Source organism: Colossoma macropomum, unplaced genomic scaffold (genome assembly GCF_904425465.1).
Source record: "Colossoma macropomum unplaced genomic scaffold, Colossoma_macropomum, whole genome shotgun sequence".
Classification (NCBI taxonomy): domain Eukaryota; kingdom Metazoa; phylum Chordata; class Actinopteri; order Characiformes; family Serrasalmidae; genus Colossoma; species Colossoma macropomum.
The window spans coordinates 42,965,828-43,110,006 of NW_023494789.1; the positions used below are offsets into that span (position 1 = coordinate 42,965,828).

General features: G+C 37.9%; 1 protein-coding gene across 3 annotated transcripts; it reads right to left on the minus strand.

Annotated features, from left to right (window-relative positions):
* Nucleotides 1–1,019: 1,019 nt before the first annotated feature.
* rhbdl3 (rhomboid, veinlet-like 3 (Drosophila)) lies at nt 1,020–64,350 on the minus strand. 3 transcript variants are annotated; one of them, XM_036571425.1, is made up of 10 exons: nt 64,131–64,350; nt 63,126–63,149; nt 25,688–25,861; nt 25,528–25,533; nt 20,033–20,257; nt 18,868–19,016; nt 13,113–13,225; nt 6,854–6,954; nt 3,531–3,591; nt 1,020–2,194 (listed from the first exon to the last, which is right to left on the minus strand). In XM_036571425.1, the coding sequence occupies exons 1-10, from the start codon at nt 64,239–64,241 to the stop codon at nt 1,923–1,925; spliced, it is 1,236 nt and encodes a 411-aa protein (XP_036427318.1). In that variant the 5' UTR covers nt 64,242–64,350; the 3' UTR covers nt 1,020–1,922. The 3 variants fall into 3 exon arrangements, with proteins under 3 accessions (XP_036427318.1, XP_036427317.1, XP_036427316.1); XM_036571424.1 differs by lacking the exon at nt 25,528–25,533 and having other exon boundaries at nt 25,703–25,861; XM_036571423.1 differs by lacking the exon at nt 25,528–25,533 and having other exon boundaries at nt 20,033–20,305; nt 25,703–25,861.
* Between the last annotated feature and the right edge of the window lie 79,829 nt (nt 64,351–144,179).

Genomic DNA, 144,179 nt, shown 5'->3' on the forward strand with positions numbered 1-144,179 from the left:
TTTGGCAATGTTAAAATAAGAAAAAAACACTGGAGGTACAGTAGCACTCTCTCTCTCCTCTCATTTTACATCACTTATAAAAATATAACGTTCACTATAAAGTCAAGCTCAGGAAACCCCCACAGACTTGCTAAACAATTTGCTAACCTGCAGACTTGCTAACACACGCATTTAAATATCTGTAGCTGGATCCTCAGGGAGTCAAGGAACACTGTATGTGCTAAAGTGTGCTTCCTCTCTGATTACTGAGTGTTAGAGAAGGCTTAATAACTTAACATTCTGCTCTCAGTATTGAAAGTTGGAATTTAAAGAGGAAACTTTAGTCCAAGATCAGTTTGAGGATGCATGTAGCTGGATACCTCACAGACGGCTAAAGGCTGAAGGCTAGCTAACTTGGTTGGATGTAAAATAACTAATGTGCTTCTCACTGTTCTAAAAGAGTAGTTTCATTTCCGTTTGGATGGGATTAGTTTTACATGTGGAGGTGAGGTAATTTTACCACAGGATGCCTGTCATGTTTATGATTCTCACTGGATTAGAAACAGAAATTGCAGAGATTGGAGCAGCTACTCGATTTACACACTGCAATCACTTCAAAAAAGTTCGATACCCATATGATCGGCTGCTCATTACTAGAAAACAGATCCAAACATTTAATTTAACCATAATTTTGTTTATGCTAACTATCCACCTTGCTGCCTTTAGTGAATGCGCTAGCATTTTTATTAGATAATGTGCATAAAATTAAATATTTTCTGACATTGTATAAGTTTTAATGTTTGGAGTCGTGCATTTAAGGTTCGACAATACATATGAACTTGATTTGAGCCACACATAATATAAGTAAATGCTTCTTTGACATCTTAAATACTTTGAATTAAATATGATGAAATATTTACCACACAGGATTAATATAACCTGTGGTTATTATTACTGCTGTTTTTATAGCACCAGATTATTATAACCTGTGGTTATTTCTATGGTTTGTTTTACAGCATGGGATTAAATAGCCTGTTTTTTTTCTACAGTTTTTATAGCACAGGATTAATATAACCTGCAGTCATTTATGCGGCTTGTTTCATCGCATGAAATTATTATAACCTGTGCTTATTTCTATGGTTCATTTAACAGCACGGGATTAATATAGCCTGGATTTTGTTCTACAGTTCATTTTATAGCATGAGATTAATATACCCTGCAGTTATTTATGCAGCCCATTTTATAGCATGGTATTCCTATAACCTTAGGTGACTTATACAGCTTGTTTTATAGCACAGGATTGATAAAACCTGGGTTATTTCAACAATTTGTTTTAGAGCACATGATTAATGCAATCTGTGATTATTTCTATGGTTCATTTTAAAGTATGGCATATAAACTGGCCACACATAAACTGGGTTTATTTCTATAGTTTGTTTTAAAGTAGGTAAAAGCTGTGACAATCTGATGTGGGAGCATGTAATTTGTAAAAATTACTGACATGGCAGATTTGAACGGGACTACAATCACTGAGAAACACTGGTGATGATTGCATTACCCCACCCCACCCCATGAAAACTAATTCCATCTCAATAGTCTTTTGATATCAAGCTAACTAGTGGAGGTGACTATCTTCTGTTAAGTCATGTTAGCATGTTAGCGAGGTTTTTCTATTAGTACACTTTTTTTGCTGTTTTTGTGGGTTAATTTGTCCACTTTCACATTCAGTTTTGCTACATCTCTTGTTTTTTTCTTCTTCTTCTTCAGCACGTGACAATGATGCACTTTAGGCACTAACACAGACATTGCCACAGATCGGAGGAGTGAGGTACTTGGCATTTGGTTCTCAAGCCACCACCAACCAAAACAACTGGCCAGGTAGCGACACGCACACGCACACATCCAACACGCACGCCCTGTAGATCCCTCGTGCTCGTTCTTTTTCATGGTGCTGGAGGTAGCTTGACGTCCAGCAGGCTGTAGGCGAAGATGTTCCAGAAGATCCCGCAGAAGACGAAGAGTGCGTAGACGCAGAAGAAGATCCAGAAGAGAGACTGCTCCTGCAGCCGCTGCTCATAGTTCTGCAGCACCACCACCCCCAGCGTTAGTCCCACCACCACCCCACCCAGGTGGGCCACGAAGCTGGGGTTGGGGCAAGGGGGGAAGGCTGGGGGGTAAAACCTCAGCCACACGGCCCGACCAAACTCCACACTCACTGAGCACCAGGGAGAAAGAGGAGGTTAATTAAAGGAAGAAATAGACAAAAATCTCATGAGTATGTGAAAGTATTTGATGAGTATGAGAAAGCATTTGGTGAGTATGTGAAAGTATCTCGAGTGTGTGAAAGTATTTTGTGCGTATGAAAGTATCTTGTGAGTATGTGAAAGTATCTTGTGAGTATGTGAAATAATCTTATGAGTAGTTGTGAGTACACAAAAGAATCTTGTCAGTGCATAAAATTTTCTTGAGAGCACAAGAAATTATGATTTCAAGAAAGTATCTTGTGAGTAGATGTAAGTATCTTATGAGTATGTGAATGTATCTCATGAGTGCATTAAAAATATTTGGTGAGTATGTGAAAGTATTTTGTGAGTATGTGAAAGTATCTTGTGAGTATGTGAAATAATCTTATGAGTAGTTGTGAGTACATGAAAGAATCTTGTCAGTGCATAAAAGTATCTTGTGAATATAGAAAAGAAATTTAAGAGTACTTTTAGATAGCAAAAGTTACTTGACAGCACAAGAAAGTATCTCATGAATATAAGAAAGTGTCTCATGAGTACATGAAAGTATCTCCTGAACACTTGTGAGTACGCAAAAGTATCTCATCGTTCTGCAAAAGTATGTTGTGAGTATGTGAAAGTATCTCATGAGTGTGTGAAAGTATTTGGTGAGAATGTGAGAGTATCTCATGAGCATGTGACAGTATCTTGTGAGCACGTGAAAGTATCTCATGAGTATGTGAAAGTATCTCTTGAGTGGATGAAAGTATTTGGTGAATATGAAAGTATCTCATGAGTGTGTGAAAGTATTCAGTGAGTATGTGAAGGTATGCTGTGAGTATGTGAAAGTATCTCTTGACTGTGTGAAAGTATTTGGTCAGTATGAAAGTATCTCGTCTGTGTCTTGTGAGTATGTGAAAGTATCTTGTGAGTATCTGAAAGTATCTCATGAGTGTGTGAAAGTATCTTGTGAGTATGTGAAAAAATCTTGTGAACACTTGTGAGTGCACATCTTGTGAGCATGAGAAAGTACCTCATGACTCTGCAAGAGAATGTTGTAAGTATGTGAAAATATCTTGTGAGCACTCATGAGGACATGAAAGTATTTTTGCATGAAAGTGACTACGTAAAAGTATCTCATTAGTACTTGTGAGTATCCAAAAGTATTTTGTGTTTACACAAAAGGAAACGAAAGAATCTTGTGAGCTTCAATTTTTTGCATAGGTTCCCTTAGGGGCTCAGCAAGAAGCGGTAGCTGAATTGTGGTTGCACTTAAACTGTGTGCTCTAAAATAAAAACAACTGCAGTTAGACAGATATACAGACTTACTGCAGACCAGAGCCATGGCCATCCGAAAGAGCTTAAACTGACATTTCATCCCCGACCAGTTCTGTATGAAAAGATACAGAGGAAGATATATATAGAGAGAGAAAGAGAAAGACAGAAATTAGGAAACTGTCATGTTAGCACACGTTGTAGTATTATGGCAGTATTACTTGTACTACAATCTGTCAGAATGACTGTGTGGATCATATGAACAGTATAAAGCATCATAGAACATTTTTTAAATAAAACAATAGAAGCCATATTGGCCCCTTCACTTCCTATAGTGTATTACAGTCTGTCAGAATGACTGTGTGGATCATATGAACGTTATAGAGCGCTTTTTAAATGAAACAATAGAAGCCATATCGCCCCCTACACTTCCTGTAGTGTATTACAATCTGTCAGAATGACTGTGTGGATCATATGAACATTATAGAGCGCTTTTGTTTTTAGATAAATGGCTTGTTTTTCCATAATCAAAGTCGTCGACAGCTAATCGCCTCTGCAGCCCTTCTGTTCTGTGCTGACGGTGTAGCAGGTTTGGAGTGCTGGTGATACAGTGTGAAACCTGAACCCTGATCACACAGTGCTGCTGACATGCACACTCAGAGTCTCGGCGTGGGAATCGCTGAGCAAGGAGGGCAGAGAGAGCAGCACTTTCTGAACGAGCATGTTAATATTTGATGATGTGAGGGAGCGATTATACGGTCAGTCCAGTACAGGGGGGCCACTCAAGGTCAGAGCCCAGGGGCATCGTGGGAAAGTGGGGAAGACCTCTGAGGAAGAGTGTGAGTGAAATAAAGATGGTTTTGTATTACAAACAATGCCGAGGCTGCCACTGAGCAACAGCTGTTTCACTGTCTGTCATGTATGATACGGGCGGGTTTTGTGAAAGAGTCAGAATTCATTTTACATGACCATTTTCCAATCTCTTTTTATCCCTCTAAGATCCATATATGTAAATGAGCTCTGCTCTGTTTAGCTGCCCTGTATTGTGCCAAGTTCAAAAAGCAGTCTGGGCTGAAACGTGGAACAAATCAATGTTCTGACTGAAATCCTCAGAAACGTGGGGCAAATCAACTTTTTTCAGATGTGTGGATTCTTTGGAAGCTGGAATGATTTATTTCCCGACAACCAGGAACAGCACAATGTTTAATCATCTTCTCACGTCTTTTACTCTAATATTTATAATAGTTAATACAGACTATCTGCAGGAACAACACTCTGCATCACTTCTACAGGAATGGGTGAAGCTAAATTGCTAAAGCCTGAATGGGTTGGGCCAAATGGCTGTAGACTGAATGGGTGGGCTACACTGCTGTAGGCTGAATAGGTGGGGCTACACTGCTCTGGGCTGAATGGGTGGGGCTACACTGCTCTGGGCTGAATGGGTGGGCTACACTGCTGTAGGCTAAATGGGCAGGGCTACACTGCTCTGGGCTGAATGGTTGGGCTACACTGCTGTAAGCTGATTGGGTGGGCTACACTGCTGTAGGCTGAATGGGTGGGGCTACACTGCTGTAGGCTGAATAGGTGGGGCCAAATAGCTGTAGCCTGACTGGCTGGGGCCAAATGGCTAAGGCTGACTGGGCAGGGCTACACTGCTGTAGGCTGTAAATATGTTCATGGTTGTGACATCACAACCACAAAAAATCCAGAATGAGATGTTTTTCCACTTTAGTTTCTATATATGGAATGTATGGATTGGGGAGTAAACTGAACATTTAAACATTTTTAACATTTTTTTAGTACACTCTTTAAGATGCCATGCAAGAACCACTTTGGGACCATCTAAAGAACCATGCTTAAATAAAGAGATTTCTGAGTGTAAAAAACCTTTTAAAGGTTCAAATCATGTAAAGATTCTAACCCAAACTAAGGGCTCCTCCAAGAACCTTGATATTATGTGGAGGTTGTTTAAAAATGTTCTTTACAGTTTTATCTCGTTTACAAAAACAGTTCACCAAAAGAACATCTATTAAAAGGTTCTTTGGGTAATCAAATAAACAAATAAACCCCTTTTTAGCAGCTTTATTTTTAAGAGTGTATATGAACCTCATTTAAAACAAACAACAAAAATGTGGTTTTCCTTGTTATGGGCCCTTTAAAAACTGAAGAAAGCTACAAAAGAGACAGATGCTGGCAGGTATGAGCACACACACACACACACACCATGTGATTGGAGAGGCTCACACAGTGGAATGTGTGGAATGTGAGAGACTCTCTTGGATCTGAACTTCACACTTTAAATCACAAAACCTCGACAGCGGTTCACAGTCACGCTCCAGCAAAACAGCAAAACAGCAGAGCATCTCCAAAACTGAACTGTCACAAAGAGACTCTCCGTATGTCCTAATTCCAGCCCTCAGCGCTATATTCTTATGCTATATTCACTGCAATTCAACAGAACTTTAATTATCCCCAAAGGGGAATTGATGGCAGGCGGACACATTTAGTGGGGTCCAAAAGTCTGAGATCACTAGTGGAAATGCTTCTATATTGCATTCCTTTCAAATTTAATACAGTTTTTCACCACAAATGATATTATCAGCATAAAAATTTGAGTGAAAAGTACAATCTTTGAATGTTTATATGAATTTTAGAATTTGGTGGTTTGTCCCCCTTTTGCTTTAATGACACTCTATGTGCACTCCAGCTGCATGGACTCCATGTGTTTGTGCAAAAGACTCCAATCAGCAAACCAAATCCACCTGAGAGTCATCTGAACATGTGCTTCACTGGAAGAGATGAGACTAACAACAAACCATTCTGTACAAATATCAGATTTTTAATGTGGTCTCAGACTTTTGGACTCTGGACATAAAATAATGAAGACAATAAAACCACACAAAAAACAGACCACCCAGAACATTGCCATTGCCATACAAACATATGGTACACAATACAGAGTCCACTGCTGCTAATCTGATGGTGCTGTCAGTGCGCCAGTTTTGTTTAAAAGAGCAGTTGCAGCTGGGATAAAGGAAGACCTCCTGTGAGCTGCTCTACAGTGACAGCAGTGAAGATGCTGACCCGAGGGACGCTAATCGAAGGCTCCATGCAGGATAGGTTATGCTTACATGTACTTCATTGAGCCTATGAGGAAAACCTGTCATTTTGCTGCATAACTATGCCCAGTCTGGACAGTGGCACAGTGCAGCCAGAGGAGCAGCAGTTCCTGGGGCATTGGGGCGGGAGGGCAGGGGGGCTGGGGCACAACTACGGCCACACCAACCTAGTCAGGCCTGGGACTAGGACACTTTCAAAGTCTGCTGCCCAAGGCACTGAGCACACATTAGACCTGCGCGCATTAGTGGGTACGTTACCATGACGACGTTGGCCAGGTGGGCGGAGACCAGGGCGTAGACTCCTCCAGACGAGCCGACCACAGGTGCAGTCATGTCAGCCACCGACACGGCCAGCGAACCTGGAGAAAGATCAGCACACAGCACTCGGTGTTAGCATGAAGGCTAATGCTAACATGCACTACTCATGAAAGTTGGCTTCTTCTGAAGTTTTCAGAGTAATGTTCACCACTGTTACTTTTCCATTACGTAAGAAAAAACCCTGTAAAAATGTAGTTTTTCATGAAGCAGCTCTGCGTATTTATCTTCATGATTTTCACTCATCAATGTCTTTTTTTGTATGAAGAGCAGGTTTTTAAATAATAATTTGACAGTTATCTTTTCCAAACTATTATTAAAAGCACATATTGAAACTCAACAGTGATTTAAACACCTGAAACACCAGAAATGTTTGAGTGCTGACATCATAACAGGGGGCAAAATGGGTTTGGCCTTTGGCTGTATTTATTCTCTAAATGAACCTGATTAGGTTTTAATATGGTCAGTTATTGCGAACTGACAAAGAAAACATGATCATTTGGATAAAAAACCTATTGAGAAGTGTCCTGTTATTTCACCGTATGTAAGAAACAACACCACCGTCATAATGACATAAGCACTGATGATTGTGATAAAACATCCTACAAACCATCTGCCTGCTGTGAGCAACGCCGCATGTGTTTGTGTGTACAAACTGTGTCATTAATGACAGGGAAACATGAATATTCTGACATTTTGGCAACACTGACTGTACAGCATACTGTTATCTACCACAATATCCAGCGAAGGGTCATGCCTCTGTGGTCAGAAACTGACCAATGATAAAGGGATAGAGTAGGGGTCTCAAACTCATATGAAAAAATGCAGGGGAGAAAGTGAGTATTTTTTCAAGAACAAGTTTAAACCCCAATACAGAACTCTGACAGTATTGGTCAAACACAGGTTCTTGACCCCCACTCCCCAGTACTGAACTCTGACATTCTCAGGGACTGTTATGCACCCATCGCTTTCTGTTATGCACTCATCACTTTAACAGCTCCATAAGCTCATTCTAATTGCACTACTGTTTATATTTGCACTATTTATACCCACAGACCATAATCTGTAGGTGCCTTATGTCACTTTAGTGTTAATTTCAGGTCCTTCTATATTTATATATTTTTTATTATTCTATTTTTCTACAATTAGTGTTTATTTTTATGATTAGTGTTTAGTGTTTTTTTAATCTATTATCTAGTCTATTTAAATACACACTTTTCCTGTTTACTTTCTATTTAATGTTATTGCTACACCATGGGGTCTGAGAGTAAAGCAATTTCAATATTCTGTATGTCCTGTACATATTGTAGTATTGACAATAAAGCTGACTTGAGTTGATTATTATTGGTGGTAGTAGTAGTAGTAATAGTAGTAGTAGTGGTTATAGCAGAAGTATGAAGTATTTAGTAAATATTTTGGTTTTCAATTACAACCCCATTTCCCAAAAAGTTGAGACGCTGTGCAAATGATGTACAAAATGCAATGATGTACAAATGATTTAAACCCTACATTTCATTGGAAAAGTACAAAGACAACATATCAAATGTTGAAACTGAGGAAATTTATTGTTTTTTGAAAAATATATGACCATTTTGGTTTTGATGCCAACAACACGTTCCAAAAAAGTTGTGACAGGGACAACAAAAGGCTGGTAAAGTTGTGCAATGCTTAAAAAAACACCTGGTGGTTAATTGGCAACAGGTCAGTAACATGATTGGATATAAAAAAGCTTCCCAGAGAGGCTGAGCCTTTCAGAAGTAAAGATAAAGAGGGGTTGACTCCTCTGTGAAAGACTGTGAGAACAAACAGTGCAACAATTAAAGAATAATGTTTCTCAACCTAAAATAGCAAAAAACCTTTGCTTTCTATCATCTACGATACATAATAACATTAAAAGATAGAGAATCTGGAGAAATCTCTGTATGCAAGGGACAAGGCCCCAAACCAGTATTTGTTAGCCATGATCTTTGGGCCCTCAGACAGCACTGCATTAAAAACAGACAGGATTCTTTAGTGAAAATCACTGCATATACTCTGCTGATTAAAACTCTAAAATGCAAAGAAGAAAGCAGATATAAACAGGATCCAGAAATGCTGCCACCTTCTCTGGGCCCAAGCTCATTTAAAATGGACTGAAGGGAAGCGGAAAAGTGTCCTGTGGCTCGACGAATAAACATTAGAAATTGGAATTTTTTGTGGAAATCATGGACACTGTGTCCTCCGGGCTAAAGACCACTCAGTTTGTTATCAGCACACAGATCAAAAGCCAGTATTCATGATGGTATAGGGGTGCATTAGTGCGCATGGCATGAGTGACGTGCTCATCTAGGAAGGCACCATTAATGCTGAATGATATATACATGTTTTGGCAACATTTAGACAACGTCTTTTTCAGGGTAGGCCTTGCTTATTTCAGCAAGACAATGCCAAACCACATTCTACATGTATTACAACATTGCTCTGTATTAAAGGTGTCCGGGTGCTAAATTAACCTGCCTGCAGTCCAGACCTATCACCACTAAAAACATTTGGCGCATTATGAAATGAAAAATATGACAAAGGAGACCCTGAACTGTTGACTAAAATATGAAATCATTTGTCTTTTTAAACTACATCAATTGGTCTCCTCAATTTCCAAATGCTTACAGGGTTTGTTAAAAGAAGAGGTCATGCAGCACAGTGGTATACATGCCCTTGTCCCAACTTTCTTGGAACTTGTTGTTGGCATCAAATTCAAAATGGGAATATATTTTTCAAAAAACAATAACATTTCTCAGTTTCACCATTTGATTTGTTGTATTTATAGTATTTCCTTTAAATTATGATTTACATGATTTGCATATCATTGCATCCTATTTTTATTTACATTCTGCACAGCGCCCAACTTTTTTTGAAATGGGGTTGTACATCAAGTTATATTTAACAGAACTGGGACAAAGTGTGATACTGTTGGTGTTTCTGCTAAATGTGAGGTAGGGTGGTGTATAACTTGTGGTTAGTAGTGGGCAGTATGGGCAACAATTAATGTCACTTTATAATTAAGCTTCCTGGCAGTTTTAGTACATTCAAGCCAGCTAGTCTCCATGCTAGGTTAATGGCTAACAGTGAACCCCAAGAGACTGGCTTTTCCTTCCGCTCTGTTTCCCCCATTAACTCATTAACTCATTACAGTCTGATGTCGTTCATTTGACAATGAACTGGACTACCTGACCTCAGACTGCAGCTCACAAGAGGTGAATTAGCATGTTCCGCACTGTTTGTACATCACATTATCTGCATTTATTTGCATATGGGTACCACAATAACAACTAATACCTTAAGAGGAATTTCAGCCAGTATATCAGTTGAACCGGTATGTCACCCACTACTACTATCAGTCTAAATTTGGATAATAGCTAAGTTACAGTAAAATTACAGGTATGTCATGCTCAGTGTGCAGCATTCATGCAGTTAGCACCAGGCTAATTGTATATGCTGATAAGCTTCCATGCTATATAAACATTGTCAAAGTTACAAGGCATACAGTTCACAGTCCATAGAGAAACTAAGCCAGTTTTGATTTGTGATTTGTTTCTGTGATGTCAGGAAAACCAACAGATTTACATTTATTCCCCTATGCAGCCTACAGCAGTTTAGCCCTGCCCACTCAAGCTGAACTTATAAGCAGTGTCTCAGCCCAGACTGCTTTTTGAATGAGGTACATAAAAGCATAGTGAGGAAAATAAAATGTAAGACAATGTAGAATGTGAGCCCTTTAACAGGCGTGTGTGAATGGATGGTGTTTGGAGTGTTTCAGGATGAAGATGAAAGCTCACGCACTGTCTGTAATTACGGTCACAGTCACTAGAAACGCATGATTAGAAGGTGTAATCTCGCAGACAGACAGACGTACACACAGCTGTTTGGCTCCGCACACAGACACGCCTAAATCTCACACTGACTCTGCTACTGATCATAATAAACATTAGTTTTATAGTAAATAACCAACAATACACACAGCTGCTTAATATCGTTCTTTACATCACTGAAAAAAGTGCTGAGTTTATTTGATTCAAATACATGTACATGAATGATATACATTACTGAGCAAAACTCATCATTTAATTTCCAGTCAAAAGTACAAGTTATTCATTTTTGAGAAGATATTTCAGAGGAGGTTAAATATAAGATACTCTACTTGTATAAGGAGAATGTCAATGGAAAATAAGTGAAAAACAGGAGTTTCCAAAACTGAAATTTAAAAAATATTTTAAATATATATATTTTGACAACTGAGAAGACAACTCAGCGCTATGAGTCTGAAAGGATGTGTAGCTGTTCAAGAAGCCTAACTGAGAAAAGGAGATGGATACATCAAACAAAGAAGCTAAACAATGGACTGACCACCTCAGAGTCCAAACCTCAACATCTCTGAATGTGTTTGATTACTTCAGAAAATGATCAACTTCTAAGACTGAACTTTGGAGGTGTGTCTGCCGATTTCTTTGAGAAACTGAAAGTGAGTCTCCGGAAAAGAATGGAAGCTGTAATAAAGGTAAAGAGTGACACACTGAACACTCAAACAGCTGATAGTATATTTAGTTGTTGAGGCTTTTGTGTCATTTTCTGTTAAATGTATGTTTTCTGCTTTTTTGTTGTTGCTGAAAAATGAACTTATTGGCTCTTTTGACTGGAAGTTAATCAATTAAGCGGGGGGTGGGGTGGGTGGGGATTGGTTGCGGGGTTGGGGTGTGTTTGATTCTGCACAGTGTTTTATCAACACACAGCCAAAAATAAAAAACCGAAAAACAGAAATGTGTTGATGTGATATATTTTATTCATGTGGAAATTATGTACATATTTAAATCAAGTAAATTAAATGCAGCACTTTTCCTAGTGTGAGTAATTCTGTATTAAACTGCTTTTCAAAAGTTTGCATCCAGTGTTTTTATATTTATACATATATATACATTTTGTGGTAGATAAATGCCTAAAATGAAGCTGTAAAAAATACATAAATAAATAAAGACACAAAATTGTAGAAAATGATAGAGCAAGCCCATAGCATCAACAAATAAACAATTACAGTATATTATTTATACTTTAATAAATTCTTGTTATTTCCAAAACTTGAAAATACCAAATACAACATCTAAAAACACCAAATATCTTTTGTTGTGTAGTTTAGAATATCTAAATTTACGGGGTGTAAGTTATTTTTGTATATAAATTCACAAAAATATGAATATGGCAACTGATTCCAGGCTGTAGTGTATAAACAGAACTCCGCATGCTTTGCTGTGTGTGTGTGTGTGTGTGTGTGTGTGTGTGTCTGTGTGGGTAAGGGGTGTGTGTGTGTGGGGAGTTTGGGGGTGGTTGGGTAAAGGTGTGTGTAACAGAGAATGTGTTAACGCGTTAAACAGATTCTCTTCACATCAGTGTAAAGGTGTTCAGGCTGCTTCAATTTTCCAGAAATAATTCTCTCATTTAAAGGGGAATATCACCAATTTCTTAAATTTCTGCATAATTAAATGGTTAAGATGTAAACAGAGTCATTCAGAGTGGTCTGGTGTGAAACATTCCATTCTAGAGAAACTTACCGACTCAGAATTGTTCACAGTGGTGGTGATAGGAACCAGACATCTACCTCCCTCACAGAAAGTTATTACATAAATAGTTATAAATACACTGCCTGATGCCTGAGACACTGTTTTACAATAGTTTTGAGAAGATTTTGGGTCTAAAAAGCATTTTTAAAATCCATTCATGGTGGAGGGATACATGCAGGGCGCTGTGAGGCAAAATCGTCCCCAGAGAAAACTCAGATTTTCCACTATTGTCCAATCATCAATATTCCATATAAAACGCAGAAGACACGTGTAGGTTCACTGGTGGTTTTGGATAGTAAATAAAATGCTTATATTTGTGTTGTAGTCATGGCGACCCCTGGTTCCTATCACCACCACTGTAAATTTTTATATCTGTATCTCCCTGTGTATCTCCTCTCTCCCCCTTTGTATCTCTCTGTCTGTCCCTCTTTCCTCTTTTTCTCTTCTTTAAGGCAAAAACTGGATCTGTGCCACTTTATCCTGGTAATATGAACACAACCTGAGATGCATTTATGTGGTCAGGCGTAAATGGAATGTGGATGTAAATGAAATGTGGATAAATCTTGTCTGGTCATGATTTTCAAATGAGATCTGGATAATGCAGTTGGACTCACCCGCCAGGACTCCGCACAGGTAGATAAGGCCGATCCGGGCGGCTCCGTGAACCATCTCAAGCGGCACTCCCACCAGCAGCTGCATGGCCATGTTCAGACCCAGGTGTTCAATCCTGCCACACACAGCCAGCATGTGGCGCTCAGTATTAATTACGGTTAACAAACAACAGCTACACAAAGACTACATCAACTGCACTCCTAAAAAGATGGGTCTTCAAGGGTTTTAGTAAAGAAAATGGTTCTATATAGAACCATGAACACTCAAAGAACACCCTGCATGATTAAAGTGTTCTTTGCATCATGAAAGGGTCCTTCAGATCGATGGAGAATGTGCTGTAGATGGTTCTATATAGCATATTCTTGAAGAGAGTTCTACTATGGTTACGATGTCAAGCTTGTAACAAGAGCAGAACCCTATTTCGTGCTATGCAAAACCATTTTCGAAAAACAACACATTCTCCATCAATATGAAGAACCATTGAAGCATAAAATAGAAAATAAATAGAACCATAGAACCTAAATAGAACCATTACCTTTACCAAAGAACCCCTAAGGAACCATCTTTTTTAAGCGTGTATAATCCATTGAGGTCCACATTATCTGCATGTGTTCAACCTACGCCACCTGATTTCACTATACATTCTTCCTTCTTTGTAAAGAAAAAGAGCTGAACAGTAAAAACAGGTGATTATAACTCTAGCCTTCATTAGCCTTGTCCTGTGATATGTAATCAAATGGGGAAATGGTGATGTGAAGAGGCATCAGTCAGCCTCTCATCCATTAACACATCAGAGCACCCGGACAGTTCATCCATCCTGAATAAAGCTGTGATTAAAACCTACTCTGCCTGCTGCTAGCAGACTTTACCCATAAACATTTCCACAGCTTATATTTCAGGCTTAGTCCTGATGGGGAAACAGAGTGGCTAATCCTTAATAATGAACGCACAGCAGCAGAAATCTCACCAACGCACACATCCCTCCATCTCCAAACCCTGACAGAGAATTATAGGGGATTCAAAAACATTTAGAAAAATCATTTACTGTATTAACTGTTCTTTTACCAACCATCGAAAAACACACCAGCCGTATAATAATAATGATTGTTATTGGTTTTATTTTTACAAGCTAACTCAAAAGTGTTTGGTTTCGAACATGAAAACATAAAATAAATTTTAAGGTATTTATTATTTGTAACTGAGAGACTGGGTGGAAGTGCAGGATACTTTAACAAGAAGGCCAAGTCAAAAACACAGTCTGAGAACCAATACCAAACAGGCTCCAACAACCAAATGGTTCCAACAACTGGATGTGGCAATGTAGCAAAAATATAATATTGCGATATTTAAAGACATTTTTACAATACACGTTATGTTACAATATTTATGTTTTTAGACATCAGTTGGAATGCAAAAAAAGAACCAGTCGTGCAACATTAAAAAAAAATGCTATCAAAAACTGTAAATACAATTATTTTGTTTTTTATTATTTGTCACTTACTCCATTTTTTTTTCTTTATAATAAAACATAGATGGTCAGTGTTTTACAAATACTGACGATATGCATGGTATGTTCAGAAAAGCACATTGTATTGTATTGTAACATAATTTAGCATGATAATGATCTATATTGTCATATTGCCCAGCCCTAACCACAACAGCATTGTACTATTCTGCTGTTCAGACTTGTGAGATCAATAATGGTTTCTTTTTCCATTTGATGTGCTGCCAAATCAGGGCCAGAAAATAACTGAAGAAAAACTACGCAAGACAGTGGCTCAGCAACAGCTAACAGGCTAACAGCTGCACAAACCACAGAACACTTCAACCCCCGTTACATGTGAATGGATTAATATGGAGCATTACAGCAAAAATCATAGTTTGTAAAAGCTTAATTTTGCACTCATTTCCTAAATACAGAACAGCAAAAAACAATTTAACACTGCTGTTATATTTTGAGCGCTTTTGAACTCTCATGTCAGTGAGCAATCAACACTCAGTAGCAATAATGTTAACCAATCAGCATTCAGTACCAGTAATGCTAACCGATCAACACTCAGTAGCAGTAATGTTAACCAATCAGCACTCAGTAGCAGTAATGTTAGTGTCCTACTGCCCAAAACCCGTTTGCTCTGGTTTAGACCTGCAGCCCACTAGCTAAGCTAAGCTAGTGCTGCTATCTAGGAGAGAGGAACTGGCTAACATTAGCTCAGCTAGCAAGCTACAGATCCAACCCAGATAGCAGACAATTCTGGGCGAATTCTGGCTAACATACACAAGTGTTGACTTCTGGGCAGATAGGCATCTGGGCCAGAATTGGCTTAGTACTCATATCTGCTTTTAAGGGCCAATTCTGGCATGAATGTTGTGGCCCAACAGTGTGGATGAAGGAAGAGGGTCACAACACAAGTTGTGGCAGATCTGTGTTTGGTCAATAAATGCCTCAGTACTTTTGGCCCAAGTTTGGCATGTCCTAAGTGGCCCAAATCCCACTGAACACCCATATATATATATATATATATATATATATAAAAAACATTTAAATTTTACATGTCAGTAAACTCATATGGTTACACTGTCCTACATGTATTCAGTAAAGTAAAATGTATGGCCTAAAATGGCTAAAACTAAAATTAGGCAGAATTTCACAGCATGAGTTCCTGCTGTGCTAGCGTTACTAGAAAATAATAATAATAATAAAAGAACACTAATATTTCTATATGTTGACAGTATTTCTGATCTGATCTTGCAGCTGCCATCAAATGGCTAGAAACAACCTGTTTATCTCCAGCTGTAGTGAATTCTGGTTTCTGGTTGAGGGGTAATTACTCTGACCTTGTCCTCTTTAGTATTGGAGAGTTGGTTTGGTTTGTGATTTGGCCCCTCAGGGCTCCGGTACACTGTGTTAGCTGTCAGACTGTGAGTGCTGCAGTGATGCCTGGCTGGAGATGTGCTAATTCTGGATTTTTATTGACCCTCGGGCACCCAGATCTGTCAGCGCGGGTGTTCTGACTCACGCTGCAGCTCCAGGGGGACGTTTTAGAGCCAAGCAGGTGATTTTAAACAGGAAACAGGCAGGTGAAGGGCACAGATATGGAGCGGTATAGAGACTTGAAGGAGAAAAAGAAGTGGAGCATAGCTGGAGTTCTTAATAACTCATCTGTGTCTAGCAAGTACACTGTACAAATGATTTGGTGCCTGGCTGCTTTTATTTAATTTAAAAGTAATAGTGAGTTGACAGAATATAAGACAGATTATTATTATTCTGATTAATGACTATTAGGCGAGAGTGGGGCACAACTTAATGCTGAGTAGAATATAACGAACTTTTCTTTGGTCATCCTCTGGCTGGAGTAACATCATCTGCAAATGTTGACACCAATCAGAAGGATATTTTTGCAGATTTACCTTTAATCACTCCTGTATTGTTTTAATCTCTGTCTTGATGACTGTAATATGGCACTATTTAAAGCATTTAAATATATAAGACCCCCAAAGTAACCAATGAGTGAACTCCATCCTCCCATTTAATTCCACAACAGTTCATTTTTTCAGCCTTTTTTCACAGAACATATTACAGATATCATATGAATAAAATTAATTTTTATAAAATACAATAATTTAAATCATTTACATTTCATCATTTCATCACATTCTTCTATTATGAAAATAAGACTGTCAGTGTTTAACAGTGTCTTTTCACCAATCATTTATCTGGATGCAAATATTTTTTATGTATTTAGTTTGGAAAGGTTGTCTGGTTCAAACAACAGTTATATGTGTGCATGTGTGTGTGTCTGTCTGACAAGTGTCTGAATACTTGTCTCCCCTCACTAGATCACAACTTTTGCCTGGTGTTGCTATGGAGATGGCAGTAATGAGGTCTCCATCACAGCGTTGATGAGGCCAAGTTACTGACCTTTGTCTGGTGAGTAAGGGTGTGTGTACGGGTGCTGCTTGCCCAGGTTCTGCATGTTTTAACGCTGGCATCCTGTTTGTGTATGAATGAAGCAGGCTCAGTGGGTTTTAGAGGAGATTACACACTGGGGAACATTAATACAGGAACACGCTAAAGTCCACCAGATCACAGCAGTCTGGTCACCCACGGTCATCTTTCCTGCAGTCAACACAGCTGCCGCTCAAAGAAACCTACAAAAACCTGCTACGCTTAAAGAAACAACTCTCCTAAAAATGCTTACATGGCTAACAATCTGCATAGGGCTAACTACAGCCCTTGTTAGCTGTAGACATTTCATATAAATTTACTGGACTCGCTAACAGAGATTAGCATGGTAACATGAACATTCTGCATAAGGCTAACCAGACCCTGTTAGTCATTACCAGTTACCCTTTGGGAATAATTAAAGTTTTCCTGAATTAAATTGATTTGAATTGAAGTTAGCTTAGCAGTGCTGGGAAGAACATTCACCTTAAAACTGTTTACTACACAAAAGTGGGTTTATAAAAGCCAAATTCCACTCCAATGTGGTGCTGTGGATCTGCTGTGAACAAGACTAAGGGGTTGCAAATACTGAGCGGCCGCAGCAGATTGAGTCAGATAAAGCTAATCCTGACTACATCCCTGCAGAGCTAGCATTCTGTGCCAAAACCACAAATTCCCAAATAATCTGAACACACAATCACACGGGTACACCATCTGACCAGAGCGAGACAAAAATCATGAGACAGTACTAATAAATCCAGTCAAAGCTTACATTTCACTACTGAAAGGTCTTTGTAACATGGCTCTTGGGTTAGCAACAGCAACATCTCATTCAAGTAGGAGGAAACGTCAAGAAGAACAGGCTAGTTTTGCTAGTGTTCAAACATCACCTCCGCAGCTAATTAATGAGCTAATCAGCTAATGCTGAACCCAGCACCATTGCCGCCCCAGGACTAGCTCTGAGCTTGCTAACAGAGCACTTAGGTAAGCATAAACATCGCTAGGTTTTCAGTGAGCATGAATTGTTTGACAGCCACAAAAATATTGCTTCTCCACATGCAGTAATTCCCAGATGGTACTTTAAAGGAGAACTCTGACCAAGAAAATGCTGGCAAAAGCTATTGGAGTAAAGTAGCATTATGCAAATGACTAACTGCTTGCATGCCTTTGTGGTTTCCATTCACTGTTAGCCATGTTAGCATTTTTTGACAAAACTTCTCCTTTAAAGTTCTACCGTGATTCCAGTCCCTCACAGCTGAATTAGTGCACAGATTTGCTTTGATTTAGTAACTGATTCAACAAAGTTTCATGACTAGCTGATGAGATGGATTAGGTGTATAGGATTATCTGTGTCTTTATAGGCAAGTCTGTCCATTTGGCCTAAAATCGATCACGTGGCTAACAATGAATGGCAGTGATAAAGATCAGGCACCTATGTTTTTGAATGGTGAAGTTTGAAAGCCTGGAAGCTAGGCTAACATTTCAAAAACATGTTTGAAATCTGGTGAAATCTGACCAAAATTACACAAACATTGCTCAAAATGTACTTTTTTGTCTTTTTGGCTGCTATACATGTACATATCCCCACAAAAAACAAGGCTTTCTGTTGGTTCTGCCTTTATCAATAAGGCGACTGACACTTTTTATTGAAAGGCCAAACTTTTAACTTTACAACCACCATGTTTACAGAGGCGGTCTTCAAAGTTAGGCAGCAGCCTAAAGGGTCCCATAAGCCAAGGGCCCATGAAAATACAAAGATTACCATGTGCAGTCTAGGCTAGCAGTGACTGCTAAAGGCTAGTGCTAGCACTCACCCAGCATGCATGAAGATGTAGCTGAGGTAGCGCCAGGCCTGAGCTCTACGCTGAGGGTGATACGGCAGAGGGCTCTTCAGGAAGGACGGAGAGGAAACTTGCAGCACCCAGCGGTCCAGCTGCAGCCCATAATACACAAACACCACCATCTGAGGGAGCAAACACAGCAGCAGAACTTAGCTGGAGCTATTTTAGCCAAAACAGAAATTAGTTTCATGGCATAGTCCATCTTCAGAAATCTAATCAGAACCACAGGTCATTTAGCTTGTGTTTGAAGTATGTATGGTTCACCCTTAAAAAAGATGTTTTTTTTTAAGGGTTCTTTAGCAAAGGCAATGGTTCTATTTAGAATTTTCACACCTAAATGGGTCTTTGCATGGTGAAATTGTTCTTCAGACTGATGGAGAATGTATTATATATGGTTCTATGTAGAACCTTTAGGAAAATGGCTTTGCTATTTTAACAAAGTCAAGCTAATAATAGGAGAACCCTTTTTGGTGCTATATAGAATCATATACAACACATTCTCCATCAATCTGAAGAACCATTTCACCATGCAAAGAACCATTTAAGCGTGAAAGTTCTAAATAGAAACACTCCTTGACTAAAGAATCCTTAAAGAACCGTCTTTTTAAAGTGTGTACAGACGTAACAGTATAACACACTGTATTGTATGAAATTGTATCACAGAGTATTGTATTGTTGTATTGTGATTAGCATGTTAGCTTGTGGCTAGAGTGTCGGATTGGGACACCATAAAGCACAACTTATGTTTCAATTATTGAACTTTTTTCTAATGATGACTGCTCCAATAAACTGAAAAGGGAAATATTAATATACGGCACATTTTTATCCACTCCTTATTTTGCTGTATCATGACAAATGTATCCTTTAAATAATGAATTTTGTGCATCGTTACACCGCCTACTGCACTGAAACTCTGAAAAACAATATATTGTGATTGTAATAATGTCTTTAAGTACTGTGATACTTTATTTATGCCCTATCACTGACCCTTATTGTGTCCAGAGACTGTATTATACAACCACTGCTATTCAATAGCAACTGGATTTCCGTTTAGAGTTCCTCTAATCTTATAAAAAAGACATTGTGTATAGTTTATCATTCAGAATCAGTGCTCACTTTCCTCATGCTCTAGTCTCACCTCTGCAATGGTGATGGCCAGGATTAGCCACGGCGGGGGGCAGTAGGTGTAGCTGTCGAAGTACCACTTGCGGTCAACCTCTCTAGGCAGCGTCTCGTAGGCCACGTGTCGGACAAGTCTCTGGGACAGGCCCAGTCCGACCTCCTCCCTCAGACTGGAGCTCTTCAGCTGCCGGCTGCCCTGCAGGATCGCTCGCCGGAAACTGTTGGAGCGCTTGTTACTCATCTGAGGAAACAGTAACATTTGCGCAAATAAACACAGAGGTTTCGTACACTCTTAAAAAAGATGGTTCCTCAAGGGTTCTTTAGTAAAGAAAATGGTTCTGTGTAGAACCATGAACACTCAAAGAACCCCTAGCATGAGGATTCCTTGCATTATTAAGGGGTTCTTCAGATTGATAGAGAATCTTTTGTATATATTTGAAAAGGGTTCTATATAGCATCAAAAAGGGTAGTACGATGTCAAGCTTGTAACAACAGAAGAACCCTTTTTGGTGCTATATATAACCCTTTTTAAAAAGGCTCTATATAAAACCATCCAAAGCACATTCTCCATTAATCTGAAGAACCCTTTCACAATGCAAACAACCTTTTAAAAATGCAAAAGCGTTCATGATTTTACATACAGCCATTTTCTTTACTAAAGAACCCTTGAAGAACCATCTTTTTAAAATGTGTACTAATTTGTGATTAGAGCAACAATTTTATCACCTAAAAATTCTTTTTGATCAGAAAATGAAGACATGACGCTGTTGCTGGAAGCTTTATCTGAAAATGTCTACAATCAACTGCCTATCAGGACCACTGGGATGTTCTGAGACATTTATATAAGAGCTACTCAAGAGCCCATTTCCATTTTCCCATTTTATTTTTTCCTCTCATAATGTTTCTGTGTGTTCATGTACCAAAAAATGGTCATACTTCATTTTACATGATCATTTTACAACCTAATGTATGTAATATAACCTGTAATGAGCTTTGTTCTGATTGGCTGTCCTGTATTGTGCTTCACTCAGAAAGCAGTCTGTGCTGACACACCGCTCATAACTTCAGTGTAGATTGGCGGAGCTGAACTGCTGTAGGCTAAATTGACAGATATAATGGGTCATTCTCTAATTGGAGTGGGAATACAGGTGGATACATTTTTAAAAAATCAATTTCTTTCATCCCAAAACTAAATAATCCTAGTATGTCCATTAACATCTCCTATTATCATATATGCAAAAAGGACAGCTTAATTCCAAACATATTTTACAGTCACTGGTGTTGTGTTGTAACTCCAGTGACTGTGACACCACTGACATTCTGGTTAAAACTGAGGATTTTGTAAATCGACTGGTGGTCAGGTGACCTTGTGCAACTATTTAAAATCAGTAATAAAACTGATTTATGGCATTATTTTGACAAAATTTTAATTACTCAGCCATTAAAGCACATAACACCAGTGATACCATAGAAGTTATGTGCTGCCTGTTAAACAAAATTATTAATAAATCAATGAAATATAGTGAGCAAGTATGACTCGCCTTCTCATGTCCTGAGATGCTTCCTCTCTGATGAGCCTTTACCCAAAGAAGCAGTTTAATAGAGCTGAAAATACTGTGGTAAAATGTAATATAAGAGTCCTGATAACACCAGTGACCAAAATCTCTGTGACAAATGAATTTTGTTTGATATGATATAAAAAGTAAACATGAATCTGTTTCATACAAATACAAGTTAAACCTGTTAAAAATATTGTTTTACATTAAAAATCGTTTCTCAAATGAAAATTGGTTTTGTGACGAGCTGTTTTACATATGCAGAGCAATTATGAAACAGGATAAAAGAAGAAAAATCAGAGAAATCATAAGGTAAATGTATTATTTAGTCATGTACATACTGACTTTTGGAGCTGTGCCTAATATTTTATGCATATTTTTAAGCCCTGCAACTTTTGTGATATGGTTTCCCACTCAAAAAGGAGAATGACCCATATATATTTATATAAATGCTCTAGTTTTCATGACATTACAAAAAACAATGAATTCAAAATAGGCTGATTCTGCAGATTGGTTTCCATACATAGACTGTGTAGACTGTCCAATACAGGATGTTTTGAAGTGTCTCTATATAGCATCAAACTCTTATTTCAAAAAAGTGAGGAAAACGTGGTTTTCCATAATATGGGCCCTTTAAAATTGTTTGGTATTCCTGGGAACTTTTATGGGAACTCTGTCTGAACCCTAAACATTCTTGGCAGATTCTCTCGCATCTGCTCTCGTTCACTCTCTCGTTCTTCTTCTCTTTGTTTTCTAACAGCCGTGATTGCGAAGCAGTGATTCTCCTTTTCGCCATGGCGATGCCACGGAGATGCTTCTGCCGTCACTTAGCAACCGCTTACGGATTCCACACACATCTCAAATGCTGAGAGCAGCTGTGTGACAAAGTGTACGCGTCAGAGGGAGATAGAGGGAGCGAGAGAGGGAGAGAAAGTGAGTATGTGTGTGGAGGGTCATGTATTTATCCCTTTGTGGGGACTAATACCCCCAGGACAATGAAAACTTAAACATGTAGTGTTTGTGGGAGCGTTAAGAAAAATGCTTTTTCCTCCCCAAAAAAAGGAACAAAGCTGATCTTTTGGTTGCTGAGTTTAAGGCTAGGCCAAATGTGTCAGACTCCAGTTGTGGCGTTCTGCCTCATTCAGCTCATCTGTTAATGAGCAAGGCCTTTGTGAGCTGAATTAGAAGAGGGAAAACACTCATTTCTGCAGAGCTGTGGCCAGAAAGGAATGCAGTTTGACACTCCTGGATAGATTGAAGCCAAACAGGACTCTAATAGCATGTTATCACTAAGCCAAGAGTGATGCGCATGAACATTTTTGGGCCATCCTAGATCAAACACGTACACTGACCCATTACACCAGTCCAACCCACTGTAATTCAAAACATTATTGGTTATTTCCTTATTATGTTGGTAGTTAATCTAATGTGTAAGGCCTTCAGTCCATTCCCGAAGTCCTGACCAATGGGAGAGCTCACTTGGCTGTATCTACGTAGATACCACAGAGAAAACAATCCTGACTGGAAAATTTTCTGCTGTCCACTTCAATATTATAGGGCCTTCTCTGAAGAGCAAGAAGATCCTGAGGATTCCCCACTGAATAAATGCCCTCGGACAGTGGGAAATGACCTTTGAGACCCTGCTGTTTGCCTTCGTCTCAGCATAAATCCAGAAAGCAGCTGTATCTGATATAGAAGCTGTTTCTTTTGACACTTAAGTGCTTATTGAGTTTTTACAAGTAGATATAGATGTATACAATAAAAGAATGTCACAATCAGAACAACTCCAAAAAGAACCGGGAAAAAGGGGTTGTCTGTGGTTACTAAACTCTTATCAAACGAGTGTATCCTTTTATCCTTAAGTATTTCTACAGTGTCCATATACATGTGGCCAATTTTCGCCACCTGTTAACAAATACGGTTTCTCTCACTCGAAGCTGGTAAGTCATTTTTTCTAGTGTATAAATTTGTCTTACGATTTCCACCCACTGTTCTACAAAGGGAGGTCCAATCTTGAACCAATTTCATGTTATTGCTTTTTCCTGAAGCTGTTTCATGTTTATACAGACCAGCATTTACCAGTACTTGTATACACTACCTTGCTGCCCAGGGGCAGCAATGCCTTAGTGAACACAGACTTGCAGGTGTTTTTGGAGTCCAGATGGAGCTGAAAGCTGGACATGCTCTAAAAACCCCACAGCTGCACTACGAGTTTTCCTCAACTATAATGCTACACAGTATTTAAAGGGTAATTCTGGGAATTTAAAAAAAAAATCTCCAAAATTGGGTGTGTGAGATGTAAACAGAGTCATTTAGAGTGGTTTGGTGTGAAATGATTCAGATTTCTTTACAGTGATGGAGATAGGAACCAGGGGTCACCATGACAACAACACAAATATAGATATTTTATTTACTATCCAAAACCACCAGTGAACCTAAACGTGTCTTCTGAGCTTTATGTGGAATGATGATGATGGGAAAATAGTGATAGATCTGATGTTTTCTTTGGGGATGATTTTGCCTTACAATGACCTTCACCAAGAATGGATTTTAAAAACATGTTTTAGACCCCAAATTCTCTCAAAATGATCATAAAACAGTGTCTCAGACATCATGAAGTGTATTCATAACCATTTCATGTAATAACTCTCTGTGAGGGAGATTTTAGAGGTGGACGTCTGGTTCTTGTCACCACCACTGTGAAAACTTTTGTCTCAGTAAGTTTCTGTAGAACAGAGCATTTCACACCAAACCCTGAATGACTCTGTTTATGTTTTAACCATTTAATTATGTAGGAATTTTGAAAAATAACTGGAGTTCCCCTTTGTACTAGCTGAGAAACCGTTTTGCAGATGTGTTGTAAAATAAATATAAATATGGAAAGTACGTCACAGAAAATATTAGTCAAACATTCTAACTGCCTCTCTTTTCCCTCTCTCACACTCCTCCCTCTATCACTTTCTCTCACTTCTTCTCCCTCAGTTTGACTCCCTCTCCCTCTGTCACACCCTTTGCCTCACTCTGTCTCTTTCTTATTCTGTCGCTCTCTCTCTTTCTCCATTGCTTTCACTCCTTCTTTCTCTCTCTCTCACTCTCATTCTGCCTCTCACTCTTTTTGGCTCTCACCCTCTTTCTCCCTCTCTCTGACTCTTGTTTCTTTATCTCTCTCTCACACTTTCACTCTCTCTCACTCTTCCCCTCTGTCTCTTTTCTTTATGACTATCTGTGAAGTTCTTTCTTTCTTTCTTACTTTCTTTCTTTCACAACTTTCATTCTAATTTTTCCTCTTTTACCCCCCATTCTGTTGTGACAACCTATAAACTGTGTTTACAGCAGGCACTCTGTGAAGGACAACAGAGACCCCCTGCCACACACATACACAAAGAGACCCCCCGCTGCGTGCCCCTCATTCTTCCCTGCCCCACTTTCAGTTGCACGCCCACGCTCAACAGTCACATGACCTTGGCTTTACCAATAGTAGCCAGTGTTCTGATCTGGACCTACAGAGGAACATACAATAGATGTGGAGGGTGTTTGTGTGAGTGAGCAAGAGAGAGAGAGAGCGAGAGAGAAAGAGAGAGAGGGAGGGAGGGAGAGAAGGTGCAAGATGGGCTGGGGGGGTGCATACATCTTCCTACGGATTTTATGGAATTCTAATGCAATTCAACATTTTTTCAAAGAGTTTCTGAAACTTTTTAAATACAAAGCATCACAAATAAACACAATTCAACACATCAGTGCATCAGTTTTCGGTGCTAATGATACTGAATATTTTACTTTTTGTGTAGTTTATTTATTTGCCATGTATTAAGTTTTCACTGTGTTATGCTGCATTTGTGACCAAGTGGGAGAAATCTACCACAAGAATTCCGCCCTCCACTCCGACGTCTCCTGGTTGCAAATATATGACGTCGCTTCAACATAGAACATTTAAGGCTTTAAAACAGTTTTAAACTTTCAACTTTTGAGTTTCTGTTTATCATATAGCCTTTATTTTCTATTGGAAACAGTTGAAGTTGCATGAACACTTTTAGGTTGGAAGTAGGAGATTCCGAGCTGGAAATTTTCGAGCTCCCTTAACTTTGATGCTCTTCAGAGGGAGCACTGTGGGTAACGTAGTCCGGACTCACCAGGTTGACGAAGTCCTGATAGCAGATTTTTCCGTCTGCGTTCCCGTCCGCCAGCGCCAACAGAACCTCCAGCTTGTGCGGGTCGAGCTCGGAGCCATGGGCCTCCAGCAGGTCCCGGAAACGCTCCGTACTGATGAAGCCCGAACTCTCCGGATCATACTGCACCGAGATGAAAAGACACACGGGTCAGTTCTAACACTGGAGAAATAAAGTGATAATATGACAATAATTTACTGTCCTGTGCAAAAGTCTGAGCGCCCCAGATGTTATTCCATGTTTTGTTGAATTTCTAATTTTCTTTGTACAAATGTTATGCCATGTTATACACTGTACATTTTACTTCTTAATAAAATATGTTACACTCGGCAAATATAAGTAGAAATTGTGCACTAAAGTGTGCACAAAAAAAAAGTTCTCTGTAGAGGATGTGTTAACTTATTTTTACTTAGAAAATCTACAAAATGTGAAATTTCACCAGGGGTGTTTTGCATATGGCTGTAAAAATGATATGATGTTAATCTGGACAGTGTTGCAACATTATAAATGATCAGATACAATAATTTAGTACTACACACCCATATTTGAACATTTTGTGGCTGATATCAATATTAGGGGGTTAAAAATGCTATCCGATAACAATAGATGCTAATTCTTGGTGCAGTTTGGCAAAATTTTCACATATACAGATAAAACTGAGACTTGTTGATATATGGTAAGATAAGATAATCCTTTATTAGTCCCACAGTGGAGAAATTCATAGTGCCACAGCAGCAAAGGAGGTTACAGTAGGTTACAAGGTTACAGTTTGTTACTTATTACTGTATAGACAATATATATATATATATATATATATATATATATATATAATATGAAAGATAAAAAACATAAACTCTATACGATATCGGCTGACAGTCAAAGGTTCACCCTCAATTCATACAAGTTTGTTTATTCTACTATTTACTATTTTTTTACTATTTTCCATATTTTAGAATAACAGTGAACACATCAAAACTATAAAATCACACATTGATCCGAATTTTCCAATATTGATGCCTCGACTGCAACACCAATTCCTGAATGATACTTTCTGAACACCTTCTTACAAGCTAAATCACACCTATTACAAGCTAAAAGTGGGCGTGGCTTAAACCAGAAAATGAGTGCTGGGAGTTTGTGTATTTACTGACCACAATGTAGTGCAGACTAAACACAAGTGCTGATTTAGAACACATATACACATAATTTAAACAGCCAATCAGCAGCGAAGATGTTGGAACAAGCACGCTTAGTGGCTCACTAAAGCTAAGACTGGCTACATTAGTACAGAAATTTAGCACAGAGCTTTTAATACCCTGCAGTATTGACATAATTCTGACGATTCCATAGAAGTATTGGATGATGGTACTCAGCCCCAGCAGTGCCCTGAAAAATGTGTAAAACAAAATCTAGCTTTTATTTTTGATTCTTCAGTAGCCGCTGCCCCTCGTTCCTGAATTCCTCTGGGATACTGTTTTTCTTTATTGTTATCAAAAATATACATTTTCAATCAGGTGTCCAACGCTTTAACCAGTACTGTGCATACAGTCAAAATAACAACTATCTGTAAATGCACTGTGATGAATTCAGTCTTTTTAATAAAGCAGCAATTTTATCTCCTTTCAGTGTCACATATGCTGATGGTTCAGATTAAGGGAAGCGCAGGATTAACTTTAATAACAGTCTGTGTAATGCTGTGTAATAGTAGGTTAAGTACAGCGCTTAATGATTTATAAACATCAGTTCCAAAAATGTTGGGACAGTATGTGAAAAGCAAAGACCCAGAAAGGAAGTATTTGTAAATCCTTTTTTAACCTGTATTTAAACAAAAGAGTACAAAGACATTTTATCTTATCAACTTTATTGTTCTTGTAAATATACATACGATCACTCAATTGATGCCTGCAAAACATCCTAAAACAAAATAGGGACAGGAGGGACATTTAAGGACATCTTAAACAGGTGATGCAATCATGCTTGGGTATAAAAGGAGCGTCCAGGAAAGGCCTTTATGAGTGAGGATGGTTCGAGGTTTGACATTTTGTCAACAATGCATCAGCAAAAATTCCAACAGTTTAAAAATAACATTCCTCAGCGAGTGACAGCAATGATTTTAGGTATTTTCCCCTTTCCCCAACACTTAAAATGATGGTTCTTCAAGGGTTCTTTAGTAAAGAAAATGGATCTATATGGAACCATGAACACTCAAAGAACCCATTGCATGATTAAATGGTTCTTTGTATCATGAAAGCGTTCTTCAGATTGTTAGAGACTGTGCTGTAGATGATTATATATAGAATCTTTTTGAAAAGGGTTCTACAGTCCTGCTCATCATTATTGGCACCCATGAAGTTTAAGTACATATTGTGGAATATCCCCTGAAAAAATTAATCAACTGAAACAGTTTTTTGTATAGAGCACTCATATTTAAAACAAAAGAGCAAACTATAAACAACAATTTAAAACAAAAAACAATGTGAGGGAAAAACAGAAAAAACCTAAAGCTTGCTGTGACACTGGTATTGGCACCCTTTACATTAATTTAATATGGAAACAAATTTTCACTCACCTGTGGTAAATCGCAAATGATAATCACCTGTGACAAATTCAGTGCCCATGTGACATGAATTAGCCAATGAATGATGACTTCAGGGTTTTAAAAAGCCATACGTTGGGCCATGTTCATTTGTTACAATGGTGAAGACAAAGGAGCTGTCTGAGGACATCAGAAGTGCTATTATTAGCAAACACAAGACTTCCAATAGGTATAAGGCCATCTCCAAAGACCTTGGTATCCCAGTTTCAACAGTGCGCAATGTTATTAAGAAGTTTGCCAAGCATGGAACTGTCAAGAACCTCCCTGGACGTGGGGGAAAGAGGAAAATTGACAAGAGAAGTCTTCGAAGTTTGGTGCGAATGGTGGAAAAAACACCAAGGCAAACATCCAAAGAACTGAAGGCCAACCTGGAACAGTCTGGGGTCATGGTTTCAACAAGTACCATACGCCGCACGCTAAACCATGCAGAGCTTTATGGGCGAAGGCCAAGGAAGAAACCATTGCTAAAGAAAAGACATAAAAAGGAACGACTGATCTTTGCCAAAGAGTACCTTGACAAACCACAATCATTCTGGGACAATGTTTTGTGGACAGATGAAACAAAAATAGAGCTTTTTGGCAATGCAAAGCAACAGTTTGTTTACAGACGGCGCAATGAAGCTTATAAGGAAAAGAACACCCTACCAACAGTTAAGCATGGTGGAGGATCCATAATGCTGTGGGGTTGCTTTGCTGCGTCTGGTACTGGAGGCCTTGACCGTATCACAGGAATCATGAAATCAGAGAATTATCAAGAGATTTTAGAGCGAAATGTCCTACCCAGTGTAAGAAAACTTGGTTTGAGCCGAAGATCATGGGTATTCCAGCAAGACAATGACCCAAAGCACACATCCAAAAGTACACGGGAATGGTTTAAAAGGAAAAAATGGACTGTTTTAAAATGGCCAGCAATGAGTCCTGACCTCAATCCCATTGAAAATCTTTGTGGTGAGTTGAAATCTGCCGTTGGGAAAAAGAATCCTGCAAACATTCAAGAGCTTGAACAAACTGCAAAGGAAGAGTGGGAAAAAATACCAGCTGAGAAGTGCAAGAAGCTTATAGATGGCTACAAGAAACGTTTGGAGGCTGTCATCACAGCCAAAGGGTGTGCAACCAAATATTAACAAGGGGTGCCTTTATTGCTGCACATGCTGTTTATTCTGTTTCTTCTTTAAAATTGCAACATGCAAGTTGAAAAACAATGTTTTTTTTGTTGTATTACTTTGGACCTCCAATTAAAAAATCCTGAAGATATAACTTTGGTACATTTACATTTATTTCTGAAGATATTGTACAGGTTATGCAAAAAAGGAAGGGGTGCCAATAATGGTGAGCATGACTGTATATAGCACCCAAAAGGGTTCTTCTATTGTAACAAGCTTGACATCGTAACAACACCAGAAGCCTTTTTGGTGCTACAGCTCATTCTCCATCAATCTGAAGAACGTTTCGTGATGCAAAGAACCCTTTAGTCATGCAAAGGGTTCTTTGAGTGTTCATGGTTCTACACAAAAACATTTTCTTTACTAAAGAACCATTGAAGAGCCATCTTTTTAAGTGTGTACAGTGCATATCATCAAAAGTAATCTGGAAAAATGTCGGTGCATAAAGGAAAAGGCTGAAAACCACATATGAACACCCGTGACCACTGACCACTCAGACGGCACAGCAATAAAAAACGCTATGCTTCTGTGATGGAGATCACTTGACAAACCGTTGTCAATAAACACTGTTAGTCGCTGCTTTCACAAATGCAAGTTAAGACTATACTATGTACTTTGGAAGCCATATATCAACAACATCCAGAAACGCTTCTCTGGACTCTGGAGCTCATCTGAAAATACCTTTAGGACTATCACAATCATTACATAATCACCTGATCACAATTATCTGAGCTGACTGCAGTTATATTTCATAATTGTTAGCTTTCACAATCATATTGTAGTATCAGCAAAGAAGGAGACACGGGCGAATGCTCTTTTATTGAGCACACAGCAAGTGAAGACCGCCACTCAGCGCTGCCGAAACAGCCGAGATAGCAGGCAGGTCATCTCCAGCTATATACCTCTACTTGACAGTAGGCACTAACCCTGCACCAGCTACCCCACAGAGCAGCACAGAACAGCATGAATAACACACATACACATGTACACTGAGCCACAACAACTTATTTACAGTAAAAGACTCTCCTATTGTAAATACGATGCTTCCCAAGAGCCTCCTCGCATGGCCACTCTGCATGGTCACGCGCTCCATGTGCGACTCAGTAGTGGGAGGCAACATGTTTATATCCCAACAAACAAAACAAGATTTCTGTGTGTTTTCATCAGCTGAGTTGAGGCAAATTCATCAAATTTATCGAGATATGTGTTTTTACGAAAATAACAGTTCAAAAACTTCAGATGGGGCTATAACACCTTTAGAGGGCAGCATTGAGTAATATTTGTTTATTTGAGGTTAAGCTGTGTCTGTGTTAGCTAACAGTTTGGACCCTGTGGTTTGGACTCCAATACAATTGATTTGGAATTACTTAACTAATTAATCGTCAGAAAAAAATTAATCGCGGTAACAGTTACCACCTAGTTACCAGCGTAAAGTTCAAAAGCCGGTTTCTATCATGGTATGGGGTGTATTAGTGCCTATGGCATGAGTATCCTGCCTTGTATAATGGGAGAATGGCATCATACTGAATCAATTTGTCTTTAAGGTGTCTTCAATCTTCAGTGTTATTAAAAGGATAAGCAGTGTAATATAGTGGAAGACATGCTTCTTTAAGAGGCAAAACATAAAAATCCTGTGTTTTCTACTGTTTTCAATTTAATACAGGTTTATTAGCATTTCACACACTGTCCCAGCATTTTTAGAATCAAGGCTTGTATAACCAACAAGCAGCAAAACTACAACTGAGGCATAAACCAGTATAAAGACAATAACAAAAAAAAAAAACAGGATAATAGAGAAAAGATAAATTAGTAAATATTCATTAGATAATGAAATAAGACATGAATGAATGATCCTCACATTAGATTCCCCGTCACACACACGCACACATACGCCCAACAGCCTCAGTGCACACAGCTGGAAGAGTGTGTGTGTGTGTGCTGTTATAATAATTAGTGTCAGGAAGGCACAGCTTTAACACTCTTGACCTTTAACCTTTCGTCTGACAAACACTAAGAAGGTCTCAGGGTGACAGCTCAGATCAGAGAGAGCAGACACAACACATAGAGACATATTCAGAAGTTTAAACTCCATGTTTTGTTGATTTTCTAAGTGGAAATAAGCGAACACTTCCTCTAAAGAGACACACTACCACATGTTTTAATATACAATTACTGTTTACTTACTGAACTTAACAAGCTAGGAAAAATAAAACGTAAAATGTTAACTTTTGCACGTTTTATTTCCCAATATGTTTAATTCAGTAAATAAACAATAATTGTGTATTAAAATATGCAGAAGTGTGTTTTCTGTAGAGATGCAACAAAATGGTAATTTGACTGGGGGCGCTAAAACTTTTGCACCGGACTGTATATACATGTCCCCTAATGACGCTGCACATACAGTCCTGTACAGAAGTTTCAACCAGCCATGAGATTGCTTACATGTGTTTATCAGTTTATCAGTAAGTGTTTTTACCAGTAAATACACAATATGACATCAGACTAAACATATATTTACATAAATAAACACAAACATCAACTGATTTAGTTTAATCTTGTAGTGATTAGATAAAGCAGGTGCTGCATGGTAAATGTAAATACTGGACTTTGCCCAGCAGAGAGCAGAAAATAGTTAAGATAACCTGCAGAACAATCACAGTGACTGTTTATTTGTTTATTTTCTGTCTAAAGTTCTGACCCACCTTCTCCTGAAGCACCTCGGCTAGTTTCTGTCTGGCGTTGATCGAGTCCCCAAACGTTTTCATTCTTACGTTTACTCTGCACGCTACACACGCACACACAGCGTCTGACCGCAACAGGCAACAACTGACCCCCCCACATCCCTCCGCCCCCCCGCAACCATGAGGATTTACAGTTCAACACACACAAACCCCTCCCTCCTGTTAGCCTACATCTCTCAGCCTCTGTCTATCTCTAGCTCTCTCTGCCTCACTCTCTCATACTCTCCATTTCTCTCTCTCACTCTATCTCTCTTTCTCTATTTCTTTATCTCTCACTCTCTCTCTCTCTTTCTCACTCTCTCTATATCTCTCTATCTCTCTTTCTCTAACTCTCTCTCTCTCTCGTTGTTTCTCATCTCTCATTCTCTTTCCTGTCTGTCTCTGCCTATCCCTCTATAACTTGCTTTCTTTACCTCTATAACTTGTCATTCTTACTCTCTTTTCCTCTTCCGCCTGTCTCTCTCTCTTTCACTCTTTCTTTCTTTCTTTCTTTCTGATCTTGATTTCTATGAAATGATGTGTTGGTTTTTATTAAATTGAGATGATATGTGTGTTTCTTGGTGCCAGAAATATGTGTGTGTGTGTGTGTGTGTGTGTTATCTTAATTATTTCCATCTTAATTAATTCATTAATTCATCACTGAATTATATTCCAATTAATATCAGTTTCTCTGGGATGACTGTAACAATGCTACTGTGTTTAACCTTCTCATGTTTCTGTTGGAGTTTCTGTTACACAATGGAATTTCACACACACACAGACACACACACACACACACACACACTAACACACTCACGCCCACCCACACACACACACACACCCATACACACACACACACACACACACATGCAAATCAGAATCTGAATCAGACGCTCTCACAATCTGAGCTGCTTTAAGATCCTCATTAATCCCCAAATAATAGAGACGGGTCAGAGAGAGAGAGAGAGAGAGAAAGAAAGAAAGAAAGAAAGAAAGAAAGAATGAAAGAAAGAAATATATGTGAATATATGCTCAGTCTGAATATCATTGCTGTCCAAAGAAAAACACGTATCTCCATTTCTGCAATTTTCACTTTTCTACATCATTTGAGCACAGCAGCCATTCTTTAAATTGTGTGAAAAATTCATGATGAATCGACCAATAAAAATGCACCAAAGATTCTTAGAATAAAATGTTCTAAAATGTGAATGTTTTGGCACTCTCCTGTAAAGTTACTACTTTGAAAGAAAGAAAGAAAGAAAGAAAGAAAGAAAGAAGGAAAGAAATGGGAAAAGGAGAATGAGAAGGAAAAGAGAGAGACATGGAAAAGAGAAATAGAGAGGAAGAGAAATGCAGTGAGAGAGAGAAACAGAAAGAGAGAGAAATAAAGTACTGTATTTACAACAGTATTTGCAACTGTATTTACGCTACAGACATACTCTGTAGGGGGTCGTGGGTACAAGATCACATCAGACATCACTGACCTCTGACCTACTGCTAATATAGCTGATAGTCTGCCAACTCTCTCTCTCTCTCTCTCTCTCTCTCTCTCTCTCTCTGTAACATATGGACAGTCCAGCAGGCTCATTATCAGGCCCCACATCAGGGGGTCATTTATAAAGACAATGTCCCACCAACCAGTCATAATGCCCCCCCTAAACCCACCACTTTTAGGCTTTTACAATCACTTTAAAAATTAATCATGATTTATCACATCACTTATAACATTTTGTGTAGAAAATCGTGATTAATCACATTTGTCTTTTTTGCTAAAATTTACTCAAAGATATATATTTTTTTTGCAACAAAACTGCTTTTACATTATTTAAAACTGTGATTTTTAACTTTTGAACAGTAGATTATCTGTAGACTTAATGTGTTAATAATGAGTGTGTTTACATGCACTCAATAATCCGATCATAATCAGATTTCTGCATTTATCTGATTATTCAAACAGTCATGTAAACAGCACACTCTGATTTCTTAGATCAGAGTAAGATCTAAAAATCTGATTAAGAAATCTGATAAAGAGAGCTGGATTTTAGCTCAGTAATCAGATTTCTCAGTGCATTACTCTTACTCTGATTTCTCATTCTGTGCATGTGCGAAAACAGACAGCGGTACCAGAAATGAGCAAGCAGTGTTGCTGCAAGATGCAGCAAAACACTGTCAGAGCGACACTGAAACCAACTACATGCTTGGCGAAATGAAGGATTTAAATATTCTTCATCTTCTAGATGATGTATGTTTATATTTTCAGGGAAAGTGGCTCAATGTTTTTAAAAAAAGCCGCACATGAAGTTTGAGTTTTACATTACGTTTACATCACGTCTTCTTCTGTGAGTTTATTGGCTGGTTGTAGAGCAGAAATCTGATTACTATCTGACTCATGTAGACCTGGAGTTTCCACATGATCTGATTACTCAAGTGCATATAAATGCATTGACCGGATACATTTTTTTAATAAAAAAATCTTTTTATTTATCTTATAAACTTCGCCGTTTTTTTGTGAATATATGCTCAGTCTGAATATCATTGCTGTCCAAAGAAAAACATGTATCTCCATTTCAGCAATTTTCACTTTTCTACATCGTTTGAGCACAGCAGCCATTCTTTTAAATTCTTTAAAAGTGTGAAAAATTCATGATGAATGGACCAATAAAAATGCACCAAAGATTCTTAGAATAAAATGTTCTAAAATGTGAATGTTTAGACCCTCTCCTGTAAAGTTACTACTTTGGACATACATGTTTGTCTTTGGACAGCGATGATATGATGCCTGCAACACATTCCAAAAAATTTGATTTGAGATTTTAGATTTTAAGACCCTTTATGACTTGGAATGCTGTTAAATATTAAATAAAAACATCTCAAACAGGTGATGTAATCATGCTTGGATAAGAAAGGAGTGACCAAGAAAAGGACGAATCCTTTTTGAGCGAGGATGGGTCGAGGCTCACCACTCACCAAAAAATGCATCAGCAAATAATCCAACACTCCTCAATGAGCGACTGTACTGTTTTCAGTTTAAAAGGTAATTCAAAATTCAAGAGTGGTTTGGTGTGAAATGCTTTGTTCTAGAGAAACTTACCAAGTCTGAATTGTTCACAGTGGTGGTGATAGGAACCAGACGTCCACCTCTAAAAGCTCCCTCACAGAAAGTTACTACATGAAATGGTTATGAATATACTGCCTGACATCTGAGACACTGTTTTATGATAGTTTTGATAAGATTTTGGTTCTAATGTTTTGATGTAAAATGTATTTATATCCATTGGTGGAGGGATACATGCAGTGTCTTGTGAGGCAAAATAGTTCCCCAAAGAAAACGTATTATTTCAGATTTTCCACTATTTTCCCAACATCAACATCCATATAGAACTTACAAGACATGTGTAGGTTCACTGGTGGTTTTGAATAGTAAATAAAATGTCTATATTTGTGTTGTAGTCATGGTGACCCCTGGTTCCTATCACCACCACTGTATTATAACAGGTGTCAGTGGAGTGGAGTGAAGCTGTGTTTATGCATGTGTGGGGCTGCTATGATCTGCTAAGCTAATCATACTGAATCTCTAAGAATGGCATTTCCTCACACACATACACACACAGGGCTGATCTGGAGGAGGGCGGGTTGGAGGGTCAGTGATCTTTAAGTCAGACCACTTTTTGAAATATCTGGCAAAAGTCCCCTCACATTCCAGCAGCTGTGAATAAAATACATACTATGAGGAAAAAATCTGGTCTTTATCAGCCCCAGGCTCTGCAAAAGGGGGAAAAACAAATAATGAGGACCCCCAACATTCAACCAATGAGGACAAGGGGGCGTATCAACTTGCCTGTCAATCATATTGCATATGCACAGCATAAAGACATCTGAAATTGCGTTGTCACTCATCATGTCCATACTAACGAACTTCGGATGCTGTTTTCGAAAATGACCACTATCGCACCAATAAGCCGATATATTTTGTCCTGCGTACATTTTCTTCCGATTGTTACAGGACTCTCTGAATTACAAGGTTTTTTAGTAGAAAAAATACAAAAATACATACATACATGCTATAGGCTAGCTAACACTGCTGTGCACTGGAGTGATGTGGGGTAAATGTATTATTAATCTTCAGCACTCTTAGATAACAACACCAGCTAATCAAGTTGGAGCCTAAAACTGCCAAAAACTCCCACACTGGACAAAGCCTGCTGTTTGTGTGGAGTATTTTGGTGATGTTGCCTTATGGTGTCAATTCAAAGCAGGATAGCAGTAATTTTCAAATGATCTGATTTTCCCACAGAGAAGAATGGCTTAGATGCAGAGTTCCTTATTTGGGAATGACCGCAACTTCTACAGAGGGAAGAGATAGCCTGACCTTAGCCCTATACAGCTAGACAGCTGGATAGGAGGGACTGTATTTGTATGAAGGCAGGGCCTTGGAGGGAACCATGAAAGCTAAGACGATGAAAGGAAGGGTCTCTATTTATTTGGGGCGGGGCTTTTGGAGGGACCAGTGAAGAGAGGTGCTGTATTTGTTTGGGGAAGGGGCTTTTGTAGGAGACAGTGAAGGCAGGGCTGTATTTGTTTGGAGGCGGGGCTTTTAGAGGGAACAGTGAGGGGAGGGGCTGTTGACTTTAAAAACAGCTGGCTTCAGCAAACTTGCGCCATAATAGATGAAGACTGCTAACAGACATCCAGTGAAGTCTTTCAGATTAACAAAGCTGTGGTTGCATGTACAGAGTGATGCCTCGCCCTTTTCAGCCGTTCACAATTACAGCCTCTCAGACTGCTCATTAAACAGCTGACCTCTGAGTTTGTGTCCACCACTACACATAGCATGTCAAAGTCGAAGCTGCTGCCTGACGGGCTCCAATTAGAGCTTCTGATTAAAAGCTGAACATAAACTTCCTCCTTCTCACAGCCTGGATTTACAACCCAGAGCCAGCACTGATTCCAGATCAGTTTAGTCCTCTAATTCAGTTCTAACGCATTTGAACATGTCTGATCCAACTAATCTTCAGCTTAGTGTGGGAAGTGAACTCTGCATTTGCCTCCTCTGACACATCCCATATAACTACCTGAGTAATTATCGAACCCTTGATGAGCCATGTCATGAAAAACACAAAAAACATGTTACATGGGGTCCATTATGTACTGGGGTGGGATTCACTACAGACCCCACGATATGACAGTCACATTACTTCAGCCACGATACATTTCTAAAACAATATTTAAAGATTAGTAATGTGGTAAGTATGGGGATTTGACCTTTTTGACCAAAATAAAACTTTGCTTTACCGAATGAAGTTTACACATTTTCTAAGCCACTTATCCTTCTGGGTTGCAGGAATGAAGTTCACTCACTTCACAATATTTTTACTAAAGCACAGCTGGGAGCCAAACCCAAAACAAGTCAACTCTCCAATTCCAGTCATGTCAGCTGCCTAAAAACATAGCCTTCCAAAACACATACATGAAAAGACTGGCTGTATTTTGTTTCTTCTGCTTATGAGAGCAATGGGGCATAGCTGCAGAGGGGACTGGGGGGCCTCGGTCCTCTAATTTGGAAGCCAGGTAACAATGAGCTTAGTACATGTTTATACAGTCATATTTAAATATAAAAATTGATTGTTGATTGTTCCTCCTTCTTGTCTCAATACTATTTTTAAACTCAAAATGTTGCAATATTATACTGTATCAATTTTTTCACACACCCTTAAAGGTGATATATATGACATTTTAAACATTAATATAACAGCAAACAAACTATTTTCTATGTAAAGATATAGTGGTAACAGCGTCCTGAGCAGAGAGTGAAGCCACACACTGTCTCTGTGTGTGTAATCTGAGCTTCTCTGTTTTTGTTTTTATTGCGATCTGTCAGTGTGTGCATGGTGCCCTGTGAAAACATCAGCCCTTCCCACGTTTTGCCCTCCCCAGACAGTGACCGTCCACACGGTGTGCATGCACAATTTAAGGTAGAATGAGAAAATATGAGCAAGAAGCTGAGGCTCCAGAATGAAGTCTAGCTGCTACTGCATCATATGATGCCCTAAATGTAACTAAAGCCTAGCAGCGAGGTTGCTGAACTTTACCCTCCTCTGCTGCAGCGCACCGCTAGTAACCTGTTAATGAAGTAATCTTCGTCTTTATTTGAGGGTCCCATTTCGTAGAGAAGATTCCAACCACTACCATTAATAATACAGTTCCAAGCGGCAAGGTGACACTCGAAAACAAGGGGTAGGGGTAAAAATCAGAAATGGGATTGGGCCGTAGTCTAGCTGATACACCTTTTCAGGTAGACTGGGAAAATCTGAATAAGAAGTTGGCGAAAAAGAAGCCGACTTCAGCTTCATAGAGAGGCGAAAGGTATGAAAAGGGAAGAGGAGGCGGCTCCTGTTGGACAGGCGGGTAACATTTACTTACTGTTGCTGTTTCACAGAATCAGTGGGTCAGTATTGTTTTGTCCTGTTTGTGAATATTTGTGATAGCAGCTGGTTAGCTTCACAGCAGAAACTGTAGCGACAGTTTACTAAACCCCAGCCTAGCTAACATTAGCTACATTACTTGCTGTGTCGTTGTTCACTCTAACGTTATGTCATGGTATTTGTCTGTACAATGTTTACGAAGGGTTTTATGGCCACAAAGATCTAAAAAAGTGTGCTGGCCTCAACAATACATGATCATGAATTTGGGGGGTGGAGTTTCTGAAAAAGCACTAAAGGGAGGGGTGTGTTTGTTTTGCTGTTGAGTTCAAATATCATCATATTTTGAATTGTGTACTGCTCCATTGTCTCATAGTTTGAAAATACAAAATACTTCCTTATATTGTGTGAAAAATTAATGATTAATAGACCAATGTAATTGGTCTAAAATGACTTGGAATTCAGTCTTTTTTTACTTTGACCTCTATTGAAAGTTAAGAATGTTTTTCCTCCTCCTGTAAAGTTATCATATTGGAGATGCAACTTTTAATCCCAACAGTGACGATATACTGCCAATATTCCACATTGTTTTTAGAGCATTGTTTTTAATAGATTCTTTTTCCAATTGGAAAATCCAGTTCAGCAACATGGACCATTTCCTTCTTTCATCAAAACGGAAATGACTTAATTTTTGCATGAAAGGGTTAAAAAAAGGTTTCTGACCTCAGATCAGTAAATGGGTGTTGCTATCCACTCCTCATCCCACACTGAAATGACAGACTCTGGCTGGTCTGCTCACACAGCTGCGGCGAGCAGCAACAAATTGGCGGCATGTGGTGGGCGACCAAATTTGCAACAGCGCCATCAAAACACTTCAGTTTAGGAGCTTTGCTCGCCTACTGATTCCATCGGCTCTGATTGGACCCTCGTGCCCTCCACTGCAGCAGATGCACTATAAGAGACTATTGTAGCGGCTCTAGGTCCTCAGGCGAAGGGGTCCCAGGGTGTGGTCCCCAGAGGCTGAGGCCACGGTGAAGGTTAGCTCACATCCAGCCTGCTTGTAATTCTGCTTTCTTATGGAAATTGGGGGGTTTTGTTGAGTGGCAGTTGGGCCGACCTGTTTGTCTCCTCATGTTTAATATCGTACTTAGATGACAATGCTGTATATAATAAAAAGGAACCAAGAAGAGTGTCAGCGAAGCACCAAATTGAGAAGGAGTATCAGTGAAAGCAATATGCATCCCTGGAAAAAACTGAATACTGCAGCACAGAACAGAGCAGGTGCTGTTTTATGTATGCATGGTTTTGACACATTGAATGTAAAAGACCAGAATAGAATTACTCATGCAAGGATAATATTATTGAAGCTGTTAACACTTAGAAATTATGCTGTAATTACTGAAGAATAAGCCTTAGAATATATCAACTATTTCTCAAAATGTCTGCATTAATTTGTGGTTGAGATGTAAACAGTGATTCAGAGTGATATGTGTGAAAAGGCTGATTATAGAGACTTGGATTTCTTTACAGTGGTGGTGATATAAAAACAGGGGTCACCAAGACTACAACACACATATAGACTACAACACACATATAGACATTTTATTCACTATTCAAAACCATCAGTGAACCTACCCATGTCTTCTGGGCTTTTATATGGAATGTTGATGATGGGAAAATAATGGAAATCTTTGTTTTCTTTGGGGACTATTTTGTCTTACAAGGTCTTGCACGTTCACCTCTGCCACAGACATCAGGCAGCGTATTCATAACCATTTCATGTAATAACTTTCTGTGAGGGAGTTTTTAGAGGTGGACGTCTGGTTCCTATCACCACCACTGTGAACAATTTACTCAGAACCAACCATTTAATTATACAGAAATTCCCCTTTAAGGGCTTTAACTGAACTGTAATAGTAAGTGCACCACTATGAGTTTATTTGTGTGTATTGTATCAAACAGAATCTTCCCTCTGTGTCACCAGAAGGCAGCTCACACAAACAGCTCAAACAGCTCAAACACAATCTGTGAGGAAATCTCTGCTCAGCAAAAATACAGCACAATACACAATACATCACTTCTATCGACACTTCCCACCACCTTGTAATCCCCACACAAAAGGTCCAATCGAAGGCTGTGAGGATGTTTTACATAACCACCAGCCCAGCCATCTGAGCAGAGTGGGCCAGCAAAGCCCTCTGGGAAAATCACGATAAAGAGAGCAGTCTGCTGATCACTGACCAGTCTGCTGATCACTGACCAGTCTGCTGACTCCTTGTAATCTGCCATGTTGGCAAGGGGGCATTTGAAAATGCTCTAAACATTCCAACTTGGAACTGGAGTCAACCTGGAGTTTATTATATATATATATATATATATATATATATATATATATATATATATATATATATATATCGCTGCTGTTGGAAGAAAACCTTGCATGTCCATTTTTGACGTTTTTCAGTTTTTGACAGTTTGAAAATGCCTGTTGCCCTTTATATTGTATGTAAAAAAAAGTCTGGTTCCATTGACTTACATTAAAAGTAAAGTATTTTTAGCCCTTCTCCTGTAAAGTTATCATTTTGGAGATAAGAGGTTTTCTTTATATGTATACACATATATATATATATATATATATATATATATATATATATATATATATATATATATATATATGTATTCTGTGCATTCTGACTTAATAAACGGATACTCAGTTAACTGCATAATAGAAAAAGAACACCAACAAAAAATTGACCTTGGACAAAATAATGTAGTGCTGCAAATTTTTTTCAAATTCAAAGTCAGAGTCAGCTTTACTGCCATTTCTTCTCATTACAGATGTGTTAAAACATAAACAAAACGTAGTTTCTCCAGGACAAGGTGCTACACTTAACATAAAACAGCAGCAGACAGACAAAAATTACAATAACTCAGATAGTAAGCTGGCTTGATAAGGCTGGATCATCCAGATTACTGTCCTACATACTGTCCTGCAAGCTCAAAGGTGTGGTTCCAGCTGCATAACCGGCTTTATGTATGATGTTGCTGTTAAAATTATTTACTAAATGAATTTACAAAGAATAACAACAGAAAGAAATTAAGGAAATTTAATAAATTAGATTGTGAGTGGAAAAATGGGTTTTAATGGGTTTAATAATTTAGTGGGTTTTATAAGTTTTCTTGCATCACAGCGCTCTGCATGTATCCCTCCACCATGAGTGGATTTTAAATACATTTTAGAAACAAAATCTTCTCAAAACTATCATAAAACAATGTCTTAGACATCAGGCAGTGTATTCATAACCATTTCATGTAATAACTTTCTGTGAGGGAGCTTTTAGAGGTGGACGTCTGGTTCCTATCACCACCACTGTGAACAATTCTGACTCTGTAAGTTTCTCTAGAACAGAGCATTTCACACCAAACCACTCTGAATGACTCTTAAACATATAATTATGTATAATTTTTGAAAAAATAGTACAGAGTTCCCTTTTAATACAAGCAAAACCGTCACATTTTACTGCCCTGTTAAAACATAAAACATTTTTACTGTCAGCCTGCATATTTTCTCCATCTTCCTGTGATAAAACATAACAAATATGTGTTTTTACTTTTGGAATACGGGCAACAGGAACTGGTGAGCAGGCATTTACATCTTATATGGATAAGTAGTATAAGTATAGCAATAATGATCCCAGCACAGTAGTTTTACTATTAGATGCTAATGGATCAGTGTGTGATACACCAATGACTCTGCCGACTCGTCATGCGAGAGATATCAACATCATCTGCCATCAGCGCTGGGTATACTGCATACTCAGGCAAGCAATCAGTTACAGTCTGCAAATCTCAGCTCAGAGTTTATTCTGCTCACTGCTTGTCCGTCTCAGTGTAAACAGTCCAGTCTGAAGGAGAGCTCAGAGTGAGGAAAAGCAATGATGCGCTCTATCCCTCAATTTCACAGCCTCCCTCAGGATCCTGAAGAGATATCTGCTGGATCACATCCTGAAATCGCCTATATTTCACCCAACATTTGAAGGTCATTTTATTCCCTGCCCACTTTACGTCTGAAGAACATTTTTCCAACTTTCACTCATGACCTGCCTTTCAAAACAGCTGTTCAAATTTCATTTTTAGAAAACACATCCAGCTGTAAAAATTGAGCTGCTGTAAAATAGCCCATATACACACATATGACCTCACTCAGAAACTCTGTATTAATGCACTCAGTATATAGGCAGTAATATCTGGCTATATTGCTTGGCAAACATATTCCACTGTTAACAGAGGAAAAAGCGCAGTGCCTAATGTGATCATTAGTGATGTGCCAGTCTGAGGAAGTTTTAATAGATCAGGTATTAGCTAAAATAATCCTGTACCACTTCAAACCCTTTGTTATATTTTTAACTCTGGTAAAACAGATATTATGATTGACCTATAGGCCCCTTTTCAGAAGTGTGGGGCTACGCTAAAGGGGAATTCCATCAATCTTTTAAAATTTCTGCATAATTCCGTGTCTGAGCTGTAAACAGAGTGATTCTGAGTGGTTTGGTGTGGAATGGTTCAGATGTCTTTATAGTGGTGGTGATAGGAACCAGGGGTCACCATGACTACAACACAAACAGACATTTTATTTACTATCCAAAACCACCAGTGAACCTACACGTGTCTTTGAGTTTTATATGGAATGCTGATGATGGCAAAATAGCGATACATCTGAAATGATAAGTTTTCTTCAGGGACTGTTTTGACCCACAGCGTCCTGCATATATCCCTCCACCATGAATGGATTTTAAAATACGTTTTAGAACCAAAATTGTACAATAAAACAGGGTCCTAGACATCAGACAGTGTATTCATAAGCATTCCATGTAATAACTTTCTGTGAGGGAGCTTTTAGAGGTGGACGTCTGGTTCCTATCACCACCACTGTGAACAATTCTGACTTGGTAAGACTGTTTACATTTAAATCATTTATTTATGTAGAATTTTTAAAAAATCAGTGGAGTTCCCCTTTAAACTGGAATATGTAAGCTTGTAAAACCTGCACTTCTGGCCTTTGACTTCATTTGAAAATACACTCACATTCACAAAGTTTTTCAAATGTGAATCAAAGTCTGGTTAAAAACTATGTAGTGACCACACCACATGCAAAACTGAGAGAAAGGAGAAATATGACTTCATAGAGTATTTACTGCACTATAAAATGGATATAGCATGGTCCAAAAATGTAAAACTAAAATTAAAAACAACACAACCAACTTTTTATTGCTAATAAAATGTTCTACAAATGTTCCAGTGTGTATCATGTGTTCTTTAGTTTTTGTCCAAAGATGAGAAAAACACCTGGGCTTTATGTTGTTTTGCCTAATTTGCATTAAACATGAAGAATGTCTGGGTGATTTCTGGCTCTCTGAGCTATGAAACACACAGAGAATAAAGAGTCAAACATCCAACACCTGTACAAACATCTAAACACAAACACACTCCTACTGGCGCTGTGCCAGCCCCAAATATCTCAGAGATGTGACATCACACCAGACAGACAGGAAATTTAAATAAATAAATAAATAAATACTAGAGTGGACATTATGAAGATCTTATCTTGGCACAGAATATATATATATAGAGAGAGAGAAAGAAGAGAGTGAGATAACTAGATAAACAGAGATATACAGTATAGAGAGATACAGATGAGATAAAGATGGCAGAAAGAGAAAGATAGAGAGATAGAGGGAGTGAGAGAAAAAAGAAAAAGAAAGAAAGGCAGAGGGGGAGAGAAAGAAAGAAAGAGAGACAGAAAGGTAGAGAAAGAGAGGGAGACAGAGAAATGCAGAGAGAGACAGAAAGGGAGGGAAAGACTGAGAGAGGGACAGAAAGGCAGATGGAGAGAGAGAGATAGGGAGAAAGATAGAGAGAGGGACAAGAGACAAGAGAATGGGAAAATGAGACAAAGAGCAAGAGGGAGTAAGAGAGAAAGAAAGAGAAAAAGAGAAAGAGTGAGAGTGATGAATAGAGATAGAGAGAGAGAGAGAGAGAGAGAGAGAGAGAGAGAGAGAGAGAGAGAGAGAGAGAAAGAAAAGGGAGATGGGCAGAGAAAGAAAGGGAGAGAGAGAAAGAGAGACAGAAAGGTAGAGAAAGAGAGGGAGACAGAGAAATGCAGAGAGAGACAGAAAGGGAGGGAAAGACTGAGAGAGGGACAGAAAGGCAGATGGAGAGAGAGAGATAGGGAGAAAGATAGAGAGAGGGACAAGAGACAAGAGAATGGGAAAATGAGACAAAGAGCAAGAGGGAGTAAGAGAGAAAGAAAGAGAAAAAGAGAAAGAGTGAGAGTGATGAATAGAGATAGAGAGAGAGAGAGAGAGAAAGAAAAGGGAGATGGGCAGAGAAAGAAAGGGAGAGAGAGAGAGAGAAAGGAGAAAGGCATAGGGAGAGAAAGAGAAAGGAGAGAGACAGAGAGAGGAAGAGACAGAGAGATAGGAGAGAGGGAGAGAAAAAGAGAGAGAGACAGACAGAGAAACGCAGAGGGAGAAAGAAACAGAGAAAGGCAGAAGGAGAGAGAGACAGAGAAAGGCTGAGAGAGAGAGAGAAACAGTTGGGGGTGGATCAGTGAGTTAAGACTGTGACAGTTGAACCCTTTTAAACGCCACTCTTTTAGTTCAGAGTGAAAAATCTTTATGACTGACGCTCCTCCCCCCCACACAGCCATCACTCACCATAAACCTCCACAGCCACGGCCAGAAAATAGAGAGAAAGAGAGAAAGAAAGGGGCATAATTTAAAGAAAAAAAGAAAAACAGGGCCAGACTGAAGCAACATTAATTATTATTATTATTTTAAAGCATCGTTTCTCACTGTCATGACCTCACATTCACTCCCTTCACTTTCAGACTGACCTGGAGTGACCTTTGTCCTGAAGGTCATCCTCCTCTTTCTTCTCGGAGATTTATGGCGTTTAATGGGGTCGTTTTGGGGAGGGGGGTAGCGGGGTCAGGAACGGCCACTGTCTGAGAGACTCTACTGTTTTATATACACAGTAACTGATACAGTGTGGAATGAAATAATATAAACTATGCAAAAACAGACAGCATCATAAAAGTAGGAATATATGTAATATTTCTCATTATAAAATTAAGTGATATGAAGTGAAATTAATGCACTGACATTGATAATCTTGCCACTTTTAAGCATTATTAAAGTAGTGGGAAACCATGTCACAAAGGTTGCAGGGCTTAAAAGATGCTTAAAATATTAGGCACAGCTCCAAAAGTCAGTATATACAATTATACAGTTGACCTAAGATTAAATCATACTTTTCCCTTATGATTTCTCAGATTTTGCTTTTTTTTTATCCTGTTTCATAGTCGCTGTACATACATAAATCAGCCCGCCACATAACCAATTATCAACATTTGAGAAACCATTTTTAACTTAAAACAATATTTTTAAGAGGTTTAATTGAGGAATTTGTATAAAACAGGTTCATGTTTACTTTTTATATCATTAATTTACACTTTAAAATATGTATTTTATTTAAAAAATTCATTTGTCACAGAGATTTTGGTCACTGGTGTTATCAGGACTCATATACACAGTATTTTCAGCTCTATTAAACTGCTTCTTTGGGTTGAGGCTCATCAGAGAGGAAGCATCTCAAGGCATCTCAAGGCAGGAGTCCACACTTGTTCACCATATTTCATTAATTTATTAATCATGTTGTTTATCAGGCAGCACATAACTTCTATGTGTCACCAGTGTTATGTGCTTTAATGGCTGGGCAATTAAAATTTTGTCAAAATAATGTCATATATCATTTTTAAAGCTGATTTTAAATAGTTGTACAAGGTCACTTGAGCACCAATGGATCAGCCAATTTACAAAATCCTCAGTTTTAACCAGACTGTCAGTGGTGTCACAGTCACTGGTGTTACACCTCATTCATACAACACCAGTAACACGTAACGAATAGTGTTATAAGCCTTTCTCTGTCATTTAGAATCATCCACTGTTTCTTCATTTGCTCCACAGCTTTCTTTTCTTACTTTTATGCAATTATTTGCAATAACATGTATTAAATATTATTGGAAACTGTAGATCGGTCATTCTAAACTTCCATCTTGGAGAAGTAATGAGGGAACATGAGGCCCGCTAGAGTTCGCATGATGGGAAAAAAAAGTGCAGCGCGTCGATCTGGCTCAGTGAAAACTTCAGTCCAGTCAAAAGTCCAGTCAGTGTAAAGAGCTCAGATGACGCTCCATGCTGAGTTTTTGGTCAGTAATCCAGAAGCTGATCTGTGATTGTTCAGAGTGAATGGACAGCAGCGAACACCCGCTGCCCCATAATCCTATTACTGTTAATCCCCACAGGTCAAGGTCTCTCTCTCTCTCTCTCTCTCTCTCTCTCTCTCTCTTTCCTTCACTCTCATGTTCCCTCACCCTCTCATTTCTCGTCTATCTCTCAATAGCCAAGAAGACCTCATGAATTCATTCATTCAGTCATCAGATTCATGCAGCCATCACACATCATTCATTCACCACAGATTCATGCAGTCCTCACGGATTCATTAATTCACCACAGATTCATTCATATATATATATTCATCAAAGGTTCATGCATTCACAACAAATCCATGCATTCACTAGACTCATTCATTCATTACATATTCATACAGATTCCATGCAGTCATCGCAAATTCATGCAAACATCATAAGCCTGCACTGTATCTGTCTGTATGTTGTTTACAGAATCATTTACAATAAAGACTTAATCCAGTCTAAACCAATAGCTGAAATGCCTGAGAAATATCTGTGGCAGGAAAAAAGCCAGAGAATCCCAGAGAGAGATGAGACAAAACACATGGAGGACGCCTCCCACCATCTCCTGTAATTAAGCCACGAATCAGGACAGCAGCCTGAGACTGACTGAGCTTAAAGACAGACAAAACAACCCCTCTCACAGACAACAGAGAGAGCATCGCTGTCTTTTAAGTCAGAAAGATGCAGTTTTTCCTGTGAAACTGAGACAGCAGTGGGAAAACAAACAGGCTACATTTCGTTTCCGTCATCAAACTGCCCTGTACATCTCTAGAACAAGCACAGTTTGTCCTGCTGCGCTGCTTCCTCTGTTGTTTCGTGTATGAATCAGTTTTCATCCACAAACCCCATTTCCAAAAAAGTTGGGATGCTATGCAAAATGTAAATAAAAACAAAATGCAATGATGTGCAAATCATTTAAACCTTATATTTCATTGAAAATAGCACAAAGACAACAAATCAAATGTTGAAACTGAGACATCTTATTGCTTTTTGAAAAATATATGCCCATTTTGAATATGATACCAACAACACGTTCCAAAAAAGTTGGGACGGGGGCATGTTTACCACAGTGTTTCATCACCTCTTCTTTTAACAGCACTCTGTAAGCGTTTGGGAACGGAGGAGACCAACTGCTGTAGTTTCGAAAGTGAAATGTTTTCCCATTTTTGCTTAACATAATGCACCGAATGTTATTAGTGGTGACAGGTCTGGACTGCAGGCAGGTCAGTTTAGCACCCGGACTCTTTTAATACGGAGCAATGCTGTTGTAATACATGCAGAATGTGGTTTGACATTGTCTTGCTGAAATAATCAAGGCCTTCCCTGAAAAAGACGTCATCTATATGGCAGCATATGTTGCCAAAACATGCATATATCATTCAGCATTAATGGTGCCTTCGCAGACGTGCACGTCACCCATGCCATGTGTACTAATGCACCCCTATACCATCATGAATGCTGGCTTTTAAACTGTGCACTGAGAACAAGCCAGGAGGTCTTTAGCTCGGAGGACACAGTGTCCATGATTTTCAAAAAGAAATTCAAATGTTGATTCGTTTGGACACTTTTCCACTTCCTCTCAGTCCATTTTAGCTCAGGCCCAGAGAAGGTGGCAGCATTTCTGGATCCTGTACATATATGCTTTCTTCTTGTGTTTTAGAGTTTTAATTAGCATTTGTGGACGCAGTGCCAAGCTGTTTTCATAGACAGTGGTTTTCAGAAGTGTTCCTGAGCCCATGCAGTGATTTCCACTACAGAATCATGTCTGTTTTTAATGCAGTACCGTCTGATGGCCCAAAGATCACGGCCAGCAAATACTGGTTTTGGCCTTGTCCCTTGCGTACAGAGATTTCTCCAGATTCTCTGAATCATTTAATGTTATTATGTACTGTAGATGAATTTGATCGTGCAGTCGTTTACAGAGTGGTGAACCCCTTCTCATCTTTACTTCTGAAAAACTCAGCCTCTCTGAAATGCTCAATTTATACCCAATCATGTTACTGACCTGTTGCCAATTAACCACCTGGTGTTTTTTTTAGCCTTACACAACTTTACCAGCCTTTTGTTGCCCCCGTCCCAACGTTTTTGGCCATTTTTTTTTTAAATAATACAATTTCTCAGCTTCAACATTTGATTTGTTGTCTCTGAAGCATTTTCAATGAAATACAGGTTTTAAATCATTTGCACATCATTGCATTTTGTTTTATTTACATTTTGCCCAGTGTCCCAACTTTTTTGGAAATGGGGTTCTAATATCTCTTTTTCTAGTTTATAGAAGCATTCATTAAGGTCTGTTATGGACTAATATCTCTTTTTCTAGCATATAAGAGTGTTCAACAAGGTTGTTTATGGACTAATATCACCTTTTTTGCTCATAGGAGTATTCATTAAGATTGTCTATGGACTAACATCTCCTTTTCTAGCATGTAGGAGTATTCATCGAGGTAATTTCCTGACTAATATCTCCTTTTCTAGCTTATAGGAGAGTTCATTTAGACAATATATGGGCCAGTATCTCATTTTCTAGCGTGTAGGAGCGTTCATTAAGGTCATTTATGGATTAATATCTACTTTTCTAGCATATAGAAGAGTTCATAAAGGTCGTTTATCTCCTTTTGTAATACATGGGACTGTTTATTGCACAGTCTATCTGTTTATCAACTAATATCTCCTGTTCTAGAGTACTGGAGCATTTATTGAGGCTGGTTATGGACAAATATCTTATATTCTAGTGTAAAGGAGGGTTTATTGTGATTGTTACGAACTAATATCTCCTTTTCTAGTGTATGAGAGTATTTAGTGAGACCACTTATGGACTAATATCTCCTTTTGTAGCTTATAGGAATGTTCAATAAGGTCATTTATCAACTAATATCTCCTTCTGTAGCATATGGGAGTGTTTACTGAGGTCATTCATCAACTAATATCTCCTATTCTAGCATATTGGAGCATTAATTGAGGTCATTTATGGATAAATATCTCCTGTTCTAGTGTAAAGGAGCATTTATTGTGATTGTAATAAACTAATAACACCTATTCTAGTGTATGAGACCATTTATGAGATTGTTATGAACTAATATCTCCTTTTCTAGCATTTATTGAGATTGTTCATGAAATAATATCTCATTCTAGTGTATGGGAGCATTTATTGAGATTGTTTATGAACTAATATTTCCTATTCTAGCTGATAGGAGCATTTATTGTGGTTGTTCACTGACTAAAATTTTTCTAGTGTATAAAAAGCTTTTATTGAGGGTATTTTTGGACTAATATCTATTATTCTAGTGTGTTGTTCTAAAGTGCTGTATCTCATCAGCTGAGTTTCAGCTTGTGGTGAATCTAGGGAGAGAGCAGCCATACAGTGAGAGAGAGAGCTTGAAAGGAAAACACAGGTGTATTGTGTATGTGTGGGTTGGTGGGATGGGGGGTATGTGTCAGCGCTCCACCTGCCTGCTGTTGCTGAATGAAGCTGTGGGAATGTAGCTGTGATCTCAATGGACACAGTGTCTCTCTACACACACTGTTCATGCAGATACTTCGATCCAGCAGCGAGCTCTGCTCCCCTATGAGATGTTTCAGTGGAGACTGAGCGTGACACAGTGTGATGGTCTCTGATCTTCACGTTACAGCATGTGGACTCGTCGATATGGATTTTCTAGGCGAATACTTTGACCGATACTTAACACCTTGTTGCTAATATCAAAATCAATAACTTTGTATTTTAAAAATGGCACTTTTTGCTATTTTAAAACATGTGCACACTATAATTCACGCATAAAATCCAGAGACTATAGTAATAAGTTAAGTGCTTCTCTCAGCAGCCATAAAACGCAATGTCCGCCTGATTTAGGACCATTTTTTCTTTTGTAAAGCTGCAATATGTAAGACTGTTTCATTCAAACTAAAAGAAGTGTCATTACTGAGTGAGGAGAATAAAAACAGGCTAAAATATGGTGAGCGTGCGCTGCCAGCAAGTCGTGTGTAAAGTCTGAATATAATCATTTAAAAGTCAGAGGTGTCGAGTTTTTTTGCACCACGTTGTACGACTTTACATATTAACGTCACACACGAGGGTCCGACTCAATGTTTAGTTCTCAAATACAAAATCAACATTATACTGATGAAGATATGATGACAAAAGTAGACCAGCCCTCCCCTTTGACCTCTCATTGCTTGCTAGCAGCACAACACTTCACACAGAGAGACAACAGTGTTCTAGTTTGATTATACCAATGAAAAAAGAGTCAATTTCCATTCCAAGCATAATGGCCACTAGGGGGGCTGCAGACAGAGAATCAAACTGCCAATGCTAAAGAAAAATGGCAAGATGGCCGCACAAGCGGCCAAAGAAACCCACAAATGTGAGAATTTTCACCATTAAAAATATATGATAACTCTTATTATCTTAGTTTAATGTTGTTTCAATGTAATTTTTGTCCTTTTATTCATAACAAGCATAAAAAATTGCTGGTAGTATGCTCATGTTTTAGTAGCTAGCATGCTAAATTACCCATTCCACCTTAAATAGTCCAGCAGTACTTACGGCTGAAGAGCCAGAAAGTAACTGCTGCTCCATTTAAGGTGGAACGGGAAAATTTGAATAAAAAGCTGGCGAATATCTGACTTGGGCTTCATGTCACTGAAGAATTAGTTTTTGGCGATAATAAATAATTGTCCCTTTTTGAAGGCATTTGATTCTCTAAATGTAACTAAAGCCCAGCAGCGAGGTTGCTGAACTTTACCCTCCTCTGCTATCACTGCAGACTGGCAGGGTCACCAACAGAGCACCGCTAGTAACCTGTTAATGAAGTGATGTTCTTCTTTATTTGAGGGTCCCATACTGCAAAAAGAAAATGTTTCATTTTATTTTTAATATATTGAACTCAAAATAAATAGAAACTGTGCAATAAAAGGTGTAACAAATATTTCATGTTTTCTTCCTGTCATTTTCATTATTTTTAAAAGAAAGAAAAGAGGAAGAGGACAGGACATCACTACATAAACTAACACACACACTCAGTCTGTAAGTGTGGGCAGAAGTGGTTTAGCAGGTGGTCTGCCAGCTTTATTTTGTTTTATTGTGTGTGTGTGTGTGTGTGTGTGTGTGTGTGTGAGAAAGAGAGAGAGAGAGAGACAGAGGGAAGCGGGGCATGAAAGCTTCTGCTCTGTAAACACACACACACATTCACACACTCACTAGTTAGGCACTTCAGACAAGTACCACTGACAGCTGCCACACACACACACACACACAAACATATGCTAAGAGCCAGAACCTCCTTCTACTGGCACTCCTCCCACACACAGACTTTCTCTCTCTCTCTCTCTCTCTCTCTTTCTCTCTACATCTCTCTCCCTTCCTTTCTCTTTCTCTCTCCTTCTTTCCTCTCTCTCTATCTCTACATCTCTTTTTCCTCCCTCTCTTTTTTCTCTCTCTTGATCTATTTTTGCATCTCCCTTCCTCTCTCTTTTTACTTCTGTCTCTACACTTCTTTTTTCCTTCTCTCACTGTCTCTCTATCTGTCTCCCTTTCTCTTTTCTCTCTCTATCCTTATTTCTCTCTCTTTCCTCTCCTTCCCTCTCTCTCTCCCATCCTTTCTCTTTCACTCTCTCTCACTTTTATCTTTCTCTCTTTCCTCTCTCTCTTTCCCTTCTATCATGCTCTATCTTTGTGTCTCTCTCCCTTCCTTTCTCTCTCCGTTTCCCCCTCTCTCTCTATCCCTGTCTTTTTCCTCTCTCTCTCCTCTTCTCTTAATCTTTTTGCTGTACTTATCTGTCTGTCCTTCTCTCTCTTTCTTCTTTTCCCTCTTTCTTTGTCTTTCTCTCTTTTCCTCTCTCTGTCTGTCCTCTCTCTACATCTACATCTCTGCCCTTCCTTTCTCTCCTTCTTTCCTTCTCTCAATTTTCTTGCTCTACTTATATGTCTGTCCTTATCTCTCAGTCTTTCTTCTTTTCCCTCTTTCTGTCTCCCTCTCTCTCTCCCCCTTCTCTCTCTATATCTTTTTCTCTCTCTCCGTCTCTCTGTCTTTCCCTCTCTCTTTTTCCTCTCTCACTCTCTCTGTCTTTTTGGCATCAGTTGAATCTCTAAACACCTTCAGTGTCAGTCAACAGATCAAACACCGAAAGATCATGAGGACTTGTTGCCCTGTTAGCTCGGTGAACCTGGACCTGCTCTCTGTGAAGGAGACACTATCACATCACTGCTCTGAGGAGGTGATACGGCAAAAACATAATATCATGATACTTATATTTTTCCCATACACAGCCCCAAAAAAGTATTCGGACATGTGTGTCGTCCTTAAAGGGCCCATTTAATGGAAAACTGTATCACTTTTTTAAAATAAATAAACTCAATGATGCACGTAAACACGGTTAAAGTTTTAAAATGTACCATTCAGTCCATTTACAGAAAGTGAGCTGCAAAACAACCTGTTTGGAATTTGTTTTTGTGAAGCACTGAAATGAAAACAAGTGAAAACAAGTGCATTTACATATATCTACTATTTTAGCCTACAGCAGTTTAGCCCCACCCTATTTACTCTGAAGTTATAAAGTGTGCTTTAGTTCAGACTGCCTTTTGAATTAGATACACAGTAGAGGACAACCATTCAGAACAGAGCTCTTCTACATATACCGGTCTTAAAGACATGGTAACAAAACTATTAACCCCTTAAATTGCTCACGGTCTTAACCTAAGAATAACTCAGCTAGTTTGCATTGATGTCCCTGTAGTTACTGAATAATAAGCCTTAGTATGTAATAAGCCTGGGATTTTAAAGGCTTAATTATAAAGGATAAAGAATGAACTCACAATCTGTGAGACCTTAGGCAGCTACATCACATGGAAGATCCATTTAAACCTAATTCTTATGATCCATGAGGATGTTCAGGACTGACCAAGCCCAACACATATTTAGAAAAGAGTTCAGCCCAGCAAGACAAGCTAAAACATGTCTGATTCCTAGAAAAACAAGAGAGCAGAGAAACAAAGGAATTCTGGCGTCACTCAAATCAGAAAAAGGACAATTCAGCTACAGCAAAGCACTGATAAAAGTTCATGTGAGAACAAGTTATCAATACTATATACCGATCGAATCAGAATGAACCCTGATCTATTGCAGTTGGACTGTATGACTGCAAGGCCTTGAGCTGGACTAAATGTTTAGGCTCAATCTGGAAGAGAGAGAGAGAGAGAGAGCGAGCAGTTCTTAAGCTCTTCATCCAACTCTATTTTTATCATCGTCTTTTTCCAATGTCTGAGATTTTCACACTTCACAGCCAGGAGGTTCCTCTCATTATCACAAGCTATTTAAAGAGCAGAGGAGAGAGAGCCAGGGAACAAGAGAGAGGTGGAACGGCAGAAATGAGAGAAAAGTGAAATGAAGACCGGATTTGGTGTGTGGAATCTGTTCTTACATAGCTAAAGTTATGAGATTGAACACATTTTACACAATGCTGCTGAACATCCTGTTGAAACAAGGCTGTTTTCCCACCTGGTTTGTTTGCTTTAGGTCGACTCTTCTCTTCATCTGCCACTATGACACGTGGGGTTTCACACAGGTTCGTTCTGGGACCCATCATTTTTGTATATATATCTGCTCCTCATAGAACACGTCATACATATAAGCATAATATTTCTTTTACTGTTGTGCAGATGATTTATTGTTGTACTTTCTTCTAACCAGAATCAGAATCACTTTATTTCACCAAGACTGTAACATACAAGGAATTAGTCTTCACCAGGCAAGAAAAACACTCAAGAATTTCTCTAAAAGACAAATAAACTAAAAAAACAATTAAAAAGAATAGAATAATAAAGGGACAATATGAAAGAAGCTAAAAAGATGTATGAATGTACATATGCAGATATGAATATATATATATATATGCAGGTCTGAGGAGACACACAATATAATACCTAATACATGGGTCATTGACATGATGTGCATTTTTGTGTCCAAGTCTTTTATTTTTTATAAAATTTCATAAATACATGACATATCAAAATAATTCTCAGTGCACCTTCATACAATTCATTTTAGTTTCTTTTTGCCTCCAAAAGTCTAAAAATGGTGCACCCGTCCAACAAAATATGTTGATTAAGTAAACTATCAAAAAAGGTTATTTAGTTATATTAAATTTTAATGAAAATAGTCTGGCCTGATTTTATGTTTGAGAAATTTAAAATAAAAACCATGTTGCAAAATAAGGCAACTCTCTCAACTCAAAAACTTTGGTCCACTAGTTCTTACTTCCTCAAACGTCAGGTGGTACAATCAAAAACAAAGGACTTTAATTTTGACTTGCTTTTACGGAAGAGAGTCTGGGGTACTGCATCATAAAGAAGAGCCCAAATGACCTTCATAGCGCAATCCTAAAATCAGTAGCCCTTTCACAAATTTAAATGAAAGTATAAGCTCAAGTTGAAGGACAAAGTTTTCTACGGGTGTCTAAGCTGATGCCTGTGTAATTTGAAATTAGTCTGAAAAGTCAGGCAGCTCAACCAGTGAGTCAAATGGTGGAACCAGCCCAGCACAGTTTAATAACTTAAGTAGGCTTTGATAACACTCACTATATTTAAAATAGAAAATGCAGAGATATAAATACAAACATATGTAAATATAAACATGCACATCATGTCCTTTTTAATAAGAATTTTAAAAGCTGTCATTTTGAAAACCTTATTTTCACTGACTCGTTTACAGATTATACAGAATGATACGGACATATGTAAAAAAATGAACATTAGTACAATGGTGTAAACAAGCATTAACGTATGTTACAGAGGAGTTACTGGTCAGCCCAGTTCCAGCGAAGCTTGCTGGAAAATCTGGGCTCTCTAAAACCTTTCATTAAAACACAAGTAAAAATCTCAGGGTGACGGAGTTAACATTTGCTGTGGTTAACAGCATTTTTTCCAGCTGTTTGCCATTGGGCTGAATGAATAACTGGCTCTAAATGCAGGTATTGTGATATAAACCGAGTCTGTTCTACAGTTTTTCATTAGGTTGAATGAATAACTGGCTCTAAATGTAGGTATTGTGATATAAACCGAGTCTGTTCTACAGTTTTTCATTAGGTTGAATGAATAACTGACTCTAAATGTAGGTATTGTGATATAAACTGAGTCTGTTCTACAGTTTCTCATTAGGTTGAATGAATAACTGACTCTAAATGTAGGTATTGTGATATAAACTGAGTCTGTTCTACAGTTTCTCACCAGGTTGAATGAGATTTTTTTATCTGTAAAGCTTGTCTAACTACACAACAGTAGCTACGAAAGAACACACTTGTGGGCGGAGCCTGGAGAGGTCAGCTGGTGTGTGAAGTGGTTTTTGTAGCACAGCTGGTGTGTGAGAGGGTCACATGCGACACATGAATACAGAATAATCACTCTGTTTCTCTCTCTCCTTCTACATTACGCTCCTTCTCTATCTTTCTCTTTCTATCTTTCTCTTTTTTAACCTCTTTCCCTCCTCTGATTCAGTTCTTTCTCTTCTGTTTTATCCATCATCCACTGCACTTTTTACTTACAATCCTTTCGTCTATATCTCTCCCTTTTTTCTCCCCTTTTTGCACTCACTCTCAGTCTCTCTACCATCTCTCACTTCTTTTCTCTTTCTCTTCCACTTTCTCTTTCACCGGTTCTTTCTCTCTATCTCTCCTTGTTCTCTCTCTACCCTACTCTCTCTTTCTTCTTCTTTCACCCTTGTTCTTTCTCTTCCATCTCTCCCTTTCTCTCGCTTTTTCTTTTTTTCACTCTCCTTTTCTCTGTCTCTCCCTCTTTCTCTCTCCTTTTCTCTCTTTATCATTTTCTCCCTTTTTCACTTTTTTCTCTCTCTCCCTTTTTTCTTTCCCCTTCTCGCTCTCTCAACCACCTCTCTCCCTTTCACTCTTTCACTCTCCTTTTCTCCCTGCATCCCGTCCTCTCTCCTCTTCTTGCTCTCTCAACCATCTCTCTTTTTTCTCCCTTTCTCTGTTTCTTTCACTCTCCTTTTCTGTCTCTCCCTTTCTCTCTCACCTCTCCTTTCCTCTATCTCTATCATTTTCTCCCTCTTTTTTCACTCTCTTTTTCTCTCAATCTCTCCCTTTTTCTTTCCCCTTCTCGCTCTCTCAACCCTCCTGCTCTCTCTCCCGTTCTTTCACTCTCCCTTTCTCCTTGTCTCCCCTTCCTCTCTCCCCCTCTCTCTTTCACTCTCCTTTTCTCTATCTCTCCCACTTCCCTCTCTCTCTCGTCTTCTTTTTTCCCTTTCTGCTCCTCTCCATCTGTTTCTCTCTTTCTCTGTTTTCAGTCACTCATTCATACCAATGTATTCACTGGAGGGGCTCCAGCTGTATGGAGGCCTATCAGTCTGAGAGCAGGTGGTAAATTACAGACAGACACTCAGACAGACAGACAGTCTCTCTCTCTCTCCTCGTTCTATGGTATCACAGTGCTATTGTATCTCCAGGCACGCTGTAGAACCCAACACCAGCAGACTGAGATACCTGTTAGATGAGCTTATACTGGTATTTGTGGCTTTAGAACATTTTATTTTTGTGTTCTCTGATTGTTTATCTGCTCTGCTGCGGTTTGTTTAGAGTTACTTTCTCTGGATGTCCTAAAATCAGCATCTGGCTCTGCCATGCTAGTGTTTCTTCATCTCTTTTTTGGGGGGGGACTAAAGGAATGTATTTATTTATTTAGTTTTAGCAGCGAAGCTATTGTAGCTACCAAGTAATGGGAGTTTAGATTTCACCAATTAGCACTGTGACACTGTATGATAAGCTATTATATATAAAAATGCATTAAAGTACAACAGCAGTCAAAAATTACTGTTATTTTATGGACAACAATAACTTTTACAGTGTATTTTTAATTATTACAAACTATTCAACAGAAGGTGTTTCAAGATTTCAAGTATACTGTGAACAACAAGGACATAAAATGATAAAAAATACACTACGATTGTCTGTTTACATTATTTTGGTTTGATCTACACTTTTGAAATCTGATGAGTATCTTATTCTTGATGCAGCATTTTCAGTCATTTTAGAATCATCCACAGCTCTGTTTATCATTCTGGACACATCTATCATTTCTTACTACCAATATTCGGAGTGTATTACATACATTTTATACATTTAACTGCAACCAAAGTGGTTTTACTGTATTAAAAAAATTTCAAACTTGCCACACAGCTAAAAAGAGTAGTAGCCATTATCTTCAAGCCAGAACTATACATGCACTTTTGTCCATTTTCAAACACAGGCTGGTTAGTGCCAGTATTAGTGCTAATCTTAATTCCATAAGAACCATGTGAGTCCGAGCACAAATAATGAAATTCCAGCACAAAGGTCACCGCTAATGCCAAGAGACAACAATAAAGGAACTGTAACTAAACAAAAAGGCCCAATAAAGCCATTCCTCCGAATCAGACTGAACTGCGCTCACGCAGTGACACTCGGTGCAGCTCAGCAATTCAGACACTCATCAAAAGAATGCTTTTATGCTGACCGTATAATCAGCTATGCTACTGAATTCACCCATTTACGGACCTTCCCAGCTGCCCCATTCACCACCGAGCACCATATAACTCAGCAGAACACTGAAACAACCAAGCGTTTCCAATCAGTGAACGGGACGGCTTGTGTTTCCTGCAGTTTTTGAATGTAATGTGCAATAATATGCATTATGTGGTTACAGTGCTTGAGACCACCAGTCACCAGTATCTCTCTGAAACACAAATCTGCTACTTATTTACTGCTGGCACAGTATGGAATACATATTGTTCAGATATACTGAAAACACTGCACTTTAATATTGTGTCTACACTAATATGTAAGGCTGCAACGATGAGCTGACAATGTCAATTATAAAACAAATAAGGCTGATATGTTAACTTGCTTAAAGGAAACAAGTGTGCTCTAATGCATATATGTTTATATTATCCATGCAATCTGACAGACTGTAATACACTACAGGAAGTATAGGGGGCGATATGGCTTCTACTGTTTCATTTAAAAAACGCTCTATAATGTTCATATGATCCACACAGTCATTCTGACAGACTCTAATACTCTACAGAAAGTGTAGGGGGCGATATGGCTTCTATTGTTTCATTTAAAAAGTGCTCTATAATGTTCATATGATCCACACAGTCATTCTGACAGACTGTAATTAGGGCTGGGTGATAAAATGATAACGATAAGTATCGCAATATAACTTTTCCTCGATAGAGCGATAAGACAGGTTCGATAAATGTTCGATATAATACACCACTCTCACACTTCCACATTTTAGCGAAAGCCCTGGTGGCGTTTTCTACTGCAAGGAAAGCGACATTACTCAGCTGTCGCCAGGAGAGGGCGCACTTCCGAATTTTTCGACTTGATTAGAGAAGGAGGGGGCCACGAGTAAAAAAAGGGTCGCCAAATATACTTTAGCAATGGCTGAAATGCGGAGTTATACAGTCCCTGTTTGAGTGGAGCGACCGGCGATCTGTTCTCCTGTGACCGAGTGTGAGTGACGAGGTCAGTGGTGTAACTGTACTGTCCTACAGCGAACTCACCTCTTTCCGTGCATCCTAACAACTTTAGCGGTGTTAAATCACGTCTGCAGCGCCGTGTTTCAGCGCCAAACCGTCATATTTTAGTATTAGTGCATTCTCTCGCAACGAAAGTGAAAGAAGTGGGTTCATGTTCGAAAGTAAACTGAGGAAGCTGTGAGGCATTGGAGAGCGGGAGAGCGCTATCTCTCCAGGCTAGCTGTTTTTAGCAGCTGGCTAACTTGAAGCAGCGCTCCAGCACAACACGGTGAATTGATGATACGGTAGATCAAACAAGACACAAAATCACCGCTTTCAGTTTAAACATAGCTAAAAGGAGGACTCTGTGACTGGTGTGAGAGATTCACACTGCAGATAATGCTTTTACACAGCGAACGTCAGATATACTGCGGTTCATCCCTTAAACTACTACGGTAGCATAGAGAAACCCAGTCGTCGCTGGCTGGTGTCTGAATACTGTGATATGCTCTGACATGGATGTGGTAGGAGTGACCGCAGTGACCTACCGAACCGAGCTGACGTTGTTGAGAAACTAAAGAGTTTAGCTCTGTTGTTGGCCACTTGTTTAGCATTTGTAACGCGGTAGCCAAGTGCTCGTCACCAGACAGCTAAAAATAATCTGTTTTCTTTCTTAAATCATGACTATTACAAAAATTGCAGCTGTGCTTTTCAAGCTGATAAAAACAGCTCAGAAACTTTCTCCCACTCTTCCATGACAGATTAGTGAAATGTTCCACTGTTTGCCGAGTGTTTGTCATGATCGGACCATAAGTGATAGTTTAAAACTACAATTAACCACCCAGGAGCAAAATCAGCCTTCAAACGTCATATTTTGACATTTATCGCGATATGTATCGATATCGAACGATATGAGTTTTGTTTATCGTGATAACGTTTTTGGCCATATCGCCCAGCTCTAACTGTAATACGCTACAGGAAGTTTAGGAGGCGATAGATGTTTCATTTAAAAAGTGCTCTATCATGCTCTATAATGTTTATATATTTGTTTGTTGGTTGGCTTTTATTGTCTCAATGCAATATAAAATGAGAAACTGCTTGTTAATGGTGGCAGCACAATGGTCAATTAATCAAATCATTATTAACAGGTTAATCATTCATAGAAGCCTTACTACCACCTACAGCCCTACTACCATCTACACTGTCTTGGTGCCGCTGCAATATTATGTGTACATAATGACACATTTTTATGCAGTTCTATTATTATGTCACACACTGTAATAAAAGTGAATTAAACTGCAGAGAGATTTAACAGTTAAGTATTTATTTAAAAAAAAAACACAACTTATTAGGAAGTTGTCATAAACAGGCAGGACATAAAGAGCCATCTGCCAGAGCACTAGTGGAACAGCAGCGGGAACTAATCGCCCAGCGCTGACAGCTTTTCATGTTTGTGTGATGAATATGTATGCGTGTTATTTATGGATTGTGGATATTTGTGCTCTAAACGACTGCTGTTCCAGCTCCTCCTGCAATTTAACTGCTTCATTAGCTCTTTGGTCTGAGTGTGGCGATGTGTCTCTATAGCCTACAATACCCACAATGCAGCAGATTTATAGCTTCGCAAGGTCATGACCTGAGCACTAGGCAAAATCCCAGACTGTATAAGGAACAAAGTGATGCCGCCTGAATAAGCAGAACAGATAAAGAGGCCCAGCTAATGCAAATCCACACACACAGTATTTTACTATGTCAGAATGCGGGCTTGTAGCACAGTCCCATACGTGTTATATATATATATATATATATATATATAACTGCTTATGTGTATATGTTATCTATATGTAAATAAATTTCTCCTGCATCTACATGTAATATTATGTTCCATGTGTGCATGTGTGCCTATGTGTATATATATATATATATCTAAAAGACACATATTACATTTATTACATATATGTAAGTATCTATATGTGCACATACCTTAACCAAAGAAATGTACATGTATATTCTTGTCAAATAAATGCAGAAAACCAGAATTAGTGGCCTCATAAGCAATTGTTTCTTTATCATCTACCCCCCATTTTACTTTCCCCTATTGTCCTCCTCCCCTAGTGTGTCTGGGAGGATGTGTGTGTGTGTGTGTGTGTGTGTGTGTGTGTGTTTGTGCTGGGAGGGGTTAAGGGTTAGGCAGGTGCAGAGTTTGAGAGAGAGAGAGAGAGAGAGAGAGAGAGAGAGAGAGAGAGAGAGAGAGAGGATGAGGGTTTTCTCTCCGTCCGTCAGTCGCCCGCTGATGAGGCCACTTACATACCCACATCACTGTAACAGGGGTCACTGTAATCGTATTTGCACGGGTCACTATCAGGGTCACCACTATCAGCAGCACCCAAACGCCAACAGCAGGCCACACCTCCACCCCCCTTCATCAGTCTAAGGACATCTTGCCTTCTGTTCACCAGTAATATTTGATTTTCACTGTTACCTTTCAAATATTCCTCAGCTACAGACGTCACTGACAATAACAAAGTCAGGCTATAATTTTAGATGAATTACTTCTGACTCACAACGCAATAAAAAGTGCATGATTTGTGCGGAAAGTGCAGATTCTACCTTTCAATCTACACCACATATATGTTTGCAAGTATAAGAGGAGATATTTTAGGATGATGTTAATTGAATGAATATTAATATTCATTGAATACTGTGTGTAAAGTTTTTCATATCCTTCACATTTTGTAATTTTCTAACATTGAAACAAATGTGAAAAGGTCAGAAGTGCAGACCTTAATCTGCTGATACTGAACATAAATGTAATGTAAATAATTACGTGACTAACTAGGGATGCACAATAATAGCAGAATCATATCAGTATCGGGGGCAGCACGGTGGCGCAGTGGGTAGCGCTGATAGGCTCCAGCACCCCACCGCGACCCAGAAGGATAAGCGGTTTAGATGATGTATGTATGTATCAGTATCGGAGGGTAACTAGGTATCTAGGTAGATAGAAGCAAGAGGAATCAACCAACCATGCTTATTTACAATTTTGTGTTCAGAGGTTAGTTGTTAGGAATGGCAAACAGCGACGGCAGCTCTATGCCCAGACTCTTTACTGAAAGAGTCAATGTAAAATATCACTGTAAATGTGACACATACATGCTCAAATATATAAATGTCTTTCAAAAGCTTAAAGTGCCCGTGTAAAATCTAGAACAGCCAAAAACATGTTCATGTGACTTGCCATTACCTTAGCACTAACATACTGCTAGAGTCCCATAGTGGTGCTAGCAGAAATTAGCATGATGGTACTGGTGTTTTTTTCCCTTGTTTTTTAAGTTTGGACTGCCTAAACTAAAGGCCTAGCATTGACAGTCACAATACGCCACTGCTGAAAATCTGTGTCCCCAAACTTTTGACAGCCAATATATACTGGGAGCCAATAAACAGACTCAATCCACCAATACAACACAATCCACAATGACTGCTAAGCACAGAGAGAAAGCAGTATAGATGCAAATGAACCTCCTGCTCAAAACCTTCCATCATCTTCAAATCTGCATTGCTTTAAAATCTGATTTGCTCTAGACACTCAGAGATTAGGTTAAAGTTCATTAGAACGCAAACACGTGAGTATGAGTCCCTGGTGGAGAGACAGAGAGATGGAGAACCTACCTTATCAAACAGAGACTTCCACTGCTGCACGAGGAAATGAGCATAAGAGAGAAAGAGAGAGAGAAACGGGGAGAGAGCGAAAAGGAAATAAGAGTGAGCAGGAGAGGAATATGGAAGAAACTGATGAGCTCTGAAGATCTACAATCTGTATGGCGCTCGTGTACACTGCCTGGCCACTTTATCAGAAACCCCTGGAAACCACAGAGGGAGTTTCTAAAAAGGTGGTCAGTTAGTAAAGGTATAAGACATAAGTTTCTATTAAAGGGGCCAGTTGGTAGTCATACAAGGTAGGTGTTTCTAATAAAGTGGCCAGTTAGTGGAAGTACAAGTTAGGTCTTTCTAATAAAGTGGTCACTTGATAGATGTATGAGGTAGGTGGTTCTGATAAAGAGGACAGTTGTTAGAAATTTAAGATATGTATTTTTAATAAATTGGCCAGTTAGTGGAAGTACAAGGTAGGTGTTTCTAATAAAGTGGCCAGTTAGTGGAAGTACAAGGTAGGTGTTTCTAATAAAGTGACCAATTGGTAGAAAGACAATGTAGCTGTTTCTAATAATGTGGTCACTTTATTAGAAACACCTACCACTTGATAGAAGTACAAAGTGGGTGTTTCTGATAAAGTGGCCAGTTAGAGTATGTACACGGTAGGTGTTTTCAATAACGTGGCCACTTGATAGAAGCACAAGATAGGTGTTTCTAATAAAGTGGCTACTTGATAGAAATACAAGGTATGTTTCTGATAACGTGGCCAGTTGTTAGAAGTACAAGATGTGTTTCTAATAAAGTGACCAGTTGGTAGAAATCCAAAATAGGCGTTTCTAATAATGTGGTCACTTTATTAGAAACACCTACCTTGTATTTCTATCAAGCAGCCTTGTGTATGTGGGGCAGGTAGGGGCGACGGGAGGGTAAAACCAAAATACATGAGAAATGTAAGATATGGGCCCTTTAACGAGCTGAAACTCTGCTGTACTGGTTGCACAGTAAAGTTAACTGACTACTTACATCTTCAGGTGCTGCTGGAAGAACCTCTGTGCTCTCCAGCACCTCGATCTCCTCTCCCTCAGCGTTGGCTGCCACCGCCGGAGAAGAGTGCACATTTGCCCCGGTGGGCATCCTCCCGAGCCCCCCCACTTTTCTGCCCCTCTGTCCACCTGCTTATGGCATCCAGACCCGTTCCTCCAGAGGCTGGCACTCAGCGGCCATTCCCTCAGCTTCAGCTGCTCTCTGCCCTACAGCCCTGCACTCCAACAGGCTGCACGCGCATATGTGGTGCTGCTTGGAACGGTTTCAGGCAAAAGTATTGGCACCCATGGTGACGGAGACGGCGGTAACGTCTCGCGCTGCTAACGCGAACAGCTCGGCAAGCCTTCCATATGTCACCATTGCAAAGGCAAGAAGGGGGGGGGGTTAAAGTTGCGTCCAAATGGTCACGAAGAGATTCCCAAACCACCAACAGCAAGATCTCCGCCACTCGCGAGTTGGTGACGACACTCCTGAAAAAAAGCAAACGCAACATCCTCATCCAGTTTTCCCAAACACTGACACATTTGCAGAGACTACCAGTGAAGAGGAACTCTGGTGCAGTGAGACTGAGCACTGCGCCACGCTTTGGCTAAGCGTGCCAAACTGCTACAGAAGCTGGTCATATTTTCTGGTGCGTCACTGTACCTCTCCGCTGCCGCTGCTGCTGTCCAGCTCTGTCCACCTCCGCCGCTCGTCACTGCCCAAACACAGCGCTCACACACACGGGCTGCATCCCCAATCACAGCCAGCCGAGTCCTCAGCGCACCGGCACACCGACCGCGCGGCTCTCTGTGAGATCACTGTTTCAGAAGACACGCCCCTTCTCCAGACCGACACGCCCATTCACACTTCGCCTCCCCGCCCACTCGTTTGCAAGCTATAAATATTAAAACAGCATCAACTCGCGCAAGCAGACCGCTTTGAACCCTAAACTACAGAAGAGCTACTTCTTCCTATAAAGCAGTCAGATACAGTCTATCCATCCATCTGTCTGTCTGTCTATTTGTCTATCCATCTATCTGTCTGTCTGTCTATCTATCTGTCTGTCTATCTGTCTATCAATCTATCTGTCTGTCTATCTATCCACTGTCTATCTATCTATCTATCTATCTATCTATCTATCTATCTATCTATATATCTATCTATCTATCGAGTAACTGTGAAAAATAGCTGTGTTTGGTAGCTATTAAGTGAAATTGCCGCGTAATGAGTTTGGCACCCCCCACTGGTCAGTCAGTGAAATGCAGCCTCGTCTTTATAAAGGAATCATGGGAAACTCTCGTTAAAGTAAATCGAGTGTATTGCTCTGGGTAAGTAATGTTTCAGACTGTGTCCCAGGAATAAAAGTAAAGAAACACTGAAAAGAGCAATAATATCCAATTAACTTAAATATTCATAAATAATACTCCTTAGAGTACTCCAATATATTGAAGTTGGAACTAGCACAGTGAGCTATCATGTTATTGTTGTAGCTACATGACGCTGTGCTAACGCTAGCTTGTTTCATTTAGACAGAAAAGCTGACCAAAGTAGGACTGAAACTACATTTTGTAGTTGCTGTGCTCATTGCAGGTAAGGTAAAGTGCATTTCACAGTATTCATTGTTTTATTTATAATGTAATTTGCTCCAATTTTGTTTTGTGAGCTGTAGCTACAAGTTAGCAGGCTCGTGAGGTTGGGTTTCCACGGGGATGGAGAGCTTGTTTCTCGTTTTGGCCACCAGATGGCGGTATTCTATATTTTTTGCTTAATTATGGTGAATAATTCTAAAAATGGATGATAAAGGAAATTTGTTCACAAGTATACTGTATATTTCATGTAGACATTAATATGTAGGAACCCAATCAATGAGCCATGTATGATGTGTCTGATAATAATAATATTGAGTACTACTTTAAATCGGTATATTGTAAAATAAAGGTAAAAGACTATTTTATTTGGTTTTTATTTTAATTCTTTACACACATAGATTATCGTCTTTTGAAAAAAGAATACTGAGTGCATTGTTGTGGACAGATGAGCTGAGGAATGAAACTATATTTTGTGGTATATGTGCCATACTTATAGCCGGGAAAAGTAAACTAATCATCCACAAGCTTGTGTCTGTGTCTTGGAGGGGTGGGATGACCCCCTCCAAAGACTACATACACTATATTGCCAAAAATATTCACTCACCATCCAAATCATTGAATTCAGGTGTTTCAATCACTTCCATGGCCACAGATGTATAAAACCAAGCACCTAGGCATGCAGACTGCTTCTACAAACATTTGTGAAAGAATGGGTCGCTCTCAGGAGCTCAGTGAATTCCTGTGTGGTACCGTGATAGGATGCCACCTGTGCAACAAGTCCAGTCGTGAAATTTCCTCGCTACTAAATATTCCACAGTCAACTGTCAGTGGTATTATAACAAAGTGGAAGTGATTGGGAACGACAGCAACTCAGCCACGAAGTGGTAGGCCACGTAAAATGACAGAGCGGTGTCAGCGGATGCTGAGGCGCATAGTGCGCAGAGTTTGCCAACTTTCTGCAGAGTCAATCACCACAGACCTCCAAACTTCATGTGGCCTTCAGATTAGCTCAAGAACAGCGTAGAGAGCTTCATGGAATGGGTTTCCATGGCCGAGCAGCTGCATCTAAGCCTTACTTCACCAAGCGCAATGCAAAGCGTCGAATGCAGTGGTGTAAAGTGCCGCCACTGGACTCTAGAGGAGTGGAGACGTGTTCTCTGGAGTGACAAATCACGCTTCTCCGTGTGGCAATCCGATGGACGAGTCTGGTTTTGGGGGTTGCCAGATGAACAGTACTTGTCTGAATGCATTGAGCCAAGTGTCAAGTTTGGTGGAGGGGGGATTATGGTGTGGGGTTGTTTTTCAGGAGTTGGGCTCGGCCCCTTAGTTCCAGTGAAAGGAACTCTTAATGCTTCAGCAGACCAAGAGATTTTGGACAATTTCATGCTCCCAACTTTGTGGGAACAGTTTGGGGATGGCCCCTTCCTGTTCCAACATGACTACACACCAGTGGACAAAGCAAGTTCCATAAAGACATTGGTGAGCTAGTTTGGTGTGGAAGAACTTGACTGGCTTGCACAGAGTCCTGACCTCAACCAGATAGAACACCTTTGGGATGAATTAGAGCGGAGACTGCGAGCCAGGCCTTGTTGTCCAACGTCAGTGTCTGACCTCACAAATGCGCTTCTGGAAGAATGGTCAAAAATTCCCATAAACACACTTAAACCTTGTGGGAAGCCTTCCCAGAGTTGAAGCTGTTATAGCTGCAGAGGGTGGGTCGACATCATATTAAACTCTATGGATTAAGAATGGGATGTCACTCAAGTTCATATGTATGTGAAGGCAGACGAGCGAATACTTTCGGAAATATAGTATATGTGTTTGTCTCGCTGCTGGTGGGTGTTTTGTTATGGAAATGAAGGGACCTTATTGGACACATCTGGACCAGTAAACACTCTGAAATGCTGTTTGCTGTTGCACAGAAGCTTTAAATTAGACTCGAATGTAGATTTGTGCTTTTTATGATTTTCGGAATGCAGCAGTCGTCCATACAAGATAGAAAGTTAGCTTGCTTAACCTCACTAGCAAACTAGCAACCTTAGCAAGTAACCTCCGACCTCTATATGGCTTACATTTTGTCTTCCAGCTAGAAACACGCAAACTTTATCCAATCGAACATCTTCTCTCCAAATCTTAAGTCAAAGCCAAAATGAAAGTCAAATTTATTTATATGTGCTTTTACACACTACAAAAAATAGTATAAAGTCAAGTGAAATTATCTTACTTACTTCTTTTGAGATGGTTGTACACTTATTATAAGATTATCAAGCTTATTTCTAGACATTTTACCTGCTTTAAGTAATTTTATCAAGAAAATTATCTCAGTAGACTGGCAGATCATTTAGCTGGTTTCAAGCACATTTCTCAAAACAAGCAAAATTATCTGCCTATAGTGAGATAAATTTACTTAATAAAATCACTTAAAACAAGCTAAAATTGTTTGGAAATAAGTTATATAATCTTGAAATAAGCTTTCAGGAATCTAACCAGGAGAAATATTAGATTTATTGACTAGATTTGCGATAATTTTACTCGACAAGATTCCATTTTTTGCAGTGCAAGAGATGTTGCCACGAGCCGCTTTATAGAAAATCCAGGTCCAAGCCCCAAATGTTACCACATCACAAACCATCATGCACTACACACCATGCAGCAGAGCTCTCCACTGTAATGAACAGGATGCAGCGAGATGACGTTACAGGGGGACACATAGGAATGGACATCCCCCAAATAACAGAGAAGCATTAAAACAGTGAGTGTGTTTACATGCACTCAGTAATCTGATCAAAATCAGTTATCTGCAGCGATTATTCAAATGGTCATTTAAACACCATTTGCCCATCTAGAAATCTGATTAAAATTAGATAAAGAGGCTGGATTTTAGCTCTTACTCTGATTTCTTTTGGATGTCTCAGTCTGCGCATGCGTGGGAACAGACAGCGGTACCAGAAATAATCAAGCAGCCTTGCCGCGAGACACAGCAAAACACTTTTGGAGCAATGCTAAAACCAAACACGAAATAATGGATTTAAAAATTCTTCACCTTTTAGATGACATATTTTCAGGTAAAGTGGCGCGATGTTAAAAAAAAAAGCTGTGGCATGAAGTTTGAGTTTTACATTACATTTACATCACGTCTTCTTCTGTGAGTTTATGGAATTGAATTGAACTTAATTCAGAACCATAAGCCAACTGTGCTTTGCACACTGTGGAATTAGACCTCCGCATTTAACCCATCCGCACAGTGAAACACCCACATACATGCACACTAGTGAACACACACACTAGGGGACAGTGAGCACACTTGCCTGGAGCTATTTAAGCAATTTTAAAAAAGTTTTAAGTGTTTGTTTGTTTCCAGGTCGCACCACACCTGGGCCAGAGGTCCACTACATGGTTAAACTGTGTCAAGAAATCGATGGAAACACTACAAGTGGACCAGTGAGCAGTTGATGTTGAGTGGCTGTATTGGTGAGTGAAATACACGTCCACACAAATCCAGCACTACTGTTTGTGACTTCAGGTTCTTCAGGCTGATGATACCTCACTGCATCTGTTGGCAGAATGCCTATTGATGCATTTCCATGGTAATTTATAGGCCTCAGTTATTTATAACACTGTTGTGATGAAACACCTGCACAGCACTTTTAGCTCCAAATCCCTGCAGTGCAGTAGAGTGTCCATTCTGACTAATACATCTTCCATACATACTGACCATCAGAAGTTACCATGTTTGCTCAGTTAGTTCTCTGGGGTCTGGGGCTTTTCCTGGATTTGCGCATATAGTCTTAAATTCTCCTTTAAAGGTTCTTCATATAACATGATACTCATGTGATTCATATAATAAAATGCTCCATTATCTCCATCACTACTTTCTAAAACCACTGCAGCAACTTCAGCAGCTGTACACTATTTCACATGTGTCTCCGATGTGGACTGAATGAAGAATGAAGGGTTTCTGATGTGATGGGTCAGTCCTTAGTGCTTTCCTGAGTGTCCATTGGTCAGTTTGACACAGAATGTAGATGGACACACGGATCCACCAGTTACAGACGGTGAGAGGCAGATGACGTGTATCTCAGCCCCTCTTCATAGCCTCATAACTCTGTATGTGAGTCATGTACAATCTCATGATAAGATGGAATGGAAAGGGTGACTCTACAGATTCAGAAAATGTCTGACTTGTATTTCTGTGCTATATTATTGCAAAGATAGAGAAAAATATGTAGGAATATCAAATTTAACATGTGGGTGCATTCGTGGACCCCAGAGGGTTGAAGAGGAATTCCAATTTAGAAACATTTTACAGGGCGTCGACTGGGCATGTAAAGATTTGCGGCACAGCACAGTTCATTTAGTTCTTTTGGAATGTCATCCCCCTATATTTTTTAATTGACCTGTAGAATCTACAGTTGCTACATTTGTATTTAGTAATAGCATTTATACACCAGCAAAACACACAGTGATTTTATTAAATCTTATAAACAAAATTGTAAGAAACAAACAATATAATAAGAAACCACTGTACGCCTGACAAAGACTATAAATGAATAATGCCAGTATCAAAGCCATCTGCGCGTTCCCTGTCTTTCCATATCAAACTCTTCTACATGTCTTCTTTTAAATGTTCCTTTAACACAGGAACATAATCATGCGGTAAAACTGTTCTTGCCAAAAATTAAACAAGAAGCAATATTTTAAATCTAAAAGATAACGCTGAAAAAGAGCATTGCATCTGGGTATTTTAGTGTCACGATAAACATTGTTAGAGCTGGGCAGCCCAACGGGCAAGACAAAATATTGAGGTAACAATTTTTCATCTACAACATTGGGCTCTGGAAAGGCTGTTTTTTAAATGAGTGATATTTTTAACTACATTGTTCTAACTTAAAAAGGTAAGTACATTTAGACTACTGACTTAAAATGGTAAGTACATTTGGAGTTTTAACTTAAAAAGGTAAGTACGTTTGGAGTTTTAACAAAAAAGGTAAGTGCATTTCTAACTTGAGAAGGTAATTCATTTGGCTGCCTTACATCTTAACTTTTAAAAAAAAACAAAAAAAAAAAACAAACTAATGAGTTAACCAGATTTAACACACATGATAACTGTTTTGTTAATGTACTATTATATGGCTGCATATTATTTTTGCAGATTTATGAATATTTTAACATCATCAACATTCCACATTAAACTCAGAAGACACATGTAGATTCACTGGTGGTTTTAGATAGTAAATAAAATGTCTGTATTTGTGTTGTAGTCATGGTGACCTCTGGTTCCTATCACCACCACTGTAAACAAATCTGAACCATTTCATGCCAGACCACTCTGAATTACTGTTTACGTCACACACACTGAATTATGGAGCCATTTAGAAAAATCGATTACATTTTAATTTAAGGGAAAAAGGTTTGTTAGCATAGACTTTATTTAAAGAGCATTTCTGATAAATGCAGCACCTTAGTAAGCTTTACAGTTAAACAAATTAAAAGCAAAATCATACATTATAAATAGTAGGAAAATTACATGAAACTAAGCTCCACAACATAGAAGAATATTGTCATGTGGCATTAATGCATTTAATCAGTATAAGATGTGAAATATTATTTAAATTCTGCTGTGAAAATACCAAATGCACACCAAGATTATCCTAAACAGTGCTGAATCCACTTCTGATCTCCTAGTTCATCATCGACCTCTAGTGTACATTGAGTGTATATGCATATCAGAGGGTCCAGTACCATTTTTTTCTGGTTTACAATTGTCATTGCATCATTGCTGCATCTCGTTACAGACTATAAACAAAAGGCAGTTTGGTCACATCTTACAACACCTGAGAGGACAGCTCTGCCAAGATGTGTAAAACTATTTAAGTGGAGAATAAGTGTTTTATTTGTTTATTTGCATTTGTTCCACTGTTGTATAGAGTTGTGCTAGCAATCAATCTCAACACTTGGAACTTTAATGTAACAGCACAAGAGGAAAGCTGGCAAATATTTTGGTTGAACCCTAAAAACTTAACAGTCTTGCCGAGATATACTTGACAGTACAAATCAGTCACTAACTTTCAAATGTATTAAAAAAAAAAACGTGTAAATTTGCAACACATTTCTGGGAAAAAGTCTTAAGTTTCTTAAGAAATCTCATTGTGTCCAGTAGACAAGATGCAACATTTTAGGCTTGTGTCTTTATTAGTTTCTGAGATATTTCAAAGGTTTTGCCTTAAAATGTTTTTGGAAACTGTGCAGACTTTAATAAGTCATTAATAAGGCATCACTCTTGAACTATAGTTAGTTGAACTAACATTAGTTACATTATATTTTCAAACATTTTTCTTTGGTTTCAGGTGCTACCAAAACAGACGATACTGAGTTGAAGATTTTCTATTTTGTGGTTTGTTAAAAACATACCAGAAAAACTCTCAGGTCTTTCAAACCTGGTATTTATCACATATATTATAGTACAGTATTTTTGAAAATGTTCCAATTGTCTTATAGTATTAATTGTTTCCAATTCATGAACCATGAAAAGAAATTTTACATAGATTACATAAGATTACATAAATCCCAGTATATAGTGTTTTGTTTGACATTTCTGTCTATTTCACAGTGTGTTTTGCACTTTAATAAGTATGGTTTGGATTAACATACCAACTTTGTATTTGGTGTGTTTGTTAATTAAACTTTGCTTTTCTTAGTGATACATTATTTTACAGTAGATGGATTCAGACAAAAGCAGTTAGACTCTGAATGCAGGCATGATGTAACAGCTGTAGTAAACCAAAAAGCTTTATCACTCTAGATTATGTGTTTCAGGCCTCAGTCCTTATGGGCCAAAACACTGCAGACTTCAGCACACTTCCTCATTAAACACACACACCTGATTCAATTTATCAGCTAATTAGCAAAGCCTTTATAAACTGAATTCAGAGCGTTAGATGAATGTAACGCTGATCTCCACAGCACTTTGGCCTGGAAGGTCCCCAGTTTGACATGCGTGCTCTAGACTAATACCCACAAAAAATCACTGTGATATGAAAAAAAAAACATATCAAAAATTAAAACAGCTGATGTTATTCCGAGTGGAGATGTAGAGGGCCATGTAGAAAGTGTAGAAAAAATCCAGATATTCTGTAAGCCGTCAAGGGAAAACATGCACCTCTGTCTGTTCTGTGTAAATAGTTAAGCACAAAGAATAAACCAAAGAATAATCCCTAAAAATCATGTTGCAAACATGTTGCACACTGTCTGCTGGACACAATGACCATAACTCATGAAAATCTGAGAGGCCACTGGTAATTTTACTCAAATTGTTGCTCTGTTAGCTGGATTTTTTTGGGGTTTCTTTGTTTGCACAGACCTAATGGCAAACGCTAATCATGAAACAGTGAATAACTCCCTAAAAAGTATTTTTTTTGATATAAATGCTGTAACTGTACTGTGAACATACTTATACCATGTACCACTGCAATTCATTGTTTTTAGTGCTGTTTTATGTGAAGCTGCTGTTATGCTAAGCTAACTAACTACACAGTTCAAACATCAAAACATTTGAGCTAGCTATGTGTTCTATAGCTCCACGTTTCCTGTCACCACTTTATAATCCTCTTATTAGCATATTTTTTGTAGCCTGGACAGTGAGAGGCATTTACAGTTTACTTTTCATCATCTTTACAGTTACAGTCTGTGCTTACAATACACAGGCTGTTATCTGATCAATCGTTCATTATATTGAAACAGGTGCTGTTGATGTATCTAAACAAATGCATGTGATGGCTGGAGTGTAGAGGGAAGTCAGGAACTGTTAAACTTTTGTTTTTTCTATGTTTGGCACTATGAAAGTTTTGGGGATTTGGAGTCAGTGAAAGTGTGTAACTGCACGACGAAGAACATTTTGTAACCTGGGTTGCACTTCCACCCCCTTTCCTGAGTGTGTTCAAAGAGAATTCAAAGAGAACTCAAATCTTGGTGAAGGGCCCGTCTTTCAAAGAGGTGAGTCAGTTATCTATTATTGTGATTATCACTTCATCAGTATGATGTTGATTTTGTGATAATTTCAGAGCTAAACATCGAGTCTGACCTTCTTTGTGGGTGTGTGTGTGATGTTCATATATATGTTTTTACGTCAAAGCGTACGTAAATATTGACCTTTAAAGGATTATTTCAGGCTTTACAGGCCTTAGTGCATCTAAGCTGTCTGATTTTAACTCTGTTATCTGGTCTTCATTGGGCCAACAAGCCTGTGGTGAGTGGACACTTGCTTTATGGTCTTTATAGTGAAGGGTGCCGCAGTGTCAGTTGTATTAATGTAGATTCAAGTTTTCTGGTTGATTTCTGTTGTTCTGTATCACCACAGGGTGGAAGTGTGGGAGTAGGTAAGGTGAGGGCTGCACAGCTGTCAAGAATAGGTTACAGCCTGATGTAATGAGATTACGGGACATGAGTGTGTTTGCAAACTGTATGTGCCAAATTGGCCTTAATAAATATAAAAATCATTTATCTTTCAGCTCTTCCCAGAGCTAAAGCAAGAGGTGGAGAAAAGTGTAGACTGTATAAATGGCAGTTTACCAGCTCTGTGGAGCACAAAGACTGGCTGCAACACCCCAATAAGTGTGCTGATCGCCAGACTAATCATTACTGCCACGACAGATTCATACTCTGACAGAATGTTTTTAGTGCCAAAAGCTACACTTATTGGGATATTCTGAAAAATAAATGCAAACAAATTAACAGAGACTATCTGAAAGGCCTTCTTTTTGGCAGCATTCATCTCACCAGCATCAGTCTCCATATCTCTCGGTCCTGGATGCCTCAGCTTTCTCAGGATTGACACACAACAGAAGACGTCCACAGTCAAAACAACGACGTAAAGTACTGTGAGAATTTTGTAAGGCAAATTCTCATATATGATTGAGGAGATTACTCCAATTGCCAGAGAAAACATCCAGGTCATAATGGAGCATGCCAACCGATAACGCAGTGGCCTGTACCTAAGGAAGGTTACGGGGTGGACCACGGCCAGGTAACGCTCCAAACACACGCAGCACTGGAAAACACAGCGAGAGGACAAACTGGTGGCAAGGAAGAAACCCAAAGCTTCAGAGATGCACAGGTTCTGGCTTACAATACACATGCTGCTAAAAGACACCAAGAGCACAAAGAAAATCTCAGAAATCGACTGATTCCAGCTAAAAACATCAGAGGCATCCATTACACCACGTCTGGGGAAGAGAAGGATGATGACGTAGCTGTTCAAAGGAAGGCCCAGAAAGAAATAGATGGCATGGATGGATATCATGATGATGGAACAGGCTAAGAAATCAAAGCTGGTTGAGTTTGTGAAGGTGGCGTTCATGTTTAAGTCCTAGAAAGTGGAAGACAGAATGACATTCATACTCAGTTTTACATATTTGCTCAATGAAGATGAAATTACAGAGTTAAAAAAGACATTCCATGTGTTTCATTTGAAACTTTTAACATATAATAACATATAGTTTAGCTCCAATGTGAGTTTTACCGTAACACTTTCAGTAAAAAAAAATTACAAGAGAGGACAAGGATAAAAAAATTATTTTGAGAGTATGTTTTGCAATTTTTGTGTACATTTTCCTTTATTCTAAATAAATATAGTAGATTCAGGCCATTTTATTAGTTCTGTGCACAAGTAGACTAACAGTTCCCTGAAACTGTCTGACAAGTTTTGTTGTGTTAGACTGATGTGATAATGGACAGAGATGTTCTCATTAGGTCTGATTTTGATTCGTTATGAGGACACTGTAGCTCCCCTTCACAGCAGGGCTTTAGAATCAGCAAACGGCCACAGATTCATCGATGCAGCTGCAGTTTGGTGGTGAAATGAAAGAAGAAAATAAACTATAACCACAGCTTTCAGTAAACTGCACTTTCTGATTATCATATTTAACTGAGATGAAGACTCAGCACAGTCGCTGTTTTTGCTCTCGTGTCACATGAAGAAACATTTATCGTCAGTGTTTTTTAGTCAGATTCATGGTTTTATTTCCAGTTTTCATCATATATAGTTACATAATAGTTTGTTCTTTACAGTAAAGAGTGAACTGATGTAGTGAGAACCCAGTTCTGTTTAAACTGAGGAGGTGACAACAGATTTTCTAAAGAACTTGGCTAATACATGGCAAGCTAAAAATTACAGCCAGCTAAATGACTGCTAAATGATTGCAGTATTTATGGAATAATTTGCTGCAGAGCTGCAAATCAGGGTCAAGAATGTGTTATTTGATTGTCTTACATGCTTAAATGTCTGTGTTTTTGATAGACATGCAATAAGTACAATTAAACCAATTATGCTAAAACAATTGTGTGGTACCCTTTAGCTTGATGCTAACACAATACATGTAATCACATTGGGGAGCTAATGGTAATGAGTAATATTGTTGTGGTGGGAATTTGGTGAACAAAATGACATATAAAGCGAATAATTCTGCACTAAACTCTGTTAAATTCATGCTCGTAACTAGCTGTGAGGACACCGAGGTGCACAATAATGAAATTTAATATGATACAGTCACTGTATTACTGGCAAACAAAATCTGCCACTTAACACATTAAGATTGTAAAATGCAAACAGTTCTTTTGCATTTCAGTTCTTTTGTTTGGACTGTGTGTAATGTTGCTGGTTAAATCAGCTTTAGTCTAGTTCCAGTAACTGCTCAGCATTATCTAGCTAAAATCAGCAGATGCATTAGGCTTTATTTTGTCTCATTTACTGTATGAGTAGATGCCTTTCCTCTTAGCTGGGGTTTGGTACAGACAGCCTTTTATAATGCATATATTTAATGTGTGCTTATTCAGTAATTAGTGAGGACAGAGATGCAGGAGGATAAAGAAACAAGCAACGAGAGAAAAAGAGAAAGAGGCGAATGAAATAAAATAAATTTGAAACTTACTTACTTGATTAAGAGAAGATTTCAACAGGTATTTTTAGCTGAAAATAAATATAAATACACAGTTAAATGATTAATTAAAGTGCAAATGTCCTCACATTTTATACATTTTTAAGTCTGACAGCATGTAGTAGCCATAAAAAAGTAAATAAACCAAAAAATGATAATCACATGCTGTTTAATTGTGACAATAATCAATAACGCCTCAGTTTAACATTAGTTTAAAATCAGTGAAAAGAGAAAGGAGGTTCTTACGGATTCCGCAGGACTCGACCGTCCAAGAGTTCTCACAGTCTTGACTTTTAGCTGCAGGTGTGTGTTTTGTGGTAAGTATAGAGATGGAATCTCATCCACTTGTGTTATTGTTGTCCTGTCACAGCCGTCACCATATAGCCTTGTCTCTAATGCAAATCTTATACACACGTCCTTGTACAGCTTCTAAACACAAACTGGAGATTACAAATAAAAATAAATGCAGTTCTCTAAATATTTAGCACTAACTAGCAATAGTAAAAATTACTGCTCGTAATGTTGCTGGCTAAATCAGCTTTAGTTTAGTTCCAGTAGGTGCTCAGTTTAGGCTACAGGCTCAGTAGTTGGTGAGTACATTTGAATTGTGTTACCTAGCATGTTGATAGTGTAACATCATGAAATCAGCAGGTACATTAGGCTGTATTTTGTCTCATTAACTGTATGCATAGCTACCTTTCCCTTTGGCTGGGGTTTGGTACAGCCCTTTATAACGTATGTTTAAAGTGGGCTTTTTCACTAATCAGTGAGGACAGAGATGCAAAAGAGACAAGCAGAGAGAGAGAGAGAGAGAGAGAGAGAGAGAGAGAGAGAGAGAGAGAGAGGCAAATGAAATAAAATCAGTTTGAAACTTGCTTTATTTAGTGTAGGTTTCGACATGTATTTTGTGTTTTTCAGCTGAAAATAAACAAAAACACAGTTAAATGATTAATCAAATAAACTTGTGAAACAAATGAAAGGAAAAGGTGCATAACAGCTATGAATGCTTAAAAAAAGGAACAATGATTTGATAAATAAATAAAAAAACATCTAAAATAGAAATTTACCGCTGGAGTAATATTCATATTTGGCAGTTATTTTATTTACTATGAGATGTAGGTCATATTTCTGCAAAATGGACCTCACAAAAATTCTGATCCTAGTTATGGCCCTGGTTACATTATGATATTTTCATGATTATTTGTTAAGTCAATAAAAGTAACTGAAGTGAAATGTCTGCAATGTACAACAACTGGCCAAATATAAAATGTTGTCACAGTATCATAAATGACATAAGCTACTTAATGCTGTGCATTACAGTGATTTTAAGTTGATTTACTCCACTTTGGGTTGCATTATCCCCCCTTACCAGTTACATAATTAAACTGTTTTATTTTACTTTCACCCCAGCTTTGAATGGGGCTCAGAGAATTGGATCTGTACACTTTAACGCTTTAACAGATATTTTAAGCTTTAACTCAGTCAAGCTAAACTGACTTATCCAGGTTAACTAATTTAGTCGTCTACATTAAAGGCTTTATTGGACATTAAGCTTTAAGTAAAGAAACCATAAAAAGTAAACAAACCAAAAAATGATACTAACATGCTGTTTGGTTGTGACAGTAATCTAAAACATCTCATTTTGTTGGGAGTTTAAAATCAGGGTTCAAAGAGAAAAGAGATTCTCACAGATTCCACAGGACTTGAGTGTTTGAGAGTTCTCACAGTCTTCTCTTTAACGTACAGGTGTGTGTTTGTGTGGTAAACAATATAGATGGAACCTCATCCTGTCGTGTTATTGTTATCCTGTCACAGCCGTCACCATATAGCCTTGTCTCTAATGCAAATCTTATACAGTCAAAATGTACATCTTTGTATAGCTTCTAAACACAAACTGAAAATTACAGATAAAAAAAACACATTTCTCTGAATATTCAGCACTAACTAGCATTCAGGTGAATAAGTATTACATTGTGTAGCTTTAAACTAATAGTACCCCAAAGTAATAAAAGGTAAAACAAATACAATAAGGTAAAACAAATAAATAAAAAAGAAAAAAACATTGTAGACTTTGCCCCCGAAGTAGGGCTGAACAATGTGATGAAAATATCTAATTGCAGTCTTTTTGATAGTGGTTTGAATTTCAATTATATTCTATTATTAAGCATCAGTCCTTTGTTGGCCATGAAACATATCCATTTATAACCATTTATTTCCTAAATTATGGCATAAATGCTGAATGTAGTGTGCCCAACGCTAGCTGTGATTGTGATCATGGCATCACTCACAATCACTCAAACAGGGAAAGAATATTTATTAAGCTGATTTTGTGGGGATAATATAATTTGATTATATTTTGGAGTGCGTTCATCTTATTATGAATAGTAAAATCATTAGACTCTCTGCCAAGCTCAGCATTACTGTATAGCAACTGTTGCTATCTTCCATTGCCTTCCAAGCCCTCAGTTTGTCATCAGCTCACCAGTGTTTAAATTCTCCAGTTGTGGTGCAGTAGCTTTCTACCAGTCCAAAGCCAAAAACCAGTATAAAATCACTGCTGGAGATTCTCATCTCTCATCTGGAAACTCATCTCACTCTGACTGGACCTCACGTGATGTTCGCTGTCATGGTAACGTTTACTCTAAATGGTTCTCCACGTATGTAAAGAAATTCTTAATATCTCTTGTGTAACACAGCTTTACTCGTGTCTTAGGTTCACAAAAGTAATAGAATGTATGAATAAAATAGTAGATAAAAGTTCTCCTTATTGCTGCTTTCCAAAACCACTGCAGCAACTTCAGTGACTGTAAACTTTTTACATGCCATTTCACATCTGTGTCCGCGTTGACTGAATAAAGAGTGAAAGCTTCCCAGAAATACTTGACAATACAAATCAGTCACAGCATCTCAGTTACAAATCTATAAAAACATTAAAAAAACAAACAAACAACAAACCAAAAAGTCGCAAGAAAGCCTTTTTCTCTTAGCGCAGTAGATGTTATGTGTAAATTAGCAACATATTTCTGGGAAAAAGTACAGAGCCCCGCTGGTGACATCCTGTATACATAAAAATAATTGCGTGGCCATGCCTTATTAACGCATGGGAACGAGATCCTAACGCGTGGCCACGACTTAGTAAATCGTGGCCACGCATTATTTTTATTTATACAGGATGTCACCAGCAGGGCTCTGTAAGTCCTAGAATTACTATCTTAATTTTTCATAAATTTGGGAGAAAATGTCATTGTGTCCAGTAGACAGGGTGCAAAATTTTAGGCCTGTGTCTTTATCAGTTTCTGAGATATTTTAAAATTGCACATGTTGTTAATTGTTGCCTTACAGTGTTTTAGGAAACCCTGTGGACTTTAATAAGTCATTAATAAGGCATCACTCTTGAACTATTGATATTAGTTGCATGATATTTTCAAACATTTTTCTTTGGTTTCAGGTGTGTTTAACTACCAAAACAGAAGATACTGAGTTTAATATTTTCCATTTTGTGGTTTGTTAAAAACATACCAGAAAAACTCAAACAGCTCAGATCTTTAAAATCTGGTATTTATTACATATTACATATATTATAGTACAGTTTTTTGGAAATATTTTATTTGTCTTATAGTGTTAATTGTTTCCAATTTATTAACCATGAAAAGAAATTACATCATGCCCAGTATACAGTGTTTTGTTTTACATTTCTGTCTATTTTACAGTGTTTTACACTTCAAAAATATGGTTAACATATCAACTTTGTATTTGGTGTGTTTGTTAATTAAACTGTGCTTTTGCTATTTATACATTATTTTACCAGAAACCTTTATTACTCTAGATTATGTGAAGCTCCAGTCCTAATACAGATAGCTAATTAGCAAAGCCTTTATGAACTGAATTCAGAGCGTTAGATGAAGGTTAACACTGATCTCCACAGCACTTTACCCTGGAAGATCCCCAGTTTGACATGCCTGCTCTAGACTAATACCCACAAAAAATCACTGTAATATGAAAAAACATATCTAAAATGTTCTTCAGTGTGGACATATAAAGGGCCATAGAGAGAAAAAAAACATCAGATATTCTGCAAGCTGTGTATGTAGATATATACATATACATACATATGTACATATATATATATATACATATATATATATAATATATATATATATATATATATATATATATATGTATATATATATATATATGTATACAAATTGCACTCTTTTCTTTAGTAGATGTTTTAAGGCAAAAATACAGTCACATTTAAAAAAGCATTTTAGAAACTAATAAAGATACAAGCCTAAAATGTTGCACACTGTCTATTATTATTATTTGGTTTCTTTGTTTGTATAGACTTAATGGCAAACGCTAACCATAAACAGTGAATAACTCCCTAAAACATACTTTTTTGGATATAAATGCTGTAACGTAAGTGTACTGTGAACATACGTATACCATGCTCCATTGTAACTCATTGTTTTTAGTGCTGTTTTGTGTGAAGCTGCTGTTATGCTAAGCTACTGCTTCCTGTTACTTGGACAAAACGTTGCTAAAAAATCAACAACATATCTACAGTTTTCTAGACAGATGTTGAACTAACTACACTGTCCAAACATCAAAACATTTGAGCTAGCTTTGTGTTATGTAGCTCTACATTTCCTTTCACCTCTTTGTAATCCTTTTATTAGCATATTTTCATGGCCTGGACAGTGAGAGGCATGTACAGTTTATTTTTTACAGTATTTACAGTTACCATCCAACTGCTAGTTTATCTGATCAATCCTTCATTAAACTGAAACAGGTGCTGTTGATGTAATTAAACAAAAGCATGTGATGGCTGGGGTGTAGCGAGACATCAGGAACTAAACCTGTGTTCTTCTAACTGTGTTCCTCTAACCTGTGTATTCATAACTTTACTTAAAACAACACATCCTTTTAAAACTGTTTTACTTTTTCCACTCTTTGCACTATGTAAGTTTTGGGGGTTTGAAGACCTCTCTGGTAAAAATGTGTAACTGCACACAGCATGTGGAAGAACATTTTGTAACCTGGGCTGCGCTTTGGCCCCCTTTCTTGAGTGTCTAAACGCGTCTTCCAAGGATGTGAGTCAATTATCTACTATTGTCATTGTAACTTCATCAGTATGATGTTGATACTGAGATTATTTTAGAGCTAAACATGTGTGTGTGGTATTTATATGTACGTTTTATGTCAAAGCGTAAATATTGACCTTTAAAGGATTATTTCAGGCTTTACAGGCCTTAGTGCATCTCAGCTGTCTGGTTTTAACTCTGTTATCTGGTCTTCATTGGGCCAACAAGCCTGTGGTGAGTGGACACTTGCTTTATGGTCTTTATAGTGAAGGGTGCTGCAGTGTTGGTTGTATTAATGTAGATTCAGTTTTCTGGTTGATTGCTGTTGTTCTGTATCACCACAGGGTGGAAGTGTGGGAGTAGGTAAGGTGGAGACTGCACAGCTGTCAGAAATAGAATACAGTCTGATGTAATGAGATTACGGGGCATGAGTGTGTTTGCAAACTGTATGTGCCAAATTGGCCTTAATAAATATAAAAATCATTTATCTTTCAGCTCTTCCCAGAGCTAAAGCAAGAGGTGGAGAAAAGTGTAGACTGTATAAATGGCAGTTTACCAGCTCTGTGGAGCACATAGACTGGCTGCAACACCCCAATAAGTGTGTTGATCGCCAGACTAGTCACTGCTGCCATGTTAGTTACATACTTTGACAGAATGTTTTTAGTGCCAAAAGCTACACTTATTGGGATATTTTGAAAAATAAATGCAAGCAAATTAACAGAGACTATCTGAAAGGCCTTCTTTTTGGCAGCATTCATCTCACCAGCATCAGTCTCCATATCTCTCGGTCCTGGACGCCTCAGCTTTTTCAGGATTGACACACAACAGAAGACATCTACAGTCAAAACAATGATGTAAAGGACTGTGAGAATTTTGTAAGGCAAATCATTATGCAGGATTGAGGAGATTACTCCAACTGCCAGCGAAAACATCCAGGTCATGATGGAGCATGCAACCCGATAACGGAGTGGCCTGTACCTAAGGAAGGTTACAGGGTGGACCACAGCCAGGTAACGCTCCAAACACACGCAGCACTGGAAAACACAGCGAGAGGACAAACAGGTGGCAAGGAAAAAACCCAAAGCTTCAGAGATGCACAAGTTCTGGCTTACAATACACTGGATGCTAATAGACCCCAGAAGTGCAAAGAAAATCTCAGAAATCGACTGATTCCAGCCAAAAACATCAGAGGCATCCATTACACCACGTCTGGGGAAGAGAAGGATGATGACATAGCCGTTCAGAGGAAGGCCCAGAAAGAAATAGATGACATGGATGGATATCATGAAGTTGTGAAAGACTGAGAAATCAAAGCTGGTTGAGTTTGTGAAGGTGGCGTACATGTTTAAGCCCTAGAAAGAGGAAGACAGAATTACAGTCATACTCAGTTTTACATATTTGCTCAATGAAGATGACATAACTTAAATTTTAAGTTAAATTCACAAGGAGTAAAAAAGAAGACATTCCATATGTTTTATTCGAAAGCTTGTAACAGACATTAACATGTAGTTTAGCTCGAATGTCAGTTTTACAGTAACACTTTCAGTAAACACATTACAAGAGAGGACAAGGATAAAAAAATTATTTTGAGGGTATGTTTTGCAATTTTTTGTGCACATTTTACAACTACAACAACAGCTTTCAGTAAACTGCACTTTCTGATGATCATATTTAACATAGATAACGACTCAGTGCAGTCGCTTATCACTGTTTTTGCTCTCGTGTCATATGAAGAAATGTTTAGCGTCAATGTTTAAACATCCTCAGATTAAACACACAGAAACATCCATGTGGCTTGCATTATTCATTGAAGCCACTTTCAAGGTTTTATTCCCACAGTTGTCATTATATATATAGTCACAAAATACTCAGTTCTCTACAGCAAAGAGTGAACTGATGTAGTGAGAAACTGAGGAGCTGACAGCATGTTTTCTAAAGAACTCAGCTAATATTTGTCAAGCTAAAAATGAAAGCTAGCTAGCAGGCTAAATGGCTCCTCCATTAATATTCAGTGTTAGGATTGCAGAGAATCAAATGAAATGAAATCAGTTTGAAACTTACTTGATTTAGTGTAGATTTCAACATGTATGTTCAGCTGAAAATAAACATATAAATACATAGTTAAATAGTTAACTAAATAAACTTAATCAGGGTAACTGGACTCAAATTAGTTTATGGAACCCTAAAGGAGAAACTTATGGCTGGTGTAATACTTATATTCAGCAGTTATTCCATTCAACATGAGATTAATTCTTAAGTACTGTACTGCTGAAAAGTGCAGACAACTTCATTTTAATGCATTTTTACGTCTGACATCATGTAGTAGCCATAAAAAACTAAACAAACCAAAAAATGATAATCACATGCTGTTTGATTGTGACAGTAATCTAAAACGCCTTAGTTTAACCTTAGTTTAAAATCAGAGTGAAAGGAGAAAGGAGATTCTTACAGATTCCAAAAGACTCTTGACCGTCCTAGAGTTCTCACAGTCGTCTCACTCAGCTGCAGGTGGGTATGTGTGATAAATGATAGAGATGGAACCTCATCTACCCGTGTTATTGTTGTCCTGTCACAACCGTCACCATATAGCCGTGTCTCTTATGCAAATCTCGTACAGTCAAAATGTACATCTTTGTATAGCTTCTAAACAGAAACTGAGGATTACAGATAAAAATAAACACAGTTCTCTAAATATTTAGCACTAACTAGCAATAGTAAAAATTTAGTGAGCTAAAAGTTTAATCAGCGCAATTAACACATTGAGATTATACAGTGCAAACCCTGTATTTCATTTCTTTTGCTTGGACTGCTCGTAATGTTGCTGGCTAAATCAGCTTTAGTCTAGTTCCAGCAGCTGCTCAGTTTAGGCTACAGGCTCTGTAGTTGGTGATATTAATGTTTAGAGGAGAATTCACAGTTGTATTGTGTTACCTAGCATGTTGATGGTATAATGTCATGTAGCTAACATTACGAAACCAGCAGGTACATTAGGCTGTATTTAGCCTCATGAACTGTATGAGTAGCTACCTTTCCCTTTAGCTGGGGTTTGGTACAGACAGCCTTTTATAAGGTATGTCTGCTTTTTCAGTAATCAGTGAGGACAGAGATGCAAAAGAAACAAGCAGAGAGACAGACAGAAAGAGAGAGAGAGAAAGAAAGAGAGAGAGTGAGAGAGGGAGAGAGAGAGAGAGAGAGAAAGAGGCAAATGAAATGAAATCAATTTGAAACTTACTTGATTTAGTGCAGGTTTAAACTTGTATTTTGTATTTTCAGCTAAAAAAAAACAAATACACAGTTAAATGATTAATCAAATAAACTTACACAGGGTAACTGGGGTCAAATCAGTTTATGGAAGTTTAATAGCAGAAAGAATGGAGGGATGGGGAAGGAACAAATGAAAGGAAAAAGTGCATAACAGTTATGGGTAAAAAAAAAGGAAGAATGATTTGATAAATAAAAAAAATAACCTGGAATAAAATGGACCTCACAAAAATTCTGATCCTAGTTACATTATGATATTTTTATATTCATGATTATTTGTTGAGTCAATAAAAGTAACTGAAGTGAAATGTCTGCAATGTACATCAATTCGGCAAGTTGTTGCCCTGTTTCAGCAGTTACCTGTTGCTTGGCAACAGTACCCTAAAAAAACTATGTTTATTAGTGTAAAAATAGTTTATTATTGATCATAATTTAGTTAAATTCTACAATATCAAATGTTGTCACAGTATCATAAATGACATAAGCTACTTGATGCTGTGCATTACAGTGATTTTAAGTTGATTTACTCCACTTTGGGTTGCATTATCCCCCCTTACCAGTTACATAATTATACTGTTTTATTTTACTACAACCTCGAATGGGGCTCAGAGAATTGATTCTGTACACTTAGCTTTAACAGATTTTTTAAGCTTTAACTCAGTCAAGACAAACTGACTTATCCAGGTTAACTCATTTAGTCATGTACATTAAAGGCTTTATTGGACATTAAGCTTTAAGTACTGTACTGCTGAAAAGAGTGAAAAGAGAAAGGAGATTCTTACAGGTTCCACAGGACTCTTGACCGTCCGAAAGTTCTCACTGTCTTCTCTTTAATGTACAGGTGTGTGTTTGTGTGGTAAATGATATAGATGGAACCTCATCCACTCGTGTTATTGTTGTCCTGCCACAGCCGTCACCATATAGCCTTGTCTCTGATGCAAATCTCATACATTCAAAATGTACATGTCCTTGTACAGCTTCTGAACAGAAACTGAAGATTACAAATAAAAATACAGTCCTCTAAATATTTAGCGCTAACTAGCATTCAGGTGAATGAATATTACATAGTATAACTTTAAAGTAATAGTACCTCAAAGTAATAAAAGTTGAACATACAAAATAAATGAATAAAAAAAGATAAAAAGCATGCTTTGTAGACTTTGGCCCAGAACAAGGGCTGAACAATTTGATGAAAATATCTAATAGCAGGTTTTTTTGATGATTGAGTGATTTAAATTGCAATTATATTCTATAATAAATTGCAATTATATTCTATAATAAATTAAGCATCAGTTCTTTTTTGGCCATGAAGCTTATCCATTTATATCCATGTTTTCCTAACCTGAGGCATCAATGCTGTGTGCCCGACAACCATCAATGCAGTGTGCCCGACAACCAGCAAATTGTGGCAGGGCCGTAACCTGGGCCTACCCAGATTGATCACTCAATCAAACAGGGAAAGAATATTTATGAAGCTGATTTTTTTCGGGGGGGGGGTAATAGAATTTGATTTTATTTTTGAGGGTTTTCATCTTATTATGAACAGTAACGTCAGTAGGCTCTCTGCCAAGCTCAGGCCCCCGGTCACTGCATAGCAACAATTGCTATCCACCCCAAGCCCTCAGTTTGTCATCAGCTCACCAGTGTTTGAATTTGAAACTCCAGTTGTGCTATTTTTTTTTTTTTAGCAGTCCAAAGCCAAAAAACAAATTTAAATACACAGTCGTCATCAGTTTTCTGTAAATCTGAAACCAAAGGAAGTAAGATCAGGACGGTGATGTATGATTAGACTGCACACCTGGTGCTGGTTAAAGTAATGTGCTCTAAGGTGTGACAGGTACAAATCAGACAAAGAGTGAGTCACATTGGCTTACATGCTAATTTATCTTGGATATTTTGAACTGAGCTCACTGACAAAAATGAAAAACATAAATTACCAAAATCAGTTCTATTGAGTGGACAAGATCCTCGTGCGCATGCTGCCAAAGTTAGAGCGACTGAAAGTGAAACACCACTTTTCTTACTGAATGTGAAATTTCTCAGCTACGTTCAGATTCCAAACACACCACGTGTTACTCTGAGTTACCATGCAGACTAGGTGGGCGGACCCTGCTGTAGTGCGACTTTCCATTGGCTGATTTTTTTGGTAGATTTGCAATAAATGGAATTTAACGAAGTATGTGACAACAAATGTGTGCCACCATTAGCTTGATGCTAACACAATACATGTAATCACATTGAGATGTTAGTGGAAATTAGCAGTATTGTTGCAGTGCTAATTTGGTGAGCAAAAACAACCTATAAAGTGAAAGTTTCTTCACTAAACACTGTTACATTATGATATTTTCATGATTTAATGACAACTAAAAGTAACTGAAATTAAATGTTTTCAATGTACAATAATCAGTGACCCTCTTCAGCAGTTCATAGTGGTTAGCAACAATAGCCTACAACTACATTTATTAGTGGAAGAATTGTTTATTATTAATTATAACTGCCAGATTTCATTGGAAATTTGTGAATCTTATAATATTAAATGTTGTTGCAATTTTACAAACAACAAGGTATTTGATGCTGTGCATTACAGTGATTTTAAGGTGGTTTACTCCACTTTATGTTGCACTGAGACCTCTTACCTGTTATTTAATCATACTGACTTATTTTACCTCAACATTGAACATTGTTCAGCCAATTGCAACTGTATGTTTAGCTTCAACAAGGGGTTTTTTTAAAACTTTAAATCGGATTCAGACCAAGCTTATTTATGTAGGTTTACCCTGTGGGGCGTAAGGACAGTCTCTTGATTTTTGCATGTATTTTTAAGTTTACCTTTAAAAGCACCAGCAAACAGATGAGACCCACGTTATATATCAAAATGTTCAGAACAGTCTCAGCACTCTGTAAAGAGGCCTGACCTAGACCTGGAGCACTGTGTAAAGAGAGAATTCAGCTCTAAAGCTGAAAAGTTGTCCGATCTTAGAAATTCTTAATGAACACAGCTTTATTCGTGTTTTGGTGTTTGAAATGGGTTTACCAGAGTCTTAGGTTCACAAAAGTAGAGGAATGTATGAATAAAATAGTAGATAAATGTTCTCCTTATTGCTGCTTTCTAAAACCACTGCAGCAACTTCAGTGACTGTAAACCTCTACACGCCATTTCACATCTGTGTCCGCGTTGACTGAATAAAGAGTGAAAGTTTTCCCAGAAATACTTGACAGTACAAATCAGTCACAGCCTCTCAGTTACAAATCTATAAAAACATTCAAAAAACAAACAAACAAACCAAAAAGTCACAAGAAAGCCTTTTTCTCCCAGTGCAGTAGAAGTTATGTGTAAATTTGCAACGCATTTCTGGGAAAAAAGTCCTAGAATTACTATCTTAATTTGTCATAAATTTAGGAGAAAATGTCATTGTGTCCAGTAGACAGGGTGCAAAATTTTAGGCCTGTGTCTTTATCAGTTTCTGAGATATTTTAAAATTGCACATGGTGTTAGTTTTTGCCTTACAATGTTTTAGGAAACCCTGCGGACTTTAATAAGTCATTAATAAGGCATCACTCTTGAACTATTGATATTAGATGCATGATATTTTCAAACATTTTTCTTTGGTTTCAGGTGTGTTTAACTAACAAAACAGAAGATGCTGAGTTAAATTTTTTTCCATTTTGTGGTTTGTTAAAACATACCAGAAAAACTCAAACAGCTCAGATCTTTAAAATCTGTTATTTATTACATATTACTTATATTATAGTACAGTTTTCTGGAAACATTTTATTTGTCTTATAGTGTTAATTGTTTCCAATTTATTAACCATGAAAAGAAATTACATCATGCCCAGTATACAGTGTTTTGTTTTACATTTCTGTCTATTTCACAGTGTTTTACACTTCAAAAAATATAGTTAACAAATCAACTTTGTTTATGTTGTGTTTGTTAATTAAACTGTGTTGCAGACTTCAGCACACAGCCTCGTTAATCACACCTTATTCAACTCGTAAGCTAATTAGCAAAGCCAAAGCCTTTATGAACTGAATACAGAGCGAAAAAAAATCAGATATTCAGCAAGCTGTCAAGGGGAAAAATGCACCTATATATATGTATATATATATATACACATACATATATATATATATATATACATACACATATATATATATATATATATATATAGTAGTAGTTAAACACAAAGAATAAACCTAAGAATAATCCTTGAAAAATCACACATCTTGCTTCAATAGTTTAAAAGTTACCAAAAATTGCACTCTTTTCTTTAGTCGTTGTTTTAAGGCAAAAATACAGTCACATTTAAAAAAGCTTTTCAGAAACTAATAAAGATACAAACCTAAAATGTTGCACACTGTGTACTGGACACAATGATCGTAATTCATGTAATTGATGAAAATCTGAGATGGTCAGTTTGGAAGCCATTTAATGTTACTCAAATTGTTACTCTGTTAGCTGGAATTATTTGGTTTCTTTGTTTGACTTAATGGCAAACGCTAACCATAAACAGTAAATAACTCCATAAAACATACTTTTTAGTTATAAATGCTGTAATGTAAGTGTACTGTGGACATACTTATACCATGTTCCGTTGTAACTCATTGTTTTTAGTGCTGTTTTGTGTGAAGCTGCTGTTATGCTAAGCTACTGCTTCCTGTTACTTGGACAAAACGTTGCTAAAAAAATCACATATCTACATATCAACATATATATAACATATATTCTAGACAGATGTGGAACTAACTACACTGTCCAAACATCAAAACATTTGAGCTAGCTATGTGTTCCATTGCTCTACATTTCCTTTCACCATTTTGTAATCCTTTTATTAGCATATTTTCATGGCCTGTACAGTGAGAGGCATTTACAGTTTATTTTTTACAGTATTTACAGTTACCATCCAACACCTAGTTTATCTGATCAATCCTTCATTAAATTGAAACAGGTGCTGTTGATATAATTAAACAAAAGCATGTGATGGCTGGAGTGTAGCGAGACGTCAGGAACTAAACCTGTGTTCTTCTAACTGTATTCTTCTAACCTGTGTATTCGTAACTTTACTTAAAACAACACATCCTTTTAAAACTGTTTTACTTTTTCCACTCTTTGCACTATGTAAGTTTTGGGGACTTGGAGACCTCTCTGGTAAAAATGTGTAACTGCACACAGCATGTAGAAGAACATTTTATAACCTGGGTTGTGCTTCGGCCCCCTTCCCTGAGTGTGTTCAAAGAGAATTCAAAGAGAACTCCGTCTAAACTTGGTGAAGAACGCATCTTCCGAGGATGTGAGTGAATTATCTACTATTGTCATTGTAACTTCATCAGTATGATGTTGATACTGAGATTATTTTAGAGCTAAACATGTGTGTGTAGTAGTTATATGTATGTTTTATGTCAAAGCGTAAATATTGACCTTTAAAGGATTATTTCAGGCTTTACAGGCCTTAGTGCATCTCAGCTGTCTGATTTTAACTCTGTTATCTGGTCTTCATTGGGCCAACAAGCCTGTGGTGAGTGGACACTTGCTTTATGGTCTTTATAGTGAAGGGTGCTGCAGTGTCGGTTGTATTGATATAGATTCAGTTTTCTGGTTGATTGCTGTTGTTCTGTATCACCACAGGGTGGAAGTGTGGGAGTAGGTAAGGTGAGGACTGCACAGCTGTCAGAAATAGGATACAGTCTGATGTAATGAGATTACAGGACATGAGTGTGTTTGCAAACTGTATGTGCCAAATTGGCCTTAATAAATATAAAAATCATTTATCTTTCAGCTCTTCCCAGAGCTAAAGCAAGAGGTGGAGAAAAGTGTAGACTGTATAAATGGCAGTTTACCAGCTCTGTGGAGCACATAGACTGGCTGCAACACCCCAATAAGTGTGTTGATCGCCAGACTAGTCACTGCTGCCATGTTAGATACATACTCTGACAGAATGTTTTTAGTGCCAAAAGCTACACTGATGGGGACATTTTGAAAAATAAATGCCAGCAAATTAACAGAGACTATCTGAAAGGCCTTCTTTTTGGCAGCATTCATCTCAACAACATCACTCTCCATATCTTTCGGTCCTGGACGCCTCAGCTTTCTCAGGATTGACACACAACAGAAGACGTCCACAGTCAAAACAACAACGTAAAGTACTGTGAGAATGTTGTAAGGCACATTCTCATGCATGTTTGAGGAGATTACTCCAACTGCCAGAGAAAACATCCAGGTCATGATGGAGCATGCGACCCGATAACGCAGTGGCCTGTACCTAAGGAAGGTTACGGGGTGGACCACAGCCAGGTAACGCTCCAAACACACGCAGCACTGGAAAACACAGCGAGAGGACAAACTGGTGGCAAGGAAAAAAACCAAAACTTCAGAGATGCACAAGTTCTGGCTTACAATACACTGGATGCTAATAGACCCCAGAAGCGCAAAGAAAATCTCAGAAATCGACTGATTCCAGCTAAAAACATCAGAGGCATCCATTACACCACATCTGGGGAAGAGGAGGACGATGACGTAGCCGTTCAGAGGAAGGCCCAGAAAGAAATAGATGACATGGATGGATATCATGAAGTTGTAAAAGACTGAGAAATCAAAGCTGGTTGAGTTTGTGAAGGTGACATTCATGTTTAAGTCCTAGAAAGAGGAAGACAGAATGACACTCATACTCAGTTTTACATATTTGCTTGATGAAGATGACGTAACTTAAATTTTAAGTTAAATTCATAAGGAGTTAAAAAAGACATTCCATGTGTTTTATTTGAAGATTGTAACAGACATTAACATGTAGTTTAGCTCCAATGTGAGTTTTACTGTAACACTTTCAGTAAAAAAAAATTACAAGAGAGGACAAGGATAAAAAAAATATTTTGAGGGTATGTTTTGCAATTTTTGTGTACATTTTCCTTTATTCTAAATAAATATAGTAGATTCAGGCCATTTTATTAGTTCTATGCACAAACTAACAGTTCCCTGAAACTGTCTGACAAGTTTTGATGTGTTAGACTGATGCGATAATGGACAGAGATGCACTCATTAGGTCTGATTTTGATTCGGGGGGTTATGAGGACACTGTAGCTCCCCTTCACAGCAGGGCTTTAGAATCAGCAAATGGCCCACAGATTCATCGATGCAGCTGCAGTTTGGTGATGAAATGAAAGAAGAAAGTAAACTACAACAACAACAGCTTTCAGTAAACTGCACTTTCTGATGATCATATTTAACAGAGATAACGACTCAGTGCAGTCGCTTATCACTGTTTTTGCTCTCGTGTCACATGAAGAAATGTTTAGCGTCAATGTTTAAACATCCTCAGATTAAACACACAGAAACATCCATGTGGCTTGCATTATTCATTGAAGCCACTTTCAAGGTTTTATTCCCACAGTTGTCATTATATATATAGAGAAACTGAGGAGCTGACAGCATGTTTTCTAAAGAACTCAGCTAATATTTGTCAAGCTAAAAATGAAAGCTAGCTAGCAGGCTAAATAGCTCCTCCATTAATATTCAGTGTTAGGATTGCAGAGAGGCAAATGAAATGAAATCAGTTTGAAACTTACTTGATTTAGTGTAGATTTCAACATGTATTTTCAGCTGAAAATAAACAAATAAATACATAGTTAAATAGTTAACTAAATAAACTTAATCAGGGTAACTGGAGTCAAATCAGTTTATGGAACCCTAAAGGAGAAACTTATGGCTGGTGTAATACTCATATTCAGCAGTTATTCCATTCAACATGAGATTAATTTTTAAGTACTGTACTGCTGAAAAGTGCAGACAACTTCATTTTAATGCATTTTTACGTCTGACATCATGTAGTAGCCATAAAAAACTAAACAAACCAAAAAATGATAATCACATGCTGTTTGATTGTGACAGTAATCTAAAACGCCTTAGTTTAACCTTAGTTTAAAATCAGAGTGAAAGGAGAAAGGAGATTCTTACAGATTCCAAAAGACTCTTGACCTTCCTAGAGTTCTCACAGTCGTCTGTCTCAGCTGCAGGTGTGTGTATGTGTGATAAATGATAGAGATGGAACCTCATCTACTCGTGTTATTGTTGTCCTGTCACAACCGTCACCATATAGCTGTGTCTCTAATGCAAATCTCGTACAGTCAAAATGTACATCTTTGTATAGCTTCTAAACAGAAACTGAAGATTACAGATAAAAATAAACACAGTTCTCTAAATATTTAGCACTAACTAGCAATAGTAAGAATTTAGTGAGCTAAAAGTTTAATCAGCGCAATTAACACATTAAGATTATACAGTGCAAACCCTGTATTTCATTTCTTTTGTATGCACTGCTCGTAATGTTGCTGGCTAAATCAGCTTTAGTCTAGTTCCAGCAGCTGCTCAGTTTAGGCTACAGGCTCTGTATTTGGTGATATTAATGTTTAGAGGAGAATTCACAGTTTTATTGTGTTACCTAGCATGTTGAAGGTATAATGTCACGTAGCTAACATTATGAAGTCAGCAGGTACATTAGGCTGTATTTTAAATGGCTCAGCCAATTGGAACTGCATGTTTAGCTTTAACAGTGATTGTTAAGCTTTAACTCTGAGGCAGGCCAAGCTTATTTATTCTGTTTAACTGGGTTAGTCATCTACAGAAACGCCTATATTGGAATTTAAGCTTTAAGAACTGAACGGCTGAAAAGTACAGACAACTTTACATTTTACACATTTTTAAGTCTGGCATCATGTAGAAGTGGTAAACAAGTAAACAAATAAAAAAAAATGACAAAGTATCAATTGTGGCAGTAATCCCTAACTCATTATTTCAAAATCGAGCTGAAAAGAGAAAGGAAATACTTACAGATTCAGCAGGACTCATGAATGTCCGAGGGTTCCTGCAGTCTTCTCTTTCAGCTGCAGGTGTGCGTTTGTGTGGTAGATTGTTTTGATATAAATGGAATCTCGTCCATTATTGTTATTGTTGTCCTGTCACATCAGTGACCAAACAGCTTTGTCTCTAATGCAAATTTCATACAGTCAAAATGTGCCTGTTCTACTACAGCCTCTAAACACAAACTAAAAATTACGCTCTCTAAATATTTAGTTCAAAATACTAGCATTCAGGTGAACAAATCTTACATAGTACAGCTTTAAATTAATAGTACATTTAAATAAAAATGTTAAACATATAAATAAAAACATAAGTAAGTAAATAAGCAAAAATAAATAAGCTTCATAGACTTTGGCTGAAGAATTTGGAGAAAATATCTAAAATATTGATTTTTTTTGTACCATGGGTGCCCCATATGTACCCCATGTTAATTTAGAAGGGTCCAGAATTAACAAATAAATAAATAAAAATATCAGAATAAAGACAACAGAAAATAACAAATTGAAACTAGCAAAATAAATAGTATGATACTATAGTATATATGTTCGGAGAATCATAAAGCCAAATGAACGCATAATGACCAAAGGAAGTCATTTAATTAGACACGTCTCTTTTATTGATTCCACAGCTTTGCAGCTGCACTCTTCTCAGGGATGTTTCATAAATATTAGTTATTTTAAAGCTCACTGAACATATAGAGACTCCTCCAGCTTGAAAAGAACCGTTTAGAGCAAGTTTGACTTCTTTTGGTGTTTACTGAGCGAGTGAAACAGTCTTGTCTTCTGAATAAGAATGAATGAATCCTGGTGGATTTTTTTCTCTTATCATTCTAATATGGATTAAAATTGAACACTGAAAGTTATATTGATGTAATATTCCTTAAAACCAGTCAGGATATTATTTTAAAATGCGAAGGACCCGTAAATAATGACGGTTGTTGAAGATGTGTGAATAGTTCCTCAGTCAAAGCTTAGCATTGTACTGGATTTATGTGGCTAACAAGAAGCTAGTTTAGCTAACTATGAGGGCCACGTTATGTCTGCACAGTGAGGCGTTAGCCGTTTTTTTTCTCTTAGGGTTTTTCCTGCCTAGAGAATTACAAGGCGGCCACCTCTGTCAAATTTCATATTCTAACAATTTGTCCTACCCATCCAGTGCACAAGCATGTGCATATAATTAGTATAATGTAGTCACTTAATATTTTAAACATATTAATGTGTTTCATTTGTTAATTCTTTAAAGATTCAGCTTAATATTATTACTTATCTCCTAATTAAGTTCATTTGGGGTATCAAAATATCATATTATTCTTTTAATAGTTTACGCTTGTATTATGCTTATAGCATTTTTACACAATGATTTAGACGAGGCTGAATTTGCCTTTCTTTTCACCAGCTTCTCGTTTAAATTTCCTGTTCCACATTAGAGGGCTTCAGTTGCCTTAAGCACCAGAATGTTAATGCTGCACTATTTAAGGTGGAATGGGAAAATTCAAACATAAAGCTGGCGATTAAGTAGCTGATTCGGCTCCATCCTGCAGTTTTATGTAGAGCTCTGCTTATAAATGTACGCTACAGGACGTCTCGATAAGGTAACACACACACAGCCAATACAATGCCATAAACAAGCCAGTGACCACTACAAAGTCATGGGTTAACTGAGTCAAGCCGCTACCACGAGACAGAGTTAGACAGGAATGTATTTACAAGATGAATTTCTATAAAATGCTCTGCTTTCAATATAAAAATGAGACGTAAAAGGGCAGTCAGCTCTGTTGGTCTGCTAGGCTTAAGTTTGATCATTTAATTTACTTCATGTACTTAATGAAGTAATTGCACAGCCAGCGATTAAAATATTAGCTAGCTATTTATTAACCATTTAAAGTGAACAACAATTTGGATGGGTCAGAAAATGCTTGTGTTAAAAACTTTTTAGCACAGCAGCTAAAATTAAACTGGGGTAATTCAAAATCAGACAGATTTTAAAGGAGTAATTTCAACACAATTCTTATTATTCAGCCAAACTAGCTCAGATTATCAGCTACCCTGAACCAGCAAATGAAATGACTCATCTTTGTGCAGACAGTGTTGTTGATGATGTTGTTGATTCAGCTGATGGTGAGATTAATCACAGAAATAAATCCAGATATTATTTTTTTTTTACCTTTGTATTGTTTATAGAAATGTGCAGAAAACAGCATCCTTTAGCCTGTCAGGCCATCTCATAGGGGCACATTTTCACCATATCTGATGTATTACATTCAAAATCTGGTGTGCTGGCTGAACTGAAAACTTGACTCAGTGAATGGTGGATAGAGGCGGTTGCTAAGCAGTGATTGGAAGGCCAAGAAAATGAGGCGGGGTTTGAAAGCCGTCTTTCAAAGACAGAGGTAGTTAAGGTAGTTAATGAAGGAATCATGAATAATGTTAAAATGTGTTAAACTTTGATCTACATCATTTCATCACTGTTTCTTAGTTAAATTATTAGTCATTAAGGGGCAAAGAGGCACATCCACCACCTGCAAGACTACATAACAGTACAGTAATAATTGGGATATTGTTGAGGGGGCCTCTGGTGGGCCTCTTAGTTCACTTAATAAGCAGAGCCAGCACTGGACTTTGGTGCGAGTGGACAGACTTTGGCCAGTGTGGGAGATTTTCTTAAATAGTTATATATTTACATGGAAGATTTAAGTATTTAATAATAATGTGGATGATTGTCTTAAGATTGATAATTGATGTTGGGAAAATAGTTCATTCGAATCATACTGTGCTGTACTGTCTGTGTGTGTAACCGCAGACCTCCAGCCTCCAAGTGTACGTGCCGCTTTCTCTGTATGTGGCTGTGTGACCCATCTTAGGCAGACTGGAGCTTTGGATGCTGCTACAAATTGTATATTTTTTGATCAGGCCTGGGAAACACCTCTGAGTCCCTTTTCCTTGAGATACTTGGCCCTTGGCCTATACACACACACACACACGCACACACACGCGCACACATGCACACACAGACCCAGTGATAAGTTGATAATTTCATTTTTCATGTATTTTATTTATAAGGCATATATTTTTAACACTTCCTTATTTGGTTACAATTAGGAAGAACCTGTTTAGTCACAGTTGGGCATAATCAGTATTCTAACTTCCTTGTATTCCCTTTGATTAATGAAAAAATGGAAAAGTGGGATATGTGAGTTAATGTACTATGATGTAATTATCTTCTTGCTTGCTGTGAAGCCTTAATCTTACCTTTTATTAATTACTACCTTTTGCTGATTGACATCTCTGATGTGTAAGATTCAACCAATAACATTCTGAAATCGTGAGCAGAAAAGAAGGAAAGTACGATCAGGACGGTGATGTATGATTAGACTGCACACCTGGTGGTAGTTAAAGTAATGTGCTCTAAAGTGTGACAGGTACAATCAGACAAAGATTGAGTCACATTGGCTTACATGCTAATTTATCTTGGATATTTTGAACTGAGCTCACTGCCGAAAATTAAAAACACAAAATTACCAAAATCAGTTCTATCGAGTGGACTAGATACTCGAACGCATGCTGGCAAAGTTAGAGTGATTGAAAATGAAACACCGCTTTTCTTACTGAAACTTTCTCAACTATGTTCACTTTCCAAACACACCACGTGTGTTACTGAGTTACCATGCAGACTAGGTGGCCGGACCCTGCTGTAGTGCAACTTTCCTTTGGCTGATTTTTTGGTAGATTTGCAATAAATGGAATTTAACAAAGTATGTGACAACAAATGAAATTAAGGAGCGTTAAACAGATACTTGGTTTCGTGCACACAAAGAAGAACCAATTAAAATAATGATACATGGTTTCCTTGTAAAGTACGGGGATTATCGAAATCTGAGCCCGAACTCCCTTCCCTCCAGACTTCTGCTCCCAGAAAGGAGTTCCGGCGTTGTCCAACCCATTTCCACCCAACTGCTCACTTTAACCACTGAGTGTACTGATGTAGGAAGAACCCAGTTCTGTTTAAACTGTGGGTCCTACAGCTTGCCTAAGAGATGATAGCAGGCTAAACATTAAAGATTATAGGCTAAAACACTCCAGTAATATTCAGTATTAGGATTGCAGTATTTACTAAGTAATTTTCTGCAAACCTGCAAATCATTTGAATGTCTTACATGCTTTATACATCTGTGTTTTTGGTAGATTTGCAATAAAAGGAATTTAACGAAGTATGTGACAACAAATGTGTGCCACCATTAGCTTAATGCTAACACAATACATGTAATCACATTGAGATGTTAGTGGAAATTAGCAGTATTGTTGCAGTGCTAATTTGGTGAGCAAAAACAACCTATAAAGTGAAAGTTTCTTCACTAAACACTGTTACATTATTATATTTTCATGATTAAATGACAACTAAAAGTAGCTGAAATTAAATGTTTTCAATGTACAATAACCAGTGACAGTTAGCAACAATAGCCTACAACTACATTTATTAGTGGAAGAATTGTTTATTATTAATTATAACTGCCAGATTTCATTGGAAATTTGTGAATCTTATGATATTAAATGTTGTTGCAATTTTACAAACAACAAGGTATTTGATGCTGTGCATTACAAGGTTGTTTACTCCACTTTATGTTGCACTGAGACCCCTTACCTGTTATTTAATCATACTGACTTATTTTACCCCAACATTGAACATTGTTCAGCCAATTCCAACTGTATGTTTAGCTTCAACAAGGGGTTTTAAAACTTTAAATCGGATTCAGACCAAGCTTATTTATGTAGGTTTACCCTGTGGGGCGTAAGGGCAGTCTCTTGATTTTTGCATGTATTTTTAAGTTTACCTTTAAAAGCACCAGCAAACAGATGAGACCCACGTTATATATCAAAATGTTCAGAACAGTCTCAGTACTCTCTTCAGTGAGGCCTGACCTAGACCTGGAGCACTGTGTAAGGAGAGAATTCAGCTCTAAAGCTGAAAAGTTGTTCGATCTTAGAAAATTCTTAATGAACACAGCTTTATTTGTGTTTTGGTGTTTGAAATTGGTTTACCAGAGTCTTAAGTTCACAAAAATAGAGAAATGTATGAATAAAATAGTAGATAAATGTTCTCCTTATTGCTGCTTTCCAAAACCACTGCAGCAACTTCAGTGACTGTAAACTTTTTACACGCCATTTCACATCTGTGTCCAGGTTGACTGAATAAGGAGTGAAAGGTTTCCCAGAAATACTTGACAGTACAAATCAGTCACAGCCTCTCAGTTACAAATCTATAAAAACATTCAAAAAAACAAACAAACAACAAACCAAAAAGTCGCAAGAAAGCCTTTTTCTCCCAGTGCAGTAGAAGTTACGTGTAAATTTGCAACGCAAAAAGTCCTAGAATGAATCTGAATTTTTCATAAGTTTGGGAGAAAATGTCATTGTGTCCAGTAGACAGGGTGCAAAATATTAGGCCTGTGTCTTTATCAGTTTCTGAGATATTTTAAAATTGCACATGGTGTTAGTTTTTGCCTTACAATGTTTTAGGAAACCCTGCGGACTTTAATAAGTCATTAATAAGGCATCACTCTTGAACTATTGATATTAGATGCATGATATTTTCAAACATTTTTCTTTGGTTTCAGGTGTGTTTAACTAAGAAAACAGAAGATGCTGAGTTTAATATTTTCCATTTTGTGGTTTGTTAAAAACATACCAGAAAAACTCAAACAGCTCAGATCTTTAAAATCTGGTATTTATTACATATTACATATATTATAGTTCAGTTTTTTGGAAACATTTTATTTGTCTTATAGTGTTACTTGTTTCCAATTTATTAACCATGAAAAGAAATTACATCATGCCCAGTATACAGTGTTTTGTTTTACATTTCTGTCTATTTCACAGCGTGTTTTACACTTCAAAAATATCAACTTAGTATTTGTTGTGTTTGTTAATTAAACTGTGCTTTTGCTATTTATACATTATTTTGCCAGAAACCTTTATTACTTTAGATTATGTGTGTGAAGCTCCAGTCCTCACAGGCCAAAACACTGCAGACTTCAGCACACAGCCTCATTAATCACACCTTATTCAATTCATAAGCTAATTAGCAAAGCCTTTATGAACTGAATTCAGAGCGTTAGATGAAGGTTAACGCTGATCTCCACAGCACTTTGGCCTGAAAGGTCCCCAGTTTGACATGCCTGCTTTAGGCGAATACCCATAAAAAATGACTGTAATATGAAAAAACATATCTAAAATGTTCATCAGTGTGGACATATAGAGGGCCATAGAGAGAAGAAAAAAAATCAGATATTCAGCAAGCTGTCAAGGGGAAACATGCACCCATATATATATATTTACTCCATGGTAGTAGTTAAACACAAAGCATTAACCCAAGAATAATCCCTGAAAAATCACACATCTTGCTTCAATAGTTTAAAAGTTACGAGAAAATTGCACTCTTTTCTTTAGTAGTTGTTTTAAGGCAAAAATACAGTCACATTTAAAAAAGTATTTCAGAAACTAATAAAGATACAAGCCTAAAATGTTGCACACTGTCTACTGGATACAATAACCGTAATTTATGAAAATCTGAGATGATCAGTTTGGAAGCCATTTAATTTTACTCAAATTGTTACTCTGTTAGCTGGAATTATTTGGTTTCTTTGTTTGTATAGACTTAATGGCAAACGCTAACCATAAACAGTAAATAACTCCCTAAAACATACTTTTTGGTTATAAATGCTGTAACGTAAGTGTACTGTGGACATACTTATACTATGTTCCGTTGTAACTCATTGTTTTTAGTGCTGTTTTGTGTGAAGCTGCTGTTATGCTAAGCTACTGCTTCCTGTTACTTGGACAAAACGTTGCTAAAAAATCAACAACATATCTACATATCAACATATATATAACATATATTCTAGACAGATGTTGAACTAACTACACTGTCCAAACATCAAAACATTTGAGCTAGCTATGTGTTCTGTAGCTCTACATTTCCTGTCCCCACTGTGTAATCCTCTTATTAGCATATTTTCATGACCTGTACAGTGAGAGGCATTTACAGTTTATTTTTTACAGTATTTACAGTTACCATCCAACACCTAGTTTATCTGATCAATCCTTCATTAAACTGAAACAGGTGCTGTTGATATAATTAAACAAAAGCATGTGATGGCTGGAGTGTAGCGAGACGTCAGGATGTGTTCTTCTAACTGTGTTCCTCTAATCTGTGTATTCGTAACTTTACTTAAAACAACACATCCTTTTTAAACTGTTTTACTTTTTCCACTCTTTGCACTATGTAAGTTTTGGGAGTTTGGAGACCTCTCTGGTAAAAATGTGTAACTGCACACAGCATGTGGAAGAACATTTTGTAACTGAGTGTGTCCAAAGAGAATTCAAAGAGAACTCCATCTGAACTTGGTGAAGAATGCGTCTTCTGAGGATGTGAGTCAATTATCTACTATTGTCATTGTAACTTCATCAGTATGATGTTGATAATGAGATTAATTTAGAGCTAAACATGTGTGTGTGATGTTAATACGTATGTTTTTATGTCAAAGTGTAAATATCGACATTTTAAAGGATTATTTCAGGCTTTACAGGCCTTAGTGCATCTCAGCTGTCTGATTTTAACTCTGTTATCTGGTCTTCATTGGGCCAACAAGCCTGTGGTGAGTGGACACTTGCTTTATGGTCTTTATAGTGAAGGGTGCTGCAGTGTCGGTTGTATTAATATATATTTAGTTTTCTGGTTGATTTCTGTTGTTCTGTATCACCACAGGGTGCAAGTGTGGGGGTAGGTAAGGTGAGGACTGCACAGCTGTCAGAAATAGGATACAGACTGATGTAATGAGATTACAGGGACATGAGTGTGTTTGCAAACTGTATGTGCCAAATTGGCCTTAATAAATATAAAAATCATTTATTTTTCAGCTCTTCCCAGAGCTAAAGCAAGAGGTGGAGAAAAGTGTAGACTGTATAAATGGCAGTTTACCAGCTCTGTGGAGCACATAGACTGGCTGCAACACCCCAATAAGTGTGTTGATCGCCAGACTAGTCACTGCTGCCATGTTAGATACATACTCTGACAGAATGATTTTAGTGCCAAAAGCTACACTGATGGGGACATTTTGAAAAATAAATGGCAGCAAATTAACAGAGACTATCTTAAAAGGCCTTCTTTTTGGCAGCATTCATCTCACCAGCATCAGTCTCCATATCTGGACGCCTCAGCTTTTTCAGGATTGACACACAACAGAAGACGTCCACAGTCAAAACAATGATGTAAAGGACTGTGAGAATTTTGTAAGGCAAATTATCATGCATGATTGAGGAAATTACTCCAATTGCCAGCGAAAACATCCAGGTCGTGATGCAAGCTAGTTGTGATTGTGTTCATGGCAGGGGCGTGACCTGGGCCTACCCAGATTGATCACTCAGTCAAACAGGGAAAGAATATTTATAAAGCTGATTTTTTGGGGGATAATAGAATTTGATTTTATTTTTGAGGTCTTTCATCTTATTATAAACAGTAACGTCAATAGGCTCTCTGCCGAGCTCAGCCCCCGAATCACTGCTTAGCAACCGTTGCTATCCGCCCCAAGCCCTCAGTTTGTTATCCGCTCACCAGTGTTTTAATTTGAAGCTTTAGTTGTGGTTCAGTATTTTTCTTTATCAGTCCAAAGCCAAAAACAAATTTAGATACACCGTCATCATCAGTTTTCTGTAAATCTGGTACTTACAGTGCTTTTTTACTACAAAAACTCTCATGAGCATTGTGAAAACTGTGTTTATGTGAATCCAGTATTCCAGCTGATTGTTTTGGGTCACCAGAGGGCAAAAGTGTTGGAGTAGGCAGGATGAGGACTGCACTGCTGTCAAGAATAGGCTACAGCCTGATGTAATGAGATTGCGGGTCATTAATTTTATTGCAAACTGTATGTACAAAGCTGGCTTTTGGAACTGACAAATAATTTATTTCTACCTACACCACTGTTTGATGGTTCACGATTGCAATTCATCACTAGCCAGAGCTAATACAACAGGGGGAGAAAGGTGTAGACTGGAATAATGGCAGTTTACCAGCTCTGTAGAGCACATAGACTGGCTGCAAAACCCCAAAAACTGTGTTGATCACCAAACTAGTCACTGCTATCACGCCAAATCCACACTCAGACAGAGTGTTGTAGATGCTAAAGCCTACAGATAATAGGATATTTTGAAAAAAAAAATGCCACCAAATTAACAGAGACTACTTGAAAGGCCTTCTTTTTGGCAGCATTCATCTCACCAACATCACTCTGCGTATCTCTCGGTCCTGGATGCCTCAGCTTTCTCAGGATTGACACACAACAGAAGATGTCCACAGTCAAAACAAGGAGGACCAAGAATGCAAAAAATTTGTTAGGAATCTTATGAGACATGCATGAGCAGATAACGCCAATTGCCAGTGAAAACATCCAGGCCATGATAGAGCATGCGACCCGATAATGGAGTGGCTTGTACCTCAGGAAGGTTAGGGGGTGGACCACAGCCAGGTAACGCTCCAAACACACGCAGCACTGGAACAGACTGCAAGAGCACAAACTGGTGCCAAGGAAGAAACCCAAAGCTTCATGGAAGCACAGGTTTATGCTACACAGGCTGTTGAAAGGCCCCAAGAGCACGAAGACAATCTCAGAAATTGCCTGGTTCCAGCTAAAAATATCAGAGGCATCCATTACACCTTGGCTGGGGAAGAGGAGGACAATGACGTAGACGTTCAGAGGAAGGCCCAGGGAGAAATAGACAGCATGGATGGATATTATCAAGATGGGAAAGACAGAGAAATCCAATTCGGTTGAGTTTGTGAAGGTGGCGTTCATATTCAGGTCCTAAAAAGAGGAGAACAGAATGATATTAAAAAAATAAAGCAGTAATCCACTGTGAGCCTTGCGTTACTGTGATTTTCCTGTGGTTAAGAAACATCAGGCAAAATAACTGTACAAGGCCTAGAGTGCAGCATCACTTTCATTTTATAGAGCTGGGCCTTGAGTTCAGGCCATAAAGGTCAAAAACAAGAAAATAACTCACCTCTTTCAATACTGCTGATTTCTGCTAGCGATTCTAGAAGTACATTTGCCCTGAACATTTTTTGGCTGTTCTAGATAATACACAGTTTTTTGAAGCTTGTAGAAGACATGCTATATGTTTTATTTGAAACTTTTAGCAGACATTAACAAATATTTGAGCTTATATGTATTAGTTTTACAGTGACTCAGTCATGAAAGCAGGATTTTAAAATGAGCAGAATTTTTTTTTATTTCACATAAGTCATTAGGCCTTCTCTGGATGAGAAACAATGTTCAATAATATTTATTTTTAATAATAATAGTTAATTAACAGTATGAAGTGGTTGCTAAGAAACTCACAAGTCAAATTTTTTTTCATGAACTGGATAATGCATTTTATTAAATTTAGTAACAAAATTCAGTTGATCTGTGCAAATTTTCATTCTCACAAGCCAGCACAGTTACATGTAAAACTTCTCAATCGTTTTAATTCAGTTGTGTACTAGCTTTGTTGTTTACTTAACAATACATGTAAGTTTGCACATGCATATCTGCTTATACCTTTTGTTGATTGACAGCTGACATGTTTCCTCCAATAACGTTGTGAAAATTGTGTTTAGAAAACAAAGGAAGTAAAGATCAGGACGGTGATGTATGATTAGATTACACACCTGGTGCTGGTTAAAGTAATGTGTTCTTAGCAGGTGTGACAGGTACAAATCATGGAGCACAGTTTGGGTGGAGACACCCTCCTCTTGAGTCACTTTGGCTAACATGCTAATTTGTCTTGGACATTTTAAACTGAGCTTACTGAAGGGAATTAAAAATACAAATTGCCAGAATCAATTACATCAAGTAGACCAGATATTCAAGTGAATGCTGCCAAAATTGAGAGGAATTTAGGAAGAGAAACACCACTTTTCTTACCGATTGTAAAGTTTCTCGGCTGCTTTTCGTTCCAAACATGTGTTACCATGAGTTACCATGCAGACTGGGTGTGTGGACGCTGCTGCAGGGTGACTCGAAGGCTGAACGTGAGGAGCGTTAAACAAATACTTTGTTTCATTCTCACGTTTTAGAACAGAGTAAAACAATGAAACATGATTTCCTTGTAAGAAACAGTGCTTATTGAAATCTGAGACAAAACGCCCTTCCATCCAGACTTGAACTTCCGGAGTGGGATTTTTGTGTTTTCCAGCCCATTTCCACCCCGACTGCTCACACGAACCACTGAGTGAACTGATGTGACCCAGTTCTGTTTTAAACTGAGGGTCCAATAACTCGACTAAAAAATAGCAGGCTAAACATTAAAGATAATAGACTAATCCACTCCTCCATTAATATTTAGTGTTAGGATTGCATTATTTGATTTGCACAACTGCAAATCAAAAAATGAGGACTACATTATTTGAATGCCTTACATGCTGTGCCACTATTCGCCTGATGCTGACACAATACATGTAATCACATTGAGATGCTAGCAGAAATTAGCAGTATAGTTGCGATGCTAATTTGGAGAGCTAAAACTGTACAGCGAATGTTTCTGCACTAAACATTGTATTACGATATTGTCATGATTATATGACAAATAAGTAAAAGTACACTTACGTTTATGGCATTTGGGCAGATTCGACATACAATTTGATTATTTTACACAGGTAGGGGATGGTAGTATTGCTATAGTGCAGAATGCTTGTCCAGGCAGGGGATTGAACCCCAGTCAGCATAGATGGCAGAGGTGTTACCCACTACACCACACCAACCGCAAGTAAAAGGATGCTCAGCAGCAACAGCCTAAATCCACATCTATTAGTGGAAGCATTGTTTATTATTCATTGTGACATCAATATTAATTATGAGAATTCTAAGAAATTTGTGAATTCTGATATTAAATGTTGTTTTAGAAATGACAAGCTGTGCATTACAGTGATTTTAGGGAAGACCCCTTACCTGTTATATAATCATACTGCTTTGTTTTACTACGACTTTGAACATGGCTCAGCCAATTGGAACTGCATGTTTAGCTTTAACAGTGATTGTTAAGCTTTAACTCTGAGGCAGGCCAAGCTTATTTATTCTGTTTAACTGGGTTAGTCATCTACAGAAACGCCTATATTGGAATTTAAGCTTTAAGAACTGAACGGCTGAAAAGTACAGACAACTTTACATTTTACTCATTTTTAAGTCTGGCATCATGTAGAAGCGGTAAACCAGTAAACAAATAAAAAAAATGACAAAGTATCAATTGTGGCAGTAATCCATAACTCATTTTTTCAAAATCGAGCTGAAAAGAGAAAGGAAATACTTACAGATTCAGCAGGACTCATGAATGTCCAAGGGTTCCTGCAGTCTTCTCTTTCAGCTGCAGGTGTGCGTTTGTGTGGTAGATTATTTTGATATAAATGGAATCTCGTCCATTATTGTTATTGTTGTCCTGTCACATCAGTGACCAAACAGCTTTGTCTCTAATGCAAATTTCATAGTCAAAATGTGCCTGTTCTAGTACAGCCTCTAAACACAAACTAAAAATTACGCTCTCTAAATATTTAGTTCAAAATACTAGCATTCAGGTGAACAAATCTTACATAGTACAGCTTTAAATTAATAGTACATTTAAATAAAAAATCTTAAACATATAAATAAAAACATAAGTAAGTAAATAAGCAAAAATAAATAAGCTTTGACTTATTTAGTTATATAGACTTTGGCTGAAGAATTTGGAGAAAATATCTAAAATATCGATTTTTTTTGTACCATGGGTGCCCCATATGTACCCCATGTTAATTTAGAAGGGTCCAGAATTAACAAATAAATAAATAAAAATATCAGAATAAAGACAACAGAAAATAACAGATTGAAACTAGCAAAATAAATAGTATGATACTATAGTATATATGTTCAGAGAGTCATAAAGCCAAATGAACGCATAATGACCAAAGGAAGTCATTTAATTAGACACATGTCTCTTTTATTGATTCCACAGCTTTGCAGCTGCACTCTTCTCAGGGATGTTTCAGAAATATTCGTTATTTTAAAGCTCATTGAACATATAGAGACTCCTCCAGCTTGAAAAAAGAAACATTTGCATTTGGTGTTTACTGAGCGAGTGAAACAATCTTGTGTGAATCCTGGTGTTTTTTTTTTTCTCATAGCATTCTAATATGGATCAGTGTTGAATACTGAAATTAATACACACAAACACACAAACATTTTCTAAACCGCTTATACCTCTGGGTCATGGGGGGTGCTGGAGCCCATCCCAGCAGTCATTGGGCAGAAGGCAGGCTGCACCCTGGACAGGTCGCCAGCCCATCACAGAACAGACACAAAAACATATACATTTATACACAGACTCACACCTAGGGGCAATTTAGTATGTCCAATTGGCCTGACTGTATGTCTTTGGAAACACACACAGACACAGGGAGAACATGTTGAGAACCTGTTGTTAATGCACTGGTGTGGGCTTCAAACAATTTAGCCTCCAAAATTAAGAGGCAAAATCTACTCACTGTACTCCAAAAGCTTTTGTTGACATTCAGAAATTCTGCTACTTTGCCCTCTAGCAGAGCAGCCATTGGTAGACATGCACAGTTGTGTTTGTTTGCCCTTTTTCTTGTTGGGATGGCCAATGCTACAGCTTAACTTTGACATTGTAGAGTGCTATACCTTCAACGCAATTTTAAAGGTGACCATTACAATATTCATTGAAAAATAAGATTATTAGAGGTCTGAAGAGATTTAAATAAAAAATTCTGAACAAAACTTCAGGTGTGCAGTGCACTATTCTTATGAGATGATGTTTATTCTGTTAGGAATCAATTTAATCAAATTACCAGTCTCCTTACAAACGTAGGCCCATGTTTGATTTAGCGGCTGCCGGATGAGGTGAAGAAATAATTTGGCCACTAAACGAAAAAATAAACTGGTATTCCGATTTGAGATTTTCTTTTCCTTTTTAAAAAGGCAGTGAACCAGGTACGCTTTGTTCTCAGACTTAGGATTCGCCATTAAGAACAAAGCCATCACCTGTGTTACATAAGCATTAGCTGTCTTTGGTTGGCCATGAGCCATATCCATTCATGTCCATTTTTCCTAACTTGAGGCATGAAGGGATCATGGTGCCTAGCCACACTGATCACAGGCCCACTAAACCGAAAAGAATATTTATTAAACTGAATTTTTTACAATTATAAAGCTTGATTTGTTTTCAGAGTGCTGTCATTGTATTATGATCACTGATATCATTACGCTTTGGTTGATGGTTCACAGTTGCAAATTTGACAATTTGCAAACAATTCATCTTTCAGCCCTGCCCAGAGCTAATATATCAGGTGGAGACTGCATTAATGATCTTAGACTGCAAAGATATTAAGAGACATCAAGAAACATCTAACTTGACATGCTTGTGCATTCGTTGATCCCAGAGGGTTAAGTAATTTAGTTATCTACAGAAAAGTACTGCACTGCTGAACTTAACAGACAACTGAACGTTTTGCAGAGTACACATTCTTTACAAATACAAATTACAAATAATCAGATCCTACATTTGACTGCAGCAATATCTGACTCGTTAGTTCAGAATCAAACTGAAAAGGGATGCAGGAGATTCTTACGGATTCAGCAGGACTCTTGACTGTCTGAGGGCTCCCACAGTCTTCTCTCTCAGCTGCAGCTGCAGGTGTGTGTTTGTGTGATAACTACCTTGATAGAGATGGAACCTTGTCTACTGTTATTGTTGTCATATCAGTGACCATACAGCTTTGTCTCTAATGTAAATCTCAAACAGTCAGAATAGGCCTGTTCTTTTACAGCCTCTAAACACAAACTAAAGAATACAGATAAAAATCAATCCCGCTCTCTAAATATTTAGTACAAACACTAGCATTCAGGTGAACAAATCTTACATCATGCTGCTTTAAACTACTAGCACATAAAAGTAATTAAAAAAAAAGAAAAAAACATTCTTAGTAGACTTTGGCCCAAAGCTAGAGCTGAACAATTTGGTGAAAATATCTAATGGGTGTTTTTCTGATTGTGATGTAAGTTTAAATAATATTCTATAAAAGACTGACCATCAGCCCTGTTTTGTTGGCTATGAAGCAAATTCATTTATATCAATTTTACCTAATTTGAGGCATCAACTGGGTGGTCCCGAGTGAGCCTTGGCCTACCCAGATTGATCACAGGCCCAACCAATCAGGGAAAGACTATTTATTAAGCTGATTTTAGGATAAATAACTTTATTTATTTTGTTTTGTTTTCTGAGTGCTGCCATTGCATTCTGATCAATGAAATCATTACACTCTCTGCCACTTCACTTTCTTTTCCTTAGCCCTCCAATCACTGCTAAGAAACAGTTCCTATCCAATGTTGCCTCAAGCTTTCATTTTGTTATATCAGCTCACCAGTGTTTGAATTTGAAGCTCCAGTTGTGATAAAGTAATTTTATATCAGTTCACAGCCAAAAACAAATGTAAAAAACACACTCAGTGTTCTGTTCATTTTGGTTAGCTGCCTCCATGCATCAAATAATCACAAGTAAGCATAAACATTTTTCTGTGCCTGTTGTGCCAGTAAACTTTAAACTAGGATGATTAGGTTTAGGTCTTCAATTATGCTGTGTTTTTGTCCTTGTCTTTGTACATCTCAGCTGTCTGATTTTAGCTTAGTTATGTCATTTTCTTTGGGTAAATGTGCCTGTGGTGAGCAGACACATGCTTTTTAGTGAACAGTGCTGCAGCATTGGTTGTGTGTATGTGAATCCAGTATTCTGGTTGATATTGTTTTGTATCACCACAGACGGGAAGGGTTGGAGTAAGTAGGATGAGGAATGGTGTCAAAGAGAATGTGGGGCACTAAAATGTTGCACAATTGCAGTTTTGACATAAAGGCAATTCATCTTTTAGCCCTAGCCAGAGCTAATACAACAGGTGGAGAAAGGTGTAGATTGTATTAATGGAAGTTTATCAGCTCTGTGGAGCACATAGACTGGCTGCAAAAGCCCAGTAACTGTGTTACATACTCAGACACAGGGTATTGAATACCAAAGACTACAGATAGTTGGATATTTTGAAACACAAAGGCCAGCAAATTAACAGACCCTACTTGAAAGGCCTTCTTTTTGGCAGCTTTCATCTCGCCAACAACTCTCTATATCTCTTGGTCCTGAATGCCTCAGCTTTCTCAGGATTAACACACAACAAAAATGACCACAGTCAAAACGAGGAGGAACAACACTGAAAAAATTGTTAGGAATATTATGAGACATGCATGAGCAGGTAACACCAGTTGCCAGTGACACATCCAGGCTGTGATAGAGCATGCAACTTGATAACAGAGTGGCTTGTCCCCCAGGAAGGTTACAGGGTGGACCACAACCAGGTAACACTCCAAAAACACACAGCACTGGAACAGAGAGTGAGAGGACAAACTGGTGCTGAGGATAAAAGGAAGATGCACAAGTTCAAGTTCATGCTACACAGACTGTGGAAAGGCCCCAAGAACACACACATCATCTAAACCACTTATCCTTCTGGGTCATGGAGCCTATCCCAGCGGTCATTGGGCAGAAGGCAGAATACACCCTGGACAGCCCCAAGAACACAAATCTCAGAAATCGCCTGGTTCCAGCTAAAAAACATCAGAGGCCTCCAATACACCACGGCTGGGGTAGAGAAGGATGATGACGTAGACGTTCAGAGGATGGACCAGAAAGAAATATACAACATGGATGGATGTTGTCAAGATGGGAAAGACTGAGAAATCCAAACTGGTTGAGTTTGTGAGGGTGATGTTCATTTCCAGGTCCTAGAAAGTTGAGTTCAGGTCCTAAATCAGTTTTACACGTTTGCCCAGTGAAGATGCATAACCAAGTTAAAATCATAAGGAGAAAAGAATGACAGTCCATTTTTTTTTATATGAAGCTTTTTAAGAGACATTAACATATACTTGAGCTTGTATATACAAACCTGTTTCCTAAAAAGTTGTGATGCTGTGAAAAATGTAAATAAAAACAGAGTGCAGTGATATGTAAATCACTGTACAAAGACAAAATATCAAACGTCGAAACTGAGATTTTTTATTGTTTTCTGAAAAATACGTGCAACTTTTTTGGAAACAGGCTTGTATCAGCTTTACAGTGACATTTTTAGTAATGAAAACATGATGATTTTAAAATAAACTGATTTTTTTTTCATTTTTATTTCACAGAAATGATTAGGGCATCTCTGGATAAGAACCAAAAACTCAATAAAAGTAACATTTGTTTTTAACAATAACAGAAAAACATTTTACTGCAAAGCAATTTAGTTAATTAACAGGAGGCTCTGGATGCTAAGAAGAAGCTCACCAGTCAAAGTTTACAGGAAAATGGATTTTAATAACTTTAATAACAAAATTCAGTTGATGTGTGCAAGTTAGCACATTTTCATTATCATACAAGCCAATTGTTGCTCCGCTTCACTACTCCCGCTTGTGTTGCACTACCCATTAAATAATCACACTGCTTTATTTTACTACAGCTTTGAATGTGACTCAGCCAAGTGGATCTGTACGCAAAGCTTTAACAGGATCTTTAAGCTTTAACTCTGAGTCAGGCCAAGCTTGTTTATTTGGTTTAACTACTTTAATCATCTACAGAAAAGATTATATTGGCAAAATAGGCTTTAACTGCTGTAATGCTGAGAAGTACAGATGACTTCACATTTTGTGCATTCATAAATCTGACATCATGGAGACACAATAAGTAAACAAAGAAAAATGATAAATAATCAGACACTGTTTGATTGTTGTAATAATATATAACATATTAGTTTAACATTAGTTCAAAATCAGAGTGAAAAGAGAAAGGAGATTCTTACAGATTCAGCAGGACTCTTGACCGTCCGAGAGTTCTCACAGTCTTTTCTCTCTCACATGCAGGAGAGCATTAATATGGTAAATGATACAGATGGAACCTCATTCACTTCTGTTATTGTTGTCCTGTTACCATATAGCCTCTAACGCAAATCTCATAGTCAAAATGTACCTGTCCTTTAAGATTACAGATTAAAATCAATAAAAACTGTGTAAATCTTTAGTGCAAATACTAGCATTCAGGTGAACAAGTCATACATAATGCAGCTTTAAATTAATATTACACAAAATAATAAATAAATAAAATAAAAAAGGCTCAAATTTAGGGCTGAAGAAGTTGGGGAAAATATTTAATTGAGATTTTACTGATTGATTAAATTGCTATTTAAATTGTATTTAAATAGCATTATTATGCATCAGCCCTGTTTTTCTGGCCATGAAGCATATCTGATTACATCCATTTTTTTCCACCTTGAAGCATATATGCTGAATGAAATGTGCTTGACTGCCAGTTAGTTGTGATTGTGTTCATAGCAGGGGCATTGCCTGGGCATACCCAGATTGATCATATGGCCATCCATTCAAATGGGGAAAGAATATCTATTTAGTTATATTTTTCAGATAAAATTTGATTTGTTTTTGGAGCACTGTTATCATATTATATCCAGTAAAATCATTAGGCTGTCTGCCAAGCTCAGCCCTCTTTTTCTCCTTTTTTAGTTTGTCATCAGTGCACCAGCATTTGAGTTGGAAGCTGCAGTTGCGGTTAATCATTTTCTATCAGCCCAAAGCCAAAACAAATTTAATGAACACACTGTTTTCATCAGTTTTCTGTAAATTTGGCACTTACGGTGCCACACAAGCATTGTAAAAAAAAAGCTCACACCAGCATTGTAAAAAATAAAAAATTCATAGTAAATGTCTGATGTTAAGCTGCCTGAGTGCATCCAGACATCACATGTAAGACATAAATGGACCATAAACATTTTTTCAGGCCCGCTTTGTACATCTCAGCTTTCTGATATTAACTTCTGTTATCTTTATTGGACAACCATTGTGGTGAGTGGACGCGTGCTTTATAGTGAAGGGTGCTGCAGTGTTGGTTGTGTTTATGTGAATCCAGTATTCTGGTTGATTGCTATTGTTTTGTATCGCCACAGTGCAGAAGGGTTGGGGCAGGTAGGGTGGTGACTGCATTCCTGCCAGGAATAGGCTACAGCCTGATCTAATGAGATTGCGAGACATTAGCATGTTTGGAAACTGTAGCTACCAAGTTGGCTTACCCACCTTTTTTTACAGGACTGCCCAACAATTTATTTCTACCTACACCACTGATTGATGGTTTACAATTGCAATTGCCACATAAAAATGATTAATTGCTCAGCCCTACCCAGAACTTATACAACAGGTGGAGAAAGGTGTAGACTGTATTAATGGCAGTTTACCAGTTCTGTGGAGCATATAGACTGGCTGCAAAAGTGCAGTAACTGTGTTGATTATCAGACTAATCACTCCTAACACACCAAATGCATACTCAGACATTATGCTTTGAATACCAACAGCTACACATATTGGGATATTTTCTAAAATAAATGCCAGCAAATTAACAGAGACTATTTGAAAGGCCTTCTTTTTGGCAGCATTCATCTCAGTAACATCACTCCCCATATCTCTCGGTCTTGGATGACTCAGCCTTATCAGGATTGACACACAACAGAAGACGTCCACAGTGAAAACCATGATGTAAAGGACTGTGAGAATGTTGTAAGGCAAACCAGGAAACATACATGAGCAGGTAACACCAATTGCAAGGGAAAATATCCAGGCCACAATAGAGCATGCGACCCGATAGCGGAGTGGCTTGTACCTCAGGAAGGTTATGGGATGGACCACAGCCAGGTAACGCTCCAAACACACGCAACACTGGAACAGAGCGCGAGACCACAAACTGGTGCCAAGGAAGAAACCCAGAAGTTCAAGGAAGCACAGGTTCATGCTACACAGGCTGTGGAAAGGCCCCAAGAGCACAAAGAAAATCTCAGCAATTGCCTGGTTCCAGCTAAAAACATCAGAGGTATCCATTACACCTTGGCTGGGGAAGAGGAGGACAGTGATGTAGACGTTCAGAGGAAGGCCCAGAAAGAAATAGACAGCATGGATGGATACTATCAAGATGGGAAAGACAGAGAAATCCAATTCAGTTGAGTTTGTGAGGGTGGTATTCATATTCAGGTCCTAGACAGAAGAGGACAGAATTAGATTAGATTTGACTTTGTCACTGTGCAGAGTACAGGTACAGAGCCAATGAAATGCACTTAGCATCTAACCAGAATTATTTACATTGTGGTTACAATATGTACAATTAAGGATGGTAGAGTGATAAAAAACATAGATATTGCAAGTATAAATATAATATAACATCAAAAAAAGCAGTAATCCACTGTAGGTCTTGTGTTACTGTGCTTTTCCCATGGTTAAGGCATGTTAGGCAGAATCACTATACAAGGCGTAGAATGCATTATCACTTTAATTTATAGAACTGGGCCTTGAGTTCAGGCCATAAAGGTCAAAAACAAGAAAAATGATCACCTCTCTCAGTACTGCTCATTTCTGAGTCTAGCCAAGCTTATATATGTAGGTTAACCCTCTGGCGTCTAAGGGCATGTTCTTGATTTCTGCATGATACCCACATGTTATATATCAAAATGTTCAGAACAGTCTCTGCACTCTCTTTAATGAGGCCTGACCTAGACCTAGAGCACTGGGTAAAGAGAGAATCCAGCCCTAAAGCTGAAAAGTGGGAGTCTGATTTTGGAAAATCTTAAAATCTCTTCTGAAAACATAGCTTTACTCATGTGGACGAATTGTTTTAGTGCTTAAAATGGGTTTACCAAAAGTAGTGGAATATATGAATAAAATAGTAGATAAATGTTTTCTTCATTGCAGCTTTCCAAAACAGATGCTGTAACAGCTGTGAACTTTTTACACTCCATTTCACATCTGTGTCCTGGTTGACTGGATGAAGAGTGTAAGGTGATGTCATGCTTATTGATTTTATAAGTGTCCCACTGGTCAGTTTCACACAAAATATAGACAGACACACAAATTTGGCAATTAAAGCTAAGGACACACAAATCAATCAGTTACACAATGAGAGGCAGGTGGTGTGTATCACTGCTTCTCTTCATTTGCTTAGAACTCCATATGTGATCTTGTGATAAGATGGAACCCAAAAGGCAGACTGTACAGATTCGGGAAAAGTTTGAACCATATTTCTGCACCATATTATCGCAGAGATATAGAGACATTGAGAAACATCTGTTAGCTAGCACCGGTGTGTTCATCGACCCCATGGGTTAACTAATTTAGTCATCTAAAGAAAACTGAGCTCCATGTTCTGTGTTCCTGAAAAAAACATGACTTCACATTTGACACATTCATAAGTCTAACATCATGTAGAAGCAATAAATGAGTAAACAGACAAAAATAACAAATAATTAGATGCTTGTCAGATTGTGGCAAAAATCTGTAATTCATGAGTTCAAAGTCAATGTAAAAAGAGAGAGGAGATTCTTACGGATTCAGCAGGACTCTTGACTGCAGAGTTTTCACAGTCTTCTCTCTCGGCTGCAGGTGCGCGTTTGTGTGATAAATTCCCTTGATATAGATGGATCTCATTCACTTGTGTGATTGCTTTGTCACATCAGTGACCAAACAGCTTTGTTTCTAATGCAAATCTCATACAGTGAAAATGCACCTGTCCTTGTACAGCCTCTAAACTAAAATGACAGAAAATCAATCCCGCTCTCTAAATATTTAATATAATCAAATACTAGCATTGAACAAATCTTACATAGTGTAGCTTTAAATTAATAATACATAAAATAATGCATTAAAAAAGCATGCTTTGTAGACTTTAGCCCATTCTGATTGTGATGAAATTTTAATTATATTCTATAAATTAAGCATCAGCCCTGTTTTTTTGGCCATGAAGCATATCATTATATTTCCATTTTGCCTAATTTGAGTCATGAACGGGTCATGGGGCGTGGCCACAGATAGTCCCAGAATTTTTCTCGGATAACGAAATTTTATTTTGTTTTTTGAGTGTTGTCAGTTTATCACGATCAATGTAATCATTACACTTTTCTGCCAAGCTCCACCTTCTTTCCTCAGCCCCTCAATCTCTGCTTAGTAACCACTGCTATTAAGTCAAAGTTTATTTATTTATGTAGCGAACCCTGGCTGAAACTCTACCTCAAGCAGAGTGTTTACCCAAAAGTTATGGGCCTTTTGGCTCCATCAAGTCTGGGATTGTGGCATAAAGCTGTCGGCTTAATACCCCAACCCCAGACTCAGTCAGATTTACGGCTGAATCAAGAGGCTGCACCCCTCTCCTTTGACCTGGAGAAAAACAGGACCCTTCACTGGAATGCAGCTGCACGGCTCTCCAAAATCCTGTGGACAACTTTTTATCTTAAGTAACAGAAAGTACATTTCTAAGGTGTTTGTCCCCTCCAAACTACAACCATTCGTTAGAACTCTTTTTAACTAAACTAGACATACCAAAACGGAATTTGTACGACTTTGGACAGCAAAATTCCAACTTTCTAAATTCCCTAGGGAATCAAGCATGGACCCACAGCACCCCCAAGTGGTGAAACCACAAATTACCACATCACCACCATAAGGACTTGTGCTTATAAAAAAGCAAGAAAACTTTGTGCCTTGTCTGCTTGATTCTGCTTGATGATTCGTGCTTTGTCTCCTTGATTATCAAAGTTTCTATGATCTGTAAGTAATACTACTTGTGGTATTAATCTTGTTCTTGGGTAGTACCTAAATATTACTTGTATCTTTTTCTATCGTTAAGTGCTAGAAATACATAGAGTATAACTTTGATAACAGTCAGACCCAACCATTTAATTGCTATGAGTTTAGACCATTGACCAAGATGTATCCGGAATGTGGTTTTCTTTTCTTTTCTTCCTTTGTTCCTTTCCTTTTTGTTGATTTTATTTTTTCATGCATTGGGTCATGTTCAGAGATGATAGGCAAATAGTACCTGTGTTCTTTGACATATATTGTGTATCAGGTAACAAGGGTTAAACTCTCTCTTAGAAACATGCCTGAATATCCTAATTGTTCATTCCTTGATTTTGAAAGTTAAACCAATTGGATGATATTGAAATGTTCTTTTTCTTTGTTTAAACTAGCTGAAACAAAGGAGGCAGTGATTTTGGGGAAGGCATTCCTCAAATTATGCACAACCAATCAGAGTGGGAAACAAGCTAGTCAACCTATCAGCACTCTGGCACCACCTCCAAAGGGTAGGGCCTCCAGCCGAACAAAACCAGAGTGCACCGCAAAATTTGGGGAGTTCCTGCGTTCGCAACAAGTTTGTAAGTTTGTGCCGGCCTAGGTCAGAAAGACAGGTCAGAAGTATTAGGACGCTAAATCTTCAGATCTGAAACCTTTGTTTGTTTGTAACTTGCCTGTTCGCCTACACACCTTAAGTTTGAACCACCCTCAGAGAAGGAATATTATTTCTTGTCGGGCCAGGGAGGATATATCCATAACTTTCGATTCTGCTAAAGAGAGGTAGTTAGCTAAATTGGTACCACCAGCCTCAGAACCCTGATTGCAACCTGAACCTCACCAGCGGAGTGGGAGCGGTTCGGATGCCACGGAGACCCAGCATGTGAACAGATCGACCCTCGAAAGGCCGCCCAAGCTCCACCGTCAGACGGCCACGAGACGCCTCCGCCCAATCACTGACGGAAAGGCGCGTGCCCGCACGGAGACGCAGCATCCACGGCCAGCTAGGAGAGGAACCACCGCGTGAGCTCCAGCCTTCGATCGAGTCTGTCCTGAGACGACCCCTCCTGAAATCAGCCCCCGATTCCCACGTAAGCTGGAACCATCAATTTGCAGTCAGGGCCCTGACGCCAATTTATTTAATAAGAGAACTTTTATAGGTACATCCAGCCATATAGTTATTCCCGTCCAGGCTTAGGTTAATTCTCTAGAGGCTCTCCCAAGCGGCTCCCCAAACCACACTGCCTCATACCATTTAGCCACGAATCACTCTAACTTACTCGAGCTATTTTGTCTTTCATTACTATCACTTTGTTTTGTTTTGTTTTCTTGTTTTATTTTCTATTGTTTATCATTGAATGTAGTCCAAAAGTAGTTTGATATTTAGCCAATAAATTCCCTTTTCTGAAGCATCTTTGGTGCAAGCGTTTCTCTCTCTTGCCCTGGTCTATAGACTTCAAATAAATCCGGGTTACCTCACACCCTCACATAAGGTTCCAGCAATAATAATATTAAAAATTGCAAAACCCGTTACATATAGCATTTGAATTTATGCAGCAGCAGCAGCATAAACAGGAGGGTCAGTTCATGCAGGTGGGGTTGCACAGCATGAAGCTCCATGGTGGTCGAAACGGTTCAGATTAACCAACGGAGATGGATCTCTGGTGACTCTAGCAGCTCTGGTGGCTCCCATGTGGCAACTCAGGCAAACGTCGCTCAGGGGCTCAAATAAAGGGAGAGAGAGAGAGAGAGAGAGAGAGAGATTGATTGATTGATTAACAGGACAGGTCTGTTTATGGAGAGATATTAGAGAGTAATGGTGCAACAACTGATATTAGCAAAATGCTTGTGCAAACAGAAAAGTTTTGAGTCTAGTTTTAAATGTAGAGAGTGTGTCTGAGTCCCGAACAGAGATGATTCCACAGTTTTGGGGCTATGTAGAAAAATGTTCGACCACCTGCTGTGGTTTTTCTAATTCTAGGAATTGTCAGCAAGCCTTTGTTTTGTGAGCAGAGCGTACGTGTGGGTTCGTATGACTGAATTAATTCACTAAGATACTGTGGGGCTATTTAACGATTTATACATTAACAGACGGATCTTATACTACATGAAATTTAACAGGTAGCCAGTGTAATGACGACAGGATTGGGGATATATGGATATATCCACCATTGCCTAAAGCCTTTGGTTTGTTATCAGCTGACCAGTGTTTGAATTTGGAGCTCCAGTTGCATTTACATAATTTTGTACCCATCCAAAGCTACAAAAAATAAAAAAAAACACACTGTAGTCAGTTTTCTGGTCATTTTGGTTAAGCGACCTAAATGCATTGAATGATCACAGGTAAGCATAACTATAAACATTTTTTCATGCTCACTGTGTCAGTAAGCTTTAGCCTAGAATGATTAGGTTTCGGTTTTGAATTTTTAGTTTGCTTTGTAGTGAAGGGTGCTGCAGAATTGGATGTGTTAATGTGTATCCAGTATTCTGGTTGATTGATATTGTTTTGTATCACCACACGGTGGAAGTATTGGAGTAAGTAGGTTGAGGACTGCATTGCTGTCAGGAATGGGCTACAGCCTGAGATTGAGGGGCATTAAAGTGTTTAAAAACACCAGTTTGGCTTTCCCACTTTTCCTGAGGTCTACCCAATACTTTTATTTCTGCCTACACCACTGGTTGATGATTCACAATAGCAGCTTTGACACAAAAACAATTAATCTTTCAGCTCTATCCAGAGCCAATACAAGAATACAGAATAACATTTTAACTCAGTTTTTCATGTTTGCCCAGTGAAGATGCATAATCAAGTTAAAATGAAAGAAGAAAAAATGACATTCCATATGGTTTATATGAATCTTTTTAATTCTCCAGGGTATATATATATATATATATATATATATATATATATATATATATATTTTTTTTTCCATCTGAATTTACACGACCAAATCATTCAGTAACTACATGAAATAAATGTAACTTTTTATTTTATTTATTTATTTTTTGTGAAAGCTCCCCTCAAATTAACAGAACATGTGTTTTGTGATCATACACATATTGCTGTATGCTTACAATTTACTGCTGAAAGCCAAAAATCTTAAACACTCTCTAAAAATAATTTTTCCAGAACAGATCACTGAAGAGACGCCATCTGTTTATAGTTTCTAGCCCAGATTTGTGGAGAAATGGGTCGACTTTCAGTAGACAAAAATATTGTTCAGCTGCTTCTATTGTAAGGGTTTAAAATTACATTACCCAGCTATTTGACTGGAAAGGAGACAGTTACAGCTCTCGTATGATACCCACTTTTTGAATGTAGCTTATGAAAGTTATGAAGAATATGAATATGTGTGAATATGAATATGCGTTTTGGAACCACCGGTGGTCTCAAGGAGTTGAAGAGGTTAGACCTTAACATATATTTGAGCTTGTATATACAACCCCTTATTTCCAAAATGATGCTGTACAAAGTGTAAATAAAAAGAGTGCAATGATATGCAAAACATAATACAAAAACAACATATCAAATGTTGAAATAGAAATTTATTATTCTTTGAAAAAATATATGCTTATTTTGAATTTGATGCCAGCTTACATTTCAGAAAAGCTGGAACGAGGCAACAAAAGACTGGCAGACTTGTCCAATGCTAAAAAAAGCCCTGCTGGTTAATTGTAAACAGGTCAGTAACATAAATGTATATGAAAAGAGCTTCTCAGAGAGGCTGGGTCTTTCAGAAGATGGGGAGGGGTTCACCACTCTTTGAAAGACTGTGCAGGCAAATAGTGCAACAGTTCAAGAATAAGAGTTAAATAGCAAAGAACTTGTCCCAGCTTTTTTGACTTGTTCAGTAATGAAAACATGATTTTAAAACAAACAGAATTTTTTACATTTTTACTTCACAGAAATCATTATGGCATCTCTGGAGAAGAATCACAGCTCAGTAAAAATTAACATTTGTTTTTAATTATAACAGGAAAACATTTTTTCTGCAAAGCAATTTAGTTAATTAACAGGAGGCTCTTGTTGCAAAAATCTCACCAGTCAAAGTTTATCCCATGAACAGGAAAATGGATGTTAATAATTTTAATAACAACATTCAGTTGATGTGTGCAAGTTAGCTCATTTTCATTATCATACAAGCCATCACAGTTAAGTGTAAAACTTCTCACTCGTTTTAATTCAGTTGTGTACTAGCCTTGTTCTGTTTATTTACAAATATATTGAAGTTTGCAAAAACTCAGGCACATACATATTTATGCCTTTTGTTGATTGACAGCTGACATGTTTCCTTTAATAATGTTGTGAAAATTGTGATCAGAAACCAAAGGAAGTAAGAACAGGACAGTGATTGACAGCATGATTAGACTGCACACCTGGTGCTGGTTAAAGTAATGTGCTCTAAGCAGGTGTGACAGGTACAAATCAGGCAGGGAGCTTTTAAAAGTTTATTAAGCTTAAGTCTGAATCAGGCCAAGCTTGTTTATTTGGTTTAACTAATTTAGTCATCTACAAAAAAACTATATTGACAATTAGGCTTTAACTACTATACTGCTGAGAAGTACAGATGACTTCACATTTTATGCATTCATAAATCTGACATCATGGAGAAGCAATAAGTAAACAAAAAATAAATAATCAGATGCTTTTGATTGTTGCAATAATATATAAAACATTAACATTAGTTCAAAATCAAAGTGAAAAGAGAAAGGAGATCCTTGCAGATTCAGCAGGACTCTCGAGTGTTCGAGAGTTCTCACAGTCTTCTCTCCCAGCTGCATGTGAGTGTTTGTGTGGTCAGTAATATAAATGGAACCTCGTTCAATCATGTTATTGTTGTCTCATCACATTCTTCACCATATAGCCTTGTCTCTAATTCAAATGTCATCCTGTCAAAATATACCTGTTCTTGTGCAGCCTCTGTACACAAACTAAAATTTACCGATTAAAATCAATACCAAATAAATACATATCAAAATGTGTAATTGAGATTTTTCTGACTGTGATTTAAATTGCTATTTTTTTCTATTAAGTGTCAGTCCTTTTTCTCTGGCATAAAGCATATTCATTTATATCCCTCTTTTCTAACTTGAAGCTTGAACGCTGAATGTAATGTGCTTGCCAGTTAGTTGTGATTGTGTTCATAGCAGGGGTGTGGCCTGGGCTAGATTGATCATAAACCCATTCATTCAAATGGGGAAAGAATATCTGTTACATCATTTTTTTATTCCTGTCAGGAATAGGTTACAGCCTGATCTAATGAGATTGCGAGACATGAGCATGTTTGGAAACTGTAGCTACCAAGTTGACTTACCCCCTTTTTACAGGACTGCCCAATGATTTATTTCTACATACACCACTGATTGATGGTTTACAATTGCAATTGTGACATAAAAATGATTAATTGTTCAGCCCTACCCAGAACTTATACAACAGGTAAAAAGTGTAGACTGCATTAATGGCAGTTTACCAGTTCTGTGGAGCATGTAGACTGACTGCAAAAGCGCAGTAACTGTGTTGATCATCAGACTAACCACTGTTGCCAAGCCAAATTCATAGTATGACAGAATGCTTTGCATACCAAGGGCTACACATATTGGGATATTTTCTAGAATAAATGCGAGCAAATTAACAGAGACTATTTGAAAGGCCTTCTTTTTGGCAGCATTCATCTCAGTAAAATCACTCCCCATATCTCTCGGTCCTGGATGCCTCAGCTTTCTCAGGATTGACACACAACAGAAGACGTCCACAGTGAAAAGCATGATGTAAAGGGCTGTGAAAACTTTGTAAGGCAAATCAGGAAAGGTACATGAGCAGGTAACACCAATTGCAAGGGAAAATATCCAGGCTGTGACGGAGCATGCGACCCGATAACGGAGTGGCTTGTACCTCAGAAAGGTTACAGGGTGGACCACAGCCAGGTAACGCTCCAAACACACACAGCACTGGAACAGAGAGCGAGACCACGAACTGATGCCAAGCAAAAACCCCAGAGGCTTAAAGAAGCACAAGTTCAAGTTTATGCTACACATGCTGTGGAAGGGCCCTAAGAGCACATATAAAATCTCAGCAATCGCCTGATTCCAGCTAAAAACATAAGCAACCTCCATTACACCTTGGCTGGGGAAGAGGAGGATGGTGACATAAACGTTCAGAGGAAGGCCCAGAAAGAAATAGACAGCATGGATGGATATTATCAAGATGGGAAAGACAGAGAAATCCCAGCTGGTTGAGTTTGTGAGGGTGGCGTTCATGTTCAAGTCCTAGAAAGAGGAGGATAGAATGACATCAAAAAGTTAAACAGTAATCCACTGTAGGTTAAAGGCTATTGTTATGCAAAATCCCTTTACGAGGCATACGGTGCATTGATACATTTATTTGTTTATTTAGAAGAAGGCCCTGAGTTTGGGCAATAAAGGTCAAAAACAAAGAAATAAATCTGCACAAATACTATTTTTTCTTTTAGTTTTATGGGATTCTAGTACTATTCTAGTAGTGATTGGTGTAAAAAAAAAACAAAAGACATTCTCTATTATTTATTTGAAGCTTAAAACAGATATTACATTTTATCTAAGCTTGTATGTATCAGTTTTACAGTGACTCTTTCAGTACAAAATTTTGGCATAGAGCTACTGCCGCTGTTTTCCATTCCTACCAACCACCCTAAACCTGCTTAGAATACAGCTCATATGCACAGTCAACACAGCAACAAATCTAGAACCTCCAGAAGGACTGCAGTGATTTTTTTTATTTCGTACAATTATTAGCCGATTCCTATATCACTTCCTAACTACGTTGGTTAATCTAACTTGTGAGGCCTTCGGTCCAGCTTCTGATGTTCTAACCAATGGAAGAGATTGCATGGCCATGTCTACGACAGAGAAAACAATTGTCATTGGGTAATTTTACGTTGACCATTTCAATATTTTAACCCAGTAACACTATTTTGGTGGTCTACTGTCCACCCAAATTATGGCATTATATAGTACCATAACTATTGCGGTTTGTTTGTTGTTGCAAGCTTGACATAGTAACAATACAACCCTCATGCTAAATAGAGCCATTTTCAAAAAGGTTCTATATAGAGCCATCTACAACACATTCTCCATCAATATGAAGAACCTTTTCAGGGTGCAAAGAACCCTTTAATCATGCCAAAAGTTCTTTAAGTGTTCAGGGTTTTACATAGAACTATTTTCTTTACTAAAGAATCGTTGAAGGACTATTTTTTTAAAGAGTGTACTGTAGACATTTTCCACCATCACTGGCTCCAGAGAAAGAACATCTACTCCCCGCCATGCTCTGCTCCCTCAAATGCTGACAGTGTAACATTAGTCAGCAGTGGTAAACTGCCAACACAAAGATAATGATACTTCCCCTCCTTACGAAAAAGTTTTTTTCCTTTGTTCCTGCTACTTGCACAGAACCATTTTTCTTCTTATCCTTAGCTGAGAAACCATCAAAACTGAGGTAAATTGTGTTTACTTCAAGCTTAAACACTTAGGCATGCTGTACAAGCTCTACTCAGCCATCACTGTTAGTGTGGTGTTTTAGCGTAAGCAGCGTAACTCTTCCAGAAGAAAAAAACGCAGCAGTGTGAAAAGGACCTATTCTTGGAAAAAAAAATTGACTGAGCTGGGTTCAAAACTGTTGTAAGATATTAAGTTTATGCACAGCTATGACTGCCTCAACGCAACTGGGGGAGATTGCACCAACAGGTCTTAAGTAAGATGATCTTAACTGCTAAGTCATTCATAGCTAAGATCATTTTTGAGAGAGGACTTTATACTCATCGCACCAACCAAAGTTATGCCCAGGTACGACTAAGACAGATCTTAGCATATGTAATAATGGTGGTTTGTTAGCAACCTGGGTTACTAAACAAAACTGCAGCATGCATACTGATGAAGTTACAGAGTCTGCTTAAAGTCACACTGATGGATAAACATCATCTGGGCTTCAATAAAAAAAGGCAAAAGCCGACTGTAGAACAGCGATTCTCAGAGCAGTGACCATCAATAAATGTCTTTTGGGGTTTGTGACCCTCTCTGTCTTGACTCAGAGAAAGTCTCTGACTTTTACAAACAAAGAATTAGCTTGATTAAAAATGAATTAAAATAGCCTATAAAAGGTCTAGAATTTGACTTTACACAGGCCTGCTTCCAGCTAGGCATAAAAGTTAATGTCTAAGTGAACTCTGAGCCTTACATATGTTAGTCAGTAACATAAAAGACTATATGCGTTAGAAGTTAGTCTTTGAATCTCCACTGAGAAAAGAGACGACTTCACATTTTAAAGATTGCATATCCAAAAGTCCTACATCATAGGCAATAAATAAACAAAAAATTGGCAAATAATCAGACACTAAATTTGATTGAACTATTGTTTAATTGAATAATCTATAATTTATCATTTTAAAATCAGACTGAAAAGAGAAAAGAGATTCTTACAGATTCAGCAGGACTCTTGACTATCTGAAGGCTCCCGCAGTTTTCTCTCTCAGCTGCAGGTGTGCGTGTGTGTGGTAATTACCTCGATAGAGATGGATTCTTCTCCACTTATGTTATTGTTTTCCTGTCATGTCAGTGATCAAACAGCTTTGCCTCTAATGCAAATCTCATACAGTCAACATTTACCTGCCTTTGTACAGCCTCTAAATACGAACTAAAGATTACAGATGAAAATCACTGTCATTCTTTAAATATTTTGTTGCTGATGCCATCATTCAGGTGCTTTAACAACTATTATAAAATAGAATAAGCAATTATTTGTATTTCATGCCTTGGTCATAGTTTGTATATCTATAAATGCTATTGCATTAATACATGTAAGAGTAATAAGTGTTCATTCTGATCTCCAAGTCTTGCTGTATAAATCACTGGGACACCTGAAGACAACTGCATTTCCAAAAATGTGCTTCAGTGTTTGAATTCTATACAAAAACAATAAGAAAAGTAGGTAACGTCTGATTGTAGTTTGGGAGAGATGAGAGATGACTATTCCTGTATAGATTACTGATTAGTGATAAGAAATGTAATTGTAACCTAATCCAAAGGATTACTATATTAAAGTAATCTAATTACTTTTCCTTGTCTTGGATTACATTTTTTTAACTTTAAAGATTTTTTTTACCTAAAATTTAACTCAATACAAGGCAAACACAAAAACCACTGTTTTATGAAACAGAATGATACATGACTTAAATATTGTGCCTCACACAAACGGTCACTGATCTCACATTTGGCGGAATGGCTAAATCTAATTGGAGCAATATATGCAAATACATCAAATATAAAAATGACAAATGCATACATGTACACCCAGGGACAAAATTAGTTATTTTAATAGGAAAATGGAGGAAGACTAAAAGCTCTGAGACTGAAAAACAGAGAAACAAGTAATCTTTGTAGAATGATCCAGAACATTAAGTTCAACTATACTGCTCTCCTATGGTTTTGGCTTATTTGTAAAAATCTGTTGCTTACCATACCAAAGTCAAGAGATCAATCAATTACAAATCTTCTTTTAAGATCCTTATTAATAAGAATTATAGATAGAGGCCACTGTAAATTCTCTAATTGGTCATCATTTGTGTTCTCTGCTTAGCAGCCCAAAGAAATCAGCCCGTTCCATTCAAGCTATGTTTTGAAACTAGAATTCCAGAATTTCATAGCTGAAAACTGTGGGGCAAACCAAAGTTGCAAAACAGTTGTTTGGTTGCTATAAAAATCATCCCATATTCATATCATTCTATGTTTCATGTAATCTGATTATTATCTTTTATACTGCAAATGTAGTTTTTTTTTTGTTGGTATGCTGTTTATGTAACACCATTAAATGTATTCCCTTACACCCAACTAGTAGTCCAAAGACAAGCAGTCGGGCCAAATGGACATGCCCCTAGGTGTGAGTGTGTGTGAATGTATATGTGTGTCTGTCTGCCCTGCGATGAACTGGCAAACTGTCCAGGGTGTGCCCAATGACTGCTGGGATAGGCTCCAGCTCCCCCTGTGACCCAGAAGGATAAGCGGCTTAGAAAAATGATTGCCCTGATAGTGGAAATGGGCATTTTCCACTGTTTAACTATTTTTTATTGCCATTTCCTGATTTATGCTGCTCAACACCCTTTTGTTGCACATCATTGCTGTATTCTCTGCTCCTCCTCATAGTAATAAATGACTGAGGGAATTTGGCTTGTATGTCACCTCATATTTATACCCCAATGAAACAGGATGTCATGGCTGACCATTTAAGTGTTTGTTATTGCTCAGGTGAACTTATACTTCAGTTACATTTCAATTGTGAGACTTTCTAGCGTTGTCAATTGTTATTTCTCTTTCAGTAATTATGCTTTAACTAAAGGTAAGACATTGTAAATATTTTTTAATGTAAAATCTAAAGGAAAGACAACAAAGAATGTTTGTTTTTTTATACGTTTACCCTGGGATGCCAGTGGTTGTAGAGGGCACAGTATTTCAATAGGTTATAATTCATATCAGGTGTTGAGCGTAATGAATTATATGTCCCTTTAAAACTTATCAAGATGTTGTGTTTACTTTCACCAGACATTTATGGGCTCCTCTAATGCCTGGCCCACATTACAGGATTAAAAAAAAAAACCTTAATCAATGTTGAATGACATTTTTAATAGATTTTTTGTCCTTGTTTATTGTTAGTCATGAAAGACCCCACACTACTCAATCTGCCCTCAATGAAACAGCACACCCTTTCAGATTATGCACACAAACAAGTGTCCTGACCAATGGTTCCGATTTTTAAAGCCTCAAGGGACTTCTGCTACATAGTGGGATTTTTCGCAAAATGACGTGACTTTAAATCTTAACAAACTTGGCGGATGTTGCCAAGGCTATTGTTGTATTGTGTGCTTTCTGCACTGAAAATGCCAAGTGGTAGAAAAAATGTGGATGAAGCCGTGGCTGAAAAGAAGGGGAAAACAGAGCTTATACATACTGTAATGCCTGCTTAACAAGGTAATCTTCCCTTTCTGTAGTCCACTTAGTTCTCAATTTAGCCGCCATATTTCCAAACACACTGACAAGCTCTGTTCAGTTTGTTTCTTATTTATTGATGGTGTTTCAGGCATGACATTAGTGTTGTGTTTTGACCCAGAATATCAGCATCTATCAAACACTACAGGATACTTGTATTATTTATATTATTTAACATATATTCAGACATTGAACATGTTTAATATTTACAATATACAATAGGGTGGTCCTGACTGGACTGGGAGTAGATCAGAAAAGTAAATAATTGAATCATAGGCACCCCACACCACAGGATAATCTGGGAGATCATCATTTAAAATCATACTGATATGAGACCTTTTGCGTTTGTTGGAAGTAGCAAATCGGCCTGATTGTCCTGTAGTGTGGGCCAGGCACAAGAGTCGACTGAGTATCTGAAACTTGACTCTTACAAAGCAGAAAAAAATAACCTAAGAATATCTAAACACTTTCTTCTGATATTTCATTAAGGAGGTTAAGAAGAACTGTCAACGTATCATCTAGAAGACAAAATCTCACAAAAAATAAACATGAATAGTGAATAGTGATGCACTGGCTCACTGTGCAGGGAGCCTTAACTGTGATCATTCAGGATAGATTTTAAGGTTCTGCAACTAGTCTTTAAAGCTCAAAATAACCTAGCACCTGCTTACATCACAGAGTGTCTGTCTGTTTATGTTCCGGCATGTAATCTAAGATCTGCATCTTTCAGTTATTCTGCTTCTAAACTGTGGAACTCAATTCCACCTTTTATTAGACACTCAAGCTCAGTGCTCACTTTTAAGAAACATCTAAAAATGTATCTCTTTAAGTTAGCATTTAATTAAAACTCTACGTCTCGTGGTATTTATCTTCTAATCTGATCTTTTTCATTTTCTTCTGATTCTAAATAAATACTAATGATTTCTTGTATAACTATGTTTTATCACCTGTCTGTAAAGCACTTTGAGCTGCCACCAGCATGAAAAGTGCTATATAAATAAAAATTATTATTATTATTATTATTATTATTATTATTATCTAATCACAAATGTCAATGTGTATGCAATATAATGCTTAGATAAACCAAAGGCATTTTGGAGTTTTGGAACTAAATGCATGTTTAAGAGTAAAGAAGATCACCATTTGATGAAAATAAATCTTTGCTATTATGCTTTGGGGTTGTGTGGCAGCCAGTGATGCAGGGAATATGGTGGAGACAGAGAGAAGAAAATATTCTACTAATTATCAACAAATTCTGGAGGCTGATGTCTCACAGCCAGTAAAGAAACCGAAGAAGAAAAAAACTCAGATATAATAATAAGACAATGATACAAAACATACATCAAAATCAACTAGTTCTAGTTCAACTGTACTACGCCCAGGTTTGAATGTAATAAATAAAATGTGGTTAGATCTCAAACATACTGTGCACAAATGCAGCAGTGCCTTTTTTCAGTGTACAGAGAAAGTTAAAATTTTCACAAATTGTTCACAAAGCAGAGACAGTGAGCAAACAAACGCTGCAATGAACAAGGGAAAGGAGGAAGATACATTTGTAATACATTATGTCTAACTCATTAACTATCAAAAGGAAATATCTTTTTGTTTTTTTCCTGAAGTTGCTGAATTCATAGTACATTAAAATAATAAAATTAATCACTGAAATTGATTAAAAAATGATTAAAAAATATAAAAAGTTTATGACAGAATATACTGTGCAGACTTTGTTGGCCCAGAGCTAACAGGTGGTGAATTATGTAGACCATGACAGTTTACCAGCTCTGTGGAGCACATAGACCGGCTGCCAAAACTCTGAAACTGTGTTGATTGTCAGACTGATTGTTGCAAGAACGTTGAATTCATACTCAGAGAGACTGTTTTGAATACCAAAGGCTACAGATATTGGGATATTTTGAATAAGAAATGCCAGCAAGTTGAAGGAGACTACTTGAAAGGCTTTCTTTTTGGCAGCATTCATCTCGCCAACATCACTCTCCATATCTCTCGGTCCTGAATGCCTCAGCTTTCTCAGGATTGACACACAACAGAAAAAGTCTACAGTCAAAATGAGGAGGTAAATGACTGAGAAAACGTTGTAGGGCAAAGAAGGAAATGTGCATGTGCAGATAATGCCAAATACCAGTGAACACACCCAGGCTGTGATGGAGCACATGACCCGATAACGGAGTGGCTTATACCTCAGGAAGGTTACGGGGTGGACCACGGCCAGGTAACGCTCCAAACACACGCAGCACTGGAGCAGACTGCGAGAGGACAAAGTGGTGCCGAAGAAAAAACCCAAAGGTTTAAACAGGCACAGTCTTAAGTTTACGCTACACATGCTGTGGAAAGGCCCCAAGAGCACAAAGAACATCTCAGAAATTGCCTGGTTCCAACTGAAAACATCAGAGGCATCCATTACACCACAGCTGGGGAAGAGGAGGATGATGATGTAAATGTTTAGGGGAAGGCCCACAAAGATGTTGACAGCATGGATGGATATTGTCAAGATAGGCACAACATCCCATTCAATGGAGTTTGTGAAGGTGGTGTTCATTTTCAGGTTCTAAAAAGAAAAGAGCATAAAAATAAAGCAGTAAGCCACTGTATGCCTTGTGATTACAGTGATTTCCAAAAGGGGTAAGGGCTGTTGTTAGGCATACACTTATTTTGTAGGGCAAGGTACTATACAGATCCCTTTTGGGAATTATAAATGTGAGAATTATTTTCAGTATTGCTGCACAAAACAAATAAGAGATTTTCTGCATCCTACATTAGGTCAGCACGATCTGATTAATGGTTTATGCTATTCATTGTGCATGTGGATTGAGAGAAATATTTAGGGAGTCGCGCCATACGCCATGTAAATGTCAGCAGTCCTGTAGCACAACATATTAAACATAGGAGTTACTTAATTTGTAAATTTTCCTATTTTGGCATAGAACACATTTTTGTGGAACATGGCAGAGACATTGATAAATTACATAAATGCAGGGAAACATTTTGGATATACCATCAAGATACATTTTCTACAAAGAGATTTTAGCTATACAGCCTTGAAAGAATTATACAATGATTTTTTGAAAGCAATGGGCCAAAACATATTTTTAACCAAATACTGTTACCCAGGCTAAGGATCAAGTGAGTGTTGGACCTTTTTCACCGACAAGTATTTTGAATTTCGGTAGAACCTCTCCAGTAATCGGTGGAAGCCCTTTTTTTTCTTCATTTTTTAGAGCTACTCCTTGAGTTCAGCCTCACAAGCTAAGCTAATGGCATTTCACATTAACATTTCTTTCGCCATTTCTTTCACCACTACTTGAGATCTGATTTTAACACATGGATTTTACTCTGCTTTGCATTGTGCCTAAGAATCACAAGTTGCATTCGGAATGGTTCACTACTCATTCACTATTCACTATATAGCATTTACTACACAGTGAAGTGAATAGAGAACGAGCAAAAGACTTTTATTTACACAAGCATTGCTTCCAAAAAAGTGACAGATTTTTGTGTAACATGTCTGCTGCACAAACAAACATTTGTAGCCCAATGAAATGTTGACCTGTATTACTTATTTCAGAAACTAATAGCTGTAATTAAAATGTTTACACAAGTTGAAAAACAGTTCAAACTGAATCATGTACAAGAGCAGTCAATAAAGTATTTTTAAGAGTTAACATTCTCATATTCTTTTGTCACAGATAACAACTTTCTTGTAATAAAAATGTTACTATTGTCTTATTTGCTGCTCACTATTACAACTCAGAGAAGCCAATTTGAGAGGTAAACAGGTAAATAACACTTAAACTGCTTATTATTTTATTTATATATAGCTGCATCTCAGAAATCTTTCAGCATCAGTGCAAAAAGAGATCTTACATTTCCTCATTTATCTCCAGAACATCTTACATTGAGATGCTGATGTTAAGTTCCCCTTTTCTACTGTTCTACTGAGTGTTTAAGAGATAACTCTTCTGATCTGCTTTCTTCTTTTAAGAGTAAGAATATATATATATATATTTTTCCTTTGGGAAACAGTGTTACCTATAAATATCAGCATGCAGACCTGTACATGGGCATGTATACATTTTGGTGGAAAGCTGTTTGTACTCATGATTTCTCTATCCACAGAAAAGACTACATGGATTGGACATTAAGCCTTAACACATAGTAAAAAGACAATATATTACAGCTTACATTTCCATTACTCTGACGTCATGGCCAGGCAATAAATAAGTAAAAAATCAGATGCTATTTGATTGTGGCAGTAACTTATATCTGATAAGTTCAAAATCAGACTGAAAAGAAAAAGGAGATTCTTACAGATTCAGCAGGACTCTCGACTGTCTGAGAGTTCCCGCAGTCTTCTCTCTCAGCCACAGGTGTGCTTAGGGTGGTACTTGTTAGAGATGGAACATCATCCACTACTGTTATTTCTGTCCTGTCACATCAGTGACCATACAGCTTTATCTCTGATGCAAATCTCATACAGTCAAAATGTCCCTGTCCCTGTTCAACCTCTAAACACAAACAAAAGATTACAAATAAAAATCAAAACAAACATGATCATTTTCTTTCTGTACATCTGTAAATGGTTATAGTTCTCAATTGCAAGTGACATTTATGTGCTTTAACCCTCCTATTATCTTTGGAGTTAGTTTGACCACATTCAGTGTTAATGTCTTTAAATGATTTATCACTTTTTTTTGCTTCATAATTAAGGACTTTTCCTATTTTAATGGGGACAACCAGGTAAACATAAAATTAATATAATGATATGTTTTTAGTGTCTTTTACACATTTTGTATGTGTATCAGTGTTCTTTGGGGTCAGTTTGTGTTAGCTGTGTTAGCTGCATAAAACATTAGAAATTTTTGCACACATTTGGTTGTTTTGGATGATATTGAGGTCATTATAACATGCAATTTTATAATCTTCCAAAAACATCTCTGCTTTAGGGCCGTAACCTAACAGAACCACACCTGTACTAGTGCAAGAACCAGAGATATTTCACACCACACAGGGAGCTTTGATATTTCCTGGAGGTTTAAATTGTTGAGGTCAAATTGACTCCAAGGATAAAAGATGTTAATAAAATTGAGAATTACAGACAGGTAGACAATTATTCAAAGATGAAATTAGCAGTTTATAACACATTCTTAGTTGTAATTGTATATGTTTTAATGCATGTTAGAGGAGTGTCATCCATTCTGATTACCAAGCCTTACTCTGTACATCACTGTGACATTTAAAGACATCTGTACTCATATAGATGTGAGCCAATGAGCTGTTCCACAAAGTGCCTTTCAAAACAATGATTTTCATTTAAGAATTTTTGCTTAAGTAATTGAGAACCCTGCAATACACATAGCCAGTTGCAACTAATTGCTAACAACATATCATCTCCAAAAAAATGACTTTATAGGAGAAATGAAAAACATTCTTAACTGTTAATACAATATTTTATTCTACATAATTTTAGAACACTTCTATTGGTCCATTTGTCATGAAATTGTGAATGTATTAAATGTATAAACCTGATTGGGGCAAATTTAAAAAATCCTAACTAGGGGCTTCCAAGTGGCCCTGTCTTCAGAACATTGATCCCTGGTGATCTAAAGCCATCCGTGGCAAGGAGTCCAAGAGAGCACAACTGACCTTGTTTTCTGGGTAGGTAGGTTGTCCCCCCACATCTCCACCTGTTACTCAGCGCAGTGTTAGCACTGGTGGTATCATGTGATTGGGGGAGTCCTAACTCGTGGGTGAATTGGATATGTCTAAATTGGAGAGAAAATGGGAAAAAAATCCTAACTAGAACTCTATTTGTAACATTTTTTTTTTCTTGAATTTTTGTTCATTGAAAAATCATGATGTGGCCTGCCAGGTAAATTGTAATACCAATTGCCATGTGCTCTTCTAATGGGTGCCAGATTATATTCATGTGGGTCACGTAGGTGGCATCTGATTGTAGTGAACTACCTCCTCACTGTACATGAGGTAAGTTTAGACATACATCGTTTTCCCAGCAGATTCTTAACATCTCCAGTTGCTTAAACCCTCCTAATTATTGCCCTGATACTGGAAATGGGCATAAAGTAAACTTTAAAATGTAAAATATGAATGGGAATACACTCCTTCCTTAGGACAATTCCACAGTGTAGTGAATTATGCTGTCCTTTAAAACTTCTAAAGATGTCGTGCCTACACACAACAGCTCCTCTAAGCATCGATTGAGGATCTGAAACTAAAGATAGCTGACACTCAAAAAGAAAAATCTATAAAAAATATCTAAACACTTTCTCATTTTAGTTTGCATTGTCTGACATTTATTGAGAAGGTTAAGGAGAATGTCAACATAAAGTCAACATAAGATCTGGAAGACAAACTTTCAGAAAAAAACTATAGACTGGTCAGGTATGCAAAGCAAAACCCCCACTGCACTGCCACATCACTTATGATGCACTGGCCCACTGTTCAGTGCTCTTACACATCTACATGAAAGAGTCATCAGAAGCAAATCTTAACTGTGATCTTATCATAAAGGTCAGTATGTGATGTATGCAACAACATTTTTAGATAAACCAGAGGCATTTTGGAGTTCTGTGGTCTCAAAGTAAAAATGAAAATCCTAAATGTATGTTTGACAAACAAATAGTGCCATTTGATGAAAATAACACCTTTGCCAACTGTTAAGCATGGAGTGGATCTATTACATTTTGGGGTTGTGTGGCAGTCAGTGGTACATGAAATATGGGGACAGAAGAAGAAAGGATTCAACTAATAATAAACAAATAGTGAAGGTTAATGTCCCACAGTCAGTGAAGAAACCAAATAAAACAAAGATTGGATATTGATATGAGACAAAACATAAATCACAATCAACTAGTTCAAGAAATGAAAGATTATGGTTTTGAAATGAACCTTATTATGTCCATACTTTAATACTATTGTGAAAATATGTGGTAAGATCTCAAACATAATGTGCACAGACGCAACAGTACCCTTTTTTCAGTGTACAAAAGCTTTTACATTTCCACAAATTATTTGTTCACACAGGTTTAACACTATGCAGAGACAATAAGTCACTGAAACATTCAAAAATGTATAAAAGGTGTTGTTTATAATGCCACAGTATGCTGTGCAGGCTTTGTTGGCCCAGAGCTAATACAGCAGGTGGAGAAAGATGTAGACTGTATTAATGGCAGTTTACCAGCTCTGTGGAGCACATAGACTGGCTGCCAAAACTCTTTAACTATGTTGGTTGCCAGACTGATTGTTCCATAGATGTTGAATACATAGTCAGACAGAGTGTTTTCAATACCATAGGCTACCAATATTGGAATATTTTGAATAAGAAATGCTAGCAAGTTGAAGGAGACTACTTGAAAGGCCTTCTTTTTGGCAGCATTAATTTCACAAGCATTACTTTCCATGTCTCTCAGTCCTGGATGCCTCAACTTTCTTAGGATTGACATACAACAGAAAAAGTCCACAGTTAAAATGAGGAGGTAAATGACAGAGAAAACATTGTAGGGCAAATTAGGATATGTACATGAGCAGGTAACACCCATAGCCAGTGAACACATCCAGGCTGTGATGGAACATGCAACCCGATAACAGAGTGGTTTGTACCTCAGGAATGTTACAGGGTGGACCACAGCCAGGTAACGCTCCAAACACATGCAGCACTGGAACAGACAGCGAGAGCACACACTAGTGCCAAGTAAAAAACCCAGCTTCAGAGAAGCACAAGTTCATGTTTATGCTACACCGGCTGCGGAAAGGCCCCAAGAGCACAAATAACATATCCAAAATCGCCTGATTCCAGCTAAAAACATCAGAGGCCTCCATCACACCTTGGCTGGGGAAGAGGAGAACAAGGATGTAGACGTTCAGAGGAATGCTCAGAAAGAAATTAAGAGCATGAATGGATGTTATAAAGATAGGCAGGACTGTAAAATGCCAGGAAGCCAATTCAGTTGAGTTTGTGAGGGTGGTGTTCATGGTCAGGGCCTAGAAAGAGGAAGACAAAATAATATAAAAACAAAGCAGCAATTTACTATATGCCTTGAGTTACAGTTGTTTTCCCAAGGTTAAGTGCTGTTGTTGGGCACAGTCTTTTATTTTATAGCTTGGCCTTGAGTTCGGGGTTATAAATGTCAACAACAAGAAAAAAATTTGTGCTTGACCAGTGGCAATTCACGTGAAATTTTTTTGGCCACAGGTTAAACCACAGATTTGAAGCTTGGCAAGAAGTCCCACTCAGTTGAGTTTGTCAGGGTGACATTCATTTTTAGGTCCTAGAAAGAAGAGAACAGGGACATGAAAAAATAAAGCAGTAATCCACTGTAGGCCTTGCGTTACAGTGATCTGTTGTTAGCGACACATATTTTATAGAGCTAATTACTATACAGATTCTTTTTGGGAATTAGTTAGTACAGGTCACACACACACATTATCTAAGCCGCTTATCCTCCTGGGTTGCAGGGGGGGTGCTAGAACCTATCTCAGCGGTCAACGGGCAGATGGCAGGAAACACCCTGGACTGGTCGCCAGTCCATCGCAAGGCAATGTCTTTACTGTTAAAATAAAGCTTTAAACATTTGAAACCATGCTGATGGGCTTTAAGCAAGAATGGAATCAACTTACATTTGTATAAAATTGGCATGTTGTGCCTTTTACTGTCTGTGCACGTATTCCCGCTCGTCTGACTCCAGACTGTTACAGTGTCATCTTCCTTTACTTTAGTGAGACACTGCCTTCTGTATATTAAAATTTGCAGTGCATTGTGCCTCTTCAGTAGTGAACTATATAGGGAGTAAAGTTTACCATTGAAATTTCAAACAGCACCACAAACAGCACTACATAGAAATTTCAAACACACTATATAGTGCACTATTTCTGTAATTGCAATTCTGAACCCAGCAACAGTCACGCATGGCCTCTCAGGGCTATTTACATTATTTTACTACCATTTAAATAACTTTCCAACTTTAGCTTTGACAGGTTTTTGATAGCTTTAATGCTGAGTCAGGCCGAGCTTATTTATCCAGCTACCTTGGAAATTAATCTTTAAATCCAGACAGAAAATACTGAGAGCTTTACATTTTACAGATTGCATATCCATAAGTCTGACATCATAGGTAAAAAATAAGTAAAGAAATCCAAAAATGACAAATAATTAAATGCTTTTTTAAATATTAATATGTGGCAATAATCTATAACTCATTAGTTCAAAGTCAGGAAGTGAAAGAAGATTCTTACAGATTCAGTGGCACTCTGGGCTGTCCGAGAGTTCTCACAGCCTTCTCCCTCAGCTGCAGGTGTGCGTTTGTGTGGTAAATTACCTTGATATAAATGGAACCTCGTCCACTTGTGTTATTATTGTCCTCTCACATCAGTGACCATACAGCTTCGCCTCTAATGCAAATCTTGTGCAGTCAAAATGTCCCTGTCCTTGTACAGCTTCTAAACAAAGACGAAAGATTACATTTAAAAATCAATACAAAACGGGACCATTTTATTTCTACCATTCTCTAAATGTTTATAAATCTCAAATATGCAAATACTGGCATCCAACTTTTCTAAGATGAAATTAGCAGTTCATAATACAGTTTTAATTGTAACTATTATTCATAATTGTTCTAACGCTTTTGAGAAGAATGTGCAGTCTGTTCTGATCACCAAGTCTTACTCTATACATTACTGTGACAAATGAAGACAACTGTACTCGTATAGACAAGTGAGCAAATGAGCTGTTTAATACAGTACTTTGAAAACAAAGTACTTAAGCGATTGAGAAAAGCTGTAACACACATAGCAAACTGCAACAAAACTATTTAACCTCTCCAAAAAAGTAACTTTACAAGAGAAATAAAAAATGTTCTTTCAATACAGGTAATGTAATAACATTTGGTAACAGTTTACAACACTGTTCGATAGTTAATAAGTAACTAATCAGGAGCTTAGCAGGGATGAATAAATAGTGCTGCATTAACACTTAAGTAACTACTAACTACTATTACCTATGAGGACTACTAGTTAATTACTTAGTAATAATGATTAGGGTAGTTCACTATTAACTAAACAATAACTACTAAGTCTCATTGAGAGTTGCTTAGTAACTATGCTTTCTTAGAATACCTACTTATAAATTATTGGTCAATTCAACATTAATTGCTCAACAGTGGAGTCTTACAAGGTTCCTGGTGAACTAATGTGGGGTACTCCAACACTTCTAGAAGTATTGAAATACACTACAAGGTATCCTCAGAGAAGGTGGAAGGCACCACACCACACTGTACTGACTGCTGCCCCTCATGTGCTTGTTTTGATCAGAAACCCTAAAAGGTTAATGCAAATCTTCATATTTGGTAGGAAGAGCCCTTTTTGCACAGCAGCCTACAAATGGGATGACTGCTAAAACTCTACAGTATTCAGTAGATCAGTCTGCTTACCTCTCATCTTTAGACAAGAAAACACCATTTCTTTCTGCAGGATTTATGAGTAGTTATTCTAAAAAAACATAGTTACTAAGTAATTCTCAATGAGACTCAGTAGTTATTGTTTAGTTAATAGTGAACTACCCTAATCATTAGTTCACTATTACTTACTAAGTAATTAACTATAACTCCTTGGTACAGGGAGATTCACTTGAAAGAGGACCTGAATATTCTGTAATAACTCTCACTAGGACAAAGCAATCTGAATGAAACAATGTGTAATATGCTCCTCAGTATATGGAGCTTCGAACAAGCCGGGATGCATCTGTGTTGGAGAGATGAGGTAGGCGCTGGACAGCCGTCGCACCGCTTAACCTCCGTTTGCAACTTCTGGGTGCATACCCCTGTACCCCTTCATGTGTCTGGCAGAAAAGAGAGATTACTTCCAGCATCGCGTGTAATGCAATCAATTACACATACATCAAGGTATGTAGCATATTGATTTGGTTCAGATTGCTTCATCCTAACAGGAGTTACAACAGAATATTCGGGGCCTCTTTCGAGTGAATCTCCCTATAATTAATAATAATTATTTAAGTGTTAAAGCAGCACTACTTATTCATCCCTGATTTGTTCCGGATTAGTTATTTATTAACCATTAACACTGTTGTAAAGTGTTACCCAAGATTTTATGCTATGTCATTTTAGACTGTTCTATTGATCTGTTTGTCATGAAATTTTGACAAAGTTCTCCTAACCAACATTTTCAGTTCTGCTTTTCAGTTATGTAAACAACAAAGAATTTTTTTCACTTATTAGGTGGGACTATTTCCATCAAACAATCCTTTCAGGTATTTCCTCCTTTTGGGATCCCACTTATAGATGTCTAGGGTATTGCCAGGATTCACAACCTCCTGATGTTGGCGTGAATGCTTATTATCTTGTACTTTTTTAAAAAAATCCTCTTTCAAAAAAGAAAAATTACTGTGAATGAATGCAGAGCCATTGCAAGGAAATGCAACAATGATATATTTTGCCTGCTGTGGCCCCACAGAAGCTCAGTGTGTTTACTGTTCTTCTTCAGGAGGAAGAATGAAGGAAATAGGCTTAGTCTCATTTGAGAACATACATTGGCACAAGGCTTCAGGGACGAGTGTATGCACAAGAAACAAAACTACTAACAATTACAAAACCTACAAACTAAAAATAAAAGAAACAAAAATGCTTATGGCTACACTAACTCTCTACATTAAAACAGGAGAAAAGGTAACTAAAGCAAAGTGGCACTCGTCCCCTACTTTCCCCAGGTTCACAAAGTAATCGAGCGGTCACAAAGAAGGCGAAGTAAAACAGACCGGAGTGAAGAGTGCAGGGTTGGTCTGGACAGATGTATTTCCAGGTCATGTCAGAGGGGAGAGAGCCCTGAACATCTCCTGAGGTAGTGGCTGGGTTTTCCTTTATACAGGAGCACTCCCCCGTGTGGCCATTCACAGACCTGCACAGGGTGAAACAACAGAAGGGACATAAAATGGCCAGAGACAGACTCAAAGAAAGGCTACTATGACCAGGGGTAGCTTTGATAGAAATGTTGAAAATGTACAACCCCGTTTCCCAAAAAGTTGGGATGCTGTGGAAAAATGTAAATAAAAACAAAATGCAATGATGTGCAAATCAGTTAAACCCTATATTTCATTGAAAATGTTTCAAAGACAACATAGCAAATGTTGTAACTGAGAAATGTTATTGTTTTTTGAAAAATATTTACCCATTTTGAATTTGATGCCAGCAACACCTTCCAAAAAAAGTTGGGACGGGGGAAACAAAAGGCTGGTAAAGTTGTGTAATGCTTAAAAAAACACCTGGTTGTATTTGGCAACAGGTCAGTAACATGATTGGGTATAAAAAACCATCTCAGAGAGTCTTTCAGAAGTAAAGATGAGATTTCTCAACAGAAAATAGCAAAGAACTTTTGCTTTTCATCATCTATGATACATAATAACGTTAAAAGATTCAGAGAATCTGGAGAAATCTCTGTACGCAAGGGACAAGGCCAAAAAACAATATTTGCTGGCCATGATCTTGGGGCCTTCAGGTGGCACTGCATTAAAAACAGACATGATTCTGTAGTGGAAATCACTGCATGGGCTCAGAAACACTTCTGAAAACCACTGTCTATGAAAACAGTTAGTCGCTGCATCCACAAATGCTAATTAAAACTCTTAAACGCAAAGAAGAAAGTATATATAAACAGGATCCAGGCCCACTCTGGGCCTAAGCTCATTTAAAATGGACTGAGGGAAAGTGGAACTGTGTCCTGTGGTCTGACAAATCAACATTTGAAATTCTTTTTGGAAATCATGGACACTGCGTTCTCCGGGCTAAAGACCACTCAGCTTGTTATCAGTGCACAGTTCAAAAGACAGTGTTCATGATGCTATAGGGGAGCATTAGTGCACATGATGTAGGTGACTGGCATTGCTTAGTATTCGTATTTAGTGCGGGCACTAAACTGGCCTGCCTGCAGTCCAGATCTGTCACCCACTGATAACATTTGGCACATTATAAAATGAGAAATACGACAAAGGAGATCCTGAACTGATAAGCATCTGAAATCCTATGTTAAGTAAAAATGGGAAAACATTTCACTTTCAAAACTACAGCAGTCTCTTCAGTTCCCAAACGCTTATAGAGTGCTGTTAAAAGAAGAGGTGATGAAATACAGTGGTAAACACTTTTTTGGAACGTGTTGTTGGCAAATTCAAATTGAGCATATATTTTTCAAAAAAAAATAAATTTCTTAGTTTCAACATTTGAGTTGTTGTCTTTGTACTATTGTCAATTAAATAATGGGTTTAAATGATTTGCACATCATTGAATTTTGTTTTTATTTACATTTTGCACAGCGTCCCAACATTTTTGGAAATGGGGTTGTATCAGATGTAAGTTTGAAAAATCTAAAAACTAGAATTATATTAGGAACATATTTTTTTTTTAAAAAAAACTGAAAAATCATGATGTGACTTGTCAGGTCAGTTGGGTGAGTTGGAATGTGATTCCAATTTGCCTTGTGTTGCTCTGGGTGCCAGACAACATTTCTAAGGGTTAAATTGCATTATATTGTAAGCAGTAGGATATTCCCATACTGCCCCAACTACAGCACCTACACTGAACATAATTCTGAACATAATTTATAATCAATCACACTTTATAAACTACACATAAAAATTGTAATGTGTAGGTTTTGTAAAGCTCTAGACTTGTGTTTTATTAGTGTCTTTTGACCAGTAGATCTCTCTTGTATACTGTCTGTCTCCATCTCTTTATTAATACAAAGACTAAATCCATTTATCATATCACTGTGCTGTTACCTGAACAGTAATAAAAGTGAAAGCAGGGGTGGGTGATATGGCATTAATATAACATGTTATGACAACTGTAGTTATTGTCATATTGCTCATCCCCAAGTGAAGGTTTTATTTTAAAAACTGTAAAAAAAGGCACCTATTATTTCTCCTCATTCTAGACTTTTGAAATCCATACAGAAAATATGTTTTTTTTATCTATTTGATTCATTTGATGTAATTCATTATTTATTTTCTACAGGTCATTTACCATCTAAAGACAATTTTCTTAGTTTTACTAGAAAAAGAGTGAAAAATGTAACATTTTCAAATGAATTTTTAAATGACTGGGTTGCACCAACACAGATTAAGCTAAATTTTACTCAAATGCTTTTAGAGTAAACCAAGATTAAATTATTCCTGTTGCCCCATTACTTTAATCTATATACAGGGCTCCCTTCAGTCTGCGAGGAGATGGTGACCCCTGGGCAGAAAGCGTTTTGCGTTCTCCACTTCAATAAGAGTGAATCCGTCATAACTGTGCAGCGTGGTTTTCGTGGGCAGTGAACCTCCAACAGCTCAGAGCATTCATTGTTGGTTCCAGAACACTGGATGATCTCCGAAATTGCATTAAAAGAGCTGTAAGTACAGTAACACCCGACATGCTCAATCGAGTATGGGATGAATTTGATCGCGCTGATGTTGTCTGTACAGCTGGAGAAGGTCAAATTGAGCACTTGCAAAAACTATATATATGTGTATATATATACACACATATATATGTGTATATACTGTGTGTATATATATATATACACACATATATATATATATATATACACACAGTATATATATATATATATATATATATATATATATATATATATATATATATATATATATAGTTTTCATAGATATGAAATATCTCAGGGTCCTGGTGTGTAACTCACTCACTCATTGAGATTTCGCAGGCTGATGATTTTCCACAAACAGGAGGTATTAGAACTCAAATTGTAGCTTTTGTATGCACAACTGTAAGGGAGGACACCCACACCAGCAGGAGCTCACTAATTCACAAATGTTTACAAATTCTATGTATATTGATTAAACAGACTAAGATATTTTCATTCAAATTACAGTTTTGTATATAGTTTAAGCAGTCTTCTCAGAGCTGGCTGAACCCGTCAATGGCTTCCTCTGATGTCAAGCTTTGATTTTATCCTTTTTGCAGGCAAAAGCAGGAGAAACCAGCATAATGACACAGCTCATAAACCTTTAGCCATCTGCATAGATTTTTCTGTACTGGACCTAAAACAACAGGTGAAGGAGGGCATTCTTTTCATTAGAGACCGAACATCTGATAGTTTACCAGCTTTCTGGAGCACAAAGACTGGCTGCAAAAAGCCTGTAGCAGTGTTGACTGCCAGACAAATCATTACTGCTGTACCAAAGTCATACTGAGACACGTTATTATGAAGGCCAAATGCGATAGCGATTGGGATGGTTTGTATCAAAAACAATAGCAGGTTGATGGACACAACTTGAAATGCTTTCCTTTTGGCTGCACTAATCTCTACTTCTTCACTTTCCCTGCCTCGAGGCCCTGGATGCCTCAGCCTTATCAGGATCGACACACAACAGAAGACGTCCACAGTCAAAGCAAGGAGGTACAGGACTGAGAAAACATTGTAGGGCATGTAAGGATATGTACATGAGCAGGTAACACCAATTGAAAGGGAAACCATCCAGGCCGTGATGGAGCATGCGACCCGATAACGGGGGGGCTTGTACCTCAGGAAGGTTACAGGGTGGACCACGGCCAGGTAACGCTCCAAACACACGCAACACTGAAACACACAGCGAGAGGACAAACAGATGCCAAGGAAGAAACCTATAGGTTCAAAGAAGCACAATTTAAAGGTACACAGGCTGTGGAAAGGCCCTAAAAGCACGAAGAACATCTCAGCAACAGCCTGGTTCCAACTGAAAACATCAGAAGCGTCCATTACACCATGTCTGGGGAAGAGGAGGCTGATGATGTAGACGTTCAGAGGAAGGCCCAGGAAGAAATTGACGGTGTAGATGCATATGATGAAGATGGGTGAGGCCGAGAAATACCATCCATTTGGGTAAACCGTTGAGTTTGTGAGGGAGCTGTTCATTTTCCTGTCCTGTAGAGAGAAAGAGGAGACAAGCAAAGTGGAGAAAATTAAAAACAATGCAGTAAGTCACTCAAGGCCATGCAATACACCTTGTCCTAAAGGTGACTCCCGACAGGCTGACCCAGTGTCAAGAGCCCAGCTCCTACAGCGAATTTCATAGAATATGAACATAGAACGCTAAGAAATTCGGAGAACAGAAGGCCTGCAGTGCGTAGAAAAAGTTTTAGCTTTTACTGCAATGGATTTTTACCAGTGGTGTGCATCTAAAAAAAGGTAAGTATAGCATGATTTTGCATCTGCTTAGAATTAACAATTAAGTGAAAATACGTTAGCACATCCTATGTTTTTTTCCCAGGCCACGTTTTATGTTATGTTTTTTCCTGATATGTGAAGTTCAGAAAAAACAGTAATTACAACATGCAGAAATATGTTTTCTGTAGATGATGTGTTTATCTATTTAACTTGAGACAAAACATGGAATTTGATCTGGGGCGCACAAACTTTTGCATGCACTTGTGCTGTGCAGTAGTCTTAGGCACCTAAACACATTCTTGAAAACAATTTATCTCAACAAAAAAAATATTTTTGCCATTATATGTTATTAGAATAAAGAACTAAGCAGCATAAACACAGTAAAATGGAACAAGAATGTCCTGATTTTGAAATG

Bases quoted from the DNA above. Each gene is read 5' to 3' on its own strand.
- rhbdl3 (XM_036571423.1), bottom strand. From the start codon at position 64,241: ATGCCCACCGGGGCAAATGTGCACTCTTCTCCGGCGGTGGCAGCCAAC. The intron at 13,226-18,867 runs GTGAGTGCTAGC...TGTGTGTGGCAG, and splicing joins TACATCTTCATGCATGCTGG to GATTGAACACCTGGGTCTGA. The intron at 3,592-6,853 runs GTAACGTACCCA...CTTTTCATACAG, and splicing joins ACCTGGCCAACGTCGTCATG to AACTGGTCGGGGATGAAATG.